The sequence below is a fragment of the Dama dama genome, chromosome 9, assembly GCF_033118175.1.
Source record: "Dama dama isolate Ldn47 chromosome 9, ASM3311817v1, whole genome shotgun sequence".
NCBI classification, from domain to species: Eukaryota; Metazoa; Chordata; class Mammalia; order Artiodactyla; family Cervidae; genus Dama; species Dama dama.
In genome coordinates this window covers 34487434-34604372 of record NC_083689.1, presented here as the reverse complement: position 1 = coordinate 34604372, position 116939 = coordinate 34487434, and the positions used below count along the sequence as shown (strand labels likewise).

General features: G+C 40.5%; 1 protein-coding gene across 1 annotated transcript; it reads left to right on the top strand.

Moving 5' to 3' along the window:
• The first annotated feature begins 22351 nt into the window (after positions 1-22351).
• On the top strand, positions 22352-95656 carry LOC133061320 (zinc finger protein 474). Its single transcript, XM_061149331.1, has 10 exons — positions 22352-22624; positions 33167-33251; positions 34984-35101; positions 35221-35327; positions 35845-35918; positions 41075-41200; positions 41303-41507; positions 68552-69796; positions 92640-92820; positions 95480-95656. Exons 8-10 carry the CDS (start codon positions 68765-68767, stop codon positions 95629-95631), a joined length of 1365 nt encoding a protein of 454 aa, XP_061005314.1. The 5' UTR covers positions 22352-22624; positions 33167-33251; positions 34984-35101; positions 35221-35327; positions 35845-35918; positions 41075-41200; positions 41303-41507; positions 68552-68764; the 3' UTR covers positions 95632-95656.
• The last annotated feature ends 21283 nt before the right edge of the window (positions 95657-116939 follow it).

Here is a 116939-nt window from a genome sequence, read left to right as displayed (position 1 = left end):
CCAGGGAATCGTACGGAGTCGAGGAGGTACAGGCTGACTCTAGAGCTGACAGCTCCATCTTCCTTATCCCTGGATTACAGCTAAGGTAAGTGTTCCCAGAGCAATAGTTCCAGGGACAGCTTCCAGAATTCCAGCTTCCCTAAGCATGGTCAAGGTAACAGCTCCCTTAGTGGGCCAGAATAAGTCTGAAACTGTTTCTAGAATCCAGTTCCCCATTTCTTTAAATGATTTTATAAGTACCTAATTCCCAGATTTGTGACTTCCTGGTTGAAATAGAGTGTTTTCTGTTATTTGTGTCTGAATTCTGACTGATGATAATGTTTGAGGCACTGGGTTAGGTTTGAAGGATGTGAGGATTGACCTACCATTAAATAATGAAATAATAATAACCTATGGTGGCTGGTGGTGAAATAGTTACTTAAATTGTTACCTGTATTCACCTGGCTTGAGGTGTCTATAGGAAACATGGCTTTGTTAACTGAGTGATAGGTGGCACAGTATGAAGACTTGATGAGTAGGTATAAACTGGCTGCTGTGTGTTGTGCTAGAGAGATTAAGAAGAAAAATGAAAAACTCAGTGCTTTAAATTACCCACTCAATGTGGTTAGAAAGCCAGAAGATTTTTAGCTTTAAAAGAATTTTCTTTCTTGTGGCTGTTGGTAGCGAGAAACCAGAGTCTGACCCTATAGCTTGTTAAATTACAACATAGTTGAATTCAAAGACTTGTCAGGTTTCTTATGTGAAAATGCATGAAAATGCATATCTTGGGGAAAAGTAAAATTCTGGAATTTGGAGAGGTGATCCTGTGAAGGATTTGGATAATTCTGTTTACAGCAAAATTAAGCCCATTGACCTTCCGTTGAGAGCAAAGGTAGCCCCTTCTATCCTGTGTTCTAGTCTTTCCTTTTCTTTTTTTTATTCCACTATTTTTTTTTCATTTATTTTTATTAGTTGGAGGCTAATTACTTTACAATATTGTAGTGGGTTTTGCCATACATTGACATGAATCAGCCATGGATTTACATGTGTTCCCCATCCCAATCCCCCCTCCCACCTCCCTCCCCATCCCATCCCTCTGGGTCTTCCCAGTGCACCAGCCCTGAGCACTTGTCTCATGCATCCAACCTGGGCTGGAGATCTGTTTCACCCTTGATGGTATACTTGTTTTAATGCTCTTCTCTCAGAACATCCCACCCTCGCCTTCTCCCACAGAGTCTCAAAGTCTGTTCTGTACATCTGTGTCTCTTTTTCTGTTTTGCGTATAAGGTTATCGTTACCATCTTTTTAAATTCCATATATATGCATTAGTATACTGTATTGGTCTTTATCTTTCTGGCTTACTTCACTCTGTATAATGGGCTCCAGTTTCATCCATCTCATTAGAACTGATTCAAATGAATTCTTTTTAATGGCTGAGTAATATTCCATTGTGTATATGTACCATAGCTTCCTTATCCATTCGTCTGCTGATGGGCATCTAGGTTGCTTCCATGTCCTGGCTATTATAAACAGTGCTGTGATGAACATTGGGGTGCACGTGTCTCTTTCAGATCTGGTTTCCTCGGTGTGTATGCCCAGGAGTGGGATTGCTGGGTCATATGGCAGTTCTATTTCCAGTTTTTTAAGGAATCTCCACACTGTTCTCCATCGTGGCTGTACTAGTTTGCATTCCCACCAACAGTGTAAGAGGGTTCCCTTTTCTCCACACCCTCTCCAGCATTTATTGCTTGTAGACTTTTGGATAGCAGCCATCCTGACTGGCGTGTAATGATACCTCATTGTGGTTTTGATTTGCATTTCTCTGATAATGAGTGATGTTGAGCATCTTTTCATGTGTTTGTTAGCCATCTGTATGTCTTCTTTGGAGAAATGTCTGTTTAGTTCTTTGGCCCATTTTTTGATTTGGTCATTTATTTTTCTGGAATTGAGCTGCAGGAGCTGCTTGTATATTTTTGAGATTAATCCTTTGTCTGTTGTTTTGTTTGCTATTATTTTCTCCCATTCTGAGGGCTGTCTTTTCACCTTGCTTATAGTTTCCTTTGTTGTGCAAAAGCTTTTAAGTTTCACTAGGCCCCATTTGTTTATTTTTGCTTTTATTTCCAATATTCTGGGAGGTGGGTCATAGAGGATCCTGCTGTGATTTATGTCGGAGAGTGTTTTGCCTATGTTCTCCTCTAGGAGTTTTATAGTTTCTGGTCTTACATTTAGATCCTTAATCCATTTTTAGTTTATTTTTGTGTATGGTGTTAGAAGGTGTTCTAGTTTCATTCTTTTACAAGTGGTTGACCAGTTTTCCCAGCACCACTTGTTAAAGAGGTTGTCTTTTTTCCATTGTATATCCTTGCCTCCTTTGTCGAAGATAAGGTGTCCATAGGTACGTGGATTTATCTCTGGGTTTTCTATATTTCCTTTTCTTTAAAAAGCCATGGTGACTTTCAGTGAAGTTGTCACCTAACTTGGGGATACTAATTTGCCTCATGTTTCATCCTACTTAAAGCATTTCCTTTGGACCTGTAAGTAGAATCTGATCCTGCTGGGACCCAATTACAAAGACACACATGAAAGGCAAATATGTTGTACTTCAAAACACTGAAAAATATTGCTAAAAGAAGTAAAGAAAGGTGCTGATTCTCATAAGATTTGTAGATCTTACTGTGTACCTCATTGCACAAAAGCAGCCAGCCTCATAGAAGAATGAAATGATGTATTGAAGACAGCACTTAAAATGCTACATAGAAGTCAGCTCCTTGTGAGTTGGGGTCCACAGAGAACATGGAATCTGTTTTCAACCAGTGAGTAGTGTATATATGGGTCTTGGCAGGAAGAGGTGCAACTAGGAATATCACTCTTCATGGTATACTGGTATCAGTTTTGCCAAACTGTTGCTTCTGCCTTATACGTTTAAGGATACAAAGATCTCCATGGCCAGTTCTAAGTTAAACATCAACCCTCAGTGTCAAGCATCAGGTTCACTCAAAGCAAATGATTTGAGAAGTGGGCAGGTGGTAGTTCTCCAAAGGAATATCTGAATATGACTACCAGAGGAAGGGAAGGGAAATCTGGGTAGCAACACAACTGTCATGTCATCTAGGAAGCTGCTGCCCCATCATAAAGCCTAAAAATCCACCACAAGCAAATAATTACCATTGTTTAAAATTTGCCCTTTTAAAATGGCAAATGTTTTCTACTTAGGGAATTATCTTCATTGTAAAGATGATGAGAGATTAAATAATCTGTCTAGAGTGGTAGAAATGGGACTTCATATAGAGCTGTTTGACCATAAAGCCCCTACTCTTAAAGAAAATGAAGTAGGCAAATTATGCATATGCTATAAAATTTAAAAGGTACAGTCAAGGAATATATAGTAAAAAGTAAATTTCCCTTTCACCCGTGCCCCTCAAATACCAGTTTACCTGGGGTGTCTGTTACTGTACCAATTTCTTATTTAATCCCTTATGTATGCATGCGTGCTAAGTTGATTCAGTCATGTACAACTCCATGCGATCCCATGGACTGTAGCTGCCCCCCCATCCCCCGGGCTGCTCTGTCCATGGGATTCTCCAGGCAAGAATATAGCGGGTTGCCATGCCCTCCTCCCCCTGTGTATATGTACAAATATATATATAAGCATATACAAATATTTATCCTAAAACATAAAAAGATAGTGTCATAAGATTATTTTATGCTTTTAAAAAAATATATCCATCTGACTCTTTTCACAACCATTACATATTTGTAAAGCAGTGCGGTCTTGTTGATTTTGCTATTATCTGAAAGTGAAAGTAAAAGTTGCTCAGTTGTGTCCGACTCTTTGCATCCCCCATGGACTATACAGTCCAGGGAATTCTCCAGGCCAGAATACTGGAGTGGGTAGCTATTCTCCAGGGGATCTTCCCAAGCCAGGGATTAAACCCAGGTCTTCCATATTGCAGGCGGATTCTTTACCAGCTGAGCCACAAGGGAAGCCCAAGAATACTGGAGAGGCTAGCCTATCCCTTCTCCAGCAGATCTTCCCAACCCAGGAATTGAACCGGGCTCTCCTGCATTGCAGGTGGATTCTTTACCAACTGAGCTATCAGGGAAGCTTTGCTGTTATCTATATAGTGTTTATTGTCATATAGAGCTTTATTTGTGTAACTAGCCTTACTTATACATCTTTAAGTTCTTTTAAACTTAAAACATGCAGCAATGAATAAATACCCTTGTATAGAAAGCTTTTTACTCATATTGGATTACATATGCAGGATATAGTCCTAAAAAGAGAATTTTTTTAATAAAAGGATATGCATGCTTTTAATTTGTTAGTTACTGCCAAATTGCCTTCCCAAAGTATAATTTCAGGTTTTATTACTATCAGCTATGTATGAAAGCACTTATTTTCTTGTACTATCCTGCTCAACTCAGGGTTTTATCATTTTGACCTTTATCAACTTGATAAGTGGAAATTCTTATTTTCCTTATAGGTTTCATTTGCTTTTTTTAATTTATTTTTTTTCATGTTTCTTCTTTTTTTCTTTTTTATTTATTTTTATTAGTTGGAGGCTAATTACTGTACAATATTGTAGTGGGTTTTGCCATACATTGACATGAATCAGCCATGAATTTACATGTGTTCCCCTTCCCGATCCCCCCTCCCACCTCCCTCCCCATCCCATCCCTCTGGGTCTTCCCAGTGCACCAGCCCTGAGCACTTGTCTCATGCATCCAACCTGGGCTGGAGATCTGTTTCACCCTTGATAGTATACTTGTTTCAATGCTCTTCTCTCAGAACATCCCACCCTCGCCTTCTTCTTTTTTGTTTTTAAAAAACTATTTTATTTTTGGTTGCACTTGGTCTTCATTGCTGTTGTGGGCTTTCTCTAGTTGCAGAGAGTGGGGGCTACTCTTCGTTGTGGTGTGCAAGCTTCTCATTTGCGATGGCTGCTCTTGTTGCAGAGCACAGGCTCGAGAGCCTGCAGTCTTTGGTGGTTGTGGCCAATGGGCTTAGTTGCTTTGTAGCATGTGGAATCTTTCTGGACCAGGGATCAAACATATGTCCCCTGCATTGGCAGGCAAATTCTTATCCGCTGTGACACCAGGGAAGTCCTAACTTGCTTTTCTTTTATTATAGGTGATTTTGAACATCTGAAGTCTAAAAGTAATTAATATTTCCAGTCATAAGAGTTCATACCCTTTATATCCTGAGTTGTTAATCCTTTCACTTTGATTTATGCTAGTTAATTATAGATTCATGAAATAAGCTTTATTTTGTTCTGTTGCCAATACTATCCTCATTTGAAGTGAAGCTGCTCAGTTGTGTCTGACTCTTTAGAACCCCATGGACGTAGCCTGCAGGGCTCTTCCATTTCATTGGATTTTCCACACAAGAATAGTGGAGTGGGTTGCCATTTCCTTCTCTAGAGGATCTTTCTGACCCAGGGATCGAACCCAGGTCTCCCACATTGCAGGCAGACTCTTTCACCGTCCAAGCCACCAGGGAATCCTTCAGTATTTGTTTACAATACTGTTATTCTAGGCAGAATCTTGTTTTCAGTTCACTTATAGTTTCTATTGCTGCATTTTAAAACATGGTGGACTTTTTGGTGTAAACAGTGAGATTAGGACTCCCACTTTCCTTTCCTTTCTGGATAAAAAAAAAAACTTCCCATTTCAACAAATAAGCAGTGTTGCTTTCTTGAGAAGATAATAATTGAATAGTTCTGTCTGCCTTGCGTCTCTCACGGTCCAGTAATTTATCAGTGACTTTCAAGCTGCTTCCTCAGAGTCGAGCTTTATTATTCTCTTATTATTAATTTATTATTTGTATTGATTTGCTCTATTGTATAACTTATATTTATACAATGTTACATCTCACTTCTATATTGCATGAAGTATGAAGCTCAGCCAAGAGTCAAAGTCATTTCCATTGTCACAGAGAGTAAATACAGAGGCTGGGGTTGAAACAGCTCTACTGATTGACATTTGATGCTGATTGACAGCAGGGATGAAGGCTGAAGGTAGTGGTTGGGACTTCAGAAGTCAAGGTCTTAGAGGTCTTAGAGGTGAGCAAGTGGGATGAGAGGACTGAGGGAGCCCTGCCACTCAGGTGGCGTGGGCTGAGTCCTTGTTGGGCATGTCTCCCTTTTGGGGAAACTCTTGGGCATGTGCTCTCTCTCTTTTACACCCCACAAGCAACCCCAGTATAGAGGACAGAGCTGGAGGGTAAGCAGCACAGAATGTGGTAGCTTCCTTCCCTTAAGACACTGGGATAGTCATTGGAGAGAACAAGTAGACTGCCTGGCCGGAGGGGGAATGCAAGTTCCCACCAGCTAGGCATCCCCTGCACCAGCTTCGGCTGAAATACCAGGACCTAATCCAGGGTCCACGAGGAGGCAGGGAGACAATAAGGGAAGGCCGGGTCATGCCTCTGCCTGGGCACACGCGCACTCTGACACACACACAGCCTTGTATGCAGGCTCTTTCAACACATGGATCAGATCAGGTTACAGGTCTCTCAGCTACAATGCATGGGAAAGGGACAGAACCAGACACAGGGGTTAGTCTGAGATGGCTTAGAGCGCCCAGAATCTGTCTTTTGGGTATTTTCCCCAAGGCTTAGCTGGTCTTGAGCACTCTTGCCAAGGAATGGCTTAGGCGACCAGTGACCACGTGGAAAACCTTGCCTGTTGTTTTGATGCTCACGGCTCTCAGGAGGATGGCAGCTACATTAAGGGATTGTATGCCCTTCTGAGATTCTATGTACCTGATCTTTGAAAAAGAAGCCCTAGATTTTCTAAAACCTATTATATCACCTAGTTGAAACTTGGTAAAGTATGTGAAAGTGATTTCAAAAAATTGTGTGGGTCTCTAAATGTGAGTGCATGCAGGATATTTGAGAGAATCTGCTTAAACCTTTTGAAATCTATACTTTTACCCAGATTATTGTATATTGTTGTTTCAAGAACTTGATAGTTAGATCAATAAGTATTATATCCAACAACAAGATTTTTACCTTGGTTTACAATGAAATAAGTAAGTCGACAAAGTGCCTTCAGTTCAGTTCAGTTCAGTCGCTCAGTCGTGTCCGACTCTTTGCGACCCCGTGAATCACAGCACACCAGGCCTCCCTGTCCATCACCAAGTCCCGGAGTTTCCTCAAACCCATGTCCATCGAGTCGGTGATGCCATCCAGTCATCTCATCCTCTGTCGTCCCCTTCTCCTCCTGCCCCCAGTCCCTTCCAGCAACAGGGTCTCTTCCAATGAGTCAACTCTTCACATGAGGTAGCCAAAGTATGGGAGTTTCAGCTTCAGCATCAGTCCTTCCAATGAACACACAGGACTGATCTCCTTCAGGATGGACTGGTTGGATCTCCTTGCAGTCCAAGGGACTCTCAAGAGTCTTCTCCAACACCACAGTTCAAAAGCATCAACTCTTCAGCGCTCACCTTTCTTCACAGTCCAACTCTCACATCCGTACATGACCACTGGAAAAATTATAGCTTGACTAGACGGACCTTTGTTGACAAAGTAATGTCTCTGCTTTTTAGTATGCTGTCTAGCTTGGTCATAACTTTCCTTCCAAGGAGTAAGCGTCTTTTAATTTCATGGTTGCAGTCACCATCTGCAGTGTTTTTGGAGCCCAAAAAAATAGTCTGACACTGTTTCCGTTTGCCATGAAGTGATGAGAGCAGATGCCATGATCTTAGTTTTCTGAATGTTGAGCTTTAAGCCAACTTTTTCACTCTCCTCTTTCACTTTCATCAAGAGGCTTTTTAGATCATCTTCACTTTCTGCCATAAGGGTGGTGTCATCTGCATATCTGAGGTTATTGGTATTTCTCCCGGCAATCTTGATTCCAGCTTGTGCTTCTTCCAGCCCAGTGTTTTTCATGATGTACTCTGCATATAAGTTAAATAAGCAGGGTGACAATATACAGCCTTGATGTACTCCTTTTCCTCTTTGGAACCAGTCTGTTGGTCCATGTCCAGTTCTAGCTGTTGCTTCCTGACCTGTACAGGTTTCTCAAGAGGCAGGTCAAGTGGTCTGGTATGCACATCTCTTTCAGAATTTTCCACAGTTTATTGTGATCCACATAATCAAAGGCTTTGGCATAGTCAATAAAGCAGAAATAGATGTTTTTCTGGAACTCTCTTGCTTTTTTGATGATCCAGCAGTTGTTGGCAATTTGATCTCTGGTTCCTCTGCATTTTCTAAAACCACCTTGAACATCTGAAAGTTCACAGTTCACGTATTGCTGAAGCCTGGCTTGGAGAATTTTGAGCATTACTTTACTAGCGTGTGAGATGAGTGCAATTGTGTGGTAGTTTGAGCATTCTTTGGCATTGCTTTTCTTTGGGATTGGAATGAAAACTGACTTTTTCCAGCCCTGTGGCCACGCTGAGTTTTCCAAATTTGCTGGCATATTGAATGCAGCACTTTCACAGCATCATCTTTCAGGATTTGAAATAGCTCAACTGGAATTCCATCACCTCCACTAGCTTTGTTCATAGTGATGCTTCCTAAGGCCCACTTGACTTCACATTCCAGGATGTCTGGCTCTAGGTGAGTGATGACACCATCGTGATTGTGAAGATCTGGGTTGTGAAGATCTTTTTTGTACAGTTCTTCTGTGTATTCTTGCCATCTCTTCTTAGTATCTTCTGCTTCTGTTAGATCCATACCATTTTTGTCCTTTATTGAACCCTTCTTTGCATGAAATGTTCCCTTGATATCTCTAATTTTCTTGAAGAGATCTCTAGTCTTTCCCATTCTGTTGTTTTCCTCTATTTCTTTGCATTGATCACTGAGGAAGCCTTTCTTATCTCTCCTTGCTATTCTTTGGAACTCTGCATTCAAATGGGAATATCTTTCCTTTTCTCCTTTGCTTTTCACTTCTCTTCTTTCCACAGCTATTTGTAAGACTTCCTCAGACAACCATTTTGCCTTTTTTCTTTTCTTTTCCATGGGGATGGTCTTGATCCCTGTCTCCTGTACAATACCACGAACCTCCGTCCATAGTTCATCAGGCTCTCTATCAGATCTAGTTCCTTAAATCTATTTCTCACTTCCACTGTATAGTCATAAGGGATTTGATTTAGGTCATACCTGAATGGTCTAGTGGTTTTCCCTACTTTCTTCAATTTAAGTCTGAATTTGGCAATAAGGAGTTCATGATCTGAGCCACAGTCAGCTTCCGGTCTTGTTTTTGCTGACTGTACAAAGCTTCTCCATCTTTGGCTGCAAAGAATATAGTCAATCTGATTTCGGTGTTGACCATCTGGTGATGTCCATGTGTAGAGTCTTCTCTTGTGTTGCTGGGTTCCTAACGAGCGCCTACTACACGCCCAAGGTCAGGGGTGGCGACCGAGAGCGCCAGGCTGCGACGGTGCAGGAGTGGCCCAGAGGAGCCTCCCCACGCCTGAGGTCAGGGGCGGCGGCGGAGAGGAGCTACCCCGCCTCCAAGGAGCAGCGGCTGCGCGGGTGCAGGAGGGCCGAGAGGAGCTACTCCACGTTCAAGGTCAGGAGGGGCGGCCCTGAGGATACCCCTCGTCCAAGGTAAGGAGCAGCGGCTGCGCTTTGCTGGAGCAGCCGTGAAGAGATACCCCACGTCCAAGGTAAGAGAAACCTAAGTAAGAGGGTAGGTGTTGCGAGAGGGCATCAGAGGGCAGACCCACTAAAACCATAATCGCAGAAAACTAGCCAATCTGATCACACGGACCACAGCCTTGTCTAACTCAATGAAACTAAGCCATGCCGTGTGGGGCCACCCAAGATGGTCAGGTCATGGTGGAGAGGTCTGACAGAATGTGGTCCACTGGAGAAGGGAGTGGAAAACCACTTCAGTATTCTTGCCTTGAGAACCCCATGAAGAGTATGAAAAGGCAAAAAGATAGGATACTGATAGAGGGACTCCCCAGGTTGATAGGTGCCCAATATGCTACTGGAGATCAGTGGAGAAATAACTCCAGAAAGAATGAAGGGATGGAGCCAAAGCAAAAACAGTACCCAGTTGTGGATGTGACTGGTGATAGACGCAAGGTCTGATGCTGTAAAGAGCAATATTGCATAGGAACCTGGAATGTTAGGTCCATGAATCAAGGCAAATTGGAAGTGGTCAAACAGGAGATGGCAAGAGTGAATGTCAACATTCTAGGAATCAGCGAACTAAAATGGACTGGAATGGGTGATTTTAACTCAAATGACCATTATATCTACTACTGTGGGCAGGAATTCCTTAGAAGAAATGGAGTAGCCATCATGGTCAACGAAAGAGTCCAAAATGCAGTACTTGGATGCAATCTCAAAAATGACAGAATGATCTCTGTACATTTCCAAGGCAAACCATTCATTATCATGGTAATCCAAGCCTATGGCCCAACCAGTAACGCTGAAGAAACTGAAGTTGAATGGTTCTATGAAGACCTACATGACCTTTCAGAACTAACACCCAAAAAAGATGTCCTTTTCATTATAGGGGACCAGATTGCAAAAGTAGGAAGTCAAGGAACACCTGGAGTAACAGGCAAATTTGGTCTTGGAGTACGGAATGAAGCAGGGCAAAGGCTAATAGAGTTTTGCCAAGAGAACGCACTGGTCATAGCAAACACCCTCTTCCAACAACACAAGAGAAGACTCTACACATGGACATCACCAGATGGTCAAAGTGCCTTAATATTGATTAATAACAAGATCTCTTAGAAAATGTATGTAGCAGCATGTTCTCAGCCTAGTAATAGAGGTATACTTTTTATAGGAAGAATTCTTACTACTTTTTGAATTCTTGCCAGATGCAATACAAAATCATTTCACTTCGTAACCCCTTTCTGCCAAACACTGAAAAATAAAAACTCAAGAAAGTAGTCACTGTTACTAGTAAGTGAAAATGACATTTGTGTTTCAATTTGGTAAAATAATTTGTGCAATTAAGAAGAGTGAGGCTCGGTAGAGAGAACAAGGGTTAGGCATCGACACCATTGCACCAGTTCTGCCTCTGCCACTCAGGCCCTATATTTAGGGACACCTCTGAGGGGGTTTCCCAGATGGTTCAGTGGTAAAGAACCCACCTGCCAAGCGAGTTCAATCCCTGTATGGTGAAGAGCCCCTGGAGAAGAAAATGGCAACCCACTCCAGTATTCTTGCCTGGAGAATCCCATGGACAGAGGAGCCTCATGGGCTTCAGTCCATAGTTCGCAAAGAATCAGACAGGACCGAACAACTAAACAGCAGCATCTCTGAGCTCCCTCCATCTTTTCTTCTGTAAAATGGGGATAATAAATACTGTCTTAGAAGGTAGTTGCAAGGATAATGGCACAAAGCATTTGCTCAGTAATGGTATAGTTTATTATTATTAAAGACATGGGGAGTGAATTGTCAACCAAGAGCAAAATGTACTTCCTTTGACTCAGAAAGAATTATGTTCCCAAACTGAAACTGGTTACAGTTACTAAATGTACATTAAACCGTAATCTCTTTGGATTATAAACATTTCTTTATTTCTAGTAGGACAGAAACAGTTTGAAATTTGTAGGCAACTTTATAGTATAATAATTAATGTCTTGTGGATGGAACTATTACCCCAAATTTGGAAACACTGTATGTCCATGAGCAAATCTCTCAGCTACTCTTAGCCAGTGTTATTATTTCTAAAATACTTGTGATGAGGAGCCGCTTTCAGGCTAAAATTAAAAGACATAATGGCTTTGTTTTGGAAAAATAAATTCATCAATATTTTTCCATGGCTATAAAAAGTATCTGAAAATGAAACAAAACGAAGTATTAAAAATATCTTGGTATGTATTTTTTCCTTGGATAATGAGGTACTCATTCAAGTCCTCTTGGAAAAGATTATTTTGTGTTCTGGTCAAGGTGGCCTACTTTCTTTTTGTGTTGAAGGATTTTTAAATTAGAAGTTATTTGTATTTTCCCAGGGAGTGTCCACTTTGGGAAGAAAGAAAATTATATGCCTGAAGAGTATGGTTGGCCAATTTATTGTTGTTTGTCTATGGTAGCCTGAAAGTAAATACATAGAATTCAAGTCTTTCTCCCTGTCAGGAAACAGTGTTTCATTTTGTTTTATGATAGAATAGTATTCTTTCCCCTGTTTTGGTATCGTAAAGGTGAATTCTGTGGGCTCAAAATCTGAACCGAACCATATATACATGTAAGAGACAGAGGAAAGAGAATATATCAGAAGTCTTTCCTTGACAGGGTTTCAAAAAGTATATGTTTTCCTTCTTCTGAAAAAATTGGTCACATTTTGGTTCCTCTAAAGTCTTCATTTTGAGAAATTATCTACAAAAGTAAATTCCTTCCTTTGACATTTTTTCATATTCATATGAACTTGTTCCTGTGTCTTCTATGGAAAAAATGAGTCTCAGCCACCTGGGGTATTATAAATTTGGGACTCTCATCAAGAGGAAGGTGTAATTGCAATTATCCTTAGATCAAAAAGAGTTTGCCATGGACACATAAAATAAATTGACTTGTTAGGTGCAGATGGGAGAGTCAGAATTATTTCATTCATTTGTGCTAAGTGCCCTCTCCTGGTCACTGTGGGTAGTGGTGCAGAAGCTTATTCTTTCTCTAGACCTGCTTTTCTATGAAACATGGTATGTGCAACTATGCTTCCCTGGTGGCTCAGCGGAGAAGAATCTGCCCGCCAAGGCAGGAGACGTGGGTTTGATCCCTGGGTCTGGAAGACCCCTGGAGAAGGGAAAGGCAACCCACTCAGTATTCTTGCCTGGAAAATCTCATGAACAGAGGAGCCTGGCCGTCTGAAGTTCATGGGTCGTGAAAGAGACAGACATGACTTAGCAACTAAACAACAGTAATGTGCAATTATACATGAACTCCATGCTGGGCTTCCTATATGAGGAAAGAAATATTAAGAAAAGTGACTCTCAATCTTACAAGAGTTAGAGTTCTTCATTCCCTCACTCACCCTAGTCCTTTTGACCATCAAGCAATATTTAATTAGCCTTGTATGGGAGAATAATACTTTTATTACCCGGTGTGATCTTCTCTTTTTCTCATGACTTCGCCATCAATCCCAGGGAATCCTGCATGTGACCTGATTGCACATGACAGGAATGATGTGTGAAGCAGGAAGGCAGCCTCAGGCCTAAGCAGGTGAGGAAATGAACACCCTCCTCCCCTCCCGTGCTCACGCCTACAACAGCAGCCTTTGTGTAAGCCCTACAAGCATCAGACCTCAGGGGAAGGGGGCAGCCCAAAGTCACTGAGTGTTAAACCTAAATAGCTGTGAAGTCACTGAGTTTTACTTTCAGATTTTGGCATCAGGTAGAATGCACAGGGGCTTCCCTGGTAGCTCAGATGGTAAAAAAAAATAAATAAAAAAACCTCCTCCTGCAATGCGGGAGACCTGGGTTCAGTCCCTGGGTAGGGAAGATCCCCTGGAGGAGGGCATGGCAACCCACTCCAGTGTTCTTGCCTGGAGAACACCCATGGACAGAGGAGCCTGGCAGGCTTGAAAAGAGTTGGGGTGACTGAGTGAGTAAGCACACACAGAGAATTTGGGGGGCGGGGGTCTCAGAATGAGAAATTATGCGAAACATGTTACTGAAAAATTTTATCTTCTGTGGTTCATTAGTCACTCATTTGTGTCTGACTCTTCACATCCCCATGGATGGTAGCTTTCCAGGCTCCTCTGTCCCTGGAATTTCCCAGGCAAGAATACTAGAGTGGTAGCCATTCCCTTCTCCAGAGAATTTTCCCAACCCAGGGATCAAACTCACGTCTCCTGCCTTGGCAGGCAGATTCTTTAATATGAAGCCACCAGGAGTCCTATTTATTTATTTATTTATTTTTCATTTATTTTTACTAGTTGGAGGCTAATTACTTTACAATATTGTAGTGGGTTTTGCCAAAAATTGACATGAATCAGCCATGGATTTACATGTGTTCCCCATCCCGATCCCCCCCTCCCACCTCCCTCCCCATCCCATCCCTCTGGGTCTTCCCAGTGCACCAGCCCTGAGCACTTGTCTCATGCATCCAACCTGGGCTGGTGATCTGTTTCACCCTTGATAGTATACTTGTTTCAATGCTCTTCTCTCAGAACATCCCACCCTCGCCTTCTCCCACAGAGTCTCAAAGTCTGTTCTGTACATCTGTGTCTCTTTTTCTGTTTTGCATATTGGGTTATCGTTACCATCTTTTTAAATTCCATATATATGCGTTAGTATACTGTATTGGTCTTTATCTTTCTGGCTTACTTCACTCTATATAATGGGCTCCAGTTTCATCCATCTCATTAGAACTGATTCAAATGAATTCTTTTTAATGGCTGAGTAATATTCCATTGTGTATATGTACCATAGCTTCCTTATCCATTCGTCTGCTGATGGGCATCTAGGTTGCATCCATGTCCTGGCTATTATAAACAGTGCTGCGATGAACATTGGGGTGCACGTGTCTCTTTCAGATCTGGTTTCCTCGGTGTGTATGCCCAGGAGTGGGATTGCTGGGTCATATGGCAGTTCTATTTCCAGTTTTTTAAGGAATCTCCACACTGTTCTCCATCGTGGCTGTACTAGTTTGCATTCCCACCAACAGTGTAAGAGGGTTCCCTTTTCTCCACACCCTCTCCAGCATTTATTGCTTGTAGACTTTTGGATAGCAGCCATCCTGACTGGCGTGTAATGATACCTCATTGTGGTTTTGATTTGCATTTCTCTGATAATGAGATGTTGAGCATCTTTTCATGTGTTTGTTAGCCATCTGTATGTCTTCTTTGGAGAAATGTCTGTTTAGTTCTTTGGCCCATTTTTTGATTTGGTCATTTATTTTTCTGGAATTGAGCTGCAGGAGCTGCTTGTATATTTTTGAGATTAATCCTTTGTCTGTTGTTTTGTTTGCTATTATTTTCTCCCATCAGGAGTCCTATTTATCTGTTTAAAAATTGCAATTTAAATAGGGATTCTTTGGCCTAATGACTTTAATTTTCTTAAAGAGATGGGAATACCAGACCACCTGACCTGCTTCCTGAGAAATCTGTATGCAGGTCAAGAAACAACAGTTAGAACTGGACATGGAACAACAGACTGGTTCCAAGTAGGGAAAAAGAGTACGTCAAGGCTGTATATTGTCACCCTGCTTATTTAACTTATATGCAGAGTACATCATGAGACATGCTGGACTGGATGAAGCACAAACTGGAACCAAGATTGCTGGGAGAAATATCAGTGACCTCAGATATGCAGATGACACCACCTGCATATGGCAGAAAGTGAAGAACTAAAGAGCCTCTTGATGAAAGTGAAAGATGAAAGTGAAAAAGTTGGCTTAAAACTCAGCATTCAGAAAACTAAGATCATGGCATCTGGCCCCATCACTTCATGCGAAATAGATGGGGAAATAGTGCAAACAGTGAGAGACTTTATTTTGGGGGGCTCCAAAATCACTGCAGATGGTGACTGCAGCCTTGATATTAAAAGACACTTGCTCCTTGGAAGAAAAGTTATGACCAACCTAGACAGCATATTAAAAAGCAGAGACATTACTTTACCAACAAAGGTCTGTCTAGTCAAAGCTTTGGTTTTACCAGTAGTCATGTATAGATGAGAGAGTTGGACTGTGAGGAAAGCTGAGTGCCAAAGAATTGATGCTTTTGAACTGTGGTGGTAGAGAAGACTTTTGAGAGTCCCTTGGACTGCAAGGAGATCCAACCAGTCCATCCTGAAGGAAATCAGTCCTAAATGTTCACTGGAAGGACTGATGCTAAAGCTGAAACTCTAATACTTTGACCACCTAATGCAAAGAACTGACTCATTGGAAAAGACCCTGATGCTGGGAAAGATTGAAGGTGGGAGGAGAAGGGGACAACAGAGGATGAGATGGTTGGATGGCATCATCGACTCAATGGACATGAGTTTGAGTAAGCTCCGGGACTTGGTGATGGACAGGGAAGCCTGGTGTGCTGCAGTCCATGGAGTCACAAAGAGTCAGACATGACTGAGCAACTGAACTGAACTGAACTAAATGACTTTAACAGAAAAGCCCAATTTTCAATTAGAGAGACAAGCATATCAGAGTTGGGAGTGACTAGAAATGTCATCTAACCTAGTTTCCAGTCTAAGATATAATTAGACTTTTGATTTCTTCTGTGGGAAGAGGTATATATATTTCCCCAGATAAAGAATAGGCTTGCCTACTGTTTGTTCAAAAAATAGTGGATTCCTCAAGGTCAGTGTACTTTAGCTGTGATGCAAACCCACCATGTGCATCACATCAATCTGAGCATGTTGGTTATATGTTGATGGGCTCTGGGGACAAGGGGAACCCAGGGATTGGTAAATATGCTGACACTCATACTCCTTGCTGTGCCATGAGTAATAGAGTTCTGTGTTTCTAATCAAAGAATCTTGTGTCTTCAGCCAGAATCCATGAAACAGCAACAGACTAATTTATTAGTTTGTAAGTAGAGCAAAATCAAATCCCAGACCTGACAGTAGCCTCCCACCCAGCTGAAAGTATTTTTTTTTTTTTTTGGACTGTAGCATTCTATAATTAATATTTTAAACCAGTTCCAAAACCTGATTCATTTATCTTATTCATCTATCCCATCATGATAATAAACTATTTATAAAAATCAATAAATTTTAAAAATACTCAGTACTATGACCAATGAGGGGTTAATATCCAAAATATATAAAAAGTTTATACAACTCAGTATCAAAAAATGAACAACTTGATTAAAAATGGGCAGCAGACCTGAATAGACATTTTTCCAAAGAAAGTATAAGATGGTTCACAGGCATATGGAAAGATGTTCAACATCACTAATCATCAGAGAAATGCAGATCAAAACCACAATGAGGTATCACCTCATATCTGTCAGAATGGCTATCGTCAAAAAGGCTATAAACAACTTACACATTGGCGAGGATGTGAAGGAAAGGGAATCCTGGCACACTGTTGCTGGGAATGTAAATTGGTGCAGCCACTGTGGAAAACAATCTGCAGGTTCCTGGAGAAACTAAAAATAGAACTACCATATGACTGAGCGATTTCATTTCTTGGTATATATCTGAAGAAAATGAAAACACTAATTCAAAAAGGTACATACATCCTAATGATCATAGTGGCATTATTTACAGTTGCCATAATATGGAAGCAACTTTAAGTGTATTTCAACAAATGAATGGATAAAGAGGTGACACATACACATACACATACATATGTATGTACACACATACATATATACAATGGGATATTGTACATATATACAATTGGGATATATACAATGGAATATTATTCAGCCATAAAAAGAATGAAAGTTAGCCGTTTGTAACAGTATAGATGGACCTAGAGCATGTTATGGGCTTCCTTGGTGGCTCAAATGGCAAAGAATCCACCTGCAATGTGGGAGACCTGGGTTTGATCCCTGGGATGGGAAGATTCGCTGGAGGAGGGCATGGCAACCCACTCCAGTGTTCTGGCCTGGAGAATCCCATGGACAGAAGAGCCTGGAGGGCTACAGTCCATGGGATCACAAAGATTTGGACATGACTGAGTGACTAAACACAGCACAGATCATATTATACTGAGTGAAATGTCGGACAGAGAAAGACAAATACTGTATGTTACCACTTATATGTGGAATCTCAAAAAAATTAATATAACAAAACAGAAACATACTTACAGATATAAATAACAAACTAGCAGCTACTGTGGGGAGAGGAAGGGGGAGGGGCAAGGTAGGAGGGGTAGGGGATTAAGAGATACAAACTGCTATGTGCAAAATAAATAAGCAGTGAGAATAAAGTATACAGCACAGGGACATATAGCCACTATTTTTTAATAATTTTAAATAGAGTATAATCTGTGAAAGTATTTTATCACTATGCTATACACCTGAAGCTAATATAATATTGTAAGTCAAATATACTTCAATATAGAAAATAAAATTAAAATAATCGGAATATAAAATTACATTATTCTTATAAATAGTATTTTTTATTAGAAAGCAAAACTTTAACAAAATTTTAATGAGGCATGCTGTATACCTTGTTCTCCAAAACAGGAAAATATAGCTAAAATCCAGCACAGAGTTGATAATTGTCTGTTTCCCTCACCAAGATTTTGACTGAATATATATTCAGTCACCACAGATAACCCTAGAGCCTTCTGCACTGCTCATGTGTACACAGAAGGTGGTCAGTTAATATTTTTAAATGAATAAATAGCACTACTTTGTAAGACTAACAGTGGTGTGAAAGACTTGTATAAACTTTCTTAGGGTTTCTCTTTCATGTATCCTTTCATGTTTGAAAAATAGAACAAGTCTCTAATTCTCTTGTCCTTTCCCTTATGTGAAAGTGTGAGAAGGTGAACTGATTCAACAAAGCCTCACCATCTGTGTTTACTTGTTCCAGGAGATTCTTCTTGGGCGGAAGGCAGAGCAACATTTGCTCAGAGAAGAGAGTAGGTTTGACCCTGGGAGACTGCAGGCATCTGTAATCACCCTGGAGTTCTCTCCCTGCATAATTCTGCATTAAGAGTGACTGCAAAAACTGAGGATTGTGTAGTGCAGCAAGGGGAGTGGTTGAAATGTATACACCAAGATTCAAATCTGCAACAAATTGTAAGATCTTTATTTTCTAAAGCAGATCTCATCCTGCCTCAGAAACCCTGTTCCTGCTGATGGCAAAAAAATAACTGCACTTTCTAGTGAACGGCAAGTTATTCTCTTAAAATTCAAATTTATTTTGAAGGTTATAAATTCTGGTTTATCATTTTCAAGGCTTTTACTCCCTTTCTTTCTGCTCAAACTGGTGTTCAGGTATTAGGGGAGGCTCTAGCAGCCTTAGAGCTTTGGGGGGAAGGCAGTCTCTGTCTCACTAGCCTTCGATGAGATGCCCTCATTTTGCCTTGAGCCTGTGAGGGCTGTGCGCTCGTTCCTGGTGAGTTGTGGCTCGTCTTATCGAGACTGATTCTATAGTATTGTGCTGGCATTCACAGGTCAGTGATCATAGATTTAGCCATTGCCTTTATGAACAATGACCCTATGTTGCAGGCCTCCTTAGTCTGTTGGTCCTATACTTGAGTGCCCCACCGGGAAGCTCCAGGACTTTTGACTGCTTTGCCATGCCTGACTGTAGTATACAGGATTCTGTGGGACAGCTCAAGACCCCTCACTTGGCCATTGCTATTCTGCTCATATGAGCCCTGTTGCTCCAACACCAAACTGGATATGGGATTTTGCTGTCTCATTTTATAAACATAGACCACTAGCTCCCATGCTTTTGAAGTATCCCTCAACCTGTTTGATATCTTCCCTCCTCTCACCCTGGGGCTTCCCTGGTATTTCAGATGGTAAAGAATCTGCCTGTAATGCAGGAGACCCAAGTTTGATCCCTGGATCGAGAAGATCCCCTGGAGAAGGGAATGGCAACTCACTCCAGTATTCTTGCCTGGAGAATACCATGGACAGAAGATCCTGGCAGGTTACAGTCCATGGGGTTGCAAAGAGTCGGGACATGACTGAGTGACTAACGCTCTTCTCACCCCAGGGACATTGACCCCGAGAGAGGAGCTAGACATTCTTGCACATGACCACTTGCCCAACACCCATCCTTCTAGGCTCTGCTCCGTAGAAGTTAGAAGAGTCTTTTCTTATTTCTGTTGGATGGAATCTTCCTTCACAATTATCTTCATTCTTCTCTTCACTGTGGCTTACAATAAATATTCTCAGGCCCTCATGTTTTGTTCTTGATATATAAAGGGAGGTTTAGAATCTGTTTTTTTAACAACTTTGTTTCAGTAAGGTCTGGATTTCAGAAAGGAGTCAAGACAGTCTGTTTTTATACTCAAATCTGAGCAATGGCATTTTTGGTCTAGGGAATATCTGTCTATTTCTCCTTCCATGGGACAGTAAAACTCTGGTTCTAGCTTTAATTGCTAAAAGGCAATAGTGGAAGGTGAAAAACTGGATTACTGTGAGAAAAAATATATATTAGGTAGTGTTTTTTAAATGCTTATTCTTCCCAGGTAAAGTATTACCCCCTGCCTTCTTCCAGCCCTGTTGTTTCTGTCTGGGTATGCACCTTCCCAAAGACATTCCATGTTCTTATCCAAGGAATAGCAATCAAAGACTTCTGGGAAGCTGGGTTCCTGGGTGAACTAAAGGGAGATGGAAAAATTGAGTAATAAAAATGCCCCAAAAGAAGGATATATTCAAATCTTATCCAGCCCATTGATTATGAAAGAAATACAACTCACATAAGCCTTCTAGTTCAAAGACAGGGAAAACAGGGTAACGTTATTTCCCCTTGATTCTCAGCATGCCCCCATCACTCTGCCAGACTAACCTCATGCATCTCTTCCAAGTGTAAAGCACAAAGTAGCTTTAATAATCTCTTCTTGGTCTCCTTTACCCATTAAAGCACAGATATAAAGGAAACATACAGATATAAACATTCATGCAGATATGTAGCTCACCAGGCTCCTCTGTCCCTGGGATTCTCGAGGCAACGATGCTGGAGTGGATTGCCATGCTCTCCTCACCAATAGGCCTACATTATATAAAATTTTAAAGGAAGCCTCTCAGAAAGAAAATAACAGTAGTGGAAATATAGAAAACACAAAAGAAGAGCACCAAAAAGATGCAAGTATATATGGACAAATATTAATATGTGATTTTTTTCATATGATTTGAATTTTTTTCATTTATTTTTATTAGTTGGAGGCTAATTACTTTACAATATTGTAGTGGGTTTTGTCATACATTGACATGAATCAGCCATGGATTTACATGTATTCCCCATCCCGATCCCCCCTCCCACCTCCCTCTCTACCCGATCCCTCTGAGTCTTCCCAGTGCACCAGGCCCAAGCACTTGTCTCATGCATCCATATGATTTGAATTTATTTACAAGATAACGATCATTATTTTTTAAATAATATATGTGTAAGAAAAATGTATGAAAACTGTATTAAAAAGTCCCTAGGGGAAAAAAAGAAGTATATTATTTTAGTGTTATTCAATTATATACGAAGTAGTATAATATCACTTGACAGACTGTGATAAGTAAAGGTGTTATGCTATAAACCTGAAACCACTAAAAGATCAAAGCAGAAGTTATAAATATAAGCAAAAAAAAGATTAAATTGGAAGCATAAAAATATTTAATTCTAAAGAAGGCAGAGAAATATTAAAATAAATATTACTACAAAGCAAGCAACATATCATCAGGTCAGTTCAGTTCAGTTCAGTCACTCAGTCATGTCCAACTCTTTGCGACCCCATGGACTGCAGCATGCCAGGCTTACCTGTCCATCGCCAACTCCCAGAGCTTACTTAAACTCATGTCCATCGAGTCAGTGATGCCATCCCACCGTCTCATCCTCTGTCGTCCCCTTTTCCTCCTGCCTTCAATCTTTCCCAGCATCAGGGTCTTTTCCAATGAGTCGGTTCTTCACATCAGGTGGCCAAAGTATTGGAGTTTCAGCTTCAGCATCAGGTCAGTAGACACAGAAAAATCATTTACAAAGTTCAGCATCCATTAAAAGCAAACAAGTCTCCAAAACTTCTGCAGGCAGGTAGAGAAGAGACTCATTCAACCTGAGAAAGGGCATCTATTAGAAAACAAAAACTATAGCTAATATCTTAATGGTGAAATACTGAATTTTCAAAGATCAGCAACAAGAGAAGGAAGTCTGCTCTCACCATGTCTATTCACCATTATACTAGAAGATCTAGCTATTTCAATAAAGCAGGAGAAAACAAAAGTATCCAGTTTGGAAAGGAATGAAGAAAACTGCATTCACAGACAACATGATTATCTTTGTAGAAGATCTATTGGAATGCACAAAAAAGTTCAAGAGCTAATAAGTGAGTTTAACAAGGCTGTAGGATTCTGAATCAGTAAACAGGAATCAGCTGTATTTCTATGCTAGCAACAATCAGTCCGCAACTGAAAGTAAAAATATTATTTCCAATATCCTTAGATAATATGAGATACTTAGGGGTAAATCTAACAACATATATACAAGTCCCATTCACTAGAAACTTATAAAACAGTGTGGGATGAAATTAAAGAGGACCTAAATTAATGCTGAAGCTGAAACTCCAATACTTTGGCCACCTGATGCAAAGAACTGACTCATTGGAAAAGACCCTGATGCTGGGAATGATGAAGGCGGGAGGAGAAGGGGACGATAGAGGATGAGATGGTTAGATGGCATCACCGACTTGATGGGCATGAATTTGAGCAAATTCCGAGAGTTGGTGATGGACAGGGAAGCCTGGTGTGCTGTAGTCCGTGGGGTCGCAAAGAGTCGGACACGACTGAGTGACTGAACTGAACTGAAATGAATGGGGAGACATTGCGTGTTCATAGGTTAGAAGATGTTAAGATATTGTTAAGGTGTTAATTCTCCGCAATTGATCTATATGTTTGGCTCAATCCAGGGGGAAAAAAAAAGAACTCAACAGGCTGTTTTGTAGAAATTGACAAGCTGATTCTAAAATTCATGTAGAAATGAAAAAAAGACAATATAGCCACAACAATTTTGAAAAAATAGAACAAGTCAAGAGATAAAACACTACCTGATTTGAAGACTTCTAAAGCTACAGAAAGCAAGGCAATATGATACTGCTTTAAAGATCAACCAGTTTACCAATGTGAGTACAGAGTCCAGAAATAGACCCATAAGTATATGGTCAATTGATTTTCAATAATATACAAAGGCAACTGGGTGAAGAAAGGATGTCTTTTCCACAGATGGTTCTAGAACAAATGGCTATTCATATGCAGACAAATTTCAACCCATATCTCACACCACATTCAAAAATGAACTCAAATAGAGAATCTAAAGCTGTAAAATTTCTAGAAGAAAGCACAGGAGAAGTGTGTGTGTGTTTTGCCTTGGTTTATGCAGAGATCATAAGTACAATAACAAAAGCTGGACCTACACACGTATACAAAAATGATAAATTGGACTCTATTGAAATTAAAACTTCTGAGAATTAAGACAAGTCAGAGACGAGGAAAACTATTTGCAAATCACATATCTGATAAAGGGCTGTATGCAAATTGTATATAAGGAACTCTCAAAAATTAAAAAATGGGTTAACAGTCAAAAATTTTAACTGGGAAAATATTTTAACAGACTCTTCACTAAAAAGACTGATGAATAGCAAATGAACACCTGAACAGATGTTAAAAATCCTTAGTCATTAGGAAATGCAAGCAACACCACAAATACAAGATACATCTATACACCTATTAGAGTAGCTGGAATTAAAGGACTAATCATATAATGGGTTGGCAAGGATGTAGAGGGCCTTAAACACTCATACATTGCTGTTGGCTATATAAAATGATACAGTTGCTTTAGAAAGCAATTTGGCAGTCCCTTAAAAAGTTAAATACACGCCAATTACAATCCAACTTCTATACTTCTAGACATTTACTCAGGAGGAGTGAAAGCATATGTCCATACAAAGACTTCCAGATAAATAGATAAACATTCATAGCAGCTTTATTTGTAATGGCAAAAAAAACTGGAAACAACCCAAATATCTGTGAAACATGAGTAGATGAACAAAATTTGGTGTATCCATAGAATGGAATATTACTCAGCAATAAAAAAAACTGAACCATTTATGAACACACATGAGTGAATCTCAAAATTGTTCTGTTGAATGAAAGAAGGCAAACACAAAAGCATATGTTCTATATGATTCCATTTACATAAAATTCCAAAAAATGAAGACCATAGTGTCAGAAAATTAGCACTAGTTGTCTGGGGATGGTAATTCAGGTTGAATGGGGGGCAGGAGGGAACCATACAAAGGGGACAAGGAAACTATTAGAAGTGATGACATGTTCACTATTTCAATTATGGCATTGATTTCATATGTGTGTATATATATATTTATATTTGATGCATCATTATGATTAAAAAAACAAGATGTATTAAGGCCTATTAGGTACAATCTATCATACTAAGAATTATTTAGCAAACAAATAAATGTAAAAATCTAACTTTGCCGTTAAAGATTATGAAGTTCTAAATGAGAGAAATTAAGTAGAATAAAAATGTTAAATAACTTTTTATTGCAAGTGGAAGAGGTACCGCTTCTAAGGCAGTGCGTAGTTAAGTGTCCAATGAACCTTCCAGACAATGGTTGCCATGGGAAATCAGAAGTTCATCAAAATCTGGGATACTTGGGGAAGTTTTTCTTGAAAGAAGTATGACTGAAGTTTGGTCTTGGAGGGTTGTATAACATGCACCAAATGTTTGGCTAGACCTAAGAAACACACAATTGCTTTTAATAAATTGTTGGGCTGTTGTCCTCTGTTCAGAGAGTCGATATGTTCAGGGAGTGCACTCTGCCAGTAAAAAGCCAGCCCCTTTAGATGCTGCTGCTGACAACCCTGCCAGCAGGTCACCTTTGTCCCAGGCCAAACACACAGTGGGACTGAAGTCTAAAAGGGAAGAGGCCAGTCAGAAATAGCCCTCTTGTCGGAACTGGGATGTGTTTGTGGGACTGTGTGGAAGCACCTGTACCCACCCATGTCTGGGTGTAGTTATTAGTCCTTCATTTCCCCCAAGTGGTAAACTTGTTCACAGATGTTACTGGAGGGAAAGAAAATGTTTAGTGTTTATGCAGCAAATCTGCTCTGAAGAAACCATTCTGTTCAACTGAGGAAATACCACAGTTATTTTGGTATTCCTTTAATTTTGGAAGTCTGCATTATTTGCAGGGCTGACCAAAAGACTTTTTTAAAAAAATCCACAAATAAACATCAAATTCCTGTTTAATATGGTGGATGTTATTGGTTTTTGAAAAACAAAAGAACAGTCAGTCACTCTTGCACCCAACCCCAAAGCTAGCGGACTTTCTGGTGTTGGCAACCCAGAAACCTCATGACATAAGCCTTATTTTATTTCTGAGTTGGAACATCACCCAGAAAGTAGGCCCTGCACGCAGGCCCTGTCTATTCTTAATGTTTCTAAAGCTGGTAGCAAAGAGTAGACAGAATAAAGCTAAGAGGGAGTTTCCAAAGTTGACCCCTCATCAACAAGCAAGGAATCCCCACCTCAAAAAAAATATTTTTATATCTTTTTAACTTAAGCCTTTCTCAGCTAGATAAATGGATAAAAATGCATTGGGATTCTTTGTTTTGTCCCTCTTATTGCCTAAGAAAATGCATATTGTCTCAGAAAATAAAGAGAAAGAATGATAGTTTATGATTTTTTTCACACATGTGTTATAACCTGTGTCATTTGGCAAACTGAAGTAATTCTAGAGTCAGTTGGAATTAGCTATCCTTTGATTAATTTCAATAAAAGTTGATATAAGCCCCACTCTAACTAAGCATTCTTACTTGGGGGTAGTTTGGAATAAGAGGAGGAGGGGAATGTCTTTTTTCTTTTCCTGGCTTTCATCTTAATTTCCTACCTCTATTGAACTTCTGATCTCCACTTTTTCATCTCACCTTAACTCTGTGACACTAACTTATCTTCCCCTAAATAATACTGCTGGGGAGCAGGGTACAGGGCAGAGAATTTCCTGAAGGTTTCGAACAAAGGGTAAGGATGGGATGAAGTGGATGGAGTACTTAATACTGAATGTTAGCTGTGTTTGTAAAAATACTCCAGACAATAGCCAACAGGACCTCTTTTCGAATAAGGACCTTGCCTCTCCCACACTGCAACTTCCACTCCCACTCTTCAGATCTCCTTGTCCCTTTTTTAGAAGTTTCCTGGTCCCTCAAATCTAATATTCCTATAGAATTGTTTCTCTCTCAAACTTCCCCTAAATCAACACTATCCACCCCTGGTGATGGACACGTTCTATAGTCTGTGCTATACAATCTGTTAGTCACAAGTGCCTACTGAGCACTTGAAATGAATTAAATGTCACATTTAATTTTAATTAATTTCCATTAACATTCAATAGCTACATGTGTGTATTATAATGGTTATTAAATTGGATACCACAGCTCCCAATCATTCAACATTGAGCAAGAGGCCACTATTTTAGAACTGGACAGACTTATTAAAGTGTGTTTCTCAACACAGATATTTTAAAACAGGAATAGTTTAAAAAACAGGAATATAAAAAACAGAATTTTTTTTCTTTCCACTTGCTAAGTATCTAACATAGTCTGTGTCCATGTGCATGAAACCTAGCCATAAAAATACTGGAAACCCATCAATTTAAGCCTTATTATTCTGTGGCCCCAGTCTTGCTCTCTTAAATGCATCCCTTTAAAAAATGCTTATATATCCATTCCGTGCTAGTGTCCAAATATAAATTGATAAATTGTGATTCTGTGTTGAAGTTCCTGACAAATAGCTTCTTAGGGTAGCCAAACAGTGTAATATATCTAAGTCATGGCTTTAAGATGTGCAATTTGTGTTTCTAATTTTTAGAATACACTCCAGTTACATATTTTTCCTTTTATCAGTTGCATCTAAGGAAGTTTGGCATACTAAACAGTAGAATCATGTGTTTGATTCTCAGCTTAATAGACTTTCCTCTCAAAGAACTAAATATGCCTCTGTTAACATTGTGCATCTAATTGTTATTTCTTTTGGTATAAAGAATAAGCTCTGGAGCACTGCAGTTCTTTTGAATAAAGTATTACTTATCCCAAGACTGTAGGTTTCATTTTCGAGTATATATGCCTTCTACAGTCTTTTCTTTAAAATGTTTATTGCAAATGTTAATTTTAAACAGATGGCTTTGTTTTGTGATAGAGTGGATTGAGTATGCATTTAATAGATGCCGTGAACACTTCTCTCCACAAGAAACCATTTACTTTTGAGCCAAAGACTGACATGATATTTCCTCTCTGAAACACTCCCTTGTTTAGCTATTTGCTTGCTCTACTTTCCATTTCTTCTGCTTTTGGGGCCCAGTTGTTCAGGTGTTTCACATAAAAATTTAGCATTTCTATTTGCAAAGATCAGACAAGAATTATACACGAGCCCTTCCTGTTATGCCTAGCATCGCCTCCTTCCAGGGGTGCCTTCCTCCCTGCTGGGTAAGCAAGGTAGCTGCCTTCATTCTCCTGGGTAAAACGTTCTGCCACAGGAACACCTGTTATCAAACTTGGAATTTATTTTCTTTTAATTTGTCAAACTAAGTAAGCTGTGTACCTTTTTCCAGTCAGTATTAACTTCCATCATTAGCATCTTGTCTTTCAAACTTTGGATCACAATGATCAGTCAAATTCTTATTTTGTCACCCATTATGTATACTGATTTGCTTTGAAAGTCACAAATGTCTTTATTACATAGTTTAGTTATAAAAGTAACATAGTCATGTGAATTAAAATATGAACTGAAGGAAAATACAGTATTTTCCTGCAATCCACCACTTTACTGCAATCATTAATCTACTTATTTCCCCATGCATGTTTTCACATAGCTATAATAATAATGTCCATAACAATTTAGTGTCTTAATTTGTAATCATTTAACATTTTATCATGAGGCTTTTCCCTGTTATGACACAGTCTTCTCAAACCTTTCTTTTATAATCATCATTTCAGTGGCTGTTTAATATTCCATTCAAGGGCACACTAATTTATTTAAATAATCTCCTATTGGTGACCATATGAGATAAATCTGATATTTAAGTTTGATAAACAAGGATCTTAAGAACATCTTTGAGCTTATAGCTTTTTAAATATTTTGCTTAACCTAATGGGGTATTATTTATCTATTCCTAGACTATTAATTTGCTTCGATCTATATCTAAAGAGTATATCTGTCTCTATTTATTACTGATTTACTACAATAGTTAAATTTTGAAGCCCTAATATCAGGCATGGGTACAACCAATCAGTGTATTAGGAAGAGATAATTTTCTGCAATTCAAATATATTAATTTACTCAAAATATCCTTTTTGAAAAGTATGTCAAGTACTATTCCTGACACGTTAGAGAGACACCACCCCTGTCCTAATAAATCTTTCTTTATTATGGATGCTGCAGACAAATCTATAGAAAAGATAGTGCTTTGACAGGGACACAGACATACTATAAAAACACATAGATGAGGTTCAATCCTCTCATTCCAGAGCCTTCTAGAGCTTCCTAGAAGGAGTAACATTTAAATAAAGAATACAGACCTAGTCAGCAAAAATGCCAGGTGGGATAGAGAAAGGGTGCTACACTTCAAGCACTACTAATGGCATGTGAAAACCCACCAAAACAAGGGAATGTATGTGGTGAACAACTCACTGAAGGAAAGCAGTGTGCCTGCAGAAGGGCTCACGTGCAGGAAAATTTGAGTGTTTCTTTTGCATTTTGCTTAACATTCATTAGCAATCAGATTTAAACCTTGAAGTATCTGTTGACTTGATAATCCGAGTTTCCTTTCCAGCCAAAGTCATCTTATTCTGATACAAAGCATTGCATTAGAGGGCCCATTATACTGCACCCTTGCCAGCATCAGATGGTATCATTTAGGTTATTTTGATAGCAGGAGGATGAAAAAGATATTATTTATGTTTCTAGCATCATTTCAAGGTCCATGGAGTGAATTGAGGGAAACCCTCAAGGGAAGCTCTATTCAACAAGTTACGCCATAATTCTTTTCCTAAACACTGAAATTCCTAGTGCTTCTCTCTCCTTTGGCTTCACATATTGAAAGCCCATGTTAATTTGTACATTTTCTAGTGTAAAGCGTCACGTATTCTGTTCTTTTTGACCATGAACACTTTATAATAAATTATTTTTTTCATATTGATTAGCAAAGAGGTGTGTCATTAAAGAAATGGGTCACAGTGGAGTAAAATTTTAATTGTGAATGATCGGAACAGTTCCTAATAAGGGTTTCTCTTTAGAAAACTGAAAACTTAAGTGTGAATCGTAGACTTGTAGAAGACTTGGAATGCAGGAGTAGAGAGTAGAAAGAAAGTATATCCCCAAACAATGACGAAATGGTTCCAAATCATACCCCATTCACAACTTTTCCTAGTCTGAACCCTGTCCACTGTAACCATTCAAGAGGAAAGTTGGAAATACTTTTGAAATATAACTCATTTTAAACATCAGATATGAGACCTTTTTTGTTGCATGGCAAAAAATTTTCCAATGTAATGTAGACCAAAAGAATCATGGCTTCCTAAAGGAAAATAAAAGAAATAAAAATACCATTTGGCTGTTAGGTCATACGTTAGTAGGCACAACCTGTACTTGGGGAGTCATGCAGAGTTGTGCTCAGTGAGGAGAATAATAATGCAATTGTTAGCTCCAAAATTAGGTGGAGTAGTTTAATTTTGATTTGCTTATAACAAGCATCACTAATTTCTCTACTCCTATTATATGACATCTGTAATTCACTGTATCAATACTGAGGCAGTCATTTGACTGTTATATTCTGATTCTCCTCCTTCTGGGCACACGGTAGTTATTTTCATTCCTTGTCCTCCTTAAAGCTATAACTTACTTTGGGCAGTAGAATGGGAATGAAAGTGATGTACATCTCTTTCAGATGGGAGCAGTAGGCGGTGGAAGATGGAATCAAACAGGCATGCTTTGAACCATATCTGTACAATAGCCATTGGGAAATGTGGAATTTTGAGAAGTATTGAATGAAGAATTAACTTTTATAATCATAGCAAGAGGAAAACAGACAACTACAAATCAGTTTTTTCTAGCTACATGTTACCTGCTTTGTGGAAATGCTGCTGCTGCTAAGTCGCTCCGACTCTGTGTGACCCCATAGACGGCAGCCCACCAGGCTCCCCCGTCCCTGGGATTCTCCAGGCAAGAAACACTGGAGTGGGTTGCCATTTCCTTCTCCAATGCATGAAAGTGAAAAGTGAAAGTGAAGTTGCTCAGTTGTGTCTGACTCCTAACGACCCCATGGACTGCAGCCTACCAGGCTCCTCCGTCCATGGGATTTCCCAGGCAAGGGTACTGGAGTGGGGTGCCATTGCCTTCTCCAGTGGAAATGCTAGTAGCCTTCAAATGCTTCCCGAGTAGTCTGCAGCCACATCTGTTGACTGCCCCTGTGCCATCTGCGATCTGCTCTGTAGCCCCAAATCACCATGGCAGTGAACACAGTAGCCGCTCTTTTAACAACGCACGGCGGAGCTGTTTCTATTGTCCGGCAGCTGCTGGGTCAAGATGGCAGTGTCAGAAGCCAATGACGATGCCACCCACACCAGAGCTCTGACTCTTGTAGTTAATGCACATGACCCCTCACGTTGTCATGTAAACTTCTAACATCTGATAGCAATGCCTTAAACTCTCAAAAATACTGTTTGCATTAGTTTTTTTTTTTTTTTCCTTCATTTTTTATATTACAGTCCTCTTTGTCGAGCTCAAGTATGAGATCATGGCGGCTAGACCACAGTTACAGACATAAATGGGGTTATGCTCAGACTCATCCTTATCCTCTCTGTCCTGGCACTGAGTACCCCCAAACAACCCGATGCATCTAAAAGATTGCTTCTTCTCTTCAGATAATTTCTTTCCAGGGAGTCTTCCTAGGCCCTTTTGAACACAGTGACTTAGACTCAGCCTGTCCATCCTCCACATTTATCTTAAGGTGATCATTGATCAGGCCCAAGATGTGTACTCACCTACAAATACTTTTCAACCTCGAGAAGTTGCTTTGATTGTATTGACAAGGATGTTGTGGATATAAAAAGATTCTGAACTAAAATTGAGTTAGAGTGAAATGGAGACAAAGAAAATAATTACAATACCTGGACACTTTCCATTCTACTACTTTGCAAGGCTCTGTTTGTGGAATTCCATCCCTCTTGGATACAGGATAGCTCATACAGCCCCAAACCTACCTCCTTCTTCAATTCTATTCAAAGCAGAAAGTGGAAGGGAAGGACAAGAAATAGCTTTCTGTTTCCACACCTCTCTCCAAATCAAGGAGGAAAGTCCTTGCCAGATGCCCTCTAACACCGTGTTACCCAAACTGTGGTTCTCACATGACACATGGTTCATCACCTGGAACTTAAAGTGCAACATTCCAGGTCCCATCCTGATTACTGATTTGGATTCTGCATCTTACCAAGATCCCCAGATAATTCTTACCCATTGTAAAGTTTTAGCAGCACTGCCCTTTATCAACTTTTTCTAATGTCATTTTAGCCAGAACTTGGTGACATAGCTATCCCCAGGTAGAAGGGAGGATGGGAAAGTAATCTTCCTTTTTAAAGCTTCTTTGGTGGGAAAGAGGAAAGGGAAAATGAAGCAGGGAATAACTTTTGGTGGGATTGCTCCTAGGAGCTGCCATGATATTTCTCTGGAGAAGTGGTTATACAGAATGCCACACCCTCTGTCCTTCAGTGTGACCCACCGTGACTCTCTGAGTTCATGTAACCTATGAAACCTGCCCAGAGAAGGAAGCACTGGCCTCATCAGTAGTATTTTTAACAGCAAGTTGAGACTTTATCCATGTGATTTTGAAAAGGCTTCTTGTTTTTATAATCTTGAGGTTTGAGAGTTCTGTCTAACCCATGGAAATTCAAGGGAAAAATATTAAAGCTAGCATAATTGAAGAGAAGGTGAAAATTGTAAAATAGCAGGTTTCTTTTCTTTTCTGGTTGGTATGAGACTTTTTTTTCACTGAGAGAAGCTATTAAAATTTATTTCATGTACTTTTTTTTCTTTCTATATTAGTTTTCTGGCCTTAATGAAAATTTGTTAAGAAAGCTGTTTATAAATATGAAAAAGATGGCTTAGAGGGTTTTAGTTTAATTTTTTAAAATGAGAATTGTGCTGTTTCAGTGTTGACCCATTAATAATCTAACTCTTCTTAATTATTTCATAAAGTAAAATTCTAAGTTTTCCCATCATTCCAAGTAATAAAACACAAGGATAAAATGGCCCATAGAAAAAGTAATAAAGGAAAAATGTGGAAGACCTCTCAATCATGGGACAAGGACCTTGTAAACTCAAATGTCAGCCCATTTTGGTTTGTCTTCCTAGTGATTATGTGATGATTTATGTATGGTAGTATAGAAATGAAAGATGTCCTTTTTTGTCTCAAAATACCTCTACATACTCTTTTGAAGCCTCCTAAATCAGTGATCTTCCCCCACTGGTTATTTAAAGGACATTTTGAGAATCGGGTTGGGCTACATTCCTAACCTTCCCAACCGCATCTTTATTTTGTTTCATTCCATGGAAAATGTATATTCCTAGTGAACTCATTCTCCTATTGCCTTACCTGTTTTATATGATAGAATAAATTGGGTGTAACTCCAAAGAAACAAAAACCTTTCAAGAAAAAAGAAAAAAAAAAGGAATCTTCAATATGGAGATGGCTGCTTTATTTCAGAAATGCTGCAGACACACTCAAGAGCATGTCCTTGAATGCAAAGTACAAATGAGTCAGTGGTCGTGTACCGACGAGCAAAGAGTTGGAGGGCAGGTCAGTCCTTATAACACTTGGCATGTTTTAGGTGCACATAGTTCTCATCAAATTGGCTGGGAGGCCCCAATAGAGGTCTCTCGGGAGGCTGTGGTGCCCACTAAAACAACTGTGACTTTCAATAAAAATTTATGCTGTGGATGCCAAAACAAACTTGTGAAAATTGTTCACTTTCAGGCGATCTGGACAAAATCCTGAGGAGGGCTGGAGTCACCATTTAAAAGGCTCTCTATAAGAGCCAAGAGAAATGTATCCTTGATTTATTCGAATACAGGTTCTAGTAAATGGCATATCTACAGTCAGCCAAATTTGTATTTCATACCTGGAGCCTGGATTTGGCTCAGCCTCATTTTGCCAGTGAAAACAGTGAGGCTCCTTCGTCCCTGCTCTCTGAGCCACTAAATAGAGATTTTAGGAATGGGGTGAAACTGGATCTCAAATTTAAAGATTTGGTGATTAATTGGAGGTTCAGGGGAAGTCTTGTTTTCGTTCTTTCAGATAGACTGTGTTCATTGAACCAAGAGGAAAATAATATTTTCAACAAAGCAAAAAAAGCAAGTTTGATTACGAAACTGGAAGTCTTAAGGAAATATTTTTTTTTTTTCTTTTTGGTATTTGAATTTCAGATTCTCGTCAAATGTGAGTCGTAGTCAGTCTGCTTAGTAGTAAATCAGAATGTCACCACTTGACCTTGGCAGAGTTACCTGGTAATGAGGATGAAAGGTGTATGGAACAATTTGTGTCTGAGTCACCAAGTTTTCCTTCAACAGGACAAATGTGTCATCTGTTTTGTCACAGCTGGTCTTGAGCAATAGAAGCTGCAATGGCCATAGAGAGGAATGGGAAGGACACCAACCTGCAGGTCAGAAGGTGATATGCACACGTAAGTGTACTTCTATAAATGCACAGATGTTCTGAAAGAATGCACAAGAAACTGCTAACAGGTTGCTGCTGTGGTAGGTCCTGAAGTGGGAACCTGGTGAGTTAAGGGTGGGGAAAAATATTTTTTGTGTGTATACCCTTTCTTCATTTAAAATTTATATATATATATGCATATCTATATGCCCCTTTAAGAAAATGAATAATAGTATCCAAAGACAGAGTGAGGAAGAATACATATGAATGTGTGTGTTTGACTCTTCATTAAACTAGGTGGATCATTCTCTCCCTCCAGACCTTAGAAGCCTCTTTTCTAAACTGAAGTGGGCTAGAGTTTAGATGGTTGGATAGCATCACAGATTCAATGTACATGACCTTGGGTCTGGGAGATAGTGAGGGACAGGGAGGCCTGGAATGCTACAGTTCATGGGGTCGCAAAGAGTTGGACACACCTTAGCGACAGAACAATAAAAAGAGATTAGACTAGAGACATAGTTAATATTTGTTAAATCAGGGACTCCACAATTATAGAAAATAAAAATCTTCATCTGAGTCTGACAGTGGAGAGATATAATATATGTAGTTTTTAATAGCAATATGAATCAAAAGCAGTATCTTACTAGCCATAAAGTTCAAAATTCAGTGGTTATATACTGAGCAGCTGCTCTGAGAAGGAGCACTCAGGAAGTAAGAGGGGAAGGGAGAAATTGCTTCTCACTGGGTGGAAGCTGTGGGGGACTAGTGGGCAAAGTGTCTAGTAGTCCAAAGGGCAGTACAAAACAGCATGTTCATGGGCATAATGCCTTAAGACCACGGTCGCCTAACTGGAATTATGACTTCACAAGAGCCTCTGTCTGTCTTTTCTTTATCTAGGAGCAAACTGTGGTGTGTCTGCCTTTGACCAGCCCAGTTGATGATGTCTTATTAGTTTCCTATAACTGGGCTCTATACTCATCCCTCAGGGTCTTTGCTTGCCCATGCTTCAGACATCTCCTAGCTTTATTCTCGCCCACTCTAATTCCATTACAGCTTTCACCAGGGAAGACTCAGCTCACTTCTCTGGCCCTGCACTTTCTCTAGCTGGTTTTTGAATGGCAGAAGTGATTTCACCCTTAGTCATGTAAGACTGAATGTCTGCCACCTAACTTGGGCCAGAGGATGTGGAAGACAGCCTAAGCTTCAAAGCCCATCAGGCCAGACCTACATTCACATTTTAAAGGTGTCCTCACTTGGCCATAGAAATATGACTCAACTGCTTAAAATCTCCATGCCGGCTGCTTCATTTGTAATGTAATCCCTTAGTTATGCACCATGAGTCTGGAAAGATCTGTTAACACAGGTTCTTCTGGAAAGAAAGCATCCTCATTTGAACACATGGGGAATCTAGAGCACAAGCCTCAACCTTGGCACTATCGACTTTTTGAACCAGATCATTCTTCGCTGTAGAGGGCTATTGTTGTGTGTTGTAGGATTTTTAGCAGCATCCCTAGCCTGCACCCTCTAGATGCTGGTAGCAGTACCCCAAATCCATATGTGACATCCAGTAAATAACTAGACATTGCCAAATGTAGTGTCTCTGGGGGTGGACGTTTAGTAATCGCCACAATTCTGAACACTGATTCAGAGAATTATCTTCCTATCAAGTTTCATTTTGGTTTGTACAGAGTCAGACTAGGGTGGGTGTCTGGACAACATTGTCTTTTTCTGATGTTCCCTCCTTTGTGTCTTCAATCCAGCTTCATTAGGCACCTCGCTAGGGCAATGGGGACATGGTTGCCGCAAGAGTTCACTTAAGGCTTTCAGAATTCAGCCTTGACAAGGCAAACAAACTTGGTCTTGCTGATATTGACTTAGGTAAGGCTTTGACGTGTTTTTACTGTAACCAAGTTTCTATCTTGGTGAAGCTCAGCAGGAAAGCAGGGAATAAGCAAAGACAGAAAATTCCAAGAGTCATCTCTCTTCTTTCTTTCTAGGATTCAGAATACAGTGCTTCCGGCCAACCAGCTGCCATCTCTCTCTCTCCACTCAATCAGACTGGTGATCAACAGCATCCACTCAGGATCTATAGGCTGTGACTTAGGTTTTGAACTCTTCTTGGATTGATTATATTTATAGTCATCAGGTCTTGAAGTCAGTCTGAGGAGTTTGTACTCTCAATGGGGTGGTTGAGAGAGGAGAACATTTCTGTGTGGAAGGGTGACAGGGTTAAGTGCATCAAAGTCATTATGGGTGATGGGAACCAAGGAACACTCCTAGATGAGTTGATCAGGATGGCACTCATGATGTTCTAAGATGATCCTCCAGTGAGAGAAAAGGCTAAGAACCAGACGATAGGCTAGAGAAACTGTTTAAAATGAAAGGAGATAGGAGGAGAATGGAGGCAGTGGCTTAGACTCCTCTTTATCAAGAAGAAAGTAGGTACCCACAACATAGATTGGTTTCTTTTAATTAATTTATTTTAATAGGAGAATAATTACTTTACAATATTGTGATGGTTTCTAGCCATACATCAACATGAATCAGCCACAGGTATTCATTTGTCCCCCCTGCCGACCCTGAACCCCCCTCCCACCTCTCTCCCCATCTTACCCCTCTAGGTTGTCCCAGAGCACCAGCTTTGGATGCCCTGCTTCATGCATCAAACTTGCACTGGTCATCTATTTTACATATGGTAATGTATACATTTCATTGCTATTCTCTCAATGTTTTTAAGACAGAGAATGAGACTCTGACAGTGGAGGGTAAGAAGCCAGAAGAACAGAAGAAATTAGATGTGCTAGAGAGGAGACACCAGCCAGGGCAGCGAAATTTCCAAGAAGAAACATGCATCCCCTGGAGATCTGTGGAAAGAATTAGAGGGAATCCCCTCATAATTTACTGTTTTCAATGAAGAGGCTAAAATGCCCTTCATAAAATACACATGAAAAGGTAAAATAGTAGACTGTTATCAGCCAGGAACACTCTAATTTAAAACAGCTTTGGAAATCTGTGGGTAATAAACTAGTGATTAAGTATTTATTAAACATTTATCGTTCACGTGCCCTAAGAATTTGGACTTCTGCCAGTTCTCTGGAAAGGCAGAATTATTTCAAAATGTTTATATTATATTAAATAGAAAACTTTGAATATTAATCTGGACTTAACATCTTGTCACTTCTTGTTATCTTCAGCCAAACTGGTCACTGTTATCTCTTATAACAAAAAAGGTGTGTGCCCAGTTTAGTGGGTGAACGTTGACTGAGTGCCTGGAAGTGACAAGTACTATGTTTCAGTCCTGGCTTGGTGGCTGTTGGGAAGAAGGTGGAGTAGCAGGGTGGGGAGCTGAGCCAGGAAGCCTGGAGGGCCAGAGCTATGATAGTCCTCCAGACTCACAGCTAGAACCTCGGGCCCTTGAAACAAGGAGGTTTTACAGCACAGTATATACAAAATAATTTATTATTGGTGGAGTACTAGATATCAATACTGAAGAAACATCCTCTGTCCTTAGGAAAGGGGACCAAAAGAAAGAAATCCTTCTCTTTGCCCTGCCAATGTTTTCACTGTGTCAGAGATAAAGCAGGGGAGTCCTTTGACTAATTTTTTATTGGAGTCTGAGTTTCAATCTGTGGCCCATAAACAAATAACTTAATGTCCTCAGCTTAGATGCCTCATCAATTTAAAATAGACCAATAATATCTTCCTGCCTGGAGACAGTTGGCTGCGCTGGATGCTATTTTAAAGCCCACTTGAGCTCTAAGAATTCTAGTTCTGTGATAAAGCCGCTCAGATGCATAGAAAATATGTTGTGTTTATTGCCCCTTTTTAAACAAGTCCATTTTTCTCTTGAACACAGTTAGGGACAATTTACTGTGCTTTTTAGTTCTGGTAATTTAGGAAGGGTTTCCATGGTTTCTGCGGTCTCCTGGTCAGTTTTTCTGTGCATCAGCTTGACGATAGATTATCTGAGGCCAACATTGTCAGCTCTTTGGATGAATGTCTCCCAGGCACGTATTCCCCCAAGGGGCAGTAAAAATTGGCTTGGAGGGTGATGTAATCTTAGATAATACGTTGGTTTGTAGGCCACCAAAGGGCCGCAATACACAATCAGATATAAGGCATATCTATGGTATTAAAATTTCATGGTGATGAAATCCAGGAGAATTAGAAAAAATATATACAAAAACACTTGGAAAGTGAAAGTGTTAGTCGCTCAGTGGTATCCGACTCTTTATGACCCCATGGACTGTAGCCCGCCAGGCTCCTCTGTCCATGGAACTCTCCAGGCAAGAATACTGGAGTGGGTAGCTATTCTCTTCTCTGGGGAATCTTTCCAAACCAGTGATCGAACCCAGGTCTCCCACAATGGGCAGATTCTTTACCATCTGAGCCACCAGGAAAGCCAAAAATACTTGGAGGGGGAGTAATAATAATAATAAATTTTAAAAGTGTTGAGAAATACTGCCCTGGGCAAAGAGTCCTGAGGGAAGGTAGGGTTATAAGATCTGTTGTGTTAGGATCCCATCAAATACAACACATTTTTTTTTTAAGTTTTCAAAGTCTATATTTAAAGTCTATCTTCCCCCTTTCTTTCTAATCTACTACAGGACACATTTTGCAATGTTCTAAATTTAGACATTTCCAAATTTACTTTACGTAAAGACTTTTCTTTTAAAAAAAAAATTATTTATTTATTTTACTTTACAACATTGTATTGGTTTTGCCATACATTGACTTGAATCCGCCACGGGTGTACATGTGTTCCCCATCCTGAATCCCCCTCCCAACTCCCTCCCCAAGACTTTTCTTGTGACAAAAGCCACATCTTGAAAAACGACTGTCTCTTTGGAGGTCAGACTGTTCTGTATGGCAGTCTCTAGCACAGAGGCTATGCAGGAGACAGAGGAAGGAGAATTGCTTGAGTAAGAGAAACACACACATTTCAATCCCAGATTTCCTTTGGGTTAGCCTTGCAATTAGGGGAAAGCCCAGGAAAGCCCTGGAGGCCCAGTTTCCTCATCTGTAAAAAAAAAGGGGGGGGGGGGCTGCTAATGCTTCCTGCTGCAGCGTTCTTGAAGGTTTTTTTTTTTTTTTTTATTAGTTGGAGGCTAATTACAATATTGTAGTGGTTTTTGTCATGCATTGACATGAATCAGCCATGGATTTACATGTATTCCCCATCCCGATCCCCGCTCCCACCTCCCTCTCCACCTGATTCCTCTGGAGACGACTGATGTCCGGTGGTTTGGTGCTGGCTGTTTCTGAGTTAGGCAGTAAGGCAAGGTGTAGAAGAAGACCGTAACTGGCTAGAAGAGGACATGATGCCAGTTTACCTGTTTTGCCAAACTTCACAAACATCCTGTTTAAGTTCTTGCTGCTGCTGTTAAAAAAAAATAAATTTTTTTTTTCTTCCACACAGCATGTAGCCCCTGCCCAATTTAAATAAACTCAGAAGGGCTATCAGTGACTTTCAGAATTAAGATTTGGGCTTTGCATCAATCAAGAGACATCAGGACAGTCAGAGATGTCAGCAAGGAGCAGCGTTCCTCTTAGTCTGTAAAATCACCGTGATTTATCCTTTTAATGAAAAAAAAAGGGGGGGGGTGGTGCTTGCTGAGGCACAACAGCTGTGCTTTTATGAGGGGAAAGTAAGCCAGAATTCCTTGTGGTGGGGCTGTTGCCACAAGGGGTCAGTTCTGGATTATTGGTTGAGGCTGGCATCATCCTACAGTGACACGAACTTGACTGTACATCAAATAGCTTGAAATAACTTGCAATTGTTTTAGGCGAGGAAAGCTCAAGCAATACCAGACTTGACTAGCTCTGTTTAAGTAAGGGCTTCAGTATTTTTGATCTGAGGTTGACTTGAATGTCTGGAGTGGGAACAGGAGAAGGGTAACACCATTATCTTTAAGTGTGCGCTGGTTTTCTGGTTGCCCACTTAGCACATGTGAGCAGTTTAACTGTCGCCATGAATCAAGGGCTTCCCCCACTCCCAAGGTTATAAATAGAGATGGATAAATATTTTGGATCCATCAGCCTCCAAGTATTCTTCAGATGTTTTGGGTTCAACCAAACAGAATACATTGTGCTGAGCACATTCTCCCTTGATTTTTTGAGGATTGTGTATGATTTATGGGAAATGGAATCCATATGTTTCTGCTTCATTTACACTTAAATCATCAAAAGATTGTGTTGTAAAGCTGTGTGATGTCCAAGATAGCTTTTGAGCTTGATTTTTTAAAAAAATAAGCTGCTTCAGAGGTTTTGTTCCTTTAAAAGTTAGAGAGGGAGAAGAGAAAGAGAGATACCTAGGAAGCCCTATTTAGCCAAGATGAAATAAATTTGAACACCAGGATGTTCAATTTAAGCTGAGACTACAAACCGAAGAATCTCAAGTGAGTCCAGAACTGGGGAGAATACAAAGGTTCCTCTCCAGTCACTTTGCGAAGCATCTCCAACAAATGCAGAAAAGCAGTTGGCCACTCACAGCCCCACTAAGGGAAGGGAAGGCTGTGGCTGCATTGTCAGTGACCCAGCTCACTCATGTGCCCACTGCCACAAGAGCTGTGGTTCTCAGGCCTCCTGAGAGCAGTCCCTCCCGTCCAGATAAAGAACTCTTTGCCCTATTTTAGCATGGAAATATCTGCTCTCCTGGTGTTTTCCCGGGGTTGTCCTGTCCCAGGCCAGCATTTCCTATTTGTTCTTCTGCCATCTGGCTCAAATAGCTGGCCACTGCACTGAATACTGTGTGTGCATTTGGGGTGGTGTTTACTTATTGGGCAATTTCTTTAGAGAAATATCTCATTTAGCTCACAATAGGGCCAAGAAGGCCTGCAGTTTATATAAAGTAAGAAATGTGTTAACTAGGGCCCTACGAGTCTGTAAGAAGCCAAATGTAAGACTAAGTTTTCTTTCCCCATCTCAATATTTAGTCACTGACATAGCAGCTCTTTAGTTATTTTAGGTATGCTTTATCATCTACGTGTGGAATCTTTTGAACAGTGTTGGGTGAAAAGCATCCAAATTAGGACTATTTTATGTGATAGTATAATTGAGATATCTTTAAATCTCTGTCGAGGACACATCTGCTCATCTCTAGAGCATTATCTAGTGTTAGAATATGGAACTTCATTATCCAGTGAGGTCTTTAGACTGTGTGGTCTGAAGTTATTTCAACAGAATTAATAGTCCTGTGAATTACCTGTATATCCCAATTTAGTTATCTGGGGGTGAAGGAGAGGATTTTGGAATCTAGAAGGTTAGAATTTTCTCCCTAATTCCTCGCCCTAAGGAACATTTAATAAAATGTTTCTTAAGTTCATCATCCAGTGGCAACTGCTGTTAACATTTTAGTATATGTTCTTTAAGCACATGTATGTGGACATGTGTACATGTACACATACACAGAGTTTAATGAGATCATATTTATTCTGCTTTGTAGCTTCTGTTTTTCATTTAGACACATATTATGGACTTTTTCCTAGGTTAGTAAACTGTTTCACCTTATGAGTTTTTAATATTTACAGAATTAGAAAATAATAATTTCTTAGGATTGTACCATGATTAGCTTAACATCTCAGAGTATTTTTAAATGTAGGGTTTTAAAAAATATTTTAGAGACATTTTTAAGTGTTGACCTTAGTTTTTAGCAATGGTTTCTATATCTTAAGACACCTTAGAAAATAATTATCTTCTACCTCTTGCATTTTTGTTATATTTCAGACCAACACACCCTTTGAGAACCATGGAGAATACCCATTTCCTTTTAGAAGAGGTCAAGGTTTCCTATTTTTAAACGCTCTAGAAAAGATCAATAGGATAATCAGTATTTTTTTTTTCCTTCTTTAGGAAAAAAGAAGTGTTTCCCCATTCCATTGCCAAGAGGAGCCTTGTGGCTTAAATCAACCTGCATCCCTTTTTGTGATGCTTAGTCTACTGGTAAAACTCCCAGAGTCAACTCCAAAGAAAGCTGAGGTCCATACCTATTTTGCCATCTGTTTCTGAGTTTTTTCTCCCCTTGTTTTGGAGTTTCCAGTCTGTTACTAGAGAACTCAGTCCTGTTCGTTTTGTTGACAGGTTGCCAGGATACATCCAGGCGACAAAGGCAGGGGTTCCTGTCCCTGGCAGCCAGCCTCGCCTCCTAACAGAACTCCTGCACGAGGGGAGGTGAATCCTGGATCTCCCATCTGTTCTACTCCTGTTTCCACCAACTACCCCACCAAGGAATTCAGCAAGCCATGACAAAAGCCGAAATAGAAAAATAAAGAATGAGTATTACAAGGTGAGGATCCCAGAAGTGTGTTCTTTCTCTGTTGTCTGGTAGCTAATCTGTCTCAAGTCTTACCTTTCAACTAGCAATAATGCCCTTAGTCTCTTCCACTTCCTTCTCACCACTATGTAGTGATATTTGCTTGCTATAGAAAAGGAATCCAAAGAAAAGTAACCCGTTCTTAAGTTAAAAAGAATAACACTCAAGTACTACTAAACAAATGAACAAATATGGTTTTACTTCATTGGATAATTTTGGCAATAATGTGAATTATGAATTAAATGTTTTCATTACTAAAAGAATCAAATTCCACTTAAGGGGGTGATGTTTAAAATTTTCTTCAAAGAAAAGTTGATAAAATATATTTTTAACATTAATCAGAATTATATCGCCCAGAAAGTTTCCTCACATGCCTTCCAGTCAATTCCCCTTTCATAGGCAACCACAATTCTCATTTCTATTACTATAAGAATAATTTGGCTGTTGATGATGAGTTCTATATGAGTAGAAGTATACAATGTATATTCTTGTGTCTGACTTCATTGGCTCAGAAGAATATTTCTGAGACTGTTCCTGTTGCTACACATATAAGCAGTTCAATTCCTTGTGTAGATGAGTATTATAACATTAAAGAATTATTACACAAGCTGTTTATCTATTTTCTTATTAATTGATACTTGGTTTGTTTCCAGGTTGGGGTTCCTATAACTAAAGCTGCTCTAAACATTCTTGCACAAGTCTTTTGGTGGACATGTGTTTTCATTTACCTTGGGTTCAGACCTAGGACTAAAACTGATGGATGATAGGGTAGATGTATGCTTAACTTTATAAGGAATATGAAATGATATGGCACTGTGGTTATAATTTGTATTTCCTTCATGACTAATGTAGTTAAGCATTTTTACACGAGCTTGTTAGAGACTTGTATCTCTTTTTTGTTAAGTATATATTCATATTTCTTGTCCCTTTTAAGTGTTTTTTCTTTTAATATCATCTTCATTGATATATAATTCACATACAATAAAGTGCACTCATTTAAGTACACAGTTTAATGAGTTTTGACGAGTGATCTTATCCATTTTACCACCAATGATAAAATATAAGAACATGTCCATTAACCTTTGTAGTTCATTCTCTGTCCACGCAGCCAGTAAGTAATCACTGATCTACTTTCTGTCACCTACAGATTAGCTTTACTTGTTTGGAATTTTATATAAATGAAATAATTCGGTATATTCTCTTTTGCATATGACCTTTTATCTGGCATAATATTTTTGAAAGAGATCTGTCATTGTGTGTGATTTGTTCATTTGTTTTGTGGAGTAATACTCTGTTATATGAATGCATCATAGTTGTTTTATCCATTTATCCATTAACATGTGTTTATGTCATTTGTAATTATTTAGGGATAGGATGTCCATGTTATCAGGGGGATATAGATTTGACTTTATGAGAAACTGCCCAGTGGTTCTACAGAGTGGTTGTAATAGTTCATACTCCCATCAGGCATATATGAGAGTTTCTGTTTTTTTCACATCCTAACACTTGGTATTGGTAACTTAAAATTTTTTAGCCATTCTAGTGTGTGTATAGTGGTACCTCTGTGGTTTTAATTTGCATTTTCCTGAAAAATAACAGGAAAATGCAAATTAATTTTTTGTATAATTTACTATTATTTCATGAGCTTATTGATATTTTGTACATTTTCTGTTGTGAATAGTCTATTCAAAGCTTTTGCCTGTCTTTGGCAACCCATGTTGGGTTGCTTGCCACATATGTGTCAAATATATGCACTGCAAAAAATTCTTCCCAATCTGTGGCTTATCTTTTAGTTTTCTTAATGATATTTTTTAAAGGATAGATGTTTCTAATTTACATGAAGTAAAATTTTAAATTCTTTTATGTTTAGTGCCATTCAGTTTTTCTGTCTAAGAAATCTTTGCAAATATTGAGATCATAAAGTATTTTCCTATAGTTTCTTCTAGAAGCTTTATAGTTTTAGTTTTTATATGTAGTTCTGTGATTCACCTTGAGTTAATTTTTGTGTTTGGTGACAGTAGATGGTTGATACTAATTTTTCTGCTACATGAATCCGGTTGTTCCACCATTATTTGTTTAAAAGATTTTCCTCTCTTTATTGAATTATCTTGGCATCTTTGTCACTATGAATTGACCACATATGTGAATCGACCATTTATTTCTGGACTCTATTCCATTACATCAATCTAAACAAAACTTGATAGGATTCTAGTTGCACTGATGTCTTTATTGGCATCATTAATTTTTTAATAAGCCAGTTATCTTGGCTTGTGTGTATGAAAGTGTTCATCGCTCAGTTGTGTCCAACTTCAAAACAGATATACAAGTTGAGTGCTTCCATGACTGTTTGCCAGTGGAACCATGCATAAGAGTTTAAATCAGGTTGGGCATCCTGTTTTTTATGTTTTCCAAATCTCCTCCTAGATAGTAATCTGATCTTAAGCTATTCTGTAGTAAGCCAAAACCAAAAATATATGGTTATAAATTTAATCAAGAATGATAATCCCAGTAAAAGGGATGCATTTTTTTCAAACCCATTTATACAAAATGTGGCTTGAACTTAATTTTCATTCATGCATTCATTCAATAACTTATTGTCTACTGTTTTCCAGACACTATTCTAGACAAGGAAAGAGGCGAGGAAAATATTTCTTTGTTCATACTTTCTGCAAGGAAACAATATTTATAATCTCTACTCTAGTGCCTGTTTAACAGTGTATATCTCACAATTACAAAGAAAAAAACCTACACCTGATAAAATAAACATTGGACAGAATATTTTTATGCATTCCTATGACTTTACAGAGAATTATCAGCACTCAGAAATTTACTAAAGAAAAATACTTTCTCGGGCTTTTCAAGTTTGCTATCCCTGTCATAAAACATCCATTTCTTTTAAGCCCGAGAATGTAAACTATCCCTTCTGTCCATTTGAATTTTCCAACCTATTTTAGAAATTGAATCTTATGTATTATTTCTAAGAGAAATTTGTTCAGAAACTGGACTTTAATATGGCCATTTCTTCTCTGGATTTATATAATTTAAATGAATATTGTTTTATTCTAATATTATTATTTTAAAAAATTTCCCCAAACTCCCTGGTGAATGAAACATTTTTAGGAGTTTTGCAGTTCAAGAGATAAATTGTAACTGGTGAAGAATGTGAACAATTCCAGAGCACCCTTCCTGAGGCAGCAGAGGAGATTCCTGCGGAGTCTTAAAGACACAGAGAAACCTTTTCTAAATAGTACAGTATACAATATATAGTACAGTATACGGCAGGATGCACTCCCAGTGTTGGGGCAACAGGAAGGGAAATGTAAAGGGGGCGCACTGTTAGCAGGTTAAAAGTGATGACAACTGCAAATAGAATGTCCAGAGTACAGTGCAACCAAACATTTATTTCAGAGAATTCTAAAAGAAAGCCCATGGCGTTCTCACAAACAAAACTTAGGATTGCGGTTGCCCCGAGTGCTATTTTGTAAATTCACACTGATGAATAACTGGGTGTTTCATTGTTAAAATGGAGTTTTCTTGTTGTGTGCTCTAATTCAGAGGTTAGAAAACTTCTCCTATAAATGGCCATATAATAAATAATTTAGGTCCTGTAGTCTGACTGTTCTGCTGTGGTAAGACAAAAACAATCAAGACAAATACACCAATGAACAAGCATGGCTCTGTTTCAGTAAAACCTTATTTACCAAAAAAAAAAAAAGATGGGCAGCTGGCCAGGTTTGACCAGGGAGCCCTAGATTGTCAACCCTTGTTCTAATCTTCAAGGAATTCTAATGAAATATTTTGCAAATTTGTCCATTGATGTATAAAGAACCGTGGCCTTGAACCTGTTCTTCCTCTGAGTGCCCGGTACTGTGGGGCTGTCTTCAAAGAAGATATGACTTCCAAGGAGAATTAAGCTCTCAAAGTCATCTGCATTCAGAATGCATGTGGTCAAAAGAAACAATACATGAATAAGCTCAGCTCAGGAAAACCTAACTTTGTTTCTCCTTTAGTTTTCTTCCTAGTCCTACACCCAGTACACGCGTCACCTAGTCACAAAGCCGCCTCTGGTGTGCTGGTCCAGCTCTGTTCTTGGGAGGAGCTCTGTGCCATAGATGCAGATAGCTCATTTCTTGTTGAATAGCCTTTACCATGAGGTTTAGGGCTTGGTTCCGTACACAGTCCTTGGCTGGATTCTCATTTCTCTTGGATTTGGTATACAGGCAATCCCTCAAGATCCTTGGGTAGTTGGGTCCAGGACTTCCTATTGAAACCAAAATCCACGGATCCTCAAGTCTCTTATAGAAAATGGTATAGTATTTGCATATGACCTACACGCATCCTCCAGGATACTTTTAAATCCTCTCTAGATTGCTTGTAATACCTAATACAAAGTAAATGCTATGTAAACAGTTGCCAGTGTATAGCAAATTCAAGTTACGTTTTTCTAAAACTTTCTGGACTTTTAAAAAATATTTTTGATCTGATGTTGGTTGATTCTGCAGATGCAAAACCTGAAGATACAAGTGACTGACTATAGTTACACTTCTAAGCCCAGAATGATAATTCCTTTAAAAAATTATTGAAATATAGTTGATTTACAACGTTGTGCTAGTTTTTAGGTGTAAAGTGATTCAATTATACATATATTCCTTCTTTTATAGTTTCTTTACCCTTATAGGTTATTACAGAATATTGTAGAGTTCCCTGTGCGATACAGTAGATCCTTGCTGGTTATATATTTTATATATAGTATATTAACCCAAAGCTCCAGATTTATTCCTCCCCTCATCCTCACATTTCCCCTATGGTAACCATAAGTTTGTTTTCAAAATCTTTTTTTTTTATTTTTTTTTATTTTTTTTTTTTTTAATTTTTATTATTATTATTTTTTTTTTTCCAGTGGGTTTTGTCATACATTGATATGAATCAGCCATGGATTTACATGTATTCCCAATCTGTGATGCTGTTTTATGAATAAGTTCATTTGTATCCTTTTTAAAAATTAGGTTCCACATATGAATGATATCATACGATATTTGTCCTTTTTTGTCTGTCAGTTAGCATGACACTCTCTAGGTTCATTCATGTTGCCGCAAATGGCATTGTTTCGTTCTTTTTGATGACTGAATAATATTCCATTGTATATATGTATCACATCTTCTTTATCCATTCATCTGTTGATGCACATTTATTAATAGGTTGCTTGCATGTCTTGGCTACTGTTAATAGTGCTGCTATGAACACTGGGGTGCATGTATTTTTTCGAAGTATTGTCTTCTCCAGATGTATACCTAGGAGTGGGATTGATGGATCATATGGTGGTTCTATTTTTAGATTTTAAGAAACCTCCATACTGCTCTCCATAGTGGTTGTTCCAGTTTACATTCCCATCAACAGGGCATCTGGGTTCCCTCCACACCCTCTCCAGCACTTATTGTTTGTAGACTTTTTGATGATAGCCATTCTGATCAGTGTGAGGTGATAGCTCATTGCAGTTTTAACTTGCATTTCTCCTATAGTTAGTAATGTTGAGCATCTTTTCATGTGCTTTTCTGGCCACCTGTATGTCTTCTTTAGAGAAATTTCTATTTAAGATCTGCCTTTTTTTATTAGATTGTTTATTTTATTAATATTGAGCTGCATGAGCTATTTGTATATTTTGGAGATTAATTCCTTGTTGTTTGCTTTCTTTGCAAATATTTTCTCCCATTCTGTTGGTTGTCTTTTCATTTTGTTTATGGTTTCTTTTGCTGTACAAAAGCTTTTAAGTTTCATTAGGCCTCATTTGTTTACTTTTTTAAAATTTTCATTACTCTAGGAGTTAGATCCAAAAAAATTGCTGCAAAATACTAATCCCTTGAGTTAGTATTTTTAGGAAGATTAAACAAAGGTTAGATGCTCAGATAGCCCTAAGACTTGAAAAAATACCACAAAAGTAGCTTTTAATCCTTTCTCTCCAAAAGTCCTTTTCTGTTTTTATTCTTCTGTTTAATTAATGGGCTTGATTTTTGTTTTCAAAAATCTGTTTAAAATCAAGCTAATCTTACTCGGCTCATTCAACATGCAGCAGTTTTTTGTCAGTGTCTGCAATGTGCTTGGCACTGGACTAGTTGCTTGGGATGTGACTATGCAGAGAGCAAATAAGACCCTAATGTTCATGAAGGTTACATTCAAGTAAAGGAAACGGATACTGCATATGTAAACAAACAAAGGATGATAATATATGCTACAAGAGCTGTGAAGAAAATAAACAGCACTGTCATAACTGTGCACACAGCCGTGATAGTGGTGGTGGCAGTTGTGTACATGTACATGTGTGTGCTCATGTGTGTGGTGTGCATACACAGGTATGTTCATGTGTATGTGCGTGTGTGCACATGCGTCTGTGTAGGTGCATGCATGTCTATGTGCCTGTGTGTGTGTTTTAGGAAGAGAAAGAAATTACTTGAGAAAGAGTAGTCAGGAAGGGTCTGTCTGTTAGAGTTGACCTTTCAATAGAGATCCGGAAAATAAAATAAGAAATCTACCCAAAGAGCTGGGGGAAGATTCTAGGCAGTAGCAAGAGCATGTGCAAAGCTCCTTTTCAGTCTCCCCCCTAACCTGGAGCAAGAATGAGTTTGGTTTATTTGAGGAACCGAGAGGTGAACAAGGATGCAAGACCATACAGATGGGAGAGAGTTAAAGGAGCCCAAAGCAGAGGCTTAGGGAAGCACCAGGTTATAGAAGTTCAAGCGTTTGGCCTTTTTTTTTGAGAATAGTGCCACAACCATGGTACGTTTAGTCAGGGGAGGTTGAGAATTTGTTTTATAACTTTAGTAGGTGACTATGTCTGCTCTGAAAAAAGGATTAAACAGTAGGAGTGATTTTTCTCCTGCTGTGCCTGAAAGAACATGTGGACAGCAAGGCACATCCATTTACCGGCAAGGCAGTAAACTTAGGAGAGTGCGCAAAACATCCAAATGGGATAACTGGCTACAGTAGAGACAGATATGAAGAATGTTTGTATGTGAATTAATATAGTATCATGAGGTTATCCAACATCAATAGAAGAATGGAGACAGGAGTGAAAGAATACGGAAAGGAGAGATATTAACACACATAAAAGCAAAGAGGACAGGAGAGGAGAAAGTGAGCAGAAAGAAAATATAAGGTGACTGGTGTAAAATGAGATGTCTACTTTTCTGTGGAATCATTGAAAGTCACTTATATGGGGATAAAAAATGCTAAATCTATTTTTAGAGTATCCGTGCTTAATCATTCAGTTGTGTCCAAGTCTTTGCGACCTTGTGGACTGTAGCCCTCAAGGCTTCTCTATCCATGGGGAGTCTCCAGGCAAGAATGTTGGAGTGGGTTGCCATGCCCTCCTCCAGGGGATCTTCCCGACCCAGGGATTGAACCCAGGTCTCACGCATTGTAGATGAATTCTTTTAGAGTGTCTGCTAGTTCCTTTTACCTTTTCTCTTGCTCTCCTCTCCCAACCCCGCATCTCCCATGCAAGCCCACAAGAAGATCAAGAACTTAGTTGGAGAGCTGGGGCAAAGGAAGGTTTCCCCATGATCATTTTCCCTGCCTTCACCACTAGTAGAACCTCTCCCAGGTCAACAGATGTGATCAAAGGTTATTTTAGTAAAATTACTGTGAAATGTACAAAGTGAAAGTAGTGAGGATTGGAAATAGAAGAAATCCATGGTTGGAGAAAGACTCAGAATTCAATGTTTAGCCAACTGTTGTTCTTATTAGTATCATCTGACCTAGTTACAATCCAGCATATCATTACCAATTACATGCTACATGGACTGGAATCCTGGCATGGATTTATTGTCAAATGAAGATTATGACAAGGGTTATCAGTCTGTTCTCTTGACCTAGGAGGGATATGGAGGAAAATGTGTAGAGGGGGATGTGTGTACGTGTGTGTGAGCAGTTAGAAAGAGAGTGCTCAGTGTAGTTATGATAAATATAGCTAATAAGATTCCAGCCTCTTGCCAAGTGTATATATTCACTGAAAGGATGGAAATTCATAGTTTGTGAAAACTTATTTATATTGCAGCTCTTTTCAAAATGTGTAGTAAGAAATTAGTTTTCACATTACTTGAATCACTTTATGGCATTTCCTCTCAAAAATACCAAATGATTGTGCAATATTAAAATAACGATAAATCTTGGACTGCTCTATCTGTTCAGTTCCAAGTGAACCATAGTATATATGAAACACATGACATTTCAGTCAGCAAAAATTAAGACCACATTTTCCTCTTCAGTTAGCCTCTTTCCTATGTCGAATACTGTGTCAAGTGGAGTTTTAATTATTTAGCTGTTGGGGTGTTTATGGATAACAAGAAGTTTCCAAATAAACTTTTCAACAGAGACTCCCAGGAAAAGCTTATTGATAAATAGCGCAAGAACACTGTTCTAGCTGTAAGTACCGAAATGGCCAGTATCCACTGTGTGTCTAAATAAAATAGGTAATGTTGTGATTCACCAGCGACTTAATAACTTTTAGTGTTAGTCTTAATTTTGTGACTGGAATTTTATAATTAATCAATAGAGAAAAATCTGTCTCCTGAAATGATGTCATCCTTCCACGTGATATTTACAAAACAAATTTAAAATCTATACATTTTCAAATACTGATTTCATGATGTCTTGAGATATTTCAGCCTATTTTATCTTCCCATATAATTGTGGTATTATAAGATTCAAGAAATCAGAAAAGTGAAAAACTACGAACAAACAGCTACAACACTTAGGTGGAAGCTTCAGGAGGCTACAAGGAGGAAAGAACAAGGAACAGTAAAAGTAAAACCAAGAAATTTATAAAGCCCACTGAAAGCAAATGAGGACTACATGCATCTCATCTGTACCTTTTCCACCCTAGGGTCCAGAATAATGAAATAATTCTCAAGATATGGAGGAAGGAAAAGCCCGTTTAGTCACCTTAGGAGTGAATTGCCATGTATATATGTCTTTGAGTGGAGTAGCCTTTGCTGATGAGACTTCTGGGCTTCAAAGGGCAGGAAAGGTAAAGGAGGAGAATGAAAGGAAGATGTTCATGATGACTCTTGTAATGTCCCATGGACCTTGGCTGATGGCAGTCTCTAATAAGTTCCCCTGGAGGTTGGGTTAACCACCACCCGTCACAGAAAAACCACATAGAAAAAAGCTCTGCTAGACCCTAGGAATGGTCTCTCTGTCCTATATGAAGATAGTATTTAGAATCATATAATGCAAACAATTTCATCATAATAGTGTAGTAGTTGCATCCATGAAGGAAAGGCCAAGACCATCACCGAAGTCTTGGTATTATTGAGAATCTGATTGCTTTTTTCAAAAAAACCTCATTTAGGTAAAAAGTTATGCCTCTGTTTCTTTAAGTGACCAAAATAGGAGTCTTTTTATTTAAAGTGATACAAAATCCTTTTTTTCTTTTTCTTTGATTTGTTTTTAATTGGAAGATAATCGCTTTACAATGTTGCGTTGGTTTCTGCTGTGCAACGATGTGAATCAGCCATAAGTACATATATCCCCACCTGCCTTGAACCTCCCTCCCGCCTCCGACCCCATCCCACCCCTTTAGGTGGTCACAGAGCACAGACTGCACTCCCTGTGTTACATAGCAACGTCCCACTAGCTACTGATTTTAATGTGGTAATGCATGTATTTCATTGCTACTCTCTCAATTCACCCCGCCTTCTTCTTCCCTCACTGTGTCCGCAAGTCAGTTCTCTATGTCTGCGTCTCTATTCCTGCCCTGCAAATAGGTTCATCAGTACCATCTTTCTAGATTCTATGTGTCCTGTTCTTAGTTGCTCAGTCGTGTCTGACTCTGTGACCCCATGGACTGTAGTCCGCCAGGCTTTTCTGTCCATGGGGATTCTCCAAGCAAGAATACTGGAGTGGGTTGCCTCCAGGGGATCTTTCCAACCCAAGGATTGAACCCAGGTCTCCCTCATTGCAGGCTGATTCTTTACCATCTGAGCCACCAGGTAAGTTTCTAGATTCTATATGTATGTATTAATATATAATATTTGTTTATCTTTTTCTGACTTATAATATTTCACCCTGTATAACAGGCTATAGATTTGCCCACCTCAGTTCAACTGACTCAGATTCGTAACACACAATCCTAACAGGTATATAGATGAAGTAAATGTATGGTAGTAGTCTGTTAGTTAACTCATAGATGGAAGGGTTGGATTATTTGGAAATATGTCTAACTGTGGTCATGGTAATGGGAACTCAAAAATTATATCACAAAATATCTGTTCTAGGCTCTTCTGCCAGAGGCAGCATTCTGGGCTGAATGAATTATTAAATAAATCCAACTCCACCCAGGCCTCCTTAGTGGACTCAAGTGTACTTAGACAGGGCATTTATTATAAGGATACATGTGCATGGAAACACAGGGGACTCAAACAACCAGGCCTCAGGAAGGGCAAGAACTACCTGTTCCAGAGAAATTCCTAGCCAAAGAGCTGAGTGGATTCTGTTCTCCAGGCCAAACACCAAAATAATTAGTAGGTAATTTTTATAAAAGCGTCAGAATTATAGAGGAAAGTCAAAAGAGTTTCTCAACCAAGTTCATTTTTATTTCTGCTGATTATTCAGCATTAACAGTCAGATATTATCCCCATTGGCTTTTCAGCCCTATCAGTTCAGTTCAGTCGCTCAGTCGTGTCCGACTCTTTGCAACCCCATGAACCGCAGCATGCCAGGCCTCCCTGTCCATCACCAACTTCCGGAGTTTACCCAACTCATGTCCATTGAGTTGGTGATGCCATCCAACCATCTCATCCTCTGTCGTCCCCTTCTCCTCCTGCCCCGACTCCCTTCCAGCATCGGGGTCTTTTCAAATGAGTCAGCTCTTCACATCAGGTGGCCAAAGTATTGGAGTTTCAGCTTTAACATCAGTCCTTCCAATGAACACCCAGGACTGATCTCCTCTAGGATGGACTGGTTGGATCTCCTTGCAGTCCAAGGGACTCTCAAGATTCTTCTCCAACAGCACAGTTCAAAAGCATCAATTCTTCAGCACTCAGCTTTCTTTATAGTCCAACTCTCACATCCATACATGACTACTGGAAAAACCACAGCCTTGACTAGACGGACCTTTGTTGACAAAGTAATGTCTCTGCTTTTTAATATGCTGTCCAGGTTGGTCATAACTTTCCTTCCAAAAAGTAAGCGTCTTTTAATTTCATGGCTACAATCACCCTGCAGCCCTATACTAGGCCTCTATTCAGCCCTATAGTAGGCCTCTTTCTGAGTAGAACTAAAGACCCCACCCTGTTTTCCTTTTTAGGAGAGGTGAAAAAAGAGCCCTATCCACAGTCAAACTCTGCAACCCTGACCTGGTCACTACTTTGCCACTTGTGAGGTGACCTGCTTTCTCTTTATAAATTAGTAGTATCTGAACATAACCTCTCATTTCTTCTTTGGGATGTTGTAACAGAGGTTTCTTCCATTCTCCAATAGAATCATCATAAAGTTCCAGGAGTGCACATATTTTCCAGACATACTGCAAGACATAAAGACTAAAGAATGTCGTACGTCTTCTGCACCCAGGTGACAGGGGCAGCCCCTCATGGTTGCTCACCTGAGTGCACCATCATTAGCCTGTTCCCATGCTCTACCCTGTTTCATCCACAGTCATTCCATCTCCTTCTTTTCTGTCTTTTTCTTCTTTATTTTAATCTTTAAAAATTGAAATGTAGTTGATTTACAGTTGTATTACAATAGTTGTGTTAGTTTCAGATGTGCAGCAAGGTGATTCGTGTGTGTGTGTGTGTGTGTGTGTGTGTGTGTGTGTGTGTGTGTGCATTAATACATACACGTATTCTTTTTCAGGTACTTTTCCATTATAGGTTATTATAAGATATTGAATATAGTTTCCTATGCCATACAGTTGATCCTTATTGTTTATTTTATATAGAGTAGTATGTATCTGTTAATCCCAGATTCTTACTTTATCTGCCACTCCCCGCCCCCATTTTTCCCTTGGGTAACCATAAGTTTGGTTTCTATATCTGTGGATTTCTTTCTGTTTTGTAAATAGTTTCATTTCTATCATTTTTAAAGATTCCATGTGTAAGTTATATCATATGATATTTGTCTTTATCTGACTGACTTTGTATGATAATCTCTAGGTCCATCCATGTTGCTATAAATGGCATTATTTCATTTTTAAGACTGAGTAATATTCCATTGTATATATATATTCCACATCTTCTTTATCCATTCATCTGTCCATGAATATTTAGGTTGCTTGCATGTCATGGCTATTGTAAATATTGCTGCTGTGAACACTGGGGTGCGTATATCTTTTCATATTAGAATTTTCTCTGGGTATATGCTTCAGAATAGTATTGCAGGATCAAGCATATGTGTGTGATGAGGCACTTCAGTCATGTCCAACTCTTTACAACCCTCTGGACCAGAGCTCATCAGGCTCCTCTGTCCATGGGATTCTCCAGGCAAGAATACTGGGGTGGGTTGCCTTGCCCTCCTCCAGGAGATCTTTCTGACCCAAGGATAGAACCCATGTCTCCTGCATTGGCAGGATCTGTAAAGGCAGATTCCTTGCCACTGGTGCCACCTGGGAAGCCCACTGCAGGATCATATGGTAGCTCTATTTTTATTTTGTTAGAGATCCTCCGTACTGTTCTCCACAGTGTATGCACTAGTTTACATCCCTACCAACAGTGTAGGAGGGTTCCCCTTTCTCTACATGCTCTTCAGCTTTTATTATTTGTAGTCTTTTTGATGATGGCCATTCTTACTGGTATGAGGTGCTATTTCACTGCAGCTTTGATTTAAATTTATCTAGTAATTAGTGATGTTGAGCATCTTTTCATGTGACTTTTGGCCATCTGTATATGTCTTCTTTAGAGAAATATTTAGCTCTTCTACATATTCTGTCTTCTTCTTAAGTACAATTTATTTGCTGTGATGTGTCATGCTTCTGTTCTCCAACTTCACAACTCTTTCTAATTTTCTTTTCTGCTTTAGTATCCATTGCTGTTATCCTTCCCAAGAGACTGATTGTGATTGAATCAATTCATCTGTTCATGTCCAGCCATGTCATAGACTACTGCTGATGAGCCTATGATGGATAGCTTTGTCCAGTGCCCAAGCTCTGATACAATCAGCTTGGTTTGGGGATTGGGAGTTGAATAATATGCTACAGAGCATAATCACCCAGGGCTATCAGTCCAGAGGAGAAGGAGCAGGTTTCTTTAGCAGGGGCTATCAGTATGAGAAGCACCGTAATTGAAATATTTCATACTGCTTTGATCTAATAACTTTAGAAAATGTAGTCATATTTCTCAAAATTTTTCAATATTTTTTTACCTTTTCAGGACTACAGGTTGAAGTGTCTTTTAATGAAATATGAATAAAATGTTCTTTGAATTAGCTGCAGAATAAAAACTTGGGAATTCCTCAGACTATTTTTAAACAGGAAGAATAATTTTCAAAATCTATAGTTACCTAATTACATTTTTCAGCCTGCAGTGTTATTATTGATAATATGGGAAAGAAGACCTATTAAAACTATATAGTAACAATTATGATATCATATTTATCCCCTACCAGACTCTGTGCTAAGCATTTTGTCTTACTTTTAATATTCACAATAACTCTGCAAGGTATCAATCATTGTTCCAAAATGTAAGTGAAACTGAGGCATAGAGAAGCTACATATCCCAAGATTCCATCGCTGATAGACATTTTGGACCTCATGTTTAAAATAGACCTGAATTTGTTGCAAAAGTACTTTATAGTGGAAACTGAAAGAGTACTACTGGATTCTTGGCTGAGTTACTTTTTCTGCTCTTACTTAGCAAATTAGACTGTAACAGTGTATTTCACAGTGTGCTTGAACTTGAACTTTGTTTCCCAGATGTGTTAGTGAAACCTTGATTAAATATCTGAATAACCTGAGCCTATCACACACAGAAAGAGGAGTGGGAATTCATTCAACATTTAGAAGGAAGATACTGTTGGGGATAAATTCTTTCATTCTTGAAGCTCTGGTAAATGCAGCAAAATTTTATAGCAGAAGTTTGCTATCTAGTCCAGAAGTATTTGTCAAGATTTTCAGCAAAAATGTTTAGACATATGTCAGCTACTAGCAACATAAGATGGGACATGGTGGCAACTTCAGAATTGGAAGGAATATACAAGTCTGGCTGTGTGTAGCATACATAGTCTCAAGAAATTAGGTACAAAGTACATTTTGTAAATCAGAGGGATCTATTTTCCTACTAAAAATGTACTTTTAGAGTAAACTCTATAATGGATCCTGTTAGGAAACCAAAGAACTTCCTTTCCGTAGTCTCTGAATGTTAAATGTTGATGTTCTCAACGTTTCTTCACTTGTGATCTTTTTTCAATTGTATGTTATACATGTTATAAGAAAATATAAAATTTCCCCATTTCCTATAGGGAAATCAACATTCTTGTTGTTGTTCAGTCGCTAAGTTTTGTCTGACTCTTTGCAACCCCATGGGCTGCAGCATGCCAGGCTGCTTTGATCTTTGCTATCTCCCAGAGTTGGCTCAGATTTATGTCCTTTGAGTTGTTGATATCATCCAACTATCTCATCCTCTGCTGCCTCTTTCTCCTTTTGTCTTTTAACTTTCCCAGCATCAGGGTCTTTTCCAACAAGTCAACTCTTTGTGTCAGGTGACCAAAGTATTGGTGCTTCAGCTTTAGCATCAGTACTTCCAATGAATACTTGAGGTTGATTTCCTTTAGGATTGAGGATGGTGAATGGATAGGTGTGGGCATGTACAGGAATGTGAGTGGATGGGTGTGGGGTGAGTATATAGATAGATGTATGAATTGTTAGATGTGGTATGAGTATGGATGTAAGTGAATGGGTAGGTGTACATGGGTGTCAGTGATTGGGTGTGTGTGGATAGATGTGAGTGGATGCATGTTAGTATGAAAGTGTATGGGTGTGTGGGTGTGAGTGTGTAGATAAATATGAGTATGTAAGTGGATGTGTATGTATGAGTTTGTAGATGGATGTGAGTGGTTGTATGTGTGTGCGTGTGTGTGGTAAGATAGGTGTGGGTGAAATGAGAAAGGAAAAAGAATGGTGAATAATTGATATAAATAATTGGGAAGGTACACTGAGAACAAATCTCAACATTCTTGAGGTTAGTTATGCTTTTCATGATTTGAAGGGAAAGCTTATGCATGTGGCACTTTGACAAGAAATGTAGTCAGTTAACCTGGAGCAGAATGTATTAAAATCAAGTTTCTGAACGCTGGGCTGGAGGAAGCACAAGCTGGAATCAAGATTGCTGGGAGAAACATCAATAACCTCAGATATACAGATGACACCACCCTTATGGCAGAAAGTGAAGAAGAACAAAAGAGCCTCTTGATGAAAGTGAAAGAGGAGAGTGGAAAAAGTTGGCTTAAAGGTCAACATTCAGAAAACTAAGATCATGACACCCGGTCCCATCACTTCGTGGCAAATAGATGGGGAAACAGTGGCTGACTTTATTTTTCTGGGCTCCAAAATCACTGCAGATGGTGATTGCAGCCATGAAATTAAAAGATGCTTACTCCTTGGAAGAAGAGTTATGACCAACCTAGACAGCATATTAAAAAGCGGAGACATTACTTTGTCAACAAAGGTCTGTTTGGTCAAGGCTATGGTTTTTCCGGTAGTCATGTATGGATGTGAGAGTTGGACTATAAAGAAAGCTGAGTGCTGAAGAATTGATGCTTTTGAACTGTGGTGTTGGAGAAGAATCTTGAGAGTCCCTTGGACTGCAAGGAGATCCAACCGGTCCATCCTAAAGGAGATCAGTCCTGGGTGTTCATTGGAAGGACTGATGTTAAAGCTGAAACTCCAATACTTTGGCCACCTGATGTGAAGAGCTGACTCATTTGAAAAGACCCTGATGCTGGGAAAGATTGAGGGCAGGAGGAGAAGGGGACAACAGAGGAAGAGATGGTTGAATGGCATCACCGACTCAATGGACTTGGGTTTGGGTGGACTCCGGAAGTTGGTGATAGACAGGGAGGCCTGGTATGCTGTGGTTCATGGGGTCGCAAAGAGTTGGATACGACTGAGTAACTGAACTGAACTGAACTACCAGTTGCAGATGTGCAGATATCAAAACAAAGAATACAGTCAAAGAGGACAGGGAAGAGCAAGCTTGACTTGTGGTCAGAAAAGACAGACCACACTGAAGAGAATGCAAAATCTTAACGGTTATTTCTTCAGTCACACTGGTTGAGGGTTCTCATAAGAGCTAGACAGAGATCCTTGAACCCACTCTGTAACGTTATGTGAATATTTATGTTTTGTTACTCTAGAATGAATTGTACTGTAATTCTCATTATAGAGAGCTGACTGGGACTTCTCAGCAAGGCCCCTGGAAAGGAGTCATTCTGGTGGTGTTTCCAGTGGAGACTAGAACTGGGTGTGACCCTGAGCTGACTATTAAGATTCTGGGTCATAGGGTGGCCAAAACTTAGTTGGGCAACAGTTTTCAGAAGGCTGCGTTCACAGTGCTGATTTCTTTCTCTTGGGGTGTTTTAGTCTTCTATTACTGCTATAGCAAGTACCATAAAATAAGCAGCTTAAAAGAAACCCAATTCATTGTCTTATCATTTTATAAGTCAGAAGCCCAACATGGGTACCTGGGGTAAAATCAAAATGTCAGCAGACGGTATCCCTTCTGAAACCCTGGCTTATTTCTTTGCCCTTCCCAGTTTCTAGAACCACCCACATTGCTTGCACACAGCCCCAGTCCTCCACTTTTGCATCAGCAATGGCTCCTTGTGTCCCTTTTTCCTTCCATTGTCCCATCTCTGTCACCACATGGATAGATTCTCCACTTTTGAGAACTCATGTGAGTAGGCGGGGCCTATCACTTCTCATCCTGTTTTCTCCTGAATATAATGGAGTTGAAATGTAAGACATGCCTTACTAGTGTTGAGCCAGTCTGTGTTGCGTTGGCCCTCCAGAGCAAATTAGCAGTGGGGTCAACCGCAGGATGCCACATCCTTCACTCCCTTGCAGATGGCACCTTACCCTTAACGCCGTTGGGTTGTTTTCCTAGACTTAAAGTGGAGACAGACCAACAATGGAAATAGTGAAACAAAGAGAAAGAGAGCACAGGCGATGGGAGGAGAAAAAGCCCAGTAGAAACACAAGAGAGAGGAGAAAATAGCATTCAAGGAGTTGATTTTAAATTGAATTATTTTAGTCAAACATTCCAATTTTTCCATCCTAGGTGTAATTTAAAATACATACAGGTCTTCTTTTTGTTTACTAAAGGAAAAGAGAACAAAGCAGTTGATACTCTCACTGACTTCCTTGCTGTTTGATAGTTATTGGGCGTGGGGTGGAAGGAGGCTCTCAGTAAACTTGAAACCACAAAATATTTAAACTACAAGCTAAGAACGTTTGCAAGTAAAGAGCTGTCAACCACATTTTATGTTTGGCCTGGGCTCTGGGGACACGGAGAAGGAAGACATTTCTCATAGACACCAGCAGTCTCTTTTTAGTGGTTTTCTCCAGCCGGGGATAGGCTCGGTAAGATTTCCTGGGCAATAAGAGGTTGGAGTGGAGGATTCTAACCATCAACAAGCTCAAACCATCTGGCCTGTGAAAAGAGTTTCTTGTTCACAAAACTCAGAGATGTCAAATGAATAACAATAGCTTTTTAATGACTTCTTTATACATAGGAGGATGAGCAATGCAGGGAGCAGAGCAACAAAAAGCCCCTATTCAGAAACAGTCTTCAGCTGGTGGATGTACCTAAATTACCCAGTCTCCAGAGTCACCTCCAGAGAAGACATGCTACATGTATCAGAAAATAGAAGCGCATTCATTCACACATAGCAGAAACTCAGCCTGCCTTATGGGCTCTGCCCTGTTTTTGACTTCCTTCCCGGTGACTTTCCTCAGAAACAGCTTTGGGTGGAGAGAGCATTATTAACAAAGGGTGTTGATGTCTGTAATGAACGGTAATGATGATCAATTTAAGCATCAGCCAGGCTTTGGGAGGCACTGACCTCCTGAAGGTGGGTAGAGCTAAGGCACAACTTTGAGGCTTTTGGAGGGTAAGAGAGCGATGTGGTTAAAAAGTTTCCTCTAGGATACCGTGAGGCCCCTCTGTCTTATGCCAGTCTGTCTCGGCCAGGGACATCCCATCAAGGGCAGCTGCATTCGTCATTGTGTTTGTTTCAACCTGGAGGCACTAGTCTAGTGACTGTACTTCTGACACTAATACCCTGTGGCTTGGAAGTCTTTGCCAAAGATACTGCACTGAGTTAGCCCTCTGAGACAGTAAATCAGGAGTGTGAAGACAGTGCGAACTGTGAGCAAGCATATCACATGATGGGAACTAGTAAACAATGAACCTATTTGTAATTCTCTTTAAAATTTAATACTAAAACAAGGGTATCTCTAGTTCTCTCCCCTCCCCCCATTTTTATCAATACATCAAATTTAAACACTTAATGGATATTGAATATGTCATTCTTTATTGAAAAGGAATTACTGTGCTGTTCTTACACATTTTCAGTTTAAACTAACGTAGATGGTACTTGATGCAGTGGTCAACTTGGCAGAAAGAAAAAAGTCATCAAATTCTAAAATCCCTACAAGGAAGTATAAGTCTCTTAGGAAGTATTTCCAGCCCAAATCTTGGAAAGGCAACAATAGTCTTTATTATTAGTAGCTTACTTATGGTTCTTCTTATTGACTGATTCTTTCTGTATCTAATAACTTAAGATATCCAGCATTCTTCATCTGGGGAATCATTTAACGGTAAATCAGGGGTTGCTGTCTAAAGCAGAAGAGTAGCTCTTATTATATCAGTGAATAACTAAACAATTATGGGAATGTTTCCAAGAAATTCAGATGGTCTCCACATACACATTTCTTGCCTATTTGTGTTTTTCTTTTTCCTTTCTTTCTTTTTTCCCCTTTTTATCATCTCCCATGTGGTTGATCTAAACACAGGCTTCTTGATATTTTTTTCTTTCTGAAACTAGGTTCATCATTTCCTATGGCCCTTTAATAATGTATGAAAATTCTTCTCAGGTCACTGATTCTTTCTTTTTTGCCTTGGATATTTCCCTACCTCCCTGAACCAAGTATTTCATCCTGAGTCAAGTTTTACTAGGAAGTTTCCCTTCTGAATTTTTACCAATTAATATGTCATGTTTTTAGTAATTATCTCCATTAGAAAAGACTTCAACTGGGTTCTCAGTTTTCTGAGAGCAACTGCTCCTTAAAGTGATTTTCAGATGTTCAATTGAGAAGAAAAATGGAGGAAAGGGACATTTTTTTTTTCATTTATTTTTATTAGTTGGAGGCTAATTACTTTACAATATTGTAGTGGGTTTTGCCATACATTGACATGAATCAGCCATGGATTTACATGTGTTCCCCATCCCAATCCCCCCTCCTGCCTCCCTCCCCATCCCATCCCTCTGGATCTTCCCAGTGCACCAGCCCTGAGCACTTGTCTCATACATCCAGCCTGGGCTGGTGATCTGTTTCACCCTAGATAATATACATGTTTCGATATTGTTCTCTCAGAACATCCCACCCTCGCCTTCTCCCACAGAGTCCAAGAGTCTGTTCTGTACATCTGTGTCTCTTTTTCTGTTTTGCTTATGGGGTTATCGTTACCATCTTTCTAAATTCCATATATATGCATTAATATACTGTATTGGTCTTTATCTTTCTGGCTTACTTCACTCTGTATAATGGGCTCCAGGTTCATCCATCTCATTAGAACTGATTCAAATGAATTCTTTTTAATGGCTGAGTAATATACCATGGTGTATATGTACCACAGCTTCCTTATCCATTCGTCTGCTGATGGGCATCTAGGTTGCTTCCATGTCCTGGCTATTATAAACAGTGCTGCGATGAACATTGGGGTGCACGTGTCTCTTTCAGATCTGGTTTCCTCAGTGTGTATGCCCAGAAGTGGGATTGCTGGGTCATATGGCAATTCTATTTCCAGTTTTTAAGGAATCTCCACACTGTTCTCCATAGCGGCTGTACTAGTTTGCATTCCCACCAACAGTGTAAGAGGCTTCCCTTTTCTCCACACCCTCTCCAGCATTTATTGCTTGTAGACTTTTGGATAGCAGCCATCCTGACTGGCGTGTCGTGGTACCTCATTGTGGTTTTGATTTGCATTTCTCTGATAATGAGTGATGTTGAGCATCTTTTCATGTGTTTGTTAGCCATCTGTATGTCTTCTTTGGAGAAATGTCTGTTTAGTTCTTTGGCCCATTTTTTGATTTGGTCATTTATTTTTCTGGAACTGAGCTGCAGGAGCTGCTTGTATATTTTTGAGATTAATTCTTTGTCTGTTGCTTCATTTGAAAGGGGCATTTTAAAGTGAGAATCACAGAAGGTTACAAACTCAAATGAGTCTGAGAATCAAGCATGAATTGAACAAGGGGCTGATGAGCAACTTTTCAAGAGTAAAAGTTGGCTGTCCAATCTACAGGCTCAACCTTACTCTGTATCCCAGCAATGTTGCCACACTGGAAGATGGCCTCTAGGCCAGATCTTCCACTTTTTCAAAAGAAATTCCAAGTCACAATTTTGTGTGATGTTTGTAAATTTTAAAATAATGGCAACTAGCTCAAACATTTTTAACTCTATGCAGGCCAAAAAGAGCATATCTGTGAGCCATAGATGGCCTGTGAACTATTTCTTTAAAGTCTTGGGGGAAAAAAAAGCTATTGGAATAGTTATTTTATTGGGATAGAACTATCCTAGGTGTCAGAAAAAAATGTTATGTAGATTTGTTTGTTATTCAGTGGCCTGACTCTCCCACTTTCTTTGTCTAGCCTTTGAATTTCTGTACATTATAGGCCTCTAATGCAGCTGTCCTTGTGGTTTCCATAACCAGTTCTCCACCACTCCAAATGTCAATATTGCAATTACACGGTCATACCTGTGTGGCATTTATGACTCTTGAGTACTCTGTGATTTGAATACTCAATATAGAGTGAAAATTGCAGGCTTGGTCTAACAATAGCTTTCATGGGGTGGTATTATGAACCTTAACACAAAATGTCTTTGCAGAAGTTTCTACTTAGAGGCATAAAGAATGCATTTCTCCCATTTTTAGTTTTCATAGCTTTCCTAACACCATAGACTACTATGTCTACACCTGACAATTAGATGAAATAAAAGTGAAAGTACTTATATCTTGGTTTAAAGTTCTTCATAGTGAAGGAGAGACAAGGAAGGGGAAACTTTTCATTAACTACTCAAAATCAGCCTGGGGATATCAATATGGACAGCCAGATTACATCAAAATCCTGCCTCAGGCTAAATGGCTTTTCTGAAAGTGTTTCCATTTTTTACCTTTCAGACACTGCTTCTGTCTTTCCCAAACCATACCACCTCCAGTTCCCAGTTGCTCTTCTGTCCGCATACATCAAAACTACTGGGAACTGCAAATGCCACTGGCCCAGGTGCTTCATCCAGAAGGGAGTGTAGGGAACCAGCCAGACTGACTGGTTATTGATCTCCCCTCAACACTTCTCAGCCATCCTTGATCTATGAATGTGATTGATATACTCTATAACTCCCTCTGTGGCAGGGGGGGCTTCATGGCGAGGTAGTCAGTGGAGGAAAAGTATAATATAAACTTAAGAAAAACACAAATATGCTTAAAATGGCAGATTTCCCCTTTTGATTTTATTCAGTTGATCACAAATGGAGGAACAACATTTTCTAGCTTTTGAAAGCTAGTGGTTGTGTAAACATTATAAAGGTATATTTTCAGTGATCTGAATGAGTTGAGAGTTGAATATTAAGCATCATGTTTTCTGAGACACTATGAAATAATTAGTTTATATTTATTGCAATAGTAAGCTAATATGCAGCTTGAATATCACAGATTTTTATTACTTATATTCTAAAAGTAGTTGTATCAGTCAGGAGATAGAAACCATACTAGTTATTTAAACAGAGAGAATTTAATACAAAGAGTTGTTGACCAGGAATGAAGTTGTTACCCAGGTAACTAGCAGAGTTAAAAAAAAAAAAAAAAAGGCACTGCTATACAAGGGAAGCAGCAGCTACCTACCATTCCTAGCGCTGAAGGACAGAGGGAAGAGGTTTGAATTATTAGGACTTAGAAATTTAGAAGAGCCTTAGGGAGCCAAAAATCTTATTTCCAAAGAGGAAGAACAGTCTGGCTGATGGTGCTGCCTGGTGGGGGAGGGGAAATTCAGTTTGATTTGCAAATATTGGAAAAACTAAACTGGTTTCAGGTGCTGCTTCAGGAAAGAACTGCTTTTTCTGGGATAAAGAAGTATTGCTGGGGTGATACAGGAACCAAACGCAGACAGGAAACCCTTTAAAAAGATGCAGGTCTTCTCTCTTCTCTAACCTCACCTTTTCCCTCCAGTACTATTAGTAAATCGTAATGCAGAGCTGGCTGGCTAAGCAGAAGTGGGGCGTGCAGTGTCCCGGTGCCAGCATCACGAAGCTGGATATAGAAGAGAGAGCATGGAATACAGAGACAATGCAGAGACAACCGGCACAACACTGATGCCTTCTCAATCTTTCAAAAACTCATGCGAAACATGAGGTTCTATTCTCCTGAAGTAAATGTCATTAAAGTTTTTTCTAAAAAAACAATTCTGAAAAAGGAAATATTGTGAATCAGTTTCTTAAGAACCATTGGCTCAGTATTTACAATTCCAAGCTTTTTCATTTCTGACTTTTAGGGGAAAGTATATACTTAATAAGTCAATTTTTCCCTATAAACACTTGCAACATTTTTTCTCATCAAAAAAAAAAAAAAATCTTGAAATTTGAAATATCACTGTTAGAATTCATTTTGTGCCTAGCTCCATGATAACTATTAAACTATAACTCAATTAGTATTAGGTTTTCATATGAGTTAAAGACTCTTAAAAAGTAACTAAAATACAAAAAAAAAAAAATTTTATTTCTCTTACGTAAATAAAGCCCAAGGAAGTCACTCCAGAGCTTCTAAGATGGCTGTAGCATTTTCAAGGACCCAAATTCATCCATATGTCTACTCTGTCATGTTAAGTGTTACATGAATATAATCTGCCCCCAGATGGCTACTAGAACTCCAGCCATCAGTCATCATCATGAAGGAAGAGAAGAGGAGTGGGTTGGTCCCCTACTTTTCAAGAAGAGTTTTTACAAGTGCCACACAATACTTCCACTAGCTACAAAGAAGCCTGTAGACTTTTGGCTAGGAAATCATGTGCCAGCTAGAAAGTGGGGCTCTGTTAACTTGAGGGAGTTTGGGCAGCATAACTATTAATAGGAAACTAGCTGTCTCTGCCAGACTCTGGGAGGGATATTACCTCATCAATTGTAAGCCTGAGTGTATCAGCTCTTTTTTGAAAGCAAGATTTCATTAGTAAGAAGACTAGAGTGTATATAAGGGTACTGAGCAGGGGAGGCTACTGAATGGGGTCGATGGAGGACATTGAAGACAAACTTTCTCTATTTTATAATTTTTCTCAGAGGCAGCATAAAACCCAAGTCTACCTTTCTTATTTATTCATTTTTATTCATTTGTCCGTTTAAGGGGTTTGGATGCTATACTAGCGGAGAAGGGGTCATGTATCACACATTTGTTTTGTTTCAAAGAACTAAATTATTTTTTAGAAGAACAAGTAGAACACTTCTACTTGTGTTCTTTCCCCTCTCTTTTAGAGAAATGCCCCCTAATGCTAAGATAGCTTTTAGATTTTCATGGTTATTATATTCATCCTCGTGAGTATGTCTCTCCCTTCCCATGAAGTCCAAAGGGCATGGAAAAAATGGCATCATATTGATAAAACATGATGCCTTCCAAGACATTCTTTAAATGGCCTATGTGCAAATATGGTCAAAATGAATAATTCAGGCCAATTGGAGTGAACATTTCTCCATGGATGCTTGGGGTGAAATTGGCTGGCTTTGCAAAGTGGTTCTCTTTATAAACTAGCAACATTGCTTTACAACGTGTCTGGGTGACAGGCCAAATTCTTAAGTGATTTAAGTATATGTAGTTAGTATTTTCTAGCACTTTCACTTTTGGAACTTATAGGATAGAGCAAATGACCATGACCTTGTTGCATTGCCTTAGCAGAATCGTTGGCAGAAATATCATAAATTTTTCTAGTAAACACCTCAGTCTCCCCAAATTTCACTTGGTCCTAGCTACCTCATTTTCCATACACTGATACCTTTAATCACAATAAGACAATTTTCAGAAGGGCGTTGAAGGAGGAGTGAGGATGATTAAAAAAGAAAAGATAGATTCAATGGGCATTATGATTCTTTGTCATTTTTTGCTGCAGAGAAAATGCATGAATGCCTGCATGCATAAAGATCCATCCCTAATCAAAGTAAGGACAGGGCTGCAGACTGAATGCCAATCTGGCGCCTTTGGGCAGCCTTCACTTTCACTCTGCACCCATTATTGCACCCCTAATCTCCTCACTCACCATCTGTGGCTAGTAGTACAGATTTTTCTTAAGGATACTGGTGAGATCAGGAAAGGATATGTTTTGCACATCATACAGAGAATAACTTCATCTAGAAAACCATTCACAGCAAAATAAAATGATCCCTGTTGCTTTAAGGAGAAACACTGTCTTCAGTAACCCTGATTTCTCACCTGCTTTTTCCATCTCAAAGATTTCTCTTCTTCTGTGCCCTATTCCCCTCCTCCCTCTCACCCCTTCCTTCTTCTAAAAGGGAGCATAAAAGCGGGTGAGAGCTTAGTTACCTTCATAAACCCATGGGGCATATGAATTGTACATTAAAATAGGGATAAAAACTTAAGAAGCTCTGTCAGTGGAATTTTAGGCAGAATGAATAATGGAAAGAGTCGAGGACTGGAGCCAAAGAGAGCTGGAATTGATTCCCAGTTCTGTCATTTAGAAACTGACTGTCTTGGGCAAGTTACTTGTCTTTTCTGAGTCATAGTTTATTCATTTGTAAAAATTAAAATAATAATACCTGTCTGATAATCATCTGAGAATTAACTAAAATTATGTATGTAAAAATTAGTACAATGTCTGATGAATAGTTAGCATTCAATAAATATTAGTTATCTTTAACATAAAAGAGATGGATGAATTATTGGAGCAAGTCATGGGGCTTTCTCAGAATTCTCATCTGTGGGAAGCAGCATGGTGAAGAGGGAAGATTGTAAGCAAGTTTAGGGAGGTTTCACAAGTTTAGTTTATTTGATTGCAGTGATTTTTCCTACTTAAATACTTTTGCTATCTGCAACTTCTTGGTATCAGGGAAAATGGGAAACTAAAACAGGAAATCCTTGGTTAATAAATCAGAACCAACAAAGCAGAGTGGTTGGGGGGATTATTTTACCCATGTGCTGTTTAAAATCTAATGAAATAATTTTACTGGATTCTTTGTGTTCTCTAGAGCCACTTTCTCTTTTGGATGGTGATGATCAAGTGATAAATTTTGCTTCTTCAAGCTTTATTTTCTGTGTTGGTCATTCTGTTTGGGGCCAGCACATTCTTTTGTCACATGTGTTAATATCACTGTCTTATTCTGTCAAAATGACAAATATCTTCCGTTTCTATGCCAGACCTGATTTGATAGCCTTAATTGCGAAGATTCACACTTTCCTTGGCACCAAAATGCAGGAACTGAGTGCAGATCTCACAGCTTTTTGTCCCTTATCAACCACAATGCCTGAACAGAGTTCTGATATAACCGGCACAGCTGTCCTTGGAGTGCCTGAACTCAAGAGTCTGCCGAGGACTGTAGGGTTTAGCCTCAGATCAGGTGCTGCTCCCTCTGTGAATGGGAGCCAATGCTAAAGAACCCCTAATCCAGACTGAGGCCATCCTTCAGGAAATGAAGAAGGTCCTAAGACTTTTGAAGATAATCTTTCTTGAGCTAGGTTGTAGACTGGGATAAAACTGACTCATGCCTTTCCCCAAGGTAAAAACTCCTTTGGCTTCTGACTGTAATGAGATCTTATCAGCCCTTTCCTCTAGTTTAGGAAGATTGTTGGCCATGTTTTTATTTAAAAAAAGATAGTTTGACAGATGGGTAGATGGATGTCTATAAGAAGATATATCTGTGTAAAACAAGAACATGAACACAACAGCTGTCAAAGGAATATCAGCTGAAGTCTGAGCATCTTCATCCCAGGGAAGGTGTACAGATGGACCACCAGGAAGAATAGAGCCCAAGGTTGCATTCTTGTCTTGACAATTACAGCCATAATTTATTAATACTCCAGTCCCATAATAAAGAAGAGTGGATACCTGGTAGGTTAGAAGAAGCTGAACTCATTCTGCAGGCTTCCTGATAATCTTCCTGTTCAAGCTTTAATTACTTCTTCTGCTGGTTCTTAATCTTAGGCTCATGGACACTCAAAAAGTCTGGCCTGTGACTACAGCTCAAGTGAAAGAGAGATCACAACTAAAAATATTTGATAAATTATTTCAATAAAATTAGTTTCACTTGTACTAGTAAGAATTTTATATTTTGCTTTTAAAATTATTATTCTGGGAAGAGGTCCATAGGCTTCAAAGAACTGACAAAGGGATCCATGGCACTAAAAAGAATCCCTAAGGTAATGGAAGGAGGTCTTTTGTACTTGATCCGCAGTTTCATTAATCTAGTTTTCAGAAGCCTCAGTTCTCTCCTGCATGATCTCACCACCATGCCTCTTGGTTCATACCATATGTGTCAAGATGTGCAATAATTGTCCATCTTCCTTTGCAGTATCAAACGAACACTGCTTTTGTTTGATATGGTAACAGTGCAATTCATAACAGAAATGTTTTTCATATTTATTCCAACACTTACTGAACACATCCTATGTGTAGTTATTATGATAGCCAAAGAGGATGCTCAGTCAAAAATAAATGACTGTTCTTTATCAACTTAAAATATGTGTGTGTGCGTGTGTGCACGTGAATGTGTTTGTGTATGAATGTGTGTGTATGCCATAACTCCTTGATTTATATTTCCCCTGCAGATCTTGGAGGCGTCTGAGGTTTCACGGGGACTTTCCAGCATTCCAGACTGCTGCCCTGCAATGAAGCTCTGAGTCACAGTCTTTGGGTCTAAGGTACTGGCTACGATGTGGAACCCCAGGACAGCCAACCTGACTAACCTTCACTCTAAGCAGAAGCCCAAAATGCGTCTGGCCTGAAATCAGAGCAAGCCCTAGAGAAAGCCTTCTTTGTTAATGGAAAGAAAAGAGGAGAAAAGGGTTTCCACATTGCAACAGTCTTTCCACCATTCTAAAGAGCCCACCTTTCTTATAAACCAAGCTGTTCTATTTGGTGAGCCCCATTCTAGCTTCTTGCCAGAAATAGAGCATGACAATCGGGGTGGAAAAATAAAGACGAACCCTCGGAAAAACAGACCTGGAACTGTAATTCTCTCAAAGCAGTCCAGTAGGAGGATTATGTCTGAAAGCCAGCCCAGGCCCCCCGTGATCCCATCCCGCAGGCCCGGGTTCCGGGTGTGCTATATCTGTGGCCGAGAATTTGGGTCCCAATCCCTTGGCATTCACGAACCCCAGTGCCTGGAGAAGTGGCGTGTTGAAAACAGCAAGTTGCCCAAGCACCTGAGGAGGCCAGAACCTTCCAAACCACCGCCTCTCAGTGGAAGTGGGTCCTACAATCTTCAGGCAGCGAATGAGGCAGCCTTCCAGAGTTCCCAGGCTCAGCTGCTGCCCTGTGAGTCCTGCGGCCGCACATTCTTGCCAGACCGGCTTCTTGTTCATCAGAGAAGCTGCAAGCAGAATGTTGAGGGGCCTAGGGCACCAAGCCCGGACAGATCTGATGATCTTGCTGGTCTCAAGAAAGCTTCCAGTGGCATCACAACCCGACCAAGGACTGTCATCTGCTACATCTGTGGGAGGGAATTTGGTACCCTGTCCCTTCCTATCCATGAGCCCCAATGCCTGGAAAAGTGGAAAATAGAAAATGACCGACTCCCCAGGGAGTTCCGCCAGCCACTCCCACAGAAGCCTCAGCCCCTTCCCACTGGACAGCCCAACCACGCAGGGCCACGTCAAAGTCAGCTCGTGTCCTGCCCAAATTGTAGTCGGACCTTTGCCCCCGACCGCCTTCCAGTACACCAGAGAAGTTGTAAAGCTCAACCTAGTGGATCGAAATTTCAGGATTTGACATTAGGGAGTAGAGGTGGCCTGAAAGAGTCCACTAATTCCAAGCCTCAGAGGAATATGGCAGCATGTCCTGTGACTGATAAGGTAATTTGTGCCACATGATGCGCATCGGGTAGGCCTGGGGATACATTCTACCTTCAGGGGAATGAGAGAACAATGCCCCCGGAATCAGCTGCCTCATCCCCTAGGATGGTTTTCCTTCAGTGCCCATTTCTGCCTCAGTGAAACCTAAGTTGACCCCCTGTTGGACACCGGGGCTATATCTCCACTGGCATAGCAGATATAAAAATATCCAGGGCCCGGTGGGTCCCTGGTCCTCTTTCATTCTGCTGCCTAAAAGAGAGATGGACTTCTTTCTTCTCTGAATCCCTCATACCAATAATCCTTGGGAGAGATTGTTATTTGAAAATGAGTCAGTAATGCTGTGTCTACATTACAGAGATATAATTCCCATTCCAACAGCCAATATTTATTACTGGTTTATTTTAGTAATCTACCTTAGGAATTCACTTTTGGCAACACTGGGTTATGCTGAGTTTATCGTACTAAAATAGAATCTGTGTCAAAAACCCCAAATGACTTTAGCAGTAATTAAGCACTGAAGCACTTGTAGAAATAAACATGCTCTAAAGTGCAGCACTGGAAAAGACCCTAATGCTGGGAGGGATTGGGGGCAGGAGGAGAAGGGGACGACAGAGGATGAGGTGGTTGGATGGTATCACCGACTCGATGGACATGGGTTTGAGTAGATTCTGGGAGTTGGTGATGGACAGGGAGGCCTGCCATGCTGCAATTCCTGGGGTCGCAAGGAGTCGGACACGACTGAGCGACTGAACTGAACTGAACTGAAAGTGCAGCATGTTTTCTTTTCATGCTTACACGGCTATAGTATATGTGGAATTAACGCCCACGCAGACCAAGAGTCAACTAGGTGTGTTCATGGATCTGGGAAATGCTCAGTTCCTGCTGCTGCTCTGTACCCTATGTTTGGGTTAGATATCAGGCTGTGACCCCTGATTTGGGCAGTTGTAAATAAGCATGACCCTAGGGGTCCCCAGCCTATATAGTGAAGTGTCACTGGGTCTTGACCTGAAATTTCATCATCAACCAGGATTGGGGAAGGTTGCTTATGAGGGTGGCTACCTGCAAGATAAGGTGTGGCCCATGGGCTTCCTTTTGCCATGAAGCCAGGGAAGTGGTTGTCTAGCCACGTGTCGCACTTTAGAGAACATCAAATCATGAGAAATAGGAGGCGGTCAAGGTCTTCTCTCTATGACTTGCTGCTTGAAACACCCCACCTGGAGGGGTTCTTTAAGTGAACTATTTTCAGGAAACTAGGGTAACCCAAGCTAATGTAAACAGTTAAACCAGACTGATTGGGGGGTGGGAAGGCATCCTTTGTTTTTAGTCCAATTGTTGTTCATTACTTTTTTATTTTTTTATCGCATTACTTGGGCAAATGTCAGGCACGTTTTCCAAACTTCCATGTTTAAAATGAAATGATCTTTCACTTACTGGCTCAGAAGATTCCAAAACAATGATTCTAAAGCCGAAGAGTCAGACTAATGGGCATATTTTCCAATGAACTTGAAGAAAGAACAGCTAGTTTCTTTGCCGAATGAAAACCCAAACTCATAAGTGTGGCATGGGCTTCAGGCTGGTCTCATAAACATGAACTGTTTTTCTCATCTTTTGGTTGTTGCTTTTCTTCCAAAACGTGTGGGGTCTGGATTCAGCGAGCAAAAGAATCCATGTCTTAGAGCCACAAATCAAGAACTCTGGTTAGTGTTCGGACATTCAGCACTGTTTCCTGATTGTATGCATTATCTTTAGATGTTCTCATTACAGAACTTGAGCTAGGGAAGAGTGTGGTCAGAACGCTCATGCTGGTTGTTGTAACACAGACTTTGTGCTCCCAAGAATGGAGCCAGCAGGCTGAGCAGAGCATGTTCTCACTCAGTCACAACTGCTAAAATAGGCTGGCCTGGGCCCCCAGCTTCACAGGAGGATACCTCCTGACTCACTGAGTCATCTGGAGAGGAGACTGTCAGAACGGGAGGCCAGTGATGGCTGTCAGTGACTTTCATGTTTAGATCAGAGGGAGTCCGTCAAAACAAGGGCATCAAGAGGACACGACAGCTATGTCAGAGCATAGCCAACTCTGCTCCTGACCTGAAAAGGCACATGTCAGTGAGAAACTGGCACCCACCACCGTCAGATGTGCGTTGGCCTGTTTGGGGACCACACAGGCTTTAGTGGAGGGCATAGTAAGGTCATCCAACCTAGGGTCCCTTCAGCTGCCAGATCTGGAGCAAGCTAGGGTTCATTAAAATGGAGAAAACTCCTAGGCTTCCAAGAGGAATAAGACCTCTTGAACCAACGGACTTTATTCCTTCCCTTGAAAAGACATTTGCCACTGCATTGCGCTTTCGGCAGAAAGCCTCTCCCAGGGAACGTAGTTTTCTCTTGTGGTTGCGATTGGACTCTATCTATTGCTGTTTTTCTTTTCTTTGTATTATGTAAGATTTAGATAGTGCAGTGAATCGTTCATTTCCATAAAGAAAACGCCCTGTGCATTATTGGATTTCAGAATTTCATCTGCCTGTGGCGGCCGACTTTTGGCTGACTGTGAGACACACGCGTAGTTTTTTCAGTTCAGACGTTTGCTTCCTTTCTCCTCGGGCCAGTTAGAACAATTTCCCTCTAGAATCCTTGATCTGACTTCATGTTAGAATCAGTGATCTTGTCCCAGTGTTTTCAGGGGGCTCAATATCATAGTGAACTCAGGTGAGAAAAACATTTTCAGAATTATGACCACAGAACTTTGGAAACAGTTCACTGCAGTTGGGCAACAATGACTGTTTCGCTGGCAGCGTGAGTTACCCTCCGCTCAGAGTGTTCCTCCTGCATCGACTGGCTCGGTTCTCTGATGACAAATGCTCCTATTACCCTTCGGTCAAATCTAAACAAACAAACACCGCCAAGATCCCTAAGACAATCCCCCCAACCCGTCATCAATGGGCATTCTGCGCCAGCCCTGCTTTGCCACTCACCACGGGATGGGTTTGAACTTGTCCCGTTGCTTGTCATCCAAAATCGAAGACTGAATTCACTCTCTCTGATTGCAGTGACGTTGTGAAAGACACCAAGCAGTATGAAAGAGGAATGACGTCCACAAAGTGGATTTTTATTTAAAAGGGTTTTCTCTACTATTACGTGATGTCAGAGCAGCATCGCACTCCCCCTTTTCCCTCTAGGAGAAGCAAAGCCTGAGCAAGCAATGTCCTATTTAGCAAGATTTTAAAAGTCATGTTACTTGCAGATGAAATTTGATGCATAATGTGGGAAACTAGAGATTATCAGTTTAAAGTTTAACGTGATCCTTTGATTTCTGTTTTAGCAAGCAGTGCCCTCAGTGATGCTGGAAGTGCAAGAATGAAGGTCACTATCGACCCTTATTTTAAATATGAGTGGACATGTTTTAACATTTGCCTTTAATATTTGGGGAAAAGTTTGCCCTTTTCTATAAGCTGATAGTATTTCAGTCTTTGACTTAAGGCCTTCCTGGCTAACTGCAACACAGATTGACAGTTAATTAAATATTACTACAACCCAGAATGAAGGCTTTGTTTAACTACCTTTTATTAGTTACATAATGCTTGGGGTTATTTTCTTAGTATTTTGATGATAACATGTGAAACACTCTTTCTAAAAATCCAATACTATGTTATAAAATAGGCATTATTTTTCTTCAGGGAAGTCTTTTTCTTTTTTTAAGGAAGATTTGTTTCTCTGGATGCAGTTTTAAGCTACCCTTAGCGTCCTAGAGGTCTGAGCTGCAATCCCGTCAGACACGTCTCCAGCATCTGGTGCTGCCATCTGCTGTTTTCTTTCAGAGTAATACCTTCCACCCTCAAAGATATTATTTATTGCCTTTCTCTCTGTGTTACTTCCAAATATATTTGAGAACATGCCCTTATAATACAAATTCCATTTATTTAGGACTACAGTTATGTATTTGATTTAATATCATCAGTGCTGTTCCATCGCTAAGTATCTCATTCTCCAAAGGCAAACCTCTTAGTTAGAAAGTCACAATCAGAGACTCGGAAAGACTCAGAGGGGCAGAGTGGATGGGCTCGTGTCGTGCAACACTGTTAAGGTGTGTGTGTGTGTGTGTGTGTGTGTGTGTGTGAGGTAAAAAGTGCTTGTGCTGTGTGCTTAGTCGCTCAGTAGTGTCCGACTCTTTGCAACCCCATGGACTGTAGCCCACCAGGTTCCTCTGTCCATGGAATTTTCCAGGCAAGAGTACTGGAGTGGGTGCCAACTTCCCAACCCAGGTAAAAAGTATTTGGAGCTTATTAGGAGGCATGCAATAAAGGGAGATAACTTGTACTGAATGCATTTATGGTCGGTACTTTATATTGATATTCTCATTTTAATCTTCATAATGTTACTATAAGACAGCTATTATCTCCCTACTTGAGGTTTAGCACCTAACCTAGAGTCACACATTGGGTTCAGTCGTGGGTGTCAGAGCCAGATGTGTCTAACTCCAAAGACCCACACCTTTTTATGTCACCAAAGAGAGAAGCTTACGTGTCATACGAAAAGGGTAGGGCTATGCTGCCAGGCTTATGAGTGTTAGTTAAGCAGGGTTAAGAGGACAAAAGTTTGTTCATTCAACAGATCATTCTTGTTAGGCTTTCTTGAGCTTCCATGGTGGCTCAGATGGTAAAGCATCTGCCTGCAATGTGGGAGACCTGGGTTCGATCCCTGGGTCAGGAAGATCCCCTGGAGAAGGAAATGGCAACCCACTCCAGTACTCTTGCCTGGACGGAGGAGCCTGGTAGGCTATAGTCCATGGAGTCGCAAAGAACTGGACACGACTGAGCGACTTCACTTACTTACTTTGGACTAAGTACTAAATGTAGAATCATTAAAAAGACACAGTTCTTGATCTCATGGAATTTTTAGCCTTATGGAAGAGATGATATGAAATAAATAAAAATAAATATAAAATTTCAAGTTCTAATGTGACAGTCTAATGGTGGGAGGTAGACATTCAGGTTCTTGGTTGGAGAAAACCTCTGGGAGGAAGTGACATTTCAGCTGAGACATGGAAGGTGTGAAAACATTCGCCAAGAGGATGTCGGGGGAAGGGAAAGGCAGGAGGAGGAGACGTTCTGGCCAGGAGACATTCTGTGTGAAGGCCTTGAGGTAAGAAAGATCTTAAAATGGGACTAAAAAGTCCACAAGTAGTTAGAGTCAAATTAAGGGAGGGGCAGGCACACACCATAAAGCTGTGGAAACAGCAGAGGTGCCCAGTGGACACAAGGATGCCCGTTATTCAGCTGCTGCAGGAATCCAGGTGAAAGTGGATGAAAGCCTAGCCTAGGGTGTTGGTATCAGAGATAGAAATAAGGGATAGTGGGCAGAACCTGACAATAGTTGGGATGTGGAGGAGTAAGGGAGAGGGTTGAGGATGACTCCCAGATTTCTAAATTGAGCAACTGTACCAGTTGTATCACTTTCTAAGATGGGAAAAACTTGAGAAACAGATAGGCTGTTGTGGATGAAGACCAGTTGTTCCATTCTGGACGTAACTGAATTCACAACACTTGTGAGACATTTTAAATAGATCTGAAAGAATGGTGAAAGTTCTACAGTGGGTGGAATTGGGTAAGCACAGAACGTATGTGTAACCAGTGAGGGGTAGAAGGACAGTTTTATTTGTGCTGAATGTATATGTCTTAAGTTATTAAACACAACTAACAGACATTGATAGAGGAATATTTCAGCCAAGATAATATCTTAAGACAGTGCAAGCAGATGGAGATCTATTTATACTATATGTCTATCATTTATTGAAAATCATTTTTTGTTATAGTCATTTGTAACTATAAGACTTTATTTTCTTCCCAAATAGAAACTAAAATTCCTATGAGACTGGCAAAAAAAAAAAAAAAAAAAATGCTTGTGAGACCTCTAACTAGATAAGTCAAGCTGAATATATAAGTTTGAATCTCAAAAGAGGAAGGGGGCTGGGATATACATTTGTGCATTGTTAATATATATTTAAAGTCATCAGAATGAGTGTAGGGCTCAAAAATCAACCCAGGACTGACCCTGAAGCATTACAGTATTTAGGGGTTAGAGGAGAAGGAGCTGGAGAATGACTGACTGGAAATGCTGGATAAATGACTTGAGAGTATGGTGCCCTGAGAACTGTGACAGGAGGAAATGTGGAGAATAAGGGTGTGGGGAACAGTATGCAATGCACATAGGTAGGATGAAGGATGGAGCAAGGTGAATGCCAGAAAATCTATTTGATTTGGCCATGTGGATTTAGTTTGACAAACTTGGAGAGAACACATTCAGAGTCATGATGGGGGCTGCAGAGTGAATGGGGATATTGGATGTGTTATGAGAGAAATTTGGCTTAGAGATCAGGAGAGAAATAATAGGTAGGCTAGAAATAGAGATTTTCAGTTAAGAGAGGCTCCCTTAAAAGATGTGAGCTTGTAGACTATATTTGATTCTTTTGGATTAGGAGCCAGTAAAGAGAGGAAGGTTAAAAAAAAAGCAGGAGAGGGGACAAGAGCAAATGTAAAACCTGAAGGAGAAATGGGAACCAGGGCTGGGGTTCCAACCTGTGAAGTGGAGGGGTTTAGTGCCAGGGGATGTTTCTCTATTTCAGGAGGAGGTTGAAGGCAAGTGAAGGCAAGTTTGTAGGCTGTTGGTGGGAAGATAAAGGAGCTACAGTCGGTTAGCTTGTATTTTCTCAGTGAAATGCCAGGTGGGCTTATCAGGACTATCAGATGAGGAGGAAAGATGTGTAAAGAGAGAGAGAAAAGTAAATCTTAAGGGTCTTCTTAGTCCTTTGTCTGTTCATGCCTTCGGTTAAACTGAGTTTCTGAAATCAAGACTAAGGCTCCTAGAACCATTTGCCTCTGGTTCCTAAACATAAGAATGACTTGGAACTCTTCAGAAGTGGTAGAAAAAAGTTCAGTGTGGTCCTTCTGGTGGTTCCTACTCATATAGTCTTCTTCAGTGGCCCTAGTTCACCTACTCAGACTCAGCAGTGCTGATGTCATGAAAACTAGGCTCGACCTCACAAACCACCCCTTGATGATGCTGCCAGCTGGGCCACTAATAGCTGGCTCCACGTGCCATTTCTTCATCTTTTCTTGGTGCCAACCATGCCTGAATATCAGGGCAGCATTCTAGGATCCCACGGCTCTCAGGTGAACTAAGCGCAACCTTAAGGTAACAAGATCATTCTCTTCTGCACTGATGGCTCTAGAAACCAAATCAAAGGACTCTATGTGTGTATACAGCGTGTGTGAATTGTGTGTTGAGGGTGAGAGTTACACATTTTAGAGCAACAGCATCATCAGTGAAATTGATATATAGCTTCCTAACATAGAAATTACTCACCTATACAAATTCACCGACTCAATGGGCATGAGTTTGAGTAAACTCCGGGAGTTGGTGATGGACAGGGAGGCCTGGTGTGCTGCGATTCACGGGGTCTCAAAGAGTCAGACACGACTGAGCGACTGAACTAAACTGATACAAATTATACTCTAACATATTCATTTTTTAAATTTAATTTAATTTTTATTATATTTATTTATTTTTTAATTGAAGGATAATTGCTTTACAGAATTGTGTTGGTTTCTGTCAAACATATTCATTTCTAAAAGTAAGCCTCAAATTATAATTATATATCACATAGCCATAGAGAGAGAGGCCATAATAGATATAGCTACCTCTCTCAGAGCCCCAAGATGAAAGCAACAGTAGATGGTCATGTATGTAACAATAGGTGCTCCAGTATGTGCCTTTCTGCTTCTCTGAAAAGAAAAATACTGATTGTAACCTCTGTGAAAGGAGAGGATCACATATTACAAATTCAAATATTATTTCAAGCCTAAAATGAACAGAACTACAATATGCTGTACTCTCAAGGAATTTATCTGGTTTAAACGATTTCATGTGTCTTCCTAAGCCTCCTCTCCATGTTACCCTCATCTCCCTTCTCCCAGTCCCAAACACACACACATCCACATATTCCAGTGATAGATGCTTAGGGGAAACCTTTATGTAATGACTGAACGGATATACATAGTTCTTAGAAATCCATATTCCAAGGTCAACAATTAAAATCTCTCCCCAAATTCTTCGCACTCCACCAAAGTCAGTGTGACACAACCTTGTAAAAGTTCCATTGAAATGGAGGTAGTTGTCCTATGAACAGGGTTTCACTGCTAGTGTGAGGACAAGTACAACTTTATGAAGAACAAAATCATTGAGGAAATTTGACATAGGACTAATTCTTTTACTTTCCCTTTATATTATGTAACTCATCTCCTTCTTACATCCATTGTCTCTTTCACATATTTATCTTTCTGAGGCTCTTATAGGCAGAGAAGCTTTATTGTTTGGTCACTAAGTCATGTCCAACTCTTTTGTGACCTCATGGACTGTAGCCCACCACGCTCCCCTGTTCGTGGGATTTCCCAGGCAAGAGTACTGGAGTGGGTCGCCGTCTCCTTCTCCAGGGCATCTTCCCAACCTAGGTATCAAACCTGCGTCTCTTGCATTGGCAGGCAGATTCTTTACCACTAAGCTACCAGGGAAGCCCTATAGGGAGAAAGAGGCCCTGCAAAATTGAAGAAGGGTCTAATAAGTGGAGGAACTCAACGAATTTCCAATAATCCAAGCATCAACTCTGATGCCATGATCCTGTCATTAAAAGTCCCTAAGCAACTTTCACATCTACCTTTGTTTAAGTAGAGAAGGTAAAAACATAAAGAGATCACTTGTCCCAAACTAAAGCTTCAGGAAATAAGAAATCGAGGGAAGAGAGAGAGAGGAAAGTGAGAGATTGGAACCAAAAACTGATAAGAGAGGAGAAGACAACAAATAACAAAACTGTTTCTTAAGGATAGAATCCTTTCTGTCTTATATCCAAGATGATATCTTTCTTCTTTTCATTGGAAAACTTCTTTCCTGGGTCTTTCCCAGAGCTGGGGGCCCTCTAGCATACAAGCTGTAGACAAAGCAGGCTTCGGAAATAACCCTGCTCCCATGTTCCAGGTCAGATAGTGCCCCTGCTGTCCTTTTTTTTCTCTCAAACTTTAGAAGCTGGAAAAACTGAGTGCCTGCCACAATTATTAGGTTTTTCTGTCTTCCCCCATTGCTTCGTTTTACCCGTGACCCGGAAGCTGTCTGAATATGAAGGTCAGGCCTGGAGCCAAACTGAAGAGCCCAGGAACCAAACAGCAGGGCTACACCCATTTTCTTCAGGGAAAGTTGTTCTTACCAGACTTTGCCAAGAGGTTGAATCCACACCAAAAACACCTCACTTTTCAACCAATATCTTTCCAAGGGATCAGGAAAAAAAAAAAAAACAACCACTTTTATCTCAAATGTGAAAAGAAAAAAGAAAAGGAAAAAACTTTAGCTAAGAAACTGTATTCCTTTCATAAACAGAAGCTCTCATTTGGATTTCATTCTTTGACTTCTATTTTTCAGCCTTTGTTATCTCAGGACGAGCAAGTAAATAACTAAAATGCCAAGCATATATTCAAAATACCAATAGTTTGTTTTTAAAAATCAGGTACATGAAAATCCTCTAATGTTAACAGCGTTTCCAAATGAATGGCCAAGTCTTTCTTATTGTCAAACGGAGCAAAACAAATGCCCAGATCACATGTAGCAGACTCTTTAATAGTTGGCCAATAGACAGGCTGGATTGGAAAATTCCTTTATGTGGCATCCAGTGATTTCCAAAAACAATTTAATTTCAAACAACGATCCTTCCAGATGTGACATTTGGGTAAAATTGTTTGAAAATACTAGAAGTAAATGTGAAATACCAGTGGTTTTTAGACAATCAAACTGCAATTGTTGAGGTTTGAGACTGAACTACACAGTTATTCCTATATAGTAAAATGCTATTGATACTTTTTCTGCATATGTAGGACATGCCTGGGGGGAATGGAAACTTGATTATACACTTTCAAGCTCAGTCAGTTTGATTGAAATTGTTTTAAATGGCCGCAGGCAAAGTTCTGACTTTGAGAACTGCTTTGGGTCACCCGGATCTCCTTTCCCTTTCATCACCTTCAGCACCCTCTTCTACCCTTCACAAGCCCCGTCCTTTGATATTGTTGGAAGGGGGTTGGGAAAATCTGATAAAATTCTTCATAGAAAACTCTCATAGGACTATTTGCATTTTGAAAGAGGATCTGGGGCGGGGGGGGGGGGGGGGGGGACAGTTTAAGCCAAAGGAATGAGTTTTTGAGGTAGTCCAGAGAGCAGAAGTAGGAATTTTGTGGATTCCTCTTAAATCCCATGCAATGGCTGACTCTGCATGATATTCAGCTGACCATGGATGACCTTCCCCCTCATGTTTCTAGAAGCTGCAGAAATCAAACAGATCTGGAATCAGATGACAGATACACAGTGAAATCACACATCTCTGAACAAATGATTTCTCCTTACCTCAGTTCCTCGCAGCAAGAGGTTAACCATGAGAATACCTGCGAAGAACCTGGGATCATGTCTGACGAACAACCACATGTCAATACCTCCCTGTTTCCTTCACAGTGGCAGTGCAGGCCGCCTGAAGACCTAATGGCTGGGTGAAAAGCAACCTTACCATTTACTAACAGCTCAGTACCTCAGTCTCCTGGTCTGTAAAGTGGGAATACTGCATTTTATCCAGAGCATTATTGTGAAAAGTATTAAGATAAATCATCATTAAGTGCTTACTACAGGGACTGGCACTTAGAAAGTGCCTCGTAATTGTTAGCTGCTTCTTGGTCAGACATTTTCGATATTGGGACATACACAAGGATTCCTTTCTATTTTATATTGGAGTATGGTTGCTTTCCCAGTGGTACTAATGGTAAAGAATCCACCTGCCGGGGCAGGAGACACGAGAGTTGCGGATTCTATCCCTGGGATGGAACAATCCCCTGGAGGAGGGCACGGCAACAGTCAGTATTCTTGAGTGGAGAATCCCATGGACAGAGGAGCTTGGCGGGCTACAGTGCATGGGGCCGCAGAGAGTCAGACACGACTGAGCGACTGAGCCCTCAGGCAAGCTTTACAATATTGTGTTAATTTCCACTGTACAGCGAAGTGAATCAGCTATATGCATACACACATCCCCCCTTCCTTGGATTTCCTTCCCCTTTAGTTCACCACAGAGCGTTGAGCAGAGGTCCCTGTGCCGTACAATCCGTTCTCAGTTGTCTATTTTATACATACTAGTGCATATATGCCAATCGCAAATCTCCCAATCCTTTCCAACCCCTCCTCCCCTCTTGGTAGCCATACTTCTGTTCTCCATGTCTTACACTAGAATTTCTAAGAGGTTTTGCTCTTTTTTCCCTCAAGTATAAGGAAGAAAAACTTTCCCTCTTATTTCCCCATCTGACCTCACGGCATGCTATGATATGCCTTGTGCACTCACCACAAACATTTCAATTATTTGGCCTAATAGAAGGGATAAGGAGTGTGGAAAATCTGAAACAGAAGCTATGGCCCAAATTCTTTATGTTCATTTTGTCAAGCAGAAAGAGGAACACTGTGAATGGAACGACACCCATTCAAAAGGTGCACAGTCACAGAACAATTCCCTCAGGCCTTGGCAGGGTGGTCCCTGCTTTAGACAACCTGGGTTCCAGCTAGAAGTGAGGGAAGCAAAAAATCCTCCAGCAAGTAAATGACTTGAGGGTCGTGCACAGTTCCTGGGTGCTGTTGTGCTCTTGGACTCTCCTGCCTTCATAGAGGGGCTTCTTTTGCCTATGGATAGGTTTCTAGCTTCCTGTCAAGTTCTGTTCTCAATTGCAGAAGTGCTTATATTCAAAGAGAGCAGGGAAATTTCAGTGTGACAATCACTAATATATTGCTGCCTACTTATTTTCTAAAGCAGCTGCCCTACTTCTTAAATTCCAGAGCCAGAGGTTCATTCCTTTGACTCAAAGCACTGATTCCATAGGAAATCCCAGCTAAAATGCAAAGATCCCCTAGATAGGGAGCAAACCATGTCTAGCCACTGGCACATTCATGCAAATTAACTAAGTTTAGCTCATTTCTTAGAAATTAAATAGAAGGCAAATACCTTTGGTTGAGATAAGTGGGACACCCTGAATATTCACTGAAAGGACTGATGCTGCAGCTGAATTTCAGTTCCAATATTTTGGCCACCTGACGCAAAGAGCTAACTCATTGTAAAAGACTGATGCTAGGAAAGATTGAGGGCAGGAGAAGAAGGAGGCGACAGAGGCTGAGATGGTGGGATGGCATCACTGACTCAATGGACATGAGTTTGTGCAAACTCTGGGAGATGGTGAAGGACAGGGAAGCCTGGCGTGCTGTAGTCCATGGGTTCGCAAAGAGTCGGACATAACTGAGAGACTGAACAACAACAAAGTTGAAGAGAGAGTGGGAAAACAGGCTGCTCAGTCACAAGCTCATATGCTTTCAGGGTTTGGCAGCTGCATATAGGGCCATAGCACGTGGTGGAGAGTAGAGTATCCCTGAGAGTAAGTCCCACCTAAGGATATTCACGTTTGAAACTTCTAAGACCATCATGCCAGTCAAATAAAACACGAATGTCCATTGGCTGAAACTGTGCTGAGTCCATCAGTTTACAGTCTGAAATCCAGAATATGAAGCAGAGAGGAGGTAGTTCTATGGTGTAGCCTGGGTGAGATGCTGTAAAGAGGACAGCCTGGTCACAAAGGACCCATTACACGACCCACAGAGTTGTGTAGTTGAGCACAGAGGCCAGGCACACAGGCTTCATGCCGGGGCTTAGGGTAACTCAGCTGCCAAACACCATCTGGATCACCTGTGGGAGACTCCAGAGCATTGAGGCCTTTCTTGTGGGTCAGATATCTGGGAGCCAAAGCTTCTAAGAATTTTCAGGACCACAAAGAAGTCCAGGATCCTAGAGAGGTTTCCCATCTGGAGCACAATCTTCGGAACTAATGAGTGTGAGTTCTAATATATCAATGGGCAGAGAGGTCAAGAAGGCTTACTCTAGGCAGCAAGTCCCTCTCTTCCCTTGTTTCTTGACTAATTTCAAGGGGAATGGACTCTATGCACCCCAGTTAGGGGTCTGTCAACCCAACTTACTGCCTCAGGCAAAGAGCTTAGGGAAAAAATTTAAAATATTTCCCAAATAAAGGTGGTGAATTTAAGTACAATCATTCCCACCGTTAGGGCTAGTTCTGATTCTGTCTCCAGCACAGTGCCTGGCACATGGCCTGTAATCAGAGTGTTCTTCCTCAACAGCAGCATCTGGGCTACACTTGAACCACCTCCTGAGTTGCGGTCCTTTCTTCCCAGTGCGTTTCCAGTTAATGCCAGTCTCATCTGCCGACTGAATCTCAGCCGTGTTTTCAGCAGAGGTCTCTGGTTTCTTTCTGGTCCCAGTGCAACTTCAATATCAATATTTAGAACAATTGCTTTATTGGCTTTCCTGAAGTTGAAATGTCTATGATTCAACCCAGATACGTGCAGAAATGACCAGACTGTGCTCATGACCAGTCACACTCCATCTGAGATACTAAGTGCACACCAGCCTCCAGGGCCGATTCTAGGCCATGTCCTGAGACAGGAGGGCAAGGATTGTCCTGTGCATGCTTTCCCATGGTCACCATTTTAAACTATTACATCTAGTGACTTGCATCATTACAGATTAATGATCACAACTAAGATGATTTGAAAGTGTCTTAAGGTGGGTCACTTTTTCCTATTTGACTCAAAGTGGTGGTTCGGGGCACAAGGACTGTTTCCTTTCCAGGATGTTCCCACACTTCTAGTTTCCCTGATCTCTTTTTGACTCAGGTTAATCAGTATCCACAAATGAACACAGGGCATGTGGCTGTGTTGTTACAGGGATGTTATCATGCAACCTAGAAGGGGAAAAAAGGACCATCAAACTTGCAGTAGTGTTTGTTTCTAAGTAATGTGTGAAATGTGTTACTTGGGGGAAAGAGCCTGGCATTTTATTTACATACATATTTGGTAATAAAGACATCTTTTACATTTCGATATGGCTGCTTTGGCCCAGCCCCACTAAACTAGCCTCTCCAAAACCAGCAAGCTAGATACTTCAATGACAGCAAATAAATCCAGCTAACTGCAGCCTTCCAATGTGCAAATGTGGGAGGTTTCCTTTGTTCCCTGGTAGCAGGTAGATAATTATACCTGTGACCTTTTAGAGGCACAGGGTGGGAAAGCATTTGGGAGGCTGAATGTTAGACAATGATTTCTCAGTCCAGTCACAGTCGGCAACATAGACCCCAAGGAATGGTTCAGTCCATGCATCCCCCAAACCAACTTTTTGACTGTCACTTTTCAACACAAGATGGCTCATACCTTACAAGTCTCATCCAGTTATTTGTGAATTCATTTTTTGGTGAATGCAAGCAAGCCAGGGAAACAAGTCTGAATAAAATAAAACGATCAGGAAGAGCTATCTTATGTTATGGTGGAAACAGACTTGTGCTAAATCCTGTGTTCAGATTATTTTTCCAGGCCTTTGTAACTGAATTCTAGGATTTCAGTTAAGTTGCATCATGCAAGTATTTAACTAATATATTCAACTATAAACGATTGACAAAATAAGATAACATTATTGGAATAATGTAATTTAAGATAGTCAATATTTTCATTTTGCATTGTATATTGATTTTATTCTATGCAAAGCTGTATTCATTCCTAATGTTAATTTTAATGCCAATTACTAACTGGTTATACTACTAAACTGTATTATATACAACACCTTAAATATCATCACCATCAGTCATTTCAGAAAGTAATTTGGACTCCACTTGATTTTTCCTTTTAGAACTGATTTTATTACCTAATCTCTGCCTAAGTTTTGACTCTGAAGTTGATTTTTTTATTGTTTTATTATTCTTATTAAAATGACACAAGTTCATTATAAAAATTCAAGCTGCTATAAAAGTATAAAATTAGCATAAAAATGACCCACAATTTAGGTTGACCTTAGTGAATATCGTTCCAGACATCTGTCTATGTAAATAACATATAGACATGCATATTTTCATTGAAGTGAGGTCATCATATCGAAGTTATTATGATAAAGATAATATATTTAATTGAATTCGACAGTAAGAGCCAAATCAATCTGATGATATTGCTGAACTTCAGAAAAATATTTCTTCACTAAAAGAGTGTTCGTTTTGAAAGGACCCACCAATGTTAAAAAACAAAGATAAATTATTAAAGAATTTGTTTTAGGTTTTCACTCCATATTTTAATATTATACTGATTTAATTGACTGTTTGCCATGAAAGTCGGAGAATTTAGTATCATTAGCATCCTTTCACCTCTCCCTCCCTCCTCAATTTTTGTAAGGTATTTTTCTCAAGACATGTTGTTTCTCTATTCTCTTTTCTAATCATAATTTCTATAGTCATTTTACCTTAGTTCTGTGTTTAAATGGATTCATTGCCAGTCTTATAAATTCATATTTCTCCATATGGTTTCACAGTTTCAGTATTTCTAAGCTTTATTTTTGCTGTTTTGGTTTCATCTCTTGATTGCTTATATTTTATGAATTGATGTTTTTCAAAAGTGTCTGTGTAGTTTATTGACTAACAGGGACGTTTGAGAGAGTAAAAGAGGGCACTATTAATATTAGTCAAGACAACAGGTACATTAGGGACTTTTACACAAAGCAGAACTTAATACCTTCCTAAAGTCAGAGGTGGTATATTTCACAAGTTCTTGCAGGCTTCCACTCAGTACTTTTAGAGGCATTTAAATGGTGCCAAATGATGCCTTGGACAAAGGAGCATCTATTTGAAAGGAAAAGTTTGGCTCTGACCAAAGGCCCAACCATTCCCTTCATGGGACTAACGGATGGGCTTTAGGGAGTCCACCAGTCATTCTAAGTCATATCCATGGTTCTCCATACATGTATGATTTCTGGGGAGATGGCCATTCCACCATTAGATTTTCAAAGGGGCTAATGGCTCCATATATGTTACTAATTGATATTTTACAACATATCTCCCCAAAGTTACATCGTTGGAGAATGTTCTCCTAACTCTCCTATAAATAACACCACACAACTATAATTTCACTTATTACTACTTAGTATTTATTGTGTGGTTAATATAAGAAATGACCAAGTGTAGAGTGTTTCTGATCCTCTGTAAAACTGCCAGTAATAAATTTGTGTGTGTGCTGTGTGCTGAGTCATGTCCAACTCTTTGCGGCCCCCTGGACGGTAGTCCACCAGGCTCCTCTGTCCATGGAATTTCCCAGGCGAGAATACTAGAGTGGGCTGCCATTTCCTACCCCAAGGGATCTTCCCGACCCAGGGATCAATCCAGCATCGCTTGCATCTCCTGCATTGGCAGATGGATTCTTTACCACTGTGCCACCTGGAAAGCCTCAATAATAACTTCCACTTTAGTTTTTAATATCTCTTTCAATAAGGTTCATGCAATAGTAGTTAATGTTAGGACTATTTTTTCCTTCTGACCATTTATTATAGGTCCTTTTATAAGCTCTATTAGCTATTTAGTTGTGTGGTTCACTGTGGTTTTCTTTCTGCCTGAACACTTAGGGAGGTCATTGAAAGCTATTTGAAACGATTTGAAATAGGTATTCTAGTCTAGGTTTTCTGGAACTATGTCCATTCCTCTTCTATCAACACCTCTCAAGGTTATCCACTAAACCACTCTTTTCTAGATCCTTATTCTTTCCCTTTTGACTCCATGTGATATTGCAAACTAAAAACAAATGGATGGATGACAGGTCATCTACACTGATTAGAAGGAAAGCTGTTAAATGTCCACTTCCCTTTGTGTTGCATAGTCTTGGCCTAAAAGATGGAACATGAGGCATTCCTGACAGAGAAAAGACATTAACTAAAGAGAAAAAAAAGGCTGCATGGAAAATAGAATAATAATTCCAATAGTGGCCAGAAAAATGATTAAAAACATATGAAAGTTAGTTGAAAGAAATATACACATATGAAAACTTCCCCTGAAGTGTTCAATTGCCTCTGGCTACATCCAACCTAAACAGACTTTCCCAGGACACTGAAAGAACAAGAACAAAATGCAGTGAGCCCTAATAAACTTGCTATGTGGGAGCATTTATCAATAGTTGCCCCCCCCAAAAAAACAGTTCACATCAGAAATAGTGCTTATGTCGATTCAGAGATTAACTTTTTGAACTATCTTTTTACCCTGATGTTAAAAAAATAATGCCTCATCCCCAAAATATGATCTGAGATGTTCACAGTAAAACTGTTAATCTAATCCTTTGCTCTGCAGAAAATTTAGACAGCTTGGCTTCCTCTTTGCCACACCCCCCTTTCATAACACTTCCTAGAGTTGACTGGCCCTGGCAGTACCGATGTATACAAGCCCCCTGGGCATACCTTCCCATACCCTTGCCTCGCTCAGCTATGCCCGTCACAGTAGCACACTAGCCAAGAAGGGGCCTTCTACTCTTTCCACCAATGATTTGGTCTCTTCTTCATATCTTCTTAATCCCCCACACATCAACTTCCATCTGAAAACATAAAGAGACTGAAGAGTAAAACCTTGGCAAAGAGGGCAGCAGCAGTAACCACAAGTTGATTTTTCAGCTTCCTCTGAAATTTCAGACTGACAGTTGTGAAATTAATGAACAGTAAGAGGGTCTCTTATCTCCGTTCAGACCCATGGGGATGGATTTTTCTCTTCAGCTGTGTGTCTGGGTTACTTGCACTTAAAGCATGGCTTTAAGAGGAAGATGCTCAAAACTTAAGAATATGGAGTAGGTTGCAAGTTCAACTGCAGTTCAACCGCAAATACAGAGCATGGGGCAGGCTTTGGAAAATACAATACAGGACATCTTAGCCTTTTTATGGTATTAATTTTCTCCCACATCCCTGTAAGTTATTTTGTGCATGTCTTCTAGCCTCTGTGTCTGCCTATTTTCTTCTAATTTTTCCTTCCAGAAGAAATCTTATTAAGACAATGTGACATGAAGGTCTTCGTTTATGACCCATACCATTTATTTTGCTTACATGCTTGGTTAAGGTTCATACTTTACATATGGAATTTTAATAAATTCATTATTCTCAAAGTCAAAAGAATAGCTCTCATTTTAAAACTTAAAAAACCTGCATTTGTCTTTCAAGTAAGTAAATATATACAAATAGTAAGGAACTTGTGACTGTTTCTTCTGCTTTATTCTTTCTCGTAGGTCTTGAATTCCCCAAATATTTTTAAAGTCACTCTTCAAGTGTTAGACTTTGCTACATGGCTAATTAGAGGGAAGGATAAAGAACTATTTCATTATTTTGATGAACATAGTGTATTCACATAGGTCAGTATAGAAAGATAGAATAAAAATATTTTTCCTCAAATAATGTGCTTTTTTAAAGACTCAGATCATCCAGGAAGTAAGCCCACTTTCCATTTTGCTTGGTCTGTATTCACTGCAGATTTACTCATCTCGAATCTGTTATTTCTGCTTGGGCATTCAGAAATATAAATGTTTCCTTCTGATGTTGATCTCACCCCGTGCTTTTTCCACTGCAGGTGTAACCCCCAACAATCTTGTTAAAAGCAAACTGATTCTAAAACATGCACACACTTTTCCATGTTTTATGGTCCCCATTGGAGACCACACCGCCAACTTAAGTTGGTTCTGCTTTCATGCCGCCCAGTGCTACTTGAGAAATATTGAAAGAAGTCATTTAATTTCACTGAAATTTCTTGCAGCTCAACTTAACTGGACCTTTCCCATTATTCAGTGAGTATTCTTCCCTAACTGAGTCACTGTAACATTTCCCACAATGCTTAATCCCAGTATTTTTCACTATCCTATTTCCCAGGATTGGAATCTCTTCATTCTCTGAAGATTACTTTGCCTCATACTTAGAAGACTACATTCATTTTATATTAGCTCCACTAGTGCCTCCCTTCTCTACAATAACCTTTCTCTAAATCCATCTATTTTATTTTTCTTCCTTTTTCCCTTTCCCATTTCTACACCCTTGATCCCATCTCCTTCTACCTCTTCAGAGACTTTTTCTATTGATTATCTCTTTTCTCTTAGGACCACAGTTTCCTTCTCTCCTCCCCAAATACTTCTAACAACAACAACAAAGCAAATCTTTAACTCTACTTCTTTCTCAAATATCCTTTATGCAAACCTTTTGAACGTGTACTTCTCTTCTTCTTGACCTAATCTTTAACTCCTAACAGCTTAGTTTTTATTCTTTATCACTCCATTGGAACTAAATTATCAAAAGTCACTGGCTCATCACCTATTGGCCACCACATTTCCCTGCCTTCCTCAACCACCCATTGCTCCTGGGAGCATTTGACAGACTCGATGATACCAACTTTCTGGAACCAGAATTGTTTCCAGAATTGTGAATGGAGTCTTTTGTCTCCATGCCCTGTTTCTTTAACTTTGAACTTGAACCTTTATCTCTTTAGGCTTCAATTTCCCCTGCTCAATCTCCTTATTGTAGATATTCTCCCAGGAATTTTTCTCCACTTATTCTCTATATATTCCTCTAATGGAATTTTTATGGTTTTAAACCTCTTCTCTGTGCAAATAGCTCTGAATCCCACTAATCCTGAAGTATAGGCTTCTGTTTCTTATTTTGGCTGGGCTTATTCGTGTTTAAACTCCACTAATACATCAAACTCAACAGTTCCAAGACAGAATCTCTTTTCTCTCTTTCCCCAACCTGTCTTTTCCAGTTTCTCCCTTTCTGTAACTGACATCACCATCTTCCCTGTCATCTAGAATAAAACATTGGTGTTTTCTTGGACCCATGATTTACTTGGGCTTCCCTGATGGCTCAGTTGGTGAAGTATCCACCTGCAATGCAGGAGACCTGGGTTCAATCCCTGGGTTGGGAAGATCCCCTGAAGAAGGGAACAGGATACCCACTCCAGTATTCTGGCCTGGAGAATTCCATGGATTATTCCATGGGGTCACAAAGAGTCAGACATGACTGAGAAACTTTCACTTCACTTCACAGAGCCATGAATGCTCAAGCTCTCATAGATATGCTGCCCTGTTAGTTCTTTTAGATACTTTACAGCCACACAAACTTTCCTGAATTGAAGTTACAGGCTATTTCCCTGCCTCTCTGCTTCCTATCACTTACAAAACAAAATCCAGATCTTAGCATGGCATTCAAAGTTGTTCATGGCATGGCTGCAGCCTACTTGTTCGGTTCTAGTTCTCGGTGCTAGACTGAGCATCAGGCAAACTGAATTATTCACTGTTCTCCGTAATCACCTCCAGATTTCTGTCCATGGGGCTTTGCTCATGCTGTCTTTGCTCAGCACCCAAAAGTTTCCTCCATCCTTTCCAGTCTTTTTTTTTTGAACTTTTATTTATTTATTTTTGGTTGCACTGGGTCTTTGTTGCTGCCCAGGCTTTCTCTAGTTGTGGCGAGCTGTGGCTACTCTTTGCTGCAGTGTACAGTCTTCTTATTGCTGTCCGTTTTCTTGTGAAGCATAGGCTTTAGGCACACAGGCTCAGCTGTTGCAGCATAAGGGCCCAATAGTTGCAGCTCATGGGCTCTAGAGCACAGACTCAGTACCTGTGGCACATGAGCCTAGCTGCTCCACCGCATGTGGAATCTTCCTGGACCAGAGATCAAACCTGTATCCCCTGCATTGGTAGGCAGACTCCTATACACTGTACCACCGGGCAAGTCCCTTCCCAGTCCTTATCATCTAAATTTTGCTCATTCTTCAAAGGCTACCTCCTTAAAGCTTTTCCTGATCTTCACAACTGGAAGAAGATTTCCAACATTTCCAAACTCTGAATTTAATATGTTTTAATAATATAGTCATACTATTTTCATTGGCTTAGTGTTTATGTGAAAAAATTTCCCTTCCTTTTACTTGTAATCTGTTTGTGTCTTTATGTTTACAAAATGTGTTTCATATAAACAACATATAATTGGGTGTTGCTTTGTTTTATCTAGTCTGTCAACCCATGCCTTTTACGTGTGTTCTTTGGTCCATTTATATTTACTCCAATTACAGATATATGTATGTATGTATGTGTGTGTATATATATATATATATATATGGATGGATATATATACATACACACAAAGTGGTAGACTTTATTCTACATATATATATATGTAGATTTTACATGTATATATATATATTCTACATGTATATATATATGTAGAATAAAATCTACCACTTTGGAGTTTTAATCACATTTGTTCTTCCTGCCTTTTTTCTTTCCTTCTTTTTATTTTTATTTTTAGATCCTCTGTTCCTCTCATCTTATCTTTGTTTGGGTCATAGTTAACTCATCAATCCTTAAAAAAAAATTCTCTCTTCTCATTGATTTTTTCACTTATGCCTCTTGGCATGACTTTGTACTTTAGTGGTTATTATAGACACCAAAACACACATCTTTAGCACATCACATTCTATGTTTAAAAAATTAAGAAAAATATCTAAGAATTCTATGACAATCTATTTCCAATTTTAGTCCCTATAATTTGTGTTCTTGTTTACTCTGACTTTACACAAAAGAGAATATAAATTCCATATTCTTTTATTATTTTTCTTTAAAGAGGCCATGGTCCAAAGCAATTTTGTCATATACATGTACAAAAATACACACACATATGTGTCATATATATGTATTTTGTCATATATATGTATAGTGTACTGCTTTTATTTGGGACTAGTACATGGCCTCTAGCTTTACCATCACAGTTAGGCAGGCCCTATGTTCCTGAATTGGTGAGGGTTTCTCTCAATGTTCCTGCCTCTCTCCAGTGTTGGCCTGTTACCGCATTACTAGGTATAAGACCCAGTGGGTGGGAAAGTGTATATAGATGGTACCTGTATGCTGCACGTCAGAAGAGTTCACACAGCTGTCCTGCCCTTATTTCTGTGGCAGACAACTGTTGTTTCTAACTCCTGTAAAGTTGGAGTGTGGGAGGTTTTGTTTCTGCTGATCCACCCTTAAACTGAGGCAGTGTTTTTTGGTTCATCAGTTTACCTTGCAACTTTGAGTATCCAATGGCTTAAAAATTTCTGATTTGTTCTCATTATTGAGGTGGGAGAAGTGTTTCTTGTAATGTTCTATATCCTAGACAGAAGCAGAAACTCCCTATTGGGTTATATACGTAAATCTTCCTCAGATTTGGTTCTTCCAGAAACAAAGGTTAAGAAAGGACAGGTGATCCCAGGAACCTCAGTCAAGTAGTGAAAGAAGAAACAGGGAAGAGAAGGAAGTGTGTTAATGAGTAACTGTGTTGCAATCCCACTGGGGACTTCTGGAGGAAACAGCCTAAGTGGGCAAGCTGGGTCTTTGTCCCCCAACTCCCATCTGTAATGGATTAGTTGTCCTGTCTCTAGGTGAAGTCTAAGCCAGATCAAAAAAAGCAGAGAATCACAGGTGCAGCAGAAGCATTTTACATGAAGGAATGAGAGAGAGGCTGCAACAGTGTCCGTTAAAAACTCTGTGCCTGTAAGGACATTTATTTATTTCTCAGGCATATTGATGTACTGAGAAGACGATTCATACCTGATTTATCTTTATATTCTCCAAGCATGGAGAACAGTCAGAAGACAATCAATCAGTATTTATTAAATGAGAAAATACCTTTTATGAAGTACCAATATGTAAAATTCTGGCTAGTTCTTCATTTCCTATTCTTCTCCAAAAGCAACATCCTCACCCCCACCTCAGTCACTCAGACAATATATTTTTCTCTCAACTGCTAAAAAGGTTAATCTCACCAGAATGTTTAGATTTTTTTTAAATGTATTGATTTTTCTAGCTAATTTAAATACAGTATAATGTAAAGGTATAATTTCAAAACCTGCTAACAGGCATTTTGTATTACTTGCAGCCAACAATGATAAGACGTCCACCAACAGTTGTTTGCTATATTTGTGGTCGTGAATATGGAACAAAATCGATTGCCATTCATGAGCCACAATGTCTGAAAAAATGGCACAATGAGAACAACTTGTTGCCTAAAGAGCTAAGGAGACCAGAACCAAAGAAACCAGAAGTCAGGACCATTACTGGTAAGTTTTTGGAAAACAAAAGACTTGACTGTATAAGGGAAGACTTTCCTCCCTAAACTTAAAAGAGTAGAGGTATTCTTTTGTTACTTGCTCAAGCAACTGACATCAGCAACATTTACTGTCTTGGCCACAAGACAGTGGCCAACAGATAAAACAGTTCGAAATGCCTGATCAAAGGGTTGTTTCCGGATGCTGAGACACAAAGACGCTGTATCCTGGCAAATGGTACAAGGCGAGGGACTCACTGAAAATTGCTGTATTTCCCAAAAGTCACATTCATATATCATCAAACACAATACCGTACAAATGTGAAGCTTAAGCTTTGGGGACATCTAGAAACATGTTTTCAAAGATGAATATGTCTTAGTGTTCAAAGAGCAGGGGTTCCAAAGTGAAACGCTTACAAGGTCCACTGGTCAGATTCCACAATTGAGCACATTTGTCCACGTGTGGAAAAAGGGAAGGTGGGAACCATGGGGAACTGAGAGCACTGCCTCTCTCTAAAGGAGACGGCTGCTACCCAATTCCAGCTGGTGTTATCCTTAAGAAACTTAGCCTTAACTAACTTAACTTCACTGCGATGTCTCTTTCAATAATACAAAAGAAACTGGAAATCTTGACTCCTATATGAAATGTCCAGATTTTAAAAATTTTGCAGTGAATACTTTGTAAAGCACTGCACAGGCCACATGAAACCTGAACTTAACAAACTGTCATGTGTGGCCTCATTACAGAACCTTATACTTACTCATTTAGGGTGAGAATGAAGTAGTTCAGAGAATTTGCCATGCCAGCTCAGACTTTGTCATCGTCTACCATTGTCAGTTTCTCCATTGATCCTGTGATTCCTCTCGAAGGAAAACCATTCTTGGTTTTAAGAGAAGTATCATTCAGTTAATTGATTCTCTTTATGTAACCATAGATTTACATATCCAGAAGGTACCTTGGAAGCCATTTAGTACCAATTAGCTCAGAACACTCTTGTTAGACATGTGACCCAAAGAGAGTTTTCTAATAACCCAGAGAGTAGAATCTAGATTGTCATGATAAAGTCCTAGGCTACCAGACGACTCAAAGTCCTTGCCAAAAGGAGAACTCTGCATGCAGGTGGGAAGAGAGCTCGAGATGAAAATATCCATCTAGTGAAATTAGAACATTTGCTCACAAAGAGATTGTTTACCTCTTTGAGACTCTCTTCCCATCATTTCTCAACTGATAAAAAATCTGTTTCCTTCACTCCTGATCTTCATCACTTTCTCTGCTTGAGCAGAGTTATCACAATTCTAGAAAAGAAGAGAAACTACTGGTTTGAAAGCCCTGGAGGGTTCACCAATCTCTTGATTGGCTACAGATGGAAAAGCCAGGTCCTATAATTGCACTTTCTGCAATTTTCCTCTTGGCTCCATGCTACTGTTCTTAGGGCGCCCTTCCTCTCTGGGTGAAGAGAATTCCCATTACAAAGTAAAGGCTCTAAAACTTTTAGAAATGTGATGACTCATCTTCAACTTTCCATGAATACTTGGGAATTTCTGAGCCCATATTAAAACTCATGAGTAAAGAGAAAGTCAGTACCATTCTTTTTTTAACTGGTTTAAAGCACTCGAAATATACATTCATATCCTGCATAGATAGTGACACTTCCTTTATCCAAGGGAGAAATACTAGATGGTCCTGTTGTGCTAGAGTTTAATTTCCCATGGAGGATAAAAAGAAAAAGAACATTAGTAGATTTGCTAAAGAATCTAACATTGGCTATGTTTGTATGAACCATAGATAGAAAAATCATATGAGAACTGCCTGAGCTTTAGTGAAAAAAATATATGCCGTGAAAATAATTTTTTTTAAACTATGTGATACATTTTTGAGTGCCTGGCTACATTTGGGAGGGTGCTTTTTTGGGGAAATTCTAAGACATAGTCAATTTCATGTACCAAAGCCATTCTATTTAAATAAGTTTTATTAAATCCCACACTGTTTCTCTAAAATAAAGCCATATGCCCTTTTTCCTACGCTCTGTCAATGAAGATTATACATCTCTCAGCTGTCTTTGTTGCTTTCTTAAGGACACTTCTTTTTGTCAGCTTAACTATCCTGTTTGCATTCTTCACTTTAATTACTTAAAGAATCTCTGAGTTTATGGCCATAAAGAGATGATAAATTTTTAGGATATAATTTGTCTTAAATTCACTTTCAACTGTCAGTTGTGGCCTCTAAAAACATTCTGAAAGATTACAGAAGAGGAAAATAGAGACATGTTCTTTTTCTTTTGAAAGCTTATATTTAGAGTCAACTGAAAGAAAGCCAAAAGTTATATTTGCAGATAATAATGTGTAAACAAAGATGTTAATAATTAGTGAAGAATGCATATCACAACACATAAAACAATGTCTTCCCCTTTTTAAAATTCGAGGACTGAAAAACCTCTGGTTCAGGGCTAACGGTTCTCAGCCCTTAAAAGACTGAGCAGCACTTTTTTTTTTTTTTTGGCAAAAGTAATATAATTTGTTTAAAAGCCTCAGTCAACAGGTATTTCCTGAAAATACTTTCCATAAAAAGTAGAGTATGGTTCTCCAGAATGAAAACTGATCCATTTTCCCATTTTCTTTTTCTTTTCTTTCTTTGTTCTTTTTTCCCCCTCTGTTTTTCTTTAACTTTTCAGCCAAGGGTTTCTATGATCTCGATGCCTTAAACGAAGCTGCTTGGACAAGCGCCCAGAGCCAGTTGGTTCCCTGTAATATTTGTGGGCGTACCTTCCTGCCAGACAGACTGATTGTTCACCAACGATCCTGTAAACCAAAAGTCGCCAAGTAAAGCCCTTTCTCCCTACGAAAGAGTTACAGGCATTAAATCCTTGGGAAAGAGTTGGGATATGGGGGGAAGGAGGGAAAGTGGGGGTGGAGTCGGGGAAGAAGAACTGGAATTGACCACAGGCCGTGGAGCAGAGGACGCCCAGCTCCGGTGGCCTGCCGTGACCGCTGTGTCACCGCTTTGAACAAGCAGCCGCGTGCGTGTGCCTGGACACGCCGCGGGCCTCTCCGGAGACACGGGGATCGGGCAGAATGACACGTGGCCGCGCCTCTTCAGAGCTGGCATTTTTATCTCCAGGAAATCTCCGAGCCAGCTGTTGCCATTTTTTCTTCTGGTCTGTTTTCCCCGAACAAGATTCTGGACCTCACCGCTTAGGACTATATTATTCAGTGAACAGAGATTTTAGTTGGGGGGGTGACTTCAGGCAACTATTTAGTCCCGAGAAAAACTGGCTTCCCTCCCATCCCTGTGCTCTCTGAAATAACGTGCCCCTCCCTGCTTTTTCTGATCCAGGGAAATGTTTTTAATCGACTCAGTGAGTGGAATAATTCTTTTCTGTACAAAATTGTTCAACAGGAGAGATATTTCAAAAAAAAAGAGCTAAGGGCTTAAAACACTAGAACCGTACAATACTCTTACTCCCTCGGTGAGAAATGCTACAAGGAAGATGCAAGATCAACACCGGCCTCCTCTGCTTCGAGATCGCGGTGGAGATTCATCACCTGGTGGAAACCGGCTCCCTCCACCTAGCGAAGAAGTCCAGGGAGAGTTCCTTTCCTCTGCCCTCCTCGGGCCTCATAGGTGCTTTATTGTTGAGGTCTAAAAGCCTGCCAGCAAGTTCTGTGCCTCCCCACCCAGGGTCCATGCACAGAAGGTGGCTTGTGCAGCTGCTCTGGATTTGAGTCCTTGAATGTGTATTTAGAGAGGCGGGGCTCTCCTGGGAGGAGGCCAGTGCCTGGGAGGGGCTCTGCCCAGGAAATTCTGCTCCCCCGGGCCGCGCTGCTTTGCCCGGACTCCCAGCAGTTTTGCTTGATTTCTTTGTTCATTTAATGGCTGAATTTCAGGGCCATTCCGGATCCACCAGGTTCCTGCAACCCTTGCATTCATGACCTTACACAGCACAGTTAATTCCAAATTATACAGGCAAATTTATTTGACCTAATAATTTGGTCATACATCTGCCTATTGTAAAAGGCGAGGTTAGGAAAATTGTGCTAATTATTCTGTTTTTCCTGCCTGTTCTGAAGGAAGCCAGAGATAAACTTTTTTAAGTCTTTTAGATATCCCCCAAAAGATTAGCATCTTGTAAAAGAGACCCTTCAATGACTTGTAGTTGATGCTTTAGTTCTTTTATTTTGTTAACAAAAATGACAATAACATCTAATATGTAGAGCATGTACTGTGGATCAGGCAATGTATCTAGTGCTTTCTGTATATCACTTTATGTAAATCTCACATCAACCCTTCATGTAGATATAATCCTTATTTTACACATGAGAAAACTGAGACTAAAATAGCCAACTCAAGGTCACACTGAACTTGAGTTAAGGGTTGGAGTTAGGAAGCAGACTTGAGACTGCTGGACTTCCAAATCCAAAATCTCATCCATTGCCATTTGTGTGCCACATGCCACCATTAATAAGATTAACTATTATGACACAAATTATCTGACACATGGAGAAAGTTTTGTACAATGTTTAGGAACTAAGGGAATTAGGATGTTTGCAGTTCAGCTGCTAGTCTGGATTTATCTTAAACCGAGGTGAAAACAGTTTGCAGAATTCAGAGTGCAGTTTGAATTGCATTGTATTCCAAAAGCCACTTCTGCATTCTGCGAATAATATTCAGAAGTCAGAGAGCAAGGGAAATGAAGGAAGAGTTCTGGCCCCAACTTTAAAATGAGTGGCCATTGGGGTCATAAAGGTTCTTGGGCCCTTTGCTTCCAAAAGCATGAAAAAAACAAAACAACTTCATCTGTAGGAATTATTAAATCTGAGTTCTTGAAGTGGTTGAAAGAAATGAGCTCTTATACGAAGCACTGCTCCCACAAGGAAAAGCTTGAGAACATTAAAGTGCTGACGGAGGAGCTTCCACCTGCTCCACCTGAGCTGGCCTGCAAATGTTGCAGGGTATCAAATGTGGAGAAAGCTGACATCAATCCAAGGGTTCCCGTCTTTCACCAAGTCACATCACTGAAGTCTCGCCATCAACAGGAAAGAGCTCACCTGCTCTTTGCCATCTGCCCTTCCCCCAACTCATTCACAGCTGTGAAGATACTTGTACTCAAAGAGAAATGATCTCTTTAACAATGGTTGGCACATCCGTGAGCTGTGAATTTGAACCTTGAAATGGTTCCCATAGACAGTCCCCTTGCTGATGAAGAGCAGATACTAGGTGAAGGTCCTTGGAGCTCTTATGCTGGCTCAGGCAGTTATTGGTCTGGGATGCTGGGATGTAATGTTATTCTGGGCAATACAGTTCCCTTTCAGCTCTGGCAACTGGTGCCACACAATCTCTAATTGAATTCCCCTCTAGTTGAGCTTATGGGAAGAATTCCAAGATTTCTTGATGCTCACTTGTACATTGAACCCACATTAGTATTGCAGGGCATGTATTATCAGACGGGAACCCTGGAGATGAAACAAGCCTGTCCTAGTAAGTGGTTTGGAGGGGGTGATGCTCCTCTGGTGAGTAAACATGGAGATCTGTTAGAGCCCTATCGTGGGACCTCCTCTTCAGGCAAACTTGGAAGTATTTCCCAGTGGGGTCCCAGTATCTCCAAGGTAGTCCCCAGATGACACAAGATGACATCAGCCTGGGGAATATTGGCCTGAGTCTCAGAAAAAGAAGCTGCGACCGACAGGCAGACCCATTTGTTAGCAGGGAAGAGAAAGAGGGCAAATATCCAAAGTCTTCCTTCTCCTAAAAACCTGAAAACAGCCCTGGGTTTCTCTGAACTTCTCTGCTTCTGACATTAGCAGTGTTTCTTCTTTACACCCCATCTAAACCAACTCATATGGCTTTAATCCCACACCAGGCCAGGCCAGGAAGTTCAGCCCTTTCCTTCCTCAACCCTGAGGGGCCCCTTCCCTTGCTCTGGTGATGGTCCACCCTCCTTTATCATTTATTACTTCCCTCCTGACTCTCTGTCTGGCCCACGTGAGCGGCTGTGCCTGTTTCTGCTGGCCCTGCCCAGTCTCTGTGAGCCCTGTGGCCAGAGATGGAAATGAGGTTTTCCTGCACTTGGAAGAAACAGCACACATGAGAAGCAGTTGAGGTTCCAGTGGGGGTCAAATTGGGTAGAGAGAATTACACCAGGAAAAGCACTGCTAATTTAGCATAGGACGGTACAGTTTTATGCTTAGTTCTTTTAAATTTTTATTATGAAAATATTCAATAGATAACAACTTGCAGGGAAAAGTATAATGAAGTCTTCTATCCTCCACACCCAGGTAAACTTAGTTGAAAACCTGCTAAGATTGAATCCAAATGGTCTACGTTTCAACTACTGTTCTTTTGGATATGTGGTGGGGAGAGGTGCTGGGAACACAAGATTCTGGAGTGCCTCTGATAATGCCTTTTAATTCTACTTCTGGAAATATGAGATTAAACCCACATGGCTAGAAAGCAACCACAAGTGAAAAAGTGAAACCTGGCCTAGACATCACGAGTGCTAGGTCCCATCATTGATTGACATTGATCACCTATAGACCAATGTTTTTCAGGTGATACTTAACTGAGTCTGTTTTCAGCAAAGTAATGGCCCCAAAGATGTTGGCCCCTAGTCCTCCAAACTTATGAATATATTACCTTACATGTTATATTACCTTTGCAGATATAGTTAAGGTTATGCACCTCGTCATGGGGTGAGTATCTTGGATTATCTGGATGGGCCCAATATTATCATGCCATTAATAGTAGGATAAGAAAGAAAGAGGATAAGAGAGATGACAGCATAAGAAGGATCCAACACCCTGTGGCTTGTTCTGATATGTAGGGAGCTATTGCAGTGACCAGAGAGAAGCGTCTCCAAGTTAAGGGTAGCCCCAGCAGGCAGCCAGCAAAGAAACTGGAACCTCTGTCCTATAACCACAGGAACTGGATTCTGCCAACAACCTGAATGAGCAAGAAGACAGTTTCTCCCCTGGAGCCTTCAACAAGGAACACAGTCCCACCAACAATGTGTTTTTATCTGGTGAGTCCAAGGTTGAACGTCTGACCTACAAAAGTGTAAGAAAATAAATGTATGTGGCTTAATACATTAAGTTTGTAATCTATTATGGCAGCAGGCAGACCTCAGAGATATTTATTGTGCATTTGGTTCCAGACCACCACAATAAAGTGACTATCACAATAAAGCAAATTACAGAATTTTTTTGGTTTTTTTCATGCATAGAAAAATTTGTTTACATTGTAGTCTGTAAGTGTACAGTAGTATATCTAAAAAAGCAATGTACATATTTGATATTTTTTAAATACCCAAATGCCAAAACAACTACAAAAAAAAGCATCAAAGATCATTGGTCACAGATCACTATAACAAGTATAATAATAATTTTTAAAAGTTTGAAATATTGCAAAAATTACCAAAATTCGACACAGACATGAAGTGGGCAAACACTGTGGGAAAAATGGCAACAGTAGACTTGCGTGACGCAGGGTTGACACAAGCTCTTAACTTGTAAAACAAAACAAAAATGCAATATCTGAGAAGTAAAATAGGCGAAGCACACTAAAACAAGGTGTTCTTGAATGTGACATAGGGTAGGACTCCCAAATCTTGAGAAGTAGAGTCCTTAAATTCATGCAAGACACTGGCCGTCTCCACTATTTGCATTAGTGAGAGGGCCCTGTAACCAAAGCCAGTAGGGTCAGAGATCCCAATGAAAACTGGCTCCAAGATTTGTCACTCCTGAAATACACAGCTATTTCACAACATGCTCAAAATCTGGATGCCAATTTTTAATGTTCTGTTAATATTTTAAATCATAAAAGTGACTCTGGTATATGTACACACTTGTTCAAAAAATAATAAATGGACAAATGCAGTTGAATTATTTGACAATTGACTTTTCATGCCAATGACCCTATGACCTTGTCCTTTCCATGAACATGAAAAGAAAATAATTGTATAATCTGAAATGATAGAAGTTTATAGCTATGGGGATCTCTAAATAAGGTACTAACTAAGAACAGTCAAAATGTTCAAATGCTATAAGTGCAGGTATGGCTTAAATCTCAACGTTCTCTTATGATCTTTACCAGGACTTTTCTGAGGGGCCATGGGCAGGCTGAACTGTCAAAGAAATGTGCTAAAAGTACCTGATTTGAGGACCGGCATTCAGCCAAATTGTCAAGCAAGATGTTTGCCTTAAGTGCCTTCACGTCCTGTCTTGGAACATCTTGAACTCTTCCCTCCTAATCCTTTCAAGTTTTCTCCTGGATCTTGCTGTCTAATCTTCCACCCATGACTGCCGGGACTTCTGTTTCTGTTAGAGAAAAAAAAACCAGGTCCTCACCCTCCAGATATCTCTCCATTTCTCCCAGTCTACCTTCCCACATTCCTCTTCCCGTATCCCCTTCTCGACTTTTCACCAGCTATTTCACTGGAAAGAAACTTGAGAATGTCATCCACATTAAGGGATTCATGGAGGCTGATGGTTTAATGTGCTATCTCCTTCAGATGACATGGTTATTTTAAAAGACGTTTCCTAGAAGTATGTCTTTATCCAAAGTAATGAAATCCATGTGGTGAAATTTTAAACAAAATGTTGGAATGGAAGTCAAAGGGCATGGGGCTTGGGCGGGCCGCTCCTTGACCCATAATGACCCTTCCGAACCACACAGACCTCTGTTAACTCCACACCTGAGTAGTGAAAGTGAAAGGGAAGTCGCTCAGCTGTGTCCAACTCTTTGCGACCCCGTGGACTGTAGCCCACCAGGCTCCTCCGTCCATGGGGTTCTCCAGGCAAGAATACTGAAGTGGGTTGCTGCTTACAGCTGATATTAAGGTAGGCTAAGCACTGTAACGAACAGACCAAAATATTCTAACAGCTGGAATAAGACAAGTTTATTTCTTGCTTTAAAAAGAGCCCTGGGCAAGTAAGCAGTTTAGTGGGGTGTCCCTCCTTCATGACATCATTCAGGATCCCAGGCTGATGAGATCTCTACCACTTTCAACATGTGACATACAAGTTGCCGTGGGAGGTCCTCTCTTTTCAGCTCACATGGCGAGAAAGGGGCTTCCCAGGTGGTGCAGAACCTGCCTACCAATGCAGGAGACAAGAGACCCTAGTTTGATCCCTGGGTAGGGAAGATCCCCTAGAGGAGGGCATGGCAATCCACTCCATTATTCTTGCCTGGAGAATTCCGGGGACAGAGGAGCCTGGCAGGTCCATAGGGTTGCAAAGAGTTGGCACAAGTGAAGCGACTTAACCTGCAAACACCCACATGAGGAGAAAAAGCGAGAAGTTACCCAATCAGCCTGGAAGAAGTCCTCCTCATCTGAATCTCAGCCACATGGCTGCATCTAAGTGCAAGGAGGTCTGGACACTGTGTTCTCACTGCAACAGCAGGAGGAACAGTGACCAGGGATGGGGGAGCGGGGGGGGGGCAGTAATTAGGAGTTTCTGTCATGAGCTCGAGCATAAATCTCTTCTGGCTTCTTGTTAGGGAACCACATTCCCTCTTGTGGTAAATTGACAGTATTTGGGCTGAAATTGTGGGATAAGAAGCTGTTCTTACCATCAAGGCAGACAAGGTTGGTAAATAAGGCAAAAAAAAAAAAAGATAAAACTTAAAAAAATTATAGCCATTTTCACATACCAGAAATACCAGCATCATTTAATATTTGAAGAAAAGATTGTTCTTTTTTTAATATTTGAGGAAACAATTTTAAAGGCATTCTTGATATGAAAAGATTAGTCTCATAAGGGTAGTTGGGGCAAAGAAAATTGTGCTAAAGAATGTGAATGGCCATTTTTATGGTGGACAGAGCTCAAACTTTGAGGAAGGATTATTGAGTACACTGATTTTTCATTCTCCTTGACAACAAAAGAAATTGGAATTTGGGGCTCATAACCAGGTCGAGAGGAACTCCCACCTGTTGGGAGTTCTGAACCATAGCAACACCTCCGCCAGACAGCAGGTAGGGGTCACCCTACATGGAGACAAGGCTAGTGGACTTAGGCGCAGTGACCACTGCTGCTGAATTTGAAATGTCCCTTTCCTGCACTCTAATTCTGTATGTTATCTTGAAGCCTTCATTTTGTCTCACCTCAACTGGCTGGGGTGCTGGGTAGAGTTGTGAAGTGAAAGAGGAGCCAGTGTCTACACATGGACAACCGTGAAGCTTCAAGGAGCACCCAGGGAGCAGTAAGGAGCCACAGATGGCAAGCAACAGCCAAGACAGGTGTGTAGTCTTCTTTAATCCTGAAATCACCAGAGGAGAGGACCGGGATGCCTGACATCATTTAATAGTGACTTTAGAGCCTGGTTATTCAGGTAGCAAAGGGGCAAGCAACCCTAAAAGGCCAGGGAACATGGGTATATGGTTAAATATGCTTCAATATTGCATCAGCAAGGGCTTCCTGGATAGCTTAGCTGGTAAAGAATCTGCCTGCAATGCAGAGACCCTGGTTCAATTCCTGGGTCGAGAAGTTCCCCTGGAGAAGGTATAGGCTACCCACTCCAGTATTGGGCTTCCCTGGTAGCTGAGATGGTAAAGAATCCTCCTGCAATGCAGGAGACCTGGGTTTGATCCCTGGGTTGGGAAGATTCCCTGGAGGAAGGCATGGCAACCCACTCCAGTATTCTTGCTTGGAGAATCCCCATGGACAGAGGAGCCTGGCAGGCTACAGTCCATGGGGTTGCAAAGAGTCGGACACAACTGAGCAATTAAGCAACAGCACATAGCATCAGCAAACAACATGAAAGACTGCATGGTACAGTGACAGGAGGTACGCAGGCTCTGACTCCTGCAGCCTAAGCAGATGGGAGGACAGGCATCATCAAGAAGACCTCACAGCAGAGAGAATTCAGAGCTGGAAGGATGTACAGGTGGAGGCAGCTGGGGGTGCTAAAGGCCACCCCAGGGAAGAAGCTCACAAATTGTGGTCTACTCTGAGAATGGTAGGGTTGGATATGTTTGTTTGTTTTCTACCCTAATTAGTTTGTTTTCTTTGTCACTGCCTGGGGTGTGTCCACAGGATTTGCCTGATAACTTGATAAGGCATGTTCCTTTGCCTTAATCTGTTGTACTTTCCAGACACCAGTATGCCCTCTGTTGATTCCCGTGGGTAGAGGAGTCTGGCAGGCTTTAGTCCATGTGGTCACAAAGAATTGGACACAACTGAGCAGCTAAGCACAGCACAGATGTGCTAACAACGCTTGAGTCCCTTTGGCTGTTGGCCCGGGCCTGTGGTGGTCACCTCCAGGTGTAAGCGACCTCAGTGATAGACACTCTGTAATACTAATATCAGCATTTTCCAAGTGAAACATGGGTGAAAGTTCTAAATCTTTTATGTTTTTCACATTTATCTTTTATTTTATATTGGAGTATAGTTGATTTACAATGTCCTTATATCCTTGATGTTGATAGGGATTGTGACCATGGGGAAGACAAGAGCCTTCAGACTGTGGGACTGATCATAAAAGGAGTTATCAAAGTTCATGGTTGAGTCCTGTGTTCTGGATAAAGCTGCTATTTCTCTTTCTCTTTCTTTTTAACATGCTTCCTGCCCAACTTCTGTCACCAATGGGGTATTTTCCACAGATGAAGAACCCAGATCCAGAAGGTGGGGAGACATTTTGCACAGAGGGTTAGACGGAGACCTCATTTATAGATGGGCAAACGTGGCAGGCCGGTGTGGTGGGGTGGGTTCAAGAGCAGGCCTGTTGCGCCTGGGGGTCCTCTAGAAGACCAACAGTGGACAGCAAATCAGAGGAAGAGGTGAGTGAGGACGAGGGGCAGGTCCAGGAATTTTGTGCGAGAAAGGTGAGGGGCGATGACAAAGCAGAGAGCAGGACGGTCATGGATTCACTCTTCCAAACCTGCAACTTGAGGTTGTTGTTCAGTCACCGAGTTGTGTCTGGCTCTTTGTGACCCCGTGAACTGCAGTATGCCCGGCTTCCCTGTCAAAGCAAACCAGAAGAAATGTACCCTCGGTCTGATTTTGTTCAGGAGGGCCCTGGACAAGATGATGTACAGAGGAAAAAGGAGGTGAGTGAACACAAAGGGGAGGAGGGGTATAAATCTGCCTTTCCTGTTTTGTTCCCGCCTTACCAATGTCCACCTTTGTTTCTCTCACAGTATCAGTGTCTCTGGCTCCCGATTCCCTTCCTCTTCCTGAGGGGGCGTGTTTCTCTCTAGCAGTGAGCACGCTCTGCCGGAAGAGGGCAGCATTGGGAAGCCATGAGCAGAAGCACCCTCACCACGCAGACCCAAGTACCACGTTCCAGAGACAGGGTCTGGTTTTCTGTGATTTCTAGCAGCAATCTCTGACAAGAAACCTGAATTTATCCCTGAAGTCCTATCACATGACTCCTTCATCTCCTCTCCTTCCCAGCTTCTTAAAGGAATAATCATAGACATTTAGGGTATAGATACCTAACAGGCTATGTTTTGGTCCATTTTCTGACAAAATTTAAAATATAGATTGCAAATATCTACATGCCGTGAGTGATTCGGGCCAAAGGGGCACTTTGCTTAAGGTATATATACTCTTCCTATGCAACTGGCAAATTGAATTTATATTCTACCCAGTTTATTTTTTTCAAATAAGTAACAAATCATAAAAAACAAGTCATGTGTGAACTTTCTCAGCACATATTTCTTGAGCATCTGTCTGGACAAGGGGGAGTTACATAGATACCAGGTGGTATAGATGGATGATGTGGGGTTGAAAGAAACTGGATTTTTGAAGAAGGAAGAGGGAGTTCTAAAAAGCAAAAGCAGTAGTGAGTACAGATGACAGGTGCCCCATCCCCAGCACTGATATATTTGACATGAGGACCTGATAGTGTCCTCGGGGGGGACAGCCTAGATTTAGTTAGAATAAGCAGAATCCTTTTGAATATTTAGAGAGGAAGTTGGGGCTACAGGTAAATACAGATAAATTACTGATAACAATATTAGGCATTACAGAAGGTGTTTGGAACACGGGCTATATAACCTGTGTATCACATGGAGGCCAACACTTAGAAGGCCCCCATGCTTCCCTAGTGGCTCAGATGTTAAAGAATCCACCTGTAGTGCAGGAGACCCAGGTTCGATCCCTGGGGTCAAGAAGGTCTTCTGGAGGAGGAAATGGCTACCCAATCCAGTATTTTCACCTGGAGACTTTCATGAACAGAGAGGAGCCTGGCAGGCTACAGTCCATGGAGTCTCAAAGAGTTAAACACAACTGAGGGACTAACACTTAAGCTTGATTTAATGCCTTGTTACCAACAGGAAATTCTTACTAATTTTTGAACAGGAGTCCCCATTTTCTTTTCACTTTAGGCTCTGTAACTTGTATAGCTGGAGGTGCGGGGGAGTATGTGGAAATTTGGGTTAAGTAAGACTAGGGAATTTACAGATCTGTCTGTGGCTAAGAGTTTTCCCTGATGCCCTGGAAAGCTTGAATTTCTGGTGGTGTTGAAAGTAAACAGGGGTGTAATTCCCAATGAAATTAGTGCAAATGGTCTTTTGGGGAGAGATGGGTCACAGTTCTAATGAAATTGGAATGTCTGAAGTTACTGTTTTGGGAGCCCTTCTTCTGTGGGTCTGGGAAGTGGGTCTACCTTAGAGCATGTGGGGCCTTACTTAGGTTTGGGGGTACCTAGTTCACAGTTGTTTCCTTTCTAGGCTGTAGTGTAAGGTGTGGGATAAGTGAGATTTGTGGACCTTCCTTAAATCCCACTGTAGGCAATGCTGTATCTGGAAGAAAGAAGTCTTTTTAGGAACCTGAGAGTCAGTTAAACATCTGAGTGTGGTGAAGTAGGTTAGACTTTTCCTGCGTGCTTATATTATTAAATACCAAACCAAACTTGGGTCCATTTGCATAAGTATAGTTAGCCCAATCTACTGACACTGGGCTGGAGTGAAGAAAAGTGCACAGTTTATTGGAGGGTACCAAACAAGGAGCCCAGGGCAACTAGTGCTTAAAAGACCTGAACTCACTAAAGGCTTCCAGGGAAAGGTTTTTAAAGACAGGGTGAGGGAAGGTGTTATGGGGTGTGTGATCAGCTCATGGACATCCTTTTGATTGGTTGGTAATGAGGCAATTGAGAGTCAACATCATCAAGCTTCTGGTTCTAACTGGTCTGGGGTCTACATGCTTGTAGACAGCATAAAGTTAACTTCTTCTACTTGGTGAAGGTTTCAGGATCTTCAAAACAGCTCAGAGGACACCTGAGTCAGGATATTATCTGTAGATCTTGAGGAGGAACTAAAGGTCCTTGACTTTGTTTAACGGCTCAGCTTTTATTACGGGTCTTGTTTGACTGTTATTTCTTTCTGCATGTTCTTGCTTCTATGATTAAATTTATCCTTTGACTAAAATTTTTCTGCAGACAAAAAAGGCAGGCAGAGGACATGGAACAGAGGTGGTAGGGAGGCTTTTTGTTCTGGGAAGGCCCCAGAGGGTACTGCTCACTTACATTTTCTGAGTATGACGTGTAATTTCAAGAGCTTTTTCCCTTGCCAAGACTCTATGGTTTCTTACGTTTCTTCTAACAATTTCCAGTTTTTATATTTAGTTTTTTAATTCCTCTGAAATTTTATAACTATATGTTGCATCGGTTCAATTCAGTCTCTCAGTTGTGTCCAACTCCTTCTGACCCAGTGGACTACAGTATGCCAGGCTTACCTGTCCAACACCAACTCCCAGAGCTTGCTCAAACTCATGTCCATTGAGTCAGTGATGCTATCCAATCTTCTCATCCTCTGTCGTCCCCTTCTCCTCCTGCCCTCAATCTTTCCCAGCATCAGGGTCTTTTCCAATGAGTCAGTTCTTCACATCAGGTGGCCAAAGTATTAGAGCTTCAGCTTCAGCATCAGTACTTCCAATGAATATTCAGGACTGATTTCCTTTAGGATGGACTGGTGGGATCTCCTTGCAGTCCAAGGGACTCTCAAGAGTCTTCTCCAACACCACAGTTCAAAAGCATCACTTCTTCGGCACTCAGTTTTCTTTATGCTCCAACTCTTGCATCCATACATGACTACTGGAAAGAACCATAGCTTTGACTAGACAGACTTTTGTCGGCAAAGTAGTGTCTCTGCTTTTTAACATGCTGCCTAGATTGGTCATAGCTTTTCTTCCAAGGAGCAAGCACTTTTAATTTCATGGCTGCAGTAACAATCTGCAGTGATTGCAGAGCCCAAGAAAATAAAGTCTCTCACTGTTTCCATTATTTCCCCATCTATTTGCCATGAAGTGATGGAACTGTATGCCATGATCTTAGTTTTTTGAACGTTAAGTTTTAAGCCAGCTTTTTCACTCTCCTCTTTCACTTTCATCAAAAGGCTCTTTGGTTCCTCACACTTTCTGCCATAAGGATGGTGTCATCTGCATATCTGATATTATTCCTGCAATCTTGATTCCAGCTTATGCTTCATCCAGTCCAGCATTTCACATAATGTACTTTGCATATAAGTTAAATTAGCAGTGACAATATACACCCAATTTGGTTCCAAATTTGGAACCAGTCCATTGTTCCATGTCTGGTTGTAACTGTTGCTTCTTGACCTGCATTCAGGTCTCTCAGAAGGCAGGTAAGGTGGTCTGGTATTCACATCTCTTGATGAAGTTTCCACAATTTTTTGTGATCCACACAGTCAAAGGCTTTAGCATAGTCAATGAAGCAGAAGTAGATGTTTTTCTGGAATTCTCCTGCCTTTTCTATGATCCAGTGGATGTTGGCAATTTAATCTCTAGTTCCTCTGCCTTTTCTAAACCCAGCTTATACACCTGGAAGTTTTTGGTTCACATACTGTTGAAGCCTGGCTTGGAGAATTTTGAGCATTACTTAGCTAGCATGTGAGGTGAGTGCAACTGTACAGTAGTCTGAACATTCTTTGGCATTGCCTTTTTTGGGGATTGTAATGAAAACTGACCTTTTCCAGTCCTGTGGCCACTGCTAAGTTTTCCAAATTTGCTGGCACATTGAGTGTGCACTTTAACAGCATCATCTTTTAGGATTTGAAACAGCTCAGCTGGAATTCCATCACCTTTACTAGCTTTGTTTGTAATGATGCTTCCTAAGGCCCACTTGACTTCACACTCCAAGATGTCTGGCTCTAGGTGAGTGATCACACCACCGTGGTTATCTGGGTCATTAAGATCTTTTCTGTATAGTTCTTTTGTATTTTCTTGCCTCCTGTTTATAATATCTTCTGCTTCTGTTAGGTCCATACCATTTCTGTCCTTTCTTGTTCCCATCTTTGCATGAAATGTTCCCTTGATATCTCTAATTTTCTTGAAGAGATCTCTAGTCTTTCCCATTTTATTGTTTTCCTCTGTTTCTTTGCACTGATCACTGAGAAAGGCTTTCTTACCTCTCCTTGCTATTCTTTGAAACTCTGCATTCAGATGGGTATATCTTTCCTTTTTTCCTTTGCCTTTAGCTTCTCTTCTTTTCTCAATTACTTGTAAGGCCTCCTCAGACCTCCATTTTACCTTTTTGCATTTCTTCTTCTTGGGGATGGTTTTGATTACCACCTCCTGTACAATATTGCAAATCTCTGTCCATTGTTCTTCAGATACTCTGTCGGTCAGATCTAGTCCCTTGAATCCATTTGTCACTTCCACTGTATAATCATAGGGGATTTGATTTAGGCCATACCTGAATGGTCTAGTGGTTTTCCCTACTTTCTTCAATTTGAGTCTGCATTTTGCGATAAAGAGTTCATGATCTGAGCCATAGTCAGCTCCTTGTCTTGTTTTTGCTGACTACATAGAGCTTCTCCATCTTTGGCTGCAAAGAATATAATCATTCTGATTTCAGTGTTGACCATCTGGTGATGTCCATGTGTAGAGTTGGCTCTTGTGTTGTTGGAAGAGGGTGCTTGCTATGACCAGTGGGTTCTCTTGGCAAAACTCTGTTAGCCTTTGCCCTGCTTCATTTTGTACTTCAAGGCCAAACTTGCCTGTTACTCCAGGTATCTCTTGACTTTCTACTTTTGCATTCCCATCTCCTATGATGAAAAGGACATTTTTTTTTTTTTTTTTTTTTTGGTGTTAGTTCTAGAAGGTTTTGTAGGTCTTTATAGAACTGTTCAACTTCAGCGTCTTCAGCATTACTGGTCAGGGCATAAACTTGGATCACTGCGATATTGAATAGTTTGCCTTAGAAACAAACAAAGAGCCTTCTGTCATTTTTGAGATTGCACCCAGGTGCTGCATTCTGAACTCTTTTGTAGATTATGAGGGCTACTCCACGTCTTCTAAGGCATTCTTGCCTACATTAGTATATATAACAGTATGGATGTGAGAGTTGGACTGTGAAGAAAGCTGAGCGCTGAAAAATTGATGCTTTTGAACTATGGTGTTAGAGAAGACTCTTGAGAGTCCCTTGGACTGCAAGGAGATCCAACCAGTCCATCCTGAAGGAGATCAGTCCTGGGTGTTCATTGGAAGGACTGATGCTGAAGCTGAAACTCCAATACTTTGGCCACCTCATGTGAAGAGTTGACTCGTTGGAAAAGACCCTGATGCTGGGAGGGATTGAGGGCAGGAGGAGAAGGGGATGACAGAGGATGAGGTGGCTGGATGGCATCACCGACTCGATGGGCATGAGTTTGAGTAAATTCCAGGAGTTTGTGATGGACAGGGAGGCCTGGCGTGCCGTGATTCATGGGGTCACAAAGAGTCGGACATGACTGAGTGACTGAACTGAACTGAACTGAATTAAATTCGCCCATTCCAGTCCATTTTAGTTCACTATTTCCTAAAATGTTGATGTTCACTCTTGCCATATCCTGTATGACCACTTCCAATTTAGCTTGATTCATGGACCTAACATTCTAGGTTCCTATACAACAGTGGTTTTTACGGCATCAGACTTTACTTGCTTCGCCAGTCACATATGCACATATGGTGCATAGTCAGGATCTAACTTTTTTTTCTTCGTTGAAGTTTTCCCATATCAAACAGATTAGTGTTCTGTTGATCTGTTTTCCTATCTCTGAAACATTATCACATGTTTTACATGCTGTATCTTTAGAGTACATATTTATATTATATGGAAAGGGTCTTTTTTTTTAAACTGACTTCTTACCTATTTTTTTAGATGAATTCTAGAATCAAGCATGTCAAATAACAAGTAATTCTGCTAGGATATTGATCTGTATTGAATCAAATTGATAAAATTTTTAGGAGGAATTAGCCTTTTTACAATATGGACTCTTTCCATTCAGGAACACCATGTAGTTTTTGCTTAAAAATTATATATCTTCAGTACTGAATTCCATTCACCCACTCTTGCTAATTTGTTTCAGCAGTAGCAATCATTTTGCATCTTTTCTACTAATTTGTGAACCCCTTGGCATCTTCATTTTCCCAGCCCTGTGTTTATAGATAACTCTGAGTGGCTGTGAATAAATAGGAAATGGAGAATTTGGGGACAGCAAAAGATCACACTCAGAAAATTTCTAAATACTGGGAACTTTTATTCATTTCTTAAATCTATCTGATTAAATTGAAACATTTATTCTCTTAAATGCTCCAGAAAAGACTTAGAAAGTTTAGCTTTAGGCCCTGAAGACGTCCACATCAATAGTTTCTCTATAATCAGATAGCTAAAAGACAAAGCTGTATGAAATTAAATGCCAAAAATCATTACAAATCAATATACAACTGGAAAAGCACTCTAATAGCTCACTATAATTTTCAGGAAACCAAAACCTTCAGCAATACCCACCTTGTAAAATGAGGATATTCACTAAGAAGAAAATTATTTTTATCCAGCCAATGTATTTATTCTATCAACCAAGGCTAATCAAGACATGTAGTTAATACAGTCCCTTTAAATTGCATCCTGGGAAGTGTTTTCAGTTAGATTTAATGAAAAGCACTTGGAAGCAACTGAGTGCTGTGAAGACGTGGTTAGTTATTACCTTTGTTTATGAATTAGCATGCGTTTAAAGAGTAGTTGATGCTACTACTAAAAAAGCTAAAGTTTTTATTTGTTTTTCATAACAATGTTCCATCCAAACTGAAACAGAGAGATTGACAAACGTCAGAGGGCGTTTAGCTTGCAAAAGAAGCCGGAAGCTAGAGATTTGGTATCAGGGGCTGATGGTGGTGGGACTGGCTAGTCTGATACAAACCATGGAGCCCAGCAGGTGGCGATAGAGGCTCTTCTCTCTCCTGGTGTGGGCATCTCAAGCTGCTCAGCTTGTTAAACCATCATTAAGGCAGACCTAGTTTCAGTTATCCATGGTCTCCTTGTCCTCATGCAAACAAGAACAGGAGGAGTCAGGGCGGCATAGGAGGAACGGGAAAACGTGGATATAAACCTGAGCCCTTGGGAAGGACTTTGCTTGCCTGTCACTTGAAGCGCATGCCCAGTTGCTTCAGGCATGTCCGACTCTTCGCGAACCCATGGATTGTAACCTGCCAGGCTCCTCTGTTCAAGGGATTCTCTAGGCAAGAATACTGGAGTGGGCTGCCATGCCCGCCTCCAGGGTATCTTCCCGACCCAGGGATCGAACCCGCGTCTCTTACATCTCCTGCATTGGCAGGTGAGTTCTTTACCACTAGCGCCACCTGGGAAGCTCTGTCACTGAAGGCTCCTATTCATAAAACATGTTTGTTTCTATAGCCTGTTACCATTGTAAGGATTTGGTGGGGGAGAGACAATAAAATTCTAATCATTGATAGTTTCAGCTTAATAGTAAGGTTCTTGACAGACTTTGGTATGACTTTTTAGTTCAAAAGGAGCTTATTGAAAGGGTTGAACTACTAATGATGGTTATAAACAGCAACAATTTAAAAAGTGTTTTCAAGCATAGCACATAGAGGACTAGGCTTCCCTGGTGGCTCAGACAATAAAGAATCTGCCTGCAATGAAGGAGATCTGGGTTCAATCCCTGGGTCAAGAAGATCCCCTGGAGAAGGGAATGGCAACCCACTCCAATATTCTTACCTATAGAATCCCTTGGACAGAGGAGCCTGGTGGGCTAGGTCCATAGGGTTGCAAAGAGTCAGACACAACTGACAGACTAACACTTGCTTATAAAGAACTGAGATGTTACAAGGTGCTGGAAGGTCAAAGGAGCCTTTTGTCATGTTAGTGAGATGACCTTTGGAAAGCGTCCAAGGATGCTAACTGGTAACCAGAAGAACCAAGCCTGTGATTAGAGGGCCAGAACTTTCCTCAGTGACTCAGGGGGTAAAGAACCCACCTGCAATGCAGGAGACCTGGGTTTGATCCCTGATCCCCTGGAGAAGGAAATGGCAACCCACTTCAGTATTCTTGTCTGAAAAATCCCATGGACGGAGGAGCCTGGTGGGCTATAGTCCATGGAGTTGAAAAGAGTAGGACACCACTGAGTGAATAAGCACACACTTTCAGCCCCAACCCCTGACCTCGGGGGAGGGGAGGTGCCTTGGAGACTTAAATGATTTTATCAATCATGTCTGTGTAATGGAGCCTCCCAGAAAAACCCCAAGATGGCATTCAGGGAGCTATCAGGTTGGTGAATGCATGAAGAAATGGGGAGGATGGTTTTAGCCTCTGCCTTGGTGGAGGGAGGGTTCTTTCACCATTAGAGTTGGTTTGAGCCACCAAATAAGGAAACCAAAGCTAATTTGGACACAGCACAAGCTTTACTCAGTCACCAAAGAATGGAAGAGGGGAACTAAGTTCTTAGATCAACTTCTTGCCCACGTGGTGAGAAGGATTTAATTTTGAAGAGTAAAGACAAAGCGGGTGGGTGCTAATGATGGGGAGGCATATGCACTAGTCAACTAGGGAAGGAGTGGCTTTTTCCCAGAGAGTGGGGTGCCACCCTCTGTTTGTTGGCTTTTGGCCCTTAAAGTGAATGTGAAAGTCACTCAGTGGTGTCTGAGTCTTTGCGACCCCATGGACTATACTGTCCGTGAAATTCTCCAGGCCAGAATACTGGAGTGGGTTGCCATTCCCATCTCCAGGGGATCTTCCTGATCCAGGGATCAAACCTGGGTCTCCCACATTGCAGACAGATTTGTTACTATCTGAGCCACCTGGGCTTGTCACCACACACTAGCTGTCAAACTAGGAAGCCCAAAGAATGTGAATTCATTATATATCTTCATTTTAAAGTAACTACTCATCAACATTGCCGGCAGATTCTTTACCAGATGAGCCACAAGGGAAGCCCTTTGGTCTTTAATGTCTGGTTGTGGCTACTGGTGTGTCGTTTAATATGCTAATATAGTGAAATCAGCGTATAATGAGACTCAGGGTCTGTTGGAGGGCAGATTTGTGAACTTCTTGGTCCCAGGTGGTTCCATCTTTTTTTTTTTTTTTTTTTAATTATTTGTTTGTTTGTAGCTTCCTTTCTTATCTCTAGACCCTTTAACTTAAAGGGAAAGGGAAAGTGTTAGTTGCTCAGTTATGGGTAGTCTGCCAGGCTCCTCTGTCCATGGGATTTTCCAGGCAAGAATACTGGAGTGGGTTGCCATTTCTTTCTCCAGCTTTAACTCAGAGGTTTCTGTTAACTCCCACTAAGTGGCCTAGGGGTGGAGTGGAGGGATGTTGGACGATTGGAGCAGAGACCTAGGGCAGCTAGGCAACAGCTCCATGGCCTCCTTGCCCTCTGCATCTCTTCTATCTGGCTGTTCCTGAGTTTTGTATACATTCTGATGTAAAAAAAAAAAAAAAAAACCTAGTAATCTAGTAAGTAAAATGTTTCTCTGAGTTCCCTGAACTGCTCCAGCAAATTAATTGACCCAGGGGAGGGGTTGTAACAGGAGCACAGGTGATTATCTGGCTTTGCAATTGGCCTCTGAATTTGAGGGGGTGGGTGGGAGCAAACTTATAGGACTGAGCCCTTAGACTGGGAAATCGGCTGCTTTGTTCAGGTAGACCGCGTCAGAATGTGGTTGAATTGCAGGACAGGACCTAGCTGGGGTCTGAGAACAATTGTTGAGGTGGACCCTCCTCCACAGTGGAATAATTGGATAAGACTCTTTCAGCACTTAGAACAATACTGTTCCAGAGTAGTTCTCAACAGACCCTGACTATTATGACAGAGACAGTTAGTGCTCGGTGCTTATTTATTCTTGCCATTACACTCCTCGGTTTCCCTTGCAGTTAGTTTAAGGCCAGGCGCCTAATTATACTTGATGAACTAGAGCAGAAGGGATGAGGCGGTTAAGAACCAGTGCCTTAGAGAGCTCTCTTCCCCTGTTGAAGAGGACTGGGAGGCCGTGAGCTCAAGTTGGCAGAGCCCCATGATGGGGTACCATCCCATCCTCATCAGAGTGCAGTAAGGGTGACAAACTTAGGCTACATCACTGACATTTCCAGGCTAATTCATTGCCTCAAGATGTCTTCACTAGGTAAGGAAGACATATGACTTGAGTGTTAGAGTTGTTTTACAAGTATTAATGCTAGATAATGACTGATAAAATGTTAAAATAAGTAACCGACTTCCAGTTCTTAATCAGTGTCAGGTCAGCATGCATGCTCAGTCGTGTCTGACTCCTTGTGACTTCATGGACTGTAGCCCGCCGGGCTCCTCTGTTCATGGGATTCTCCAGCCAAGACTACTGGAGTGGGTTGTTGCCATTTCCTCCTCGGGAGATCTTTCCGACCCAGGTGTCAAACCCGAGTCTCCTGCATTGACAGGCGAATTCTTTGCCACTGAGTCACTTGGAAAGCCCCTCCACTTCTTAATAAGCAGAATGTAATCTCCTTGAGATTACCTTTATCTTATTTACAATTGAAATTCCAGTGCATAGAGTACTGCTTGCTTGGCACATAATTAGGTGCTAAATATATACTTTTTGTGGAGGTACTGTGAATTTTCAGTATGCACAGCACTCTTCATATGTTGTATAGTACACAAGAAGTTAAACTGTGGTATTTACCCTCGAGGAGTACATCATCCAAATGAGGAGAAAATATACCTTTTCTTCCCTTGCTTCCTGCCCCCTCACCCCCAGGTACATGAACCAATGACACCGGTGCTTCAACCAAAAGACACTTTAACTAAAAGACACATGTATTTTGAAATTTATGTTTAATTGGAGGATGATTGCTTTGCAATGTTGTGTTGGATTCTGCCATGCATCAGCGTGAATCAGCCATAGGTACACGTATGTCCCCTCCTTCTTCAACCTCCTTCCCACCCCATCCCACCCTTCTAGGTTGTCACAGAGCTCCCTGCATCATAGAGCAAGTTCCCACTGGCTATCTAATTTTACACATGATAATGTATATGTTTCAGTGCTACTCTCTCAGTTCGTCCCACCCTCTCATCTTTCCCTCTCCCCACTGCTCTGTCCACAAACCTCTATGTCTGTGTCTCCATTGCTGCCCTGCACATAGGTTCAACAGTACCATCTTTCTAGATTCCATATATATACGTTAACATACAACATTTGTCTTTCTCTTTGTGACTTACTTCACTCTGTATAACAGGCTCTAGGTTCATCCACCTCGTTAGGACTGAGTCAAATGTGTTCCTTTTCATGGCTGAGTGTGTTCCACTGAAGACACTATTGAAGTGCTCATTTATGCCACAGGTGGAAGAAGTTCAGAAAACAGAGTGCTCAGCAAGAGCAGACAACAACAGGGACCTGAGGAAGAGATGATGTCTCAGGAGAGAGAGACTCAGATGAGCGAGACAGAGAGGTCAGTGGCTTATCGGGAGGAGGAACCCAGGGTTCTGGATAGGAGACTACAGATATTAATGAGACAGAGCTGATTTGAGAGAAAAATGGGTGTGGAGAGGAGAAAGAAAAACAGTGGATGGTGGATGCCATAATAGGCACTCAGACCCCCGCTCCGGACTTGAGAGCTCATTCCTCTAGCTGCTGGGACTGTTGACAGATGATGTCTCTCGGCTAAGACCCCTCAGAGGAGAGCTGAGGGACGAGGTCCCATTCTCTTTCCCAGCACAATGTGCGTCCAATCATTTACCGATGCTAAGATGCAAAGGCTGGGCCTTCTGGCTGCAAGGAAGGTTTCTGCAGGGCGTCCCGGCTCCAGGCCTCCAGTGGGATACAAAGGCCTCTGTTGTGACTGTATCACAGCCTGGCATCTCTCTCTCTGCCCAATCTGCATTCCCTCCTTCCCTATGGGTATCACTTACCAAAGTAGGCCCTATACTTCCTGCC

What these genes read in the sequence shown, in the direction of transcription:
- LOC133061320 (XM_061149331.1), top strand. Translation starts at nt 68,765, where the DNA reads ATGGAAAGAAAAGAGGAGAAAAGGGTTTCCACATTGCAACAGTCTTTC. An exon ending in CATGTCCTGTGACTGATAAG is followed by an intron (nt 69,797 to 92,639) that starts GTAATTTGTGCC and finishes TATTACTTGCAG; the next exon opens with CCAACAATGATAAGACGTCC. An exon ending in AGAAGTCAGGACCATTACTG is followed by an intron (nt 92,821 to 95,479) that starts GTAAGTTTTTGG and finishes TTAACTTTTCAG; the next exon opens with CCAAGGGTTTCTATGATCTC.